Below are 124,102 nucleotides of genomic sequence, written 5' to 3'. Positions count from 1 at the left end.
CCAACAGTTGATGTCCTATTGTGCTAAATGCTTTGAAAACACAATGAAATTAAAGTTCTCTGAGCCAAACAATTTATGTTTAAAAGAGATGATACCTATCAGTAAGTGTTCCAAGAACAGATTGCTGGGTATCTAAAATCTGTTGCCAACCAATGCATTAACTGCCTTGGTGCTGTGCCTCAGGGCTGGAAACACTGTGTTCAGTGCTACAGTGCTTCATGAGATTGGCCAGGATGTTCAGGAACAACCATTTCTTGCTTTGGATCGGGCTTTTCTGTTCCTTGTGCAGGGAACATCTACACTGGAGGATGTTCTGATAAATCTAAGAGGCGTGATAGAGGAAACAGTCACTTTCACTCTGTTGCTGCACAATTTGCTATGGACTGGAGTGCAATCTAAAGCTGTGTTCTGGCATCCATCTTTCTGAAAAGGGAAAGAATGTTTGATATTTGCTTAGATCTTGAAAGTAATTGAAAGTAAATTAAATGTTTGAAGTGGGAAAAAAAACCCAACAAAAACAAACATTGAGCAATTTAGGTTGCAGGAGCTGTGTGGAAATCATGCAGTCCAACTCCTGCTCAAAACAGATACAGCCAGATCAGATGGCAATGAGTCTTGTGCACTCCAGTTTTAACTGTCTCCAAGAACAGAGATTCCACATCCTCTCTAAGCAACTTCTAATATTTGGCCTAGCTCATGGTGAAAAAAAAAATCCTTGTGTCTGGATTTTCTCCTATTGCATCCAGACGCACATTCCCTCTGACCATTATCTCCATGCACCTCCAAGAAGAGTCTGGATCCATCATCTCTATAGGCTTCCTTTAGGTATTTGCATGGACCAGTATAGGCAAGTATGACAGTTTGAAAGAATTGTGTTGGAACAGAACCAAATAACAGTAAGTAACATCTTGGATGATTTATTTTGTTTGTTTTCCGCACTGATTCTAAAGGTTTACAGAGATTTCTGTACAGCCACTCCTATGAAAACCACAGACCAAAAGAAAAACTCTAATTTTCAGTCTGGTCTTGTGCATAACAAGAAAAGCCCAACTAAAATACCATAGGTGTCAGAAAGATACTTAAACTACTGTCATTGACCTGAAGAATATCTCTCTAATACAACCACTGAAGGCCATAGACTAAAACTTCCCCTGGAGGATTCTGATAAAAAATACAGATATTTGGGTTGGGTATGGAATGGGAAGGACACTACTGAAAGTGTAGGCACTGCTGCAGTCTGCAGAGCAGTCCAATCATATTATTGACAAAAAATCTTTGACATACACCAAAGGTTTCAATAGTCCTTGTAGCAACTTGGCATCATAAGGGACAAAAAGTGGTGTACAGCCCCCTCTCTGCCCTGTACTTGTTCTGTGGACTGCAAGTGTCAGAATGATTCACTGATTTCAATGACTCAGACTGATTGTCAGAATGATTTCAGTGGCTGACAATGATGTCAGTATTTCAAGAATAGTCTTCTGGGAAAGGAATCCACTGCATTTGCTTTCCCATAGAGATTTCACACAGACATTAAACCTGGAAATGTGTGTTATTTCAAGTATAAAAATCAAGGGAAAACATATCCGAACAATCCATCACATATGTGTTACATATCAGAAGAGAGGAATAGTGCTTATCTTCCCCAGTGTCCCAGTTAGAGCTTACAATGCACAGGCAGAAAATATCATGGCATTAGTGTTCCTTGTGGAGATCAGATTTGATAGGTGTGACTGGAGCTGAAGCGCTCCATCTCTGCGCCAAAAGAAAAAGAGCCCTTTGAGACAAGTGAAGCAAGGAAATAAGATACTCCAACCAAATGATCTCTTCAAAGCAACCCTCTGAGAAATATACTGGACTGTGACTCCTATTTTTAGTGACGAATCATATTGAAAGTCCAATGTTAATCTATTCTCTTGACCAGTTAATACCAAACATAATTAATGCTAGATGTTTATATAAAAACCCCAACAGCTGCAATGACATTTAGGGAGCTGCTGCAACTGGGCTTTGAAATGTCTGGGGACTTTTCTGCTTGGCTATTGATCAAAATCATAACATTTTGCCAAACTGCCTTTTGATCATGGAAATAAACTGTTCTTTCCTTTCCAGAGCTGTATCTAAACCACTGGTTGGAATATAAAATGCTAATATGTAGTTAATAAAACAGGTGATCTAAGAGGCAAGAGTAACACTAACTATTCCTATAACAAATGCTTAAGTGTTTGTGAAGCCCAGATATTTAGCAACATTTGTTCATTATGTCCACCAATATTTTCCACCCTCCTTGCAATTAAAATATTCTGGGAACAATACACAATAATCTTCAAGCTTTCTGTACGAAGAATATTTGCTTCTATATATATATATATATACACACTTTTTCTTTTTTTTCTCAAACTCTTTCTGATTTTATGAATCATAGAAGTACTATTCCTTAGTGATTCTTGTGAAAATTCTCTACCTCTTACTTATTCCTGTTGCTCTAATGTAAGAAAATATCCAAGATCACTTTTTTGGTCAAAAACTTAGCTACTTCAGCTACTGAGTATATCCAAGAAGACAATTCATTTGGCATTTTTTTCCAAGTTGAGTGCTTTTGGAACCTGGTGATTGAAGCTGTCTCTTGAGAACATCAAGAAGTTTTTTAACTCAATTCACAGATCAGAGAAAAATGGTGTCTCACTCAGAGAGTTATAATGATTATTAATTTGAGAATCAACTAAGAGTTTACACATTATTGAGCCAACAATGATTAATTATAATTTTGTGTCCTTTCAGGTGGAAATCCTTGACTGGGAGACAAAGAAACAGCTATGCTTCCTAGATAAGGTAAAACAAAAATCTGCTTAAAATGCTAGGTATTGTTAGAAATTACTAACTTTTCTTAAGTAAATTTGGTGTTTATGAAGGGTATTCCATCTCCTGCTAGCCTTTCCTTGGCCACTTGCAATGATTACGCAAACTTTATACTGACTACAGTGTCTTTCAACCCTTTTCCAGACGGAGGTTTTGAGCAAAAAGGAGAACTTCAGTTGCTTTACTAAGAGGGTGCCAGTTGTGTGGTACTCAGAAGCCATAACATTGTTGCTGCTGTAGTACTTGGTCACTGCTAGAGAAGCTGCCTCTGAAACAGGCATCAAAAATTGTCCTGCCTTTTCCCTGTCAGTTCTCTGAATCCTTCATGCCAAGGCTAGACACCTATAAGAAATAGTTTCATTGTCTAAGTCACATTTCTGTTTAATTTAATAGTCTTACACCTAGCAGTTGTCTTTCAAAATATGCATCTTATATTTACAATATTTTGTTGCCTAGGTGGAACCAAATGCTACAATTAGAGAGATCAGATTGATGTTCCATAAATTATGTGAGTATAACTTCAGCAGCAGCAGATATCACATCAGAATATCCAGTAAATAAACAGGAAAAAATTACATAATTTGAAACACTATATACACACACGTAATGCTGATAATCTCCACAAGAATGTGATCACAGTGAGATTTCAGTAAAATGATTTTATTCTGTCCTGATACAACTTTGTATTTTTTTTCTGCTGCATAAATTATCACCTATATTAGTATTAAATAAATATTTATAAAAACCTGTAAACGAAGCTCATCTTGTTGTATTGTGTTCATTATAGTAGTGGATGATCTGAACTGAACATTGTGTATCACACAATTCTCTATGGTTTTACAGATCCTCGGTGGTACCCAGCAAGGCAGTCAATAAAACTTGATCCAAGTAAGTACTTGTGAGCTCTGCAGTAACAACTCTGAGCAGGGCCCTGGCATGAAAGGTGTACTTCAGGGTGTCAGCACTTAAGAGTCTGTTTCCAGCTATGTTAATTAGCACTGTGAAGGCTGAAGAGAATCCAGAAAAAATACAATTCTTTGGAAGTTCCACCCTGCTTGTTAATTGCTTGGCAATTAACTCAGGAGTTTGCACATTGCTCCAATGCACTTTCTAACTACTGAGCACTGTTGCTTTCCAGAGAGACAGCACAGGATCTAGATATTCACTGCCCTGAGCTGCAGTGAAATGATCTCCATCATGATGCTCAGCTGAGAGTACCAAAAAGGGCTCTAAGTTTGAGCTATCAATTCACATAATCCTCTGCTCTCAGGCAGGAATTGCAGTTCTTTAGAGGGAAGCTAATGCAGAACACATTGCTGTGGACATAGCAACTGCTGACAAAGCTGGTGACAGCTGGCTGACTTCATTAATACACTTGTAGGCATTGCTACTGGAAGCCTCTTACATGGCCTGAGTCCACAAAAGAAAAGTCTAGTTGCCAAACTGTGTTAATTCGTCTTAGCTAAAATATAACACTTTCTTCCTTTGCTTTCATTAAGGATAGTTTTATTTAAACAGTGCCTTAAAGTATGCTGGTGAAGATTTACTCATTGTATAAAATCTATCCATGGAAAACAGATGTATGTTTATCTTGTTTCCTTCTTTGAAGGTCCCCCTTGTCAGATTCCTCTATGAATTTATGTAGTGAGACTTGCCATGAGAAAATGCTGGCCTTCTGGAGATTCATCCAAATCTAGGCATTAAAAGCTCAAGTACTGTGGGATGGTGCTAGCTAAGAATCACCTCCTAGCTAGTTGTTTGGGAAAAGAAAGGCAGTGAAAATTTCTGTAGGAGAGTTTTCCAAACACAGCTTATCCAATCTTCTGTTTGTCTGATGATGAGCAATGAGAAGAGCAGAAGAGAGGAGAGAGAGAGGTGCAGCTGACTAGGAGGCCAGTGAACTCTGATAAAGGGCACTGCTCCATCAACAAATTCGGCTGTTAGCAGTGATGAAACAAGTCTACTAGACTAGGTAGGCACATAGAATCGAGAGTTCTCTTAACTGTTTTGGTGTGAATAGAGGATCCAGGCTTATATGTGATTACAAGCATAAATAAAATTAAGTGTAAATATTCTTGGTCTGTTTAATGAGATTTCAATAAACCCACATCACATCAAGGAGTCTCATAGATAAAGCACCATATAAAGCTAGTATGCTACCAAAGTGGACTTGAATGTCGCTAAGATGTAATTACTTCTTTCCTTCTCAGAAGGAAAGTCCCTGAGGGATGAAGAAATCCTGCAGCACCTCCCTGTTGGCACAACAGCTACCTTATACTTTAAAGATTTAGGGCCACAGATAGGATGGACTACGGTGAGCTCTGCTTCAAGTCTGAGCCATTTTAATGGCTAGTTTTCCATAGTTAATCCTTACATCACTTTTTGTTTCTTTCCAATATTTCTGCATGATGTCTGCTCTGATATGGGTGCAGGCAATGAATCCTCATTGCTTCAGTTCATTTAATCAGGGAAAGCAGTAACAGATTGAATACCTATTTAGTTCCCTGGGAGAGCAGCAGTGGAAAACCTGCTGCAGGGTAGGTTGCCTCTACAGAACTAAAATGCAGGTTGTCAAATGGATGTCTATTGTAAAATCATTAGAAACTAGGTATGTAAATGCTTTTGGCAATCTGCTCTGCAGGACTGGTGTAACTCCTGACAAAAGATTATACTCCTATGAGTTTGTCCTGCAAAGAGGCATGGGAACAACTTCACATGTCATTACTTGAAGTGACTTCAGCAAGAAAATGTATAAAAGTACAATTAATTGCTGTCTGCACGTGACTGTGTCCCAGGAGGCCAGTGACAGGCTAATGACAGCTGATAATTTCTGCACTATTAGCAGCCATCCTCAAAGACCTTGCATATTTACTGTCTTAGCTCAAATGCAAATTTTATCACAACTCACTTGGCAGGCAACATAACACTGCTGTTTATGCAGCGAGGTGACCAAGGACCCTTCCAGCTCTCTAGAAGGTCCTTGCTGCACAGTATTACACCAGTTCTAATAAACAGCATGATGTCAAGTACCTCATAATTTAAAGGCATATTTACCATTTATTAGCTATGAAACATTAATAAAACCTTGTGTTGATTACAAATAGCAAAGACAATCTTAATAGGAGGTAAAATAAAAAAGTCAAATATGTTCTGCAAGACTGAATGTTTACTTTGGATGCAATGTGGAGAAATCAAGCAGCTATTACTCAATCCAAAAAACCAGGAAGACAGACAAAAACTTCTAATGCCAGTGTAGACTTCAAGCCACATGTGCATTAATATACATCAAAATATCACAGTGCAGAGTAACACCAGGCTTCTACCATTTCACAAACATTTGCATTCTGCTCTCCCTGCCCTTCAAGCTACTTCATTCAAATATAAGCCAACAAATATTTAAGTATTATCAAATAGAAAAGGCAAGCTTCTCATCTACAAGGAAACCTGATCTTTGCATCAGAGAAAATGCTGATCATAACAGAAGTCAATATCCCAACTTTTTTGAGTATCAAAATAACTCTAAACACATTAGAGAACTGGGATTGTTTGGGTTTCTTTTTTTGTTTGCTTTCTTTTGTTGTTGGGTTTTTGTTTGTTCGTTTGTGACAGAAGTACAATCAATTTCCCTTCTTTCTCTGTAAGTGAGGTATGGACCTACCTTCCTCACTTATAGATGGGTAAAAAATTCAGCTGTTAATATTTGGTCCAAAGTTAAGTTCAATTTAAAGTGATGTTCCTAAGAAATACACAATTATCTGAAATGAAATGAAGTTAGATAATAGGTTCTCTGGTTTCCTCTCTTTTTTTTTCTCTTTCTTTTAATTTCCTTCTAGTATTCCAATTAAAGCTTGTTTGAACATAGAATGAAATTATTGTTTCCCAGGACAACTGCTGTGCTAACTGTTCACACAGATGGGGTCACTGTGAATGCTTACGAGCTGTGTTTCCAGTTTAAACAAAATTCATTCAGTAGAAGCAGAACTCCTATTTCTCAAGACAAATTCTTCACCAAATTTCATTTTAAACCAAAATAAAGCAACAGCTTTTGAGTGCAAGAGAAGGGTGAGAGCTGCATAAATGTAACATGCATGCATATTTGTCATGATCTCTGGGCTTCCATTATTATCTTTTGATGCCCTTACTGTGTCTGCTGCACTGGTAATGGCTGTTTGAATGCAACTGAGGCAAATCATTGTAAAATATTTATGTGCATGGCTACCAGTTTCCTAGCCTGAGCCCAAACCTTCTATTCCTTCCCTACCTCTCTTAATGCCATCCTGGATGCGTGGAGGTTTTTACCCCACTGCATTAGTTATCGCAAAGAAATCAGAGCAAAACCATCATCTAATTCAGCTGTCTAATTATTTTCTCTCTTTTTACAGGTATTTTTGATAGAATATACAGGTCCATTGTTCATCTATTTTCTGTTTTATTTCCGCATGACTTTTGTCTATGGACTGGATGAGAGGTTTACATCAAGTCCACACCCAGTAGTTAAGTAAGTCTGTTTGCAGGCTTGAGCAGTGTTTCTTGTAGTCTTATTCCAAATGTCTTGACACACTTGGTTTTTTAAGCACTCTTAAATACTTTTGTCTTGCTGTTTCTAGCTTGGCATGTATCTGCCATTCTTTCCACTACATCAAAAGGTTGATTGAAACAGTATTTGTTCATCGGTTCTCCCGTGGGACTATGCCACTGAGGAATATTGTGAAGGTAAATTGTGTCAGAATCTATCCATAGCTGCCCTTACAAATCCAGCCTAGCCAGCCTAAGCTCTGCCTCTGCAACCACAGACATTTTGTGTGGCTTTTGTAGCAAATCTCACCCATAAAGCTGCAGTTCTTTCAGAAGATTTCTTAATGTCACTGTTGTATAACCCACATGCTGCCATACTGTTACTAATATTATAGAAGTGTCATTACTTTTTAGAATTTTAAACCTTCAGTATACCCTTCCTTTTCACTCAGCTAGGTCCTTGGGTGTGAATGTTTTACTAACAAGTTAACTTTCAAGGTAGTTCAGGCAGGCACAATGGTGGGAGAACAACTTTAAAAAAAATAAATAAAAAAACCAATTTTTGTAACAGTCATTTTATATCTACTTTGTCCCTAAAATTCTCTTTGCTGTTAAGGAACTGTTAATTTACCTTCAATCCAGTGCAAAGCAGCTTAGTTGTTCTGCATTTTATTCTCCACAGGAGCATTCCTAATGTCATCAGTGCTGCTGTGGCACAGGGCAACCCTTGGGGTGCAGATTCTGTTTTCAGGGTGTCTGAGAAGTAGTACAGCTTATGCATGGTTATGCATAAGCTGTAGTTATTTTACAAATATATGCAACAGAGAACATTAGTAGTCAAAAGTACACCTTATTCTAATGAAGACAAGAGATTACCTACTGGAAAAGCATTTGCGAATTCTAACATTTGGGATTTAGACGGTTCCTTGTAATTTGCACTGTGGCAGTGAGACTTGGAGCAGCTGAAGCTTAGCCTTGTGGCTAACTCCTTACAGCTGTCCAGTGGCTCTGGTCCTTCAGGTGATAGCTTTCAGGAAAGGAGGGTCTGTAGTGGAGCAGTGGCCCTCCAAAAGAATCCTCTCTAGAAATTTATTGTGCTTCCTGCAGCAAGAGTAGTTAAAAAGTTTGCAGATCTCATTCTTGACACAACAGATCTTGCAGATCTCTTGTTCTTGACACAACAGTAGCTAATGCATGCTAAACAGCAGATAAATGAGCAACTTTACCTTGAAAAAACAAGTGTGATCATTTATTTTCTCACTGCCATCTAGGACAATTACTTGTTCCTTTCAGACCATACAAGCTGTTGCTGTTAAAATTTATATTTATACCAGTCATTCTGATCACTTCCTCTTTTTCATCTTCTCAAGCTGGTGGCACTTGCTTTTGCCTGTAAAGCTGCTCACAGTTCTTATTCTACCTGCTTAGCAATGCTTGGTTTAATTTGCTTTTATAATTTCATTTGCCTTGGTGGTGTTACTCCAAAATTGTGCCAGTGCAAAAAAACATCACAACATGTTTTTTCTGTTTTTCCATCACATACAAGTGGTAGAAAAAACTTCTTGCTTTCAGGGTTTGATCACATACACAGCAGATGTAGATAGCTCATTTTCTAAGTGCAGTGGAATGCTATGTGTGCAGGAGACTTCAGTCTCAATAGGCAGAAATCTGAGATGGGAATTGATGAGAGATGTGATTTTCAACCTTTTTTCCCAAATGGAACTAGTAATAAATTATGCCCTATGATGCAGCAGCTTCATCAAGAGCAGAGCATACTAACACAGTATAATTTTTCTAAGATATATAATTTTTCTAGGCATTGGAAAGGTAGAATACCTGATTTATCTGAACCTAGTGAACAACTCCTTAGGGTGAATAAGATAGGGATTAATACAAAAATTGTGTGCTGAGAAAGGAACTAACTGAAAGAAATTATGGTAGTGCCAAAAAAGAAACAGTCAGACCTTTAATAATAGGGAAGTATCAGTAGAATTCTTCAAATATTAGTCTCATGATTGGTCTTACATGGTCTTTCTTTACCCATGAACATTTTTGTGAGTAAAAAGAAGGGATATCATAAATTTTTAGAAAAAAATCTGGAGGACAGAGAACATTAGATCTAAATAAATACTATTTAAACCAGAAGACAATATAAGAAGAAAAACAGAAGGGTAGATTCTGGTAATGAATAAACAGAGGCAAGATATGAAGAACTATGCATTGTCAACTGCAGTAGAGAAGACAAACATACCATAAGTTTGGAAACTTAGAAATAATTTATTTATGGGATCCCTGCAGTATCTGAACTTGACCCACAGCATTCTAAGAGATTGTTGTAAAGCTTTATTATTCAAGATTCACAGAAACTCTTTCTTCCTTCCAACTGAGTTTATAAAGTCTGTATGTTCCTACCTAGACTTCACTGGAGATGTTTGTATGAGCAATAAGGATTCAAGTGGCAGCTGGACATTTACAAGTGTTACTGTTAAGGTGCTTAGCAGTGGTAGACCCCACTCATCCTAAAGCTCCTTTTCTTAAAATTAAGAAATACTCTTGCAGTAAATCATGTTCTTTGGCTGAATAGCATTTGTTCAGTTTAATTACAGCATGTATTGTTGGGGACTGAGCCATGATAATTAATTTAATTTTACTTCACTGAAATCCATTGCAATATGTTCCATTCTGTGCCAAGTCTTGAAGCTAGGAGAAGGTTTTTTTCTGAAGACGCCATTCCAAGATTACAAGAAACTGTTTCCACTTAAGTTTGTACAGCAGTCAGTAAATTGTAAGTGCCTGTTGAAGAAGCTAGTGTTAGGGAGAAAGCAGTAGTTTATGGATAGAACACTACCTATATTACACCTCACTGGAATCATTCTTTTGGTTCTACTGCATTTCCTGGGGGAAAATGAAGTCATCACAGGGAAGCTATTTATTTTTTCTGCTCATTCATCCCACCTGATTTGCAATTACTGGCTTATAGTTTACTCTTATCAGTTATCTCTTATACAATCTCAGAGCAAGGACATACTAAGTGCTTGCATTACAGCAAGCCCAAAAGGGTGTCTGAGGTCTCTGGGCACTGCTGTGTTCAATTAACTCTAAGAAGAAAGTGGAAATGCAACAGAATGTTTGGTAAAACTGCTTGCAGCAGATGAAGGGACACCAGCATTTTCAGAAAAATGCACCATCAGACACTGCAGTCAGCTAGTGCAGGTTGGAGATGCTGAGGTAATCACTTTTCCAGGGTATTATTGCTAGAAATGCAGTTCTGGTATATACAGGGGGAAAAGACTGCAAAATTCAAGGCAAAACAGAAAAGTTAAACCAGTCAGGACAGCAAAAAAATTCAGCCTTGGATGGGATTTTTGCCTGTGTGAGCAGGAAAGGAAATGGTGAAAGAGAAAGCAAAAAGAAATGTCTAAGGTATAGGAACGTATCTGGAAGTCCAAGAAAAAGAAAGACCAGAAAAAGAGTAAGAGGACCTTTACTAGAAAGAGTAAGAGGATCAAAGTTTTACTCAAAATTGAAAATAGGAAGGAAGGAAAGATAAGGCAAAGAAAAGAAGAAGTGGTGAAAGAAAAAGAGCTCGGTTGTGGTCTTGCTGAAGTCCAGATGATGAACAAACATAGCCTGATACATCAAAAACTGAGGCACTAGGTTGGGTGAAAGAAGACTCAGCTGATGAGAGGCAAATGTATGATTTGTTGATGAGGGTTAAAATGTCTGCAAGAGAACAGCACCTAGAGGTTAGAGCACAGAGCAAGAAGAGGAAGGGACCAAGAAAGGGCCTCCCTCCCACCTATATATATATAAGGAGGGAGACAATAACATGTCACCAAAGCAGAAATGAGTGTCAGAAAAAACCCACAAGAGGCAGAGCCAAGGAGGCCGAATAAGAGATGAAGATTGTCATTGTAAGTAGTTTTTTCATGGATGAAGCCTATGAACAAGCACTGAGATTGGTCAGGAATGAGTCAGTACAGCCATTAGTGACAGCTGTGTTATCGGAGTTTATAGAGGGGAAACTGCATTGCAGAAACACAAGGACAGCAGAAAAAGGGACAAACTGGAGAAATAACAGTGAAAGTACATCAGGAAAGCACCAGGCAGGAAAAGTTGAAGCATGGGAAAGAAAAAAAACCTGATGGGGTGAAGGAGAAGAGGACAGGAGATTGGGCAGTGCAAAATAATAAGCAGACAAGAGAGGACAGTACCCAAATCTGGTTTTACAGTCTCAGGGCTCAGCAAAACAAGTTTCTCTTTAACATACAGTCTGTATGCACTTCAACTTTGCCCAGTGGCTTGCCAGACAAGATAATTTTGTTTTCAGTCATATGATCATACTTTCTAAAACTGTTTATGAATTTAACAGCTCAAAGATATTTTAGAGGTAATCTTAACTCTGCCAGCACCATTTCCTTTCTTATTTCCTGTTACCTGCTCCCACCTGCCACACTTAGTACTGCCATTTGTTGTTGTATTATCAGCAAGTTGAAGGATTGTCCCAATTTATTGTTATCAACAGTCCTTGCAGTGAATATTGGCCTAAAAGACTGTAGTAAAACAAAGAATAATTGCTTATTTTTCAGAACTGCTTATATTACTGGGGATTTGCAGCTTGGCTTGCATATTACATCAATCATCCTCTTTACACTCCTCCTTGTAAGTAACAAAACAACCCTCAATGATGTAAGTATTTATGTATGTACTTGTGTACTAATGACATGCAAACTTTCTTTTTCTAATAGCTTATGGGAAAAAACAGATAAATTTTGCTGTGATCATGTTTCTGGTAGGTTTCTTGCTTTTTCTATAAAATGCTAAAATATCTTGCTTTATAGATACTTGGACATTTGGGATGTACTACTAAAGCTGACCACTTGCATGCAAAACAATCAAATCCATCAGTTTGTAATGTGATTTTGTACACAAATTAATAGTTTGGTTTAGTGTCCATTCCAAGACCAGGATATTTATCTGCTGGGGTGATCTTCCATAATCTTTGTTTAAATCTGTATTTCAAAGCCAGTAAGTTTGTTGTGTGAACTGTTTATTGAGTGCTGAGAATCACAACAAACCATAAATCTCAGAGAACTATCCAACTAAGGGAATATGTTGCTGATAATTTCCAGCAATAAAGTTTCATTTTGCTGAGCTTCAAAACCTGCTTACAGCTTTCTTTATGATTCAAAATTCTTCAGTCATTCTGACATTTCATACATGCAGAAGCAAAGTCAGTGTAGCCAATAAATATGTACCATACAAAGACTTTTCCTATGAATGTGTAACTTGTTTAGAACATCAGCTGTTCACTTGCTTTGACAAACTAATTATCAGTGACTGCAGGATCCCAAAGCAGCTTCCCAGGATGAAATTCTGTGAGGTCATAATCTATTCACATTTTATAGAGAAACTCCACAACTGAGAGCACAGAGCTGGGAATAAAGCTCAGGAGCTCTGACCACTAGTCATTTGCTGTAACAGATATGCACTGCAGACACTGGAGACTGTCCATAATCATATAAATGGGTCGTTTCAATACACTCTCTTCATTAGTGACTGGGGGAAGCTGTCTTTAAAACCAGTGAAGGAAGCTGGGTCAATTATATTCCATGATTCCTATCAATTATACTCTAGAGAAGAAAACTTACATAGAGACCAAACTGTATCTTCCTTGGGATTTCAGTAACTTTTGAGAAATCAGGACTATGCAAATAATTTTGTGGATGTTTTTAAAGCCGTAAGAACGATCAAAAGATAAAGCAAGTAATTCCCAAGTTCACTTCTATCCCCTGCGGTTTATTTTGATTTCAAGGGGATTATGTAAGTAATAAATTTGATCTTTTGGACGTGAAGTCCACATTTTCTGGAAAATATAAATATATAACAGAATATAATATGGTCTCATATTTGATTTGTTTCATCCTTCTGTCAGCAGTCTTAGTTAAGGATATTATGTTTATTATTATTTTCCTTTTCTTAAATATTTTAAAGAACCCCAGGAAATAACAAAAGGAAGAAAAACAAATAGAAGGGAAGAACACTTTTAACTTTGTCATACTTTTTCTCGCAGCTGTGTGAAGCTGGAAATTTTTCCATTCATGTTGCACTCAGTGACCTCCGGAGGAATGGTAAAAACTGCATGATCATTTTTCAGTTTTGTACGGCCATTCAGTTCTCCTTCAGTTACTCTGCTTCAGGAAAGACCTGATCCTGGGGGGTGTTGGTACTTGTCAGCTGACTGCTGTGGGAGCACAGGTTGCTCAGCACTGTAAAGATTGGATTCTAAGGGAAATGAGGCATTGCAAGGATTCTGACATCAGACTGTTGAAAAACACATCCTATTGTTATCTTTATTGTTTCGGGCTGGGTTGTGCTGGGGGAGCAGTTACATTGGTGGTACTGCCAGTGCAAAAGGAAACAGTACTGCTATTAGCTATGTTTGGTGAGCAAGGGAAAGTTCCCTCACAGGTATCCTATTCCTCTTGCGAGTCCAGAGGACATCCTGTCTTCCCACATCCTGTTTGTCCCCCTGACAGTCATGAGACACAGAAGTAGGCAGAGCTGGGTTGTCTTTACAGGAAACAATATATTTAGGAGTGTGAATATTTTGTGATTTGTTTTCTAATCTATAGGATCCAAAACCTGTAAGATCCCATATCCAACAAAGAATCCTTTCACATGGCTGTTTTTCTTTGTATCTTGCCCTAACTATACATATGAGGTATGTATTTTCAAACAAGATGTTCAGATTTCAGTTTCTCTGAACCTATTTTTGTTTCTTTTAGAATGTTTTACATGGAAGAAACCTCTGAAACTGTTAAGCTCAATACATTTCCCCTCCTTCCCTAAAACCCATGAAAGCAGGCTGTGGACAAGAATTTGTCTGCTCTTCCTCCCCTTCCTTGGGTCAGTAGTGGTGTGACTAACCTTACACAGACAGCCCTAACCCTGGGCCAGTGCTCCCATGTGGCTGCCAGACATGACATACACTGTAAAGCAGAGCAAATTCTGCAGCCAGGAACAGGAAAATTACCACTGAATATGTGTTGCAATGAAGGGATGGAGGTGTCTGGTGGATTTATAACATAAGAGTCTAGAAATACCACTGCAGGCAGGAAGATAGTGGTCAGACAAAATATATTGTGATAGAGAAAATAAGACAAAGTCTTCCCCATTTTCTTAAGGTACACAATCACTTGTGGTGGTGGTGACTGCTTTAGAGATTTTAATCAGTTTATCATTTTATGCCCCTTAATCAGGAGCTAAACTCCTGACTGAGTTCAAAAGCAGATGAAGTCAGTGCAACTCAGTGTAACATTCATTCTTGCACAGAAGGACAGTGTCAGGTTTGAAATTCAGTGGAGATCAACAGATGTTAATGAGAGAAGCATTGGTCCTTGGACATAGGAAGTTACTATTCCTAATGGTGATGGAGGTCTGATGAATACAAATTAGGCAGAGAAAGAGGAAGGACACTGTTTTAATGCTTAAAATTTTGTCATTGTAGTAGCTGTGGAAGGAAATATGAAGGTTTTGCTTGTGATAACAAGGCACTGTTCACTTTTTTGGCTAAAGGTTATTAACAGCAGAAATTGATCTGGCTGACCTTGATTTTTTTATTTACCTATACTAGGACAAGGTTATTTTGATCAATAGAGAGATAAATGCAAATGCTGTCACCAGAAATATTTTAAATTTCCTTGGCCAAAACAGGTGGGGACCTGGATCAGTTTCACTATCATGACTCAGTGTGTTCCAGGTGAGTAATGTTTTGGTACTTCAATCTGAAGTGATGTCAGCAGCGAGAGTATGTTTTTAATCTGATTATGAAATGTATCATTTTTTCCCTTCCTTCCTTCCAGTGGGACTGTTCACCTTGCTTTGCTTCATTCAGATGACAATCTGGGCAAAGGATAAACACTGCACCTACTTACGAGAATTCAAGGATTATCCAAGTCATAGAATGCCAATTATTCCCTTTTTGTTGTAAGAAAAGAAGGCTCAATTTGAATATTGCACAGAACTTAAAGAAGAAAAACCTCATAAATGTCCTCCCAAATAAATGAATTAATTAAAAGGATTTTGGTGCATGTTGAATCTCCACTACTAAGGGAAATTGTATGCACTTGAAAGCTAGATTTCTTTACATTCAAGAATTCTCAACTCAGAAGCACCTTAAAAAATAAGGCTTCATTGCACAGCTGCAAAAAAAGCCCCTGCAGTTCACTGTAACCTGCCTTAGATTTTTCTGTACTAGTCTGTTTAGATTGATGGATCAGAGATCCTGAGAAGTCTGTGCTGAAAAGCAGCTCTAAATTTAGCAGTGGCATTCTGCAAGACAGAAGTCCATTGGAAGGAGGACACACCAGCTAGCTACAGAGCTCGGTTCGGCCAGCACGGCCAGCTGGCCTCAGGACAGTTGCATGATCTGCCTTCTTTGACTTGAAGAGAGTGTGCTGCCTGGAGGGAGGTGCTTTGTAACTGATAACATTACCAAAGAATATGAGTGGTTCCTGGAATAAAGAAATAGGCAATATCTCAAAAACCTGATCTGGGTCTAAACCCTAATTTGCCAAAAGAATCTGAAGTAAGAAGTACTGGTAGTATTTGTGAATGTAATGTCCTGTGCTGGGGTTTTTTATTTGTTTTTGGTCTTCTTCATTAGTAAGTTGCATACTAGTAAATAAGATTCAGAAACAATCTAACCTATGCCAAATCTTTGATATCTGGTCTGTTTTGATATAATATCTCCTTATGATACGAATTGACCTTTAACCCAGAATTTTACATCAGGCTTATCTAAGTAGTTTTTAATACACTTCGTAAATACATGAAGTGACTGCTAGTCCTCAGAATGCTCTTCCTATTTTCAGAGCCAGGGAGAAAAATCAGCTTCATTTCGGACTTCCTGTGTTTTCTTTGTCACTGGATGTTCTGGACTTAGTTGGGCTTTTTGTAAATCTAGCTAAAAAAGGCTATTGAAATCTATCTGAATGACATTTTAAAGAAGCTATTTTAGAATATAAAGAGAATGCATAGATACTGTTTTGTTTCATAATTTATTTATCTATAATAGATGTCTAGAAAGATTTTTGCAGCTATTTGTAAAGGTGAAATATGCAATAAATTCTATTTGAAAACCAGTTGAAATAATTATGGCAAAAAGAGAAGGCTACAGCTGATTGCTGAAGTTTCACAATATTTTGTACAGTACAAAGCAAGAGTGTCCTTATAAAAAAAACAACTACATCAATTGAAGAAAAATATATTTCAAAGCAAAAATACATGACCCAGATTTTAATTCTGTATAACATATCTTAGAGAAGATTTCTTGGAAATTATTAGATCTGATAGATAACTGAAGCAATACATCGTTATGAATTTGTTTTCAGTATTGTTTTTCCACTAGTTAAACTGTGAACCAGAAAAAAAGGGCTAAATGTCAAATGATTTCCCACAGCGTGCAGTGTGGAGTACAAGCAGGTTGAAATTTTCCTTCTGAGGAGGTAGAAAGTACATTCCCTATTCACACTTTACACCCACTTAATGTCCAGTCACACGAAAGAAGAAAAATTTGGGCTTGTTTAGTAACAAAGAGATCTTTCCACGTCTCTAAAAGAACACAAAACTTTTGGCAGATTTGAACATACTCTCTTTCTTTTTAATCTCCATTTTGACATTTGGCCTCTATTTGAGGCAACTTGAAGATGAGTATGAGATCATTTTAATTAATTTATTTTTAAAAGCAAGTTTCTTGTCTGGGTCTGAGCTCTGAATTAATTCTTTTCATTCTTGCTGAGACAACCGTCTGTTGTCACTGGCAGCCTGGTGAGACAGTGAAGCAATCCCCCAGGACCAGCCCCATCAGCCAGCACTGTTCTGACCTTGATAGTCCCGTGCACTCGGCATGGCAGGAATCTGCTTCTAAGCTGGGCAATGCTCTCAGCCTTGGGACCTGTCTGCTGACTTGTAGCAGTGGACATAAGGGTTAAACAAGAAAAACCCACCAGCCTGAAAGTACCAGAAAGAGAGTCCATCTTTGATGTTATTTATATGTCAACAAGGAGGAATGAGATTTCTTGTATCTTATAATGGACTTTATGTTAGAGGAAGATTTCATTCTACAGCAAGGACCTGCCTTTCCTTTGACACTGTTAGCATGTAGTGTTACTGGTAGAGCAGTAGAAGTTGGCTGTTGCTAGGGCTGTTGTTGAGAGCACAGTGCTCAGAAAGGTGCAAGAAAATCAGTGTAATACTGAGTGTGCAAACCTTTGTTTTACCCTTGCTCTGCTCTGGTATGGCACCTGTTTGCACTGTGCAAACACGAAGCCTGGAGGCTGCAGGAGCAGTCTATGCAACTGCAACTGGGGACACCCTGGCTTCTCGGCTGGCTCCAGCTGCACGCGGATGCAAAGGCATTTCCTCATCCTCCATCTGCTGTTTAGCAAAGTTCACAAAAACCTGTGTGAGGAAAGCAGAAAATGTCACCGTGTCTCCAACTGAGATGAGTTAGTGCTCTGCAGGAAACAGACAGAAAGGGGAATCCACAGACATCAACTGAACTGAGACACTGCATTATCAGCTGGGATCATGAGTTCCTCCTTTATTTTGATAAACTTCCTCGTGACTTCCTTCCTTGCAACTTCCTTCCTTTGGATGTACTTGCTTGCAAGTAAAATCCTACTTTTTCTTTAGGAGGATATGGCTTCAGCCAGGTTTGCATGGTTTGCAGAGCATGAGTTTGGTTGTGATAGGAAAGAGGAGACAGAATATTTTAGTAGGAAGCTGAAAGGCAGCCAGGAATGCCTCTCTAGCAATCTCACCAAAAACAGCTTTGCACATGTGGACCCTTTGTTACTTAGGAAAGCAGACAGATGGGGCCAATACCCTCTAGCAAGTGGGTGTTTTCAAAACTCCCACTGGACTTCCCAGGTTTTGTGTGTCTAATTGCTTCTTGCAGTATCTCTGACACAACACAGTCCAAACCTCTTATTTAAAATAAAGTGCTATTCTCAGCTCAGTCTCATTCCAAATTGCTGACCTTGCTCAGACTGCTGCTCCTGAAGAAACGGGTTGTGTGAATTCTGTAATGTGGGAAACACTGTCTTACCAGCTTTCACATGGAACCTATTTACACAGGGAATAAGTTACTGATTCATACTGATACACCTTCCTTGATGAGAGGACTGGGAATCTTGCCTCAGAAAGAGGTGTGAGATAATTCTCTAAACAATTTGGTCCTTTGGTTGTTTGGATACATCCCCATTATGCTGCCTAATTCTCACCAGACAGGCTTTCTCATGGATGTTTTATTTTTACTCACCTGATCTAATGTTGTTTGAGACACAGAATATTCTTCAATATGCAAATTTTCCCTATTGGAGATTATTAATCGAAAAATCTTAGCCAGAGAGGAAGAACAAATCTGATACTGCAGCATGTTGTAGTGTTTCTCTCGCTGTAAACTCCCTGGGAAGTTGATGCGTATGAATTTCTCGGCAGGAGCGGGATCTGGAGGCAGCCCAGACTTTGGAGCTTTGATTTTCAGAGTGACAATGTAGCCATCTCCAAACCTGGGCAAAGGACATGTGGATTTAGGAATTGGGTGAAGAGGTTGTTTCATCATTCAGGAAGGAAATTAGGTTTTTTAAGCTATGAAAACAATAACAGTATCCGAAAGATATTGCACAAGATCCAGCTTTTTAGGAAGACCTTCATTTGCCCTGCAGAAGTGGTATGCAGCATAATGAGTTGAAATGAGATCTGGTCAGACAGTCTAATATACAACACAGCTGCACCCAGAAATAGGTCTGGTTAAACACTGAATTGCTTGTATTAAGAATAGTACCTGTCACATACATGAAATTTTCCCATTAAAAACCACCATAAAAATATTCTACTTACTTGTATTTCAGCTCCTGAATTGTGCCTAGGCATTTGAAGGTGCCTTGTACCATGATGGCTAAACGAGTACAGAGGGCTTCACATTCTTCCATGCTTTCAAAACAGAGAACAGATATTTGAGATAAAAGCTAACAGATGTACTTCAGCTGCTTTCAGATTCTGAGTTGTAACTGTTTTTACCTGTGTGAGGTTAGAACCACCGCTCGCCCATCTCTGAGCACACCAACAATAGAGTCCCACAGGAGGCGCCGGGACTGAGGGTCCATCCCAGTAGTCGGTTCATCCTATAAGGGAAATGTTAAGGCAATAAAATAGGTATAATCTATTTAGAACCAGGTCATTTTTTGGGCCACAGCATATAATTGCTTCTTTACAGTAATCTGTGCCTTGAGAAAGCACATAGACCTTGAGAAGCGTAGGAGTGAGTGGGTGCCAATGGAGTTCTTGGCACAAAGCAGTAAGGAAACAAGTGCATGGACTGTGGGTAAGAGTACAGTGCTGTCTGTGTAGGGCACAGCTATAGGGAAGGGGGTGCCTTTTCTGGGCAAAAAGGAGCTCTCACCAGGTCATCTTACTTGCATAAACATATAGGACATTGTTCAATCCAAGAAACCAGTGAAGTCACTCTGATTTATACCACCTAAGGACTTGATCCTACATAAACCAGCTAACCCAGCAAGTAAATAATAATAATAATAAACATATAAAATAAATAATAAAATAAAAATATAATAAACAATAAAATAAAAAGAATAAATAAAATTCTGATAGAAAAAATTTCATTGAACATTGGGTCTTAAAAAATTACGAGAAAACATTTTATCTGACTGTTTACTACAGGCAGAATATATGTAAAGGCATATTAAATGGTACAAGGAACCAGCTACTAGAATGTATTAAAACACTTCTTCATAGGCTTTTGTAAAGTAAAAATGACTGTGTCTGAAAGTCATAGACATACAAATTAAGGTAGTGAAATATAGTCTAAATAAAGAATTTCTGTAGTAATTTAATATAGAATTTCCTTTTAGATATGCAATTATCTGATCACTTCTTTTATCTGGCAAGAACTACATTTCAGCATTTGTATAGTTTAGTATAAATTTGTATAATTTATTCTGAAAATATTAACGGCTGGAAAAGGTAGAGGGTATCTTCCTCTGTTTTGCTGGCTAAAGCAGCCAGGTATATATGTTGGAAGATCATCTTTCACATCAGTGGCTACATTCTGACAAGAAAAGGCAGACTGATACTAAAGTACAGTTTAAATTCAGATTTTTCTGGATTATAGATTTTATCTCAACATATTCTGTTTTGAAGATCTTTCTTTTGTAATCACTTGGGGTCTGCTGGAAACATAGTTATGCATCCCAGACTATGCCTGAAATTAAGTCAAAATTACACTGAAATAGCTTTAAGTTGAGGGCAGAAAGAGCTTGCAAAGATTTTGCAGCTCTTTAGCATGTAGTGCTATGAGATGTTGTGTTGGACCACCCAGGGCTGCGTTTCCATGACACTTACCAGCAAGACGAGTGGTGGGCAGCCTATCAGGGCAATGGCAGTGGAGAGCTTGCGCTTGTTGCCACCACTGTAGGTCCCTGCCAGGTGGTCTGCGTACATAGGAAGTCCCAGCTTCTGGATGCCCCATTCAGCAACCTGTGAGAAAGACCATCTGTTTCACACAGCAGCTAATGCAGAACAGACAGGATTGCTGATACACTTCTCTTCTGGTAGAACATGATGGTCCCCTGGGTTTTAGCACATTCATTTTAGAACTGGGCCAGGGAAGTACAAAATGTTTATGATGATGATGAGGGGCATTCTAACTATGTGAGAGAAAGTCTTAAAGCAGCCTCAGCTGTAGCCTTCTATCTGTGCAAGAATTTAATTTTTTTTTTTCTGGAATCTTCTTCATGTTTTCTTTCTTATACATATACAACTTTAAAGGCAAAAGCAATACAGCAAGCATTGCCATTCTGAGACACAGAAATCACATCTTTAGCCTTCCATTGTTTTTGCCACAATATGCAAAGTACCATTAATGCCTGAGAACCTGCATTTGATAGTGTGGTCTTGTTACTCAACTGTCCAAATGAAAAGAAGCACTCCCAGGACTTCAATACACAGAATTAGAAGTTCCCTTCAGAAATTCTGGCCCTTGGCATGTTAAGAGCACAGTTAATTATCACAAATATCGCTGTAACTATCAAAAGCAAGACTACTTTACCCTCTTGATTTCTTCTGCTGGAACCCCCCGCAAGCGTGCATACAAATAGAGGTGTTCTCGTCCCGTGAGCAGGTCATCAATGGCATCAAACTGAGGGCAGTATCCCATGTTTTGATGGACATTAGAAATGTGGGTCAATATACTGGAGAAACAAAGAAAAGAGTTGTAGTTCTGTAATACTAGTTCTAAGACAGAGACGAACAGTTTGAATAAAATCCTTATTTTCTGAGGCAACAACTTTTGTAAGATGAAAATTAATTCTTCCTGATGAAACATGCTATGAAGATATCTGTCTGTACATAAGAGCAAGGAGCATATTGTTGTCTTAAGTCAGCTCAGTCCTGGTTAAGAGTGTAAGCCCATTTCCCCTCACCCATTTTCTTGTTGAAGTACAGACTAACTTGAGAGAATTTCTTTAAACAGCCAGTTGGGTTTATTATTTTTTGAAAACAGTGTTTATATCTAGAAGAAAAGAATATGGTCAGTAGCAGCAGGCAGGCAGACAGAACACAAGGCTAACACTTCAATGGTAGTAGGAAAAATACAAAATCACAGAATGGGTGTGGTTGGAAGGTGGCTCTGGAGGTTATCTTGTCCACTGACCCTGCTTGGGCAGAGTCACCTAGAACAGGGTGCCCAGGACCATGTCCTGACAACAAAAAAGTTATTGTTCAAATCACATCAATGAACAAAGAATTAAATCCAACTACACCTAACAAGCCAAGGCACACAGCCTGGAAGTAAATCAACATAAGTGCATACCAGACCACACTGTAATAACTTATGACATTATGCCAGCACTGTGTAAACAAAGATGGTAAAAACAGCCAGAGAAAGGTCCCAAAGCTCAGATCAAAATACCCTGTTGGATGGGTTATGTTATGTTTGGGAGCTCTTGCCACTAGGTATGATTGCCTTGTTCCACTCTTGGCACTACTACAACTTATCCACAGATTTTGCAAGTGTTAAAGGTATCAAATGCAGTTGTGTGTTAGCTGTGATCTCAGTGCCATAGAGCTGCTGGATCATTGAGACTGTGATCTGGACAGTTCTATGCTGGTAAATGGACTGCCACAGAGGTTTTCTTAAGGCAGCTTGCTAACTTTTTAAAGTTACTTACCTATTGCCAGCCACTACAGCATCTCCAGATGTCACATCAGTATCTCCAGTCAGCATTTTGAATGTTGTTGTTTTGCCAGCGCCATTCACTCCCAAAAGGCCAAAGCACTAAATTGAAATAATTATCATATTCTTTAATATTTCCAACTTGCAAATCAGCGGGGGCATAAAATCTGAACCGATCCATGGAATGGAATCCAGTGTTATTGAACAACCTACCTCTCCGGGACGGATGCCAACACAGAGTCTGTCCACTGCAGGCTTGCGTCGACCTGCATAAATCTATATTGATGGGGAGAGAAAAAAAAAAAAGGAAAGTTCCTATTTCAAGACAATACAGAAATCAAATTCATCTGAATTTTTGGTTTAGTTTAATGTTATTGGGATGAAGCAACTTTAGAACAGAGACAGGACTAAATATATTTTTCATTCTTCTCAAAATATTACCTTGGTCAGTTCTTGTAATTGTAAGATATCTGTTTTGTTTCCTCCATTCATAATTCTTTTTCTTTCTTCTGCAACATCTTCATCTTCATTAATAATAGGTGACATGTCAGTCTCAGCAAACCTGGAAAAACCTAAGATACTGAGTTGCCCTGGGTTCAGTCAGAATAACAGTGTGGAACAATGGCTAATCTGCTGCCAAAAATGTGACTGGTGGAAGCAGTGGGGTTGAAACTTCACAATGTGACATTGGCTGGAGTATTCCTGCTGTTGGGAGAAACCCTGACCTTTAAAGTTAATCTCTAGTTATTAAAAAGGGAGGAAATGGCTTTCTCAAAAGAACATGCTTTGTTGTGAAATGTCACTGCTATGATAATAACCTGCCCCTTTAGCCACAGTTTTCACTATTTGGCTACTCTTAGTTCCTAATAATGGTCTTTAGAAGTAGAACTTTTGAGTAGATCTCTCTGCAAGACAGTATTTTTATAATTGCATCAATTAGTACTCTTGTTGTCAATCTTGAATGACCTACTCACAGCTGGTAGGTAGCTGTTTTCATCCAGGGAGAGGCACATTTGTAAAGCAAAGAGGGGAAGTTCACATAATGTCCTGGATACAGCTGTCCTGTGCCACAGACTAGAATTGCTATCCTGGGATGTCAGGCTAGTACCTCATGGTAGTAGCCAGTACCTAGCCTGACTGGTACTGAGTACACTACAGACTTTCCAGGCGATTTTATAATCTCACTATTACATTGTCTTAAACTAAAAAAAATACATTAAAATCTTAATTCAAGAAAACAAATTCTTTAATAAAATATTCTTAAATCCTCTTAAGATAATGCAGATTTGTAAATGCTTTCTTGAATCAGGATATCAATAAGATAAGATCAGGTAAGTAAATAGAAAACAAAAAAAAAAGCTATAAATTTAGAGAAAAAATAAGAACAAGAAGATAAGGACATAGAAAATAACAAAGATAGTAATCCTTTTAATAAAGGAACATTAATAGAACTTTTAGACATACCATCTTGTGGAGCACAAACGGTGCTGCATAAAGAGATTCAGAAAGAAGAACACAACTCCTTGAAGAGCCATGGCAACTAGGTTCTTTCCAACGAAGTTCCACTGAAAGGGATCAGAAACATGCTCCTCACCTTTGGAGAAAGAGCACCAGAAAGAAAGATGAAATACCACTGAAAAAACCCACTACTCCTCAGAACAAAAAGCATAATCACAATGAATTACTGGACTTTATTTGCTCATGATCAGGCAATGGTTTTAATTTTCCAATCTTATAAAAATTCTTAACAAAATGCCTTCCAAGTTCAGCTGCTGCATGGGAGTAAAAATAATCTCTCTGAATATGCACTAATTTGGATATCATTATACAAAACTTGCATGGATTATGTGAAAAGACACATTTTCTGAATAAAAACAGATGGATTCTGCTGTATGATTATTCTTTTAATAAGTTGTCTGATACCAGAGACAGCCATATCCCAAGAGAATGCATTTGAAGAACAGTCACTTTAAATGTTAACTGAGGTATTCAAATGCAACAAAAATATAAATCTTCCTGTAATGATTTAAGGTCTTCCAAACAAATGATAAAAAGGCACCAGAGTCTGACACTGAACAAATGGGTTCATTTCCAATGCAGACTGCTGGTTAGGCTGCAGAGCTCTGGCAGCACGACCAGAAGCTGTGATTCCTTCAGAGAGGGTGAACTTTCATAGTCCTCATCCATCTGATGATGGAAGAGGTGAGAATTCCAGAAACATCTACTACTTCTCTGAGTTAATTCTTCTGAATATCTCATCCAAGGTCAGGACATGTGATGCTGCCATAACTTGTTTCTTATTGGCTTTACCTACCAAACCTTGCATATACTTCAGTCACAGCTTGGTTCATGGCCAAATCGATGAGTCCACGGCCTAAGCAAAAATGTGGCAGGACAAGCAGCACGTTTTTCAATGTTTTATTAAATTTCAGCAAAGACTGTAAGAAACAGAAACATAAGCTGTTTAAACCAGATCTGTTCAAGAAAACATAGCAACATAAATGAAAAGTTCATTGTGATATCAAAGAAACTGGATGTTCTGTGTTCTTAAAACAGAGAAAACAGAGTATTTATCAAGTTACACTCAAAGCAATATAAAACAGAAACAGCAGAATCCTGGCATACACTGCATCAGATAAGGTGTTTGTGAAAAACTAGCAACAGGGAGAAAAATTAGTTTTTGTAATGAAGTATTTCCCTGTGTAGCAGAGGTCATGTAATTCTGGTGGTAACATGTAAAGCTGCTATGGGGCTGTTTCGGATTTGCACTGAAAACAGGGTTGATAACACAACAGGGATATTTTAGCTATTTCTGAGCAGTACATTGCAGAGACAATGCCTTTTCTGTGCCTTACCTTACCCCTCTAGCAAGGAGCTGGGGGTGCACAAGGAGTTGGGGAGGGACACAGCTGGGATGGATGGCCCCAGCTGACCCAAGGGACATCCCAGACCATATGGAGTCATGCTCAGCACATAAAGCTGGGAGAAGAAGCAAGAGGGGAATGTTCATGGTTACAGTACTTGTATTCCCAAGTCACCATCACGTGTGATGGAGCCCTGCTTTCCTGGAGATGGCTGAACACCTGTCTGCCTGTGGGAAGTGGTGAATGAATTCCTTGTGCATGCAGCTTTTGCTTTACCTATTAAAATGTCTTTATCTCAGCCTATGAGTTTTCTCACTTTTAGTCTTCTGATTCTCTATCCCATTCCATGAGGTGGGGGAGTGGGGTCCGAGTGAGTGAGTGGCTGTGTGGTGCTTGGTTGACACAGAATTAAGCTATGAACATAGTCAGGGCTGCCACAATACTGAAGAGTGCTGGTGGCTGGGCATAATTACAGTGGATGTTGGTGCAATGTAGAGATGCCTGAAACAGTATAAGTGCCAGCAGCAGTTGAACTGCATCAGCACCTGGTGCATCCAGAGAAGGGCCATCTTCCCTCTGGACATAGTGTCTGCAACAGAGACATGTTTTCAAAGGTAACCATGCTGCCCTGATGTCTCATAGACTGAATGGTACTAGATTGAACTCTGTGCTATCAAGAACCATAGCTGTGAATGCAGGAATAGCAGGGACAGAAAATATTGTCAAGTTGGCCCTTGAAAACATGAATTTAACCAAGATCTGTTTCTCATTTGCAGCAAATAACAATGCTTGATCAGCACAGAGTGCTTGAAAATGCCTCATCAGTAACGACAGCTAATTGGACTGCTATGAGATGGAGTGCCAAATGTAGTGGCCAGAGCTTCAACAACTGTGGAAGTGATAGCAGTAGTGCACACAAACCAACAGCATTTTGTAAACTGATCTCTTAGCCTTCCTTAGAACTATTTTTGGTACTTGCTGTATTCCATCATCTTTCTGATGGTGTTAAATCATTTTCAGGCAATTCTCAAAATGCTGCTGTAAGCAGAACACCTCCTCTAACACAATAACCGCCAGGAATAAGTTCCCACCATCTACATCTTCCCATAAAACACAAGCTGCAAAAGCAAGCACGAAGAGCCATGTCTAGACCTCCCCAGCTGTGAAAGTATACAGAAGCTTTCTCCTAGGTCAGTGCAGAAGGGGCAGGAGGTGCTCCAGGCGCTGGAGCTGAGATTCCTCTGCAGTCCCTGGTACAGACCACAGTGAGGCAGCTGTGCCCCTGCAGCCCTTGGAGGTCCACAGGGATGCAGAGATCCACCTGCAGCCCATGGAAGAGACCCATACCAGAACAAGTGGATGCCTGAAAGGAGGCTGTGACCCCATGGGAAGTCCATGGAGAGAGGAGTCCATGCTGGAGCAGCCTATTCTTGAGGGATTGCACCCTGTGGAAGAGTGACCCATGCTGCAGCAATCTGGGGAGGACTGTTGCCTGTGGGATAGACTCATACTGCAGCAGTTTGCAGAGAACTGTGGCTCATGAGATGGACTCGTGTTGGAGAAGTTCAAGGAGAGCTGTTAAAGGGACCCCACAGTGGAGGAGGGGAAGGGCTCCTCTCCCTAAGCAGTGGGAGAAACAACAAGTAATGAACTGACCATAATCCCCATTCTCTGTCTTCCTGACTGCTAGGGGAAGAGGTAGAACTGGGAAGGAGGGAAGGCTGGGGAGGTGGTTTTTTTCAGTTTTCATTTTATTTCTCATTATCCTGCTTTGATTTTTTAAATAATAAATTCAAGTAATATCTCTAATATTTGCCCATGATGGTATTTGGTGACTGATCTCTCTCAGTCCCTAACTCATGAAGCCTTCATTATATTTTTCTCCCCTGTCCAGCTGTGGAGAGGAGTGAGAGAGAGGCTCTGAAGGATGCCTGGCATCCTGCAAAATTACAAAACATTACTTACCGGATTATTTTCAAATAATTCCAGGATGAATGTAATGGCACTGCTGTTGATTCCCACAAAGAGATTAATACAAGACAACGCAACATAAGCAGTGCTGGGGACACTGAAGAAAGAAGAAGCAGGGTACATCATGGGAATTACTGCCCATCTGCATGCAAGAAATAGAAAAAACTTTGATAACTTCTCAGTATTCTCATGTTAGCTGGCCTAAAGAAAATGCAAAGTTAAGCTTTTTTCCCATCCCAAGTATAACAAAATAGTGTAACCAGCCAGTAACCCACCACAGTATTTTCTCCCTGGTTACTACATAAGATTTTTTTCTGCTTATTCTTTTTTTTTTTTTTTTTGCAATGAAAATGCACTGCTAAAATTGAGAAAACTTAATGTTATCAAGGTTGCTATCACCCCAGGTATCTTCGCACATTTCAGTGAGTTGTACAGCAAGAGGTAGAAACAAAGAAATGTTGAATGCTGAAAGATGATTTAGTATTGACTGAATGTGGGAAATGAACAACCACTAAATTCCTACTCAATGTGCGAGGAAGAAATCAGCAAACTGAACAAATATATTTTCCTGTACTGGTCACACTTAATGCTTAAAAGTGCAAGATAGGCAGTGACCAAAGAATCTCTTTTGTAGCATGTAGCCAGAGTATTTAAATATCCCACAGAAGAATCTTAACCTGTTTTGGATCCACCCAGGTCTATTCTTCAAAGCCCACTAATTACCAAGCTCAGTGACATTAAATCACTTCCATGTGAAATACAGGGCCCACCTGCAGCAATAACCTTGAACACTCACCCATACAGGAGCAGCAAGGCAACGAGCACAGGGAGATTGGTGGGGGAGGCGTATGCTTTCTTGTTGAATCCAACAAAAATAGCCACAACCATCCCAGCACTCAGTGCATAATTCACCTGCCACAGCACAGGGGGAAGATCAATGTGTAAGACCTGAGAAGGGCTACAAACACATCCAGATCCTACCCATCATTCCAAAAGGAATTTACATTGAGGAACATCAGAATTTGAGTTAAACTAGTCACACTGAATTTTTTTGATCAACAGGTCCCTGGCAATGCTCAATGTTTTTCTACCACATCTTTTATCATACTGTTCATCAAAAATACAATATATATTGTTGTTTCCTAGATTATGGTTTGTGAATCCATTATTTCATAGTCTGGCTTCCAGGCTTCCCACAAAAAGTGGCCATGGGTCTGCAAGGAAAGTGCAGCTTCTGGTGATGCAAACAAAGGCTGTGTAGGATGGAAGAGCTAGTCACCCTGCCACACTCCTGGGAAGAGGCTAAAGTGAGTACGCTTGGCCACTGCTTGGTTTCTCTGTTCAGTACTGGTAGCACTACTCTACTGCAATGCACAGAATTCCCCACACAGAATGGAAGGTAGCATTTCATGGCACTGCTAACACCACTTAATGCCTCGGCATTGCACTGTCAAGGGCAATGGCCAAGCAGAATTCCTGTCGAGGAAGCTGCTGTGAACAGCAGGGAATGAGAACTCTGGGACTTGCTTCTTTTCCCTCATTTACTAAAATAATGCTTTGCTTTATCGTCTCCTGAGAGAACACCTTCCAAATCCTGAAGAGTTTTTGTCTTTTCAAATATTGATTTTCTTTTCTTTTTAATTTTTTCAATTCCATGTTCGTACTTTTTGCATAATTTCTTGGCCACTTTTTCAGTTGTGAAGGCTTCACCAGAGAACCAGCCCTTGCTGTGCCTCAGCCAGACAAAGAATTTTCTCTTTTATGACAAGGTGGCTGGAGGGAAGCTGAGCCCTGTCTAAGAAAGTCTGCACCTATGGTATAAATCTTTTTGGAAAAACAGAGACCATGATACAGTGACCTAAATGAATAGGTCATTTTAGACACCCTGGAGTATTTTGTCAGGCTTAGATACTGTTCCAGCAGGCTGTGAATCTTCCCCACTTAGGTTTCTTGAATATCTTGAAATATATCTTGGGTCTTCTAGAGAGCAGGAGTGACTAGCACCAGGCAATGAGGCTTCCCCCTGCTGTGCTAAGTTGTACTTCATGATATATTTAGTTGTAAGGGCTAGAAATCCTAAGACTATAAAAAATACAGGTTCATTAGTTGACTGAGTTGTGCACCTGAATTAATTTCTATATCTGTAATTAGTTCAGAGACCAGATCCTTAACATCTCTGTCTCTGAGAAACATTTAAGAGAAATGAATGCTTTGCAATGCTTAGAATCATCTTCACTTGATTCACTGATTTGCCCTCAGTTCATGCACACCCAGGATAATCAGAGGCTGTCAATCAGACCAGCAGTTACTTACTATGTCCCACATGAAGTTAGTTAGCCAATAGGTAACAGGGCTCACACCACTGACAAACTGGAGATGTTTGGCTTTTGTTACACGTTCTTGGATCAGGTATAAAATAAAACTGGCTGGGATAAAGGACATGGCAAAAATCACACAGATGGCAACAACAGCATCCACTGAAGTGGTCAGTCTACAACAGAGCACAAGAAGGGACTGTGAGCAAGGGAAAGGATGCAATGCAACACTCTATTAGCATTTGGGGACTCTGGAGGGTGTTTTAAGTAGCAAGTAGCAAGGCTGTTTGTAAGTAGGAGACTTCTCCAGTTTCAAAATGTGCTAGTGTATTACTCCAAGTTGTTTTGAGGACTGTAGCTAACAAATACGGCACCATTCTCTGATCTTTTACTTGTTTTATATATCTCAGTTTGACTGCCTTTCCTGTGTACAACATCTCAAACTAGACATTTAGGCACAATAGCCAAAGTGCTCTGGAAACAGGGAAAAGAGAAACTTAAAAAGGCAAGTAGACAGTGAGATGAAACACAGATTTTGCATCTGTGCTATAATGCAAAGTTTTCAGTTTCATTGAATTATGAAATTAATAGGAGAGTAGAAAATACTGTCTTCTAAGGGATGTCTTTTTCAAGAAACTATGACTCAGATTTGGGAATACACCAACCCTACAACATGCCACTGAAAATCTACCTGTATGCTGTCTTTAGCACCAAGAGAGCAGGCTGTCAACTACTTGAGCTGTAGTCAATTATGGGCAAATTCTCATTCCATTTTTTATTATGTGTTTTATTTCAGAAGTTAATGTATTGGACTTGGAGCATGAACCAAAGTTTCAGAATCTTCATGCTTGGCAATCAACAGAAACATGCAATAACATATATCCAACAGTTATAGTTCCTTTGTGGGATGGGAATGAGCTCTCATGGAAAAGTAATGAGACATAAATAGATTCTTGTTTAGAATAAAACTTCAGGGAAGGGCCCCCATATTCTGTCAGTTGAACTCTTTCTCCTCAGAGTGTGAGCATGCTGGAAGCTGCAAGTTGCCTGAAGAGGAGGGGGTAAAAGCCAGAAGCAGAGCACAAGCAGACTTACACAGTGACTTCAGAGAGTTGCTCCTTGGTGAGGTTCAGAGGATGGTTTATAGCAGTGATCCCATGTTCCTCAGGGTCTTGGCCAGTCCTCAGATTAGCTCTGAGGATTGCATTATTGGCTACATTGAGGAAACTAACCATAGCATGCCAGCCTTTATTGTTAAACCACACCTAAAAGAGTCAGAAACCACAGATTAAGTTGTCAGTTACTGTTTTCACTGAGCTACAGGAGAAAATTTGGCTGCCTTTTATCTATTTTGGTGGGCACTGTTAGCAGGGGTGAATCCAGCACCAGGAATTCATAGTTCCTAGGCACAGTCCTGCAGGAGGAGCTCACATACTATGCTTTTAAAAGCATTGGAAAACTACTCTCAGGGGATTTTATAGAAGCATATTTTAAGATTTAGTGTACTACTCAAAGTATTTAGAAGAGCAAGTAGTACTAAGAACATGATTTAAAAAATCTCACATTTGAAATACTATGAATAAGGATTACCTATAGTATGGGATACAGTGTTAACACCAAGTCATTTCTAAATTAGAGTATTTCAGCTCTTCTTGCATCTGGGAATACCACCAGCAATATTCTCATAATTTGAAGGCTGTGTCAAGAAAGACTGAATTAGCAGACTAATTCCAGCAAATACCTTAATATTATCTTCAGTTTCCATGTATTTAAGGAAATTAGGCATTTCTTTAGCAGCAGCCAGTGAAGCTTGTCCCTAAAACAAAAAAGAAAACGCTGAAGATCAGCGCTCTATGTGAAATCTAATGCTGCAGTAACCATGCTTTAATAAGGGGTCAAAAACAAGCAAACAAAATTAAAAATCTTGCTTACTCCTGTCACATTCATCATTCGGCCAAGATCACTGAAAAAATTGACAATTTGATCTCCAGAAACATGAAGGACTGGAAGCCTTCCTCCTATAGAAATTCCTCCATATCTAGGAAAGAGAAAAATATAATCAATAACTCATACCAAACACCCATAACTGCAAATTAGTGGAAATACTAAAAACCCACTTAATGCAAGTTTAATTTCTATACATCAAATATTTAATATATAACCATTTCTACTCTTTTTCTAACAAGTAGTATTAGGACTTTTCGGGGCTTACAAATAATAGAAGGTTTATCAGTTTCTGAAATGTTTATGCCAGGATCCTGAGAAAATTATTTAGAGAGAAGATTTGGAGAAAACAGTGATTTCTACAGAACAAAATCTTTAAATCAAGATAATAACCATATAATTATAATCCTCCATGTTTAGACAGCATGGAGGACTAAGGACAGCATAGACCTCAGTAAAAATTTCGCATGCTTTGAGAGGAACAGGTATTCACCAATGTCAGTACCAGCCAGTGGTCCATAATGATAAATTATTCATGAATAAATGTGATATAATGATTAAATATTGCACAAGATGAACTGAAACCTAATCCTATAGGAAGCAATGCTTGCACATGAACAAGAAGATATTCCCTGAAGTAAGGCAGTCATCTGCTACCTTTGAAATAAACTCCTGCTGCTGGTGAGAAATGAAATGAGTATGTGCTTCAGGCTAACCAGTCATCTTGCTAAGTTTTTAGTAACTGCAGTGTAGACATCACACATTGGTGTTAGCTGCTGTCTCTAGCTAAAGGAGAGAACTACTGCAATCTGGTTAATACCTACTGCACATGTACAGAGCAGGCATGAGGAATTGTGGTTGTTACTTCTGTGTTTGATAGGCTGGTGTCTAGGTTTCATCCCACTCTGGTCCTTTTTTTGGAGGGTTTATATTTTTCTGCAGCACTGAAAGAGTTGTGCCACAGCAGTATTACAATACACTGTACTATTGCATCAAACATTTTCACCACACAGCTCCCACTGGCTTGACTCCTGTAGGTAATAAAGCTCTGATAGCTCCATTGTGAGCCTCTTGCCTTCATCTCCCGCAGGGTTCAAATGAATATAATCCCTTGCCTTTATAAGATCCTTCCTGATCCCCAGCCTGTTTCCCACTGAAGCCATCTCTTTGTTCTACACTGCCTGCCACAATTCCCCTTGTCCATTTGCAGAAACATTGTGAGGCTCCCTGGTTAAACAGAAATACATTGTTCCTTTATTTACTACCTTAATCTGTGAATTGGTTTCTTACCTCTGCTCGTTGACCCAGTATTTACTCTTCAAGCTGAAACAGACAAAGAGAATCCCCTCTCAATGCACAGAACCAAAGTCAAAGGTACATCAGGCTTAAATAAAAATTAAAGTTGAATTCCTATACTTTGTAGACCTCCAGTCTGCTGGTTATTACTTTGAGTTCTGGGGTTGGCAGGACTTTTGGAATTCCTTGCAGTGTGTTTTTGGCTTTTTGTTTTCTGACACAATTCATCTCCAATTCATACAGAGATAAGCAAGATTCCTAAAGTGATACATACTTGGCTATTCTAATCCATAATTAATTTATTTTAAAAGATGTATCTAGAGCAATTGCGACACATGCTAGGGGGGATCAGTCAAAGGCAGTCTATATAGCATCTAGCTAATATAAAGGGAATTTCAAGAACTCTGCTGGGAACTGGAAAGGTAGCAAGGCCTGAATCAGAGATAATAGGCCATGGACACTGCACAGCTAATTACCACACTCAACACACAGGCCAGCTGAGGAGCTATCAGTAGGATGGATGTATCTGTGTAACATTGTCCTTTGGCTGCTCTTTAGCACTTCTGGGAAGCAAGTGATAATTAACTCAGGCAGATGGTCACGTTAGCATTGCTGCAGTTCTTCAGAGAGACAAAGTAGTAGCTCTGCAGGGCAGTTCACCCTCACTGTGCACAGGCACCATTTTTGTCACCATTAACACGACATTCCATCAGCACAGATGCTTAGCTCTGCCTATAAAGGAATACCTGATTATACAAATAGTTATAATTGAAAATATTTAACTCCCCTGAAACCACCCTCTTCTAGTCTTATATCAGAAATATGGACATGGTCCTCAAATCTACAAAATACAAGCAAGTCAGGTGTTACATCATTACTAAATAAGAATTTCATCAGCAGGTACAAAATAACCATGTGAAAAAGAAATAGAGATTCATCCCTACCTTCCTTTTATCAAAGTGGGATATGTTTTCACCAGAAAATCTGAAATGTTTCTGTGGGTCAGGTCTTGAAGAATTTCTGTGCTGCGTTGCACTCTCTGGAAAGAAGCAAAAAAATAGTAATTGCAATAAAGTTTAGCATGTCTTAAGCTATTAAGTGTTTGTCAGTAAAAGAGGAAAAGAAGTTTTGGTTCAGAGAAAATTCTCAGGTTCATAGTATCACTGAAAGAGAGTGGGTCAATCACTCGAGCATCATTTGTAGCCTAAACATCCTTACTTTACTAAGACTTTAGAAGAAATCAATACATTTGTGATGCATGACACAAAATAGTTGCATGTCACTCTGAAAAAGGTATTTGCAACAAAAGTCAGGGATACACAAGGCTTTTTCTTCAACCTGAAAGTAGGAAACTTTTCAAATAAACTGAGGCCTCAAAAAAAAAAAAAAAAAAAAGATAGTTTCCTATGATTTAGCAATTTTAGGTAAAAATTAATAAAAAAATTCACCTTCACTAACATATTAGATAGTGTGAATGAAAATGACTTTTTCTTTTTTTGAAAATGTGAAAATGATGCCATATGACAAAGTTTTAGAGCCTTTTACAAATACAGGATTGCTGTGAAATGCAAGACCTCACACTCCTGAGTTTTCCCAAGGTAGAATACACTTTAAGAGCTTCCTGGGCAGCTTCAGATGACAAAGCTTGCAACCTGAAATCATCTGATAATGACCCAGAAAGTAAATCTAATGAATTTTCCAGCAGTTCCTGCATTTGTCCACAGAGAGTATGACACAGAAGACACATCAGAGACATCCAGCTGATTCTAGACAGGAGGACTGGTAACATCCCCATAGTGCCTTCATTAATTGTCTATGCTTAAGCATAATTATATTGCCAATTATTTATGGACTGTGGCTTTCCTGGAAACTCAAGTGAACTGTTTCTTTATGAGAAGTTATAGAAAACTATAATATACTGCAAAATTATTAGGATAATATTATAATCAACATTTTGTTTAGAGGACTAGAATCCCCACAAACAAAAAATTTGCATCTTACTTGGAATTGGAGTTTTAGACTAAAGGTCTCTGAAATACATTAGCATGCAATCAGCAAAATGCAACTTTGTCTGTTAGACAGGGATTACTAAGAAATGAGAAATAACTTGGGATGCTGTAAGGTATATAACCTATATCAATTTTTTTTCTTTATAAACAGGAATCCTATTGATATTTAAAACAACTATCTTTTGTGAACAGTGATAGAGAAATAAAGCAAGCTGAATCAGTCTTCAAGAGAATGTGTCATGGAAAGTCATCATCTCTGGAGTGTTCAAAAGTGTCAAGATGTGGCACATGGGGATGGAGTTGAGTGGTGAAGATGGCAGTGCTGGTTTAACAGCTGAACTCAGTCTTAGAGGTGTTTTTTAACATAATGATTCTATGATTCTATGAAAATTAGAAATATTCTAGTAATTTTGCTAGTGTGTTCAGCCTGGCAAATAGTAATATGAAAGCTGAACAGTGTGCAAGATGAGACATTAAATTAGTGGGCTAGTAGTCTAAGAGTGGCTGGAATTCTGTTTAACTTCTTAGAAAAACATTTATTAAATGCAAACACTGACAGGCTGTAATTTTCCTTTGCTCTTCAAAAGAGCAAGCACATTTTATGAAGGGCACTGCTAAGATCATTCATTGATAGGAGAGGAGGCAATGTAGCTCTGTTTTCCTCCATACAGCATCAGTAGTTATTAAACTAATAATTTTCATGCACATGCATACAAATATTCATTTTTATAGCTTAGAACATTTCTGAATAGAAATGGAACTGAAAGACATGTAAAAAATAATAATTTGGGGTTCACTGAATATTAATTTTTCCAGTTAAATGAGAGGACTGCACTCCATGTTTTTAAAATTATGACTTTTTTCTTTTTTTCTTTCCTCTTTCTCCCTCCTGTCCTTCCCTTCTTTAAAGAAAGGCAATTTTCTAAATAGAATTGTTCTTTGAGGGAAAATATATATTTTTTTAATTATGTGATAAATTGTTAAAATTTTTGTAATTTTCTTCTACACAAAAGATGTGCAATTTGGATGAAAACAGTAATCAAAATTTATTTAAATGTTCAAGCTTTTCAAATACCTCTGAAACTGAATTTCAGATTCCATCAAGTCTTGCTCTCTTAGAAAAGAATGTATTCAACTCCTTCCATGTATATTAGCATGGCAAGGTACTTAGACACTGAGCCCTTTCTCCAGCACTTGCCATGAAACTTTTCTACAGAGACTTATGGCACAAGGACACAACCTGTGGTGGTGGGAGGCCTCCTGCACCAGCAGGGCATTCTGGCAGCATAGTGAGTTTCTTGTGAGTGCTGCACTTGCAGGAAGGTGATGGATTTTCAGGGCTCCACTCTTGGCTCCCCAGGAGGCTGCTTAGGTTAGGATGAACAGCAGGAGTGTTCCAGGCAGTTGGCATATGATTGCATGGGAAGCTCCTGTGGAGAGGAACAGAGCTTTCAGCTGTGCAGAGGTAACGGTCCATGAGAACTCACAAATTCACAAAATCACAATGCTCTAAGCAGATATTCCCCCCTCAGCCCTCATCCTGTGAGTTTTGAATAACATTTTAGAGTATTTGGTACATAGATAAATACAGTCTCCCCCCACATCTCTGCCAAGTTTGCTGCCTTCAGCTCACAGATAGGCCACCGAAGGGCCAAGGGGACTGTGTTCCATCCATTAGTACTGGAAATCTGCAATGGACATATCTTTGTGAAAAAACTATAATTTTCCTTTCTCATGCAGTATCTTTTTCTTTTAAAAATTTTCCTCTTTGCTTCTGCTATACTGGGTAGAGGAGAGGAACGGGAGAAGACAACCAGAAGGATCAAAATGCTGGATATCATGGCTAGGGAAGAGTCAGGAGAAAGGGGACAAATGCCAAAGCACAGCAAGACAGTGACAAATGGCTCCAAAGCAGGACTCACAGGCAGAATAAGCAGTTAGGACAGCAAAAACTGCAGCTCTGCTAATGTTGCCTTCCCTTCAGAATGAGAGTAGTTTCAAATGATGGACACAGTTGTATTGCTACTTCACAATCTGAGCAATTGCTGAAGTTATTGCTTCCAAACACACCAGTGGGAACTGGAGGAACCTGAAGGGACTCAGACAGGGAAAGTACCAGGAAAGCTGAGATTTGGGCCCAAGGTCACTGACCTACTGACATCAATTTTGAGGTTACTCAACTCTATTGTCAAGCTATTCAGGCTGGTTTCCAGTCAGTCATATTGAGCACTGTGAATCATTCCTAATCCAGCGCCAGTGTTATCTTGCTGTTTGCTTGTTTGTAACTTCTGACCCGATGTTAGCCAACAATACATGTGAAGCATTGGCTCTTGTGAAGAGTCAAGCCAATTCAATCTTGTTTCACTACTCAAGTTCCTCTAGAAGTACCCTGCTAGGATCTCATTCAAGAGAAATTAGGTAGCAACTTACAAAAGAGGCTGATTCTTCATGCAGCGAATTCCAAATCCTGGTTTATTCAAGAAAGCATGAGTAAGGGAGACCATATGCTCATTGCCAGGACGTTCATTGCTAAGGGAATAAAATAGGAATTTCTCTCTAAAATATTTTTTCAAACTATTGTACTGTACAGTAATATACTTGGCAACTAGAGAAGGACAGCCATATGACAGTACCAACTGCCCCCCTTCAAATGCTGATAATTCAATTGTTTTATTTATTTATGTAAAAACCCAGAATGTTCCGAGGTGGTTGACAGGCAATGGTTCTTATCTCCTGATACTAAAATTAACTTCTGACAAAGTCCAATAGCAGCATTCTCCAAAAAAGGCTGGATTCCTCATTGCTAGTCTCTCAGCACTGTTACAGTCAGAAATCAGAAGATGAAAAACATATTCTGCATTTTCATTTGTGGAGGCCTGGATCTCCTGTTTGACAGGATATGTAACTTTTTAAGTGTTGAGGTCCTGAATTCAGGCGGGAAGAGGAGAATACCAAAGTTAGGAAGATATTTGAAAGAATATTTGTTAGATTTACCACTGGCTGTATTCTCCATGTGCACCAACTTCGAGCTATTTTAAATCTGCTGATCCTAGTGAAGTGAATCTTTTCTTACATCACATAGAGTGAGAAAAAAAGCAGTGAGACAGAGCCCCATGATGTTAAACTCTAGGGAGAAAAAGGTAAATGTGTGACAAATGTACTTTAAGTGATTCCTCTTACCTGAAGAAAGTAAACTGTTGTCCATAGATCCAAGGATGTAATGTTAAGGCAGGATATTCTCCAAATGGAGGAATAATGACTGTAAGTACTAGAGACAGCAACACGAAACTAGCAGGAAGAACAACCTGTGGGGAACATGAAAACTTCACATTAGGTTATTATATCAAGGTTGCAGAGTGACACTGTGTACACCCCATAATATATGTAAATAGAGGAAGGACAGCAGAAGCTGTCCAGTCTAGACAGATCAGTCCAGTTTAGCTCCTGAGCACCAACAATTTAATTTCCAGCACTTCTGCATAAAATTCTGGTTGTCACAGAACTGTATTATGTTAAAAATAAAACACTGGGCTAGTTGTGATAGAATGACATATGTGGTATAGTTGGTAGACTCCAGAGAGAAAGGAAAAAAAAAAGAGGCAGAAGAGTTGGAATCTTAATTGCACTGTTACCCATTTGCAGCACCCCTATTGCTTTCCATCATTTCTGGAAAGACGGTGTTGAGACTGTTGTGGGGAAGACTCAAGAACAGCACAAGTCAGTCAATACCTGTGCTAGGAAGTCCTTGTAGCTGCGGGAGGCGTGGTGGAAGCGTTTGATGAGCAGTGCTTTGATCTGCTGATGTACAAGCTGAAAGCCTTTATACTGTCGGGACCCTTTGCCTTCATTTTGATCTCCTGCTCTGCCTGCTGGCATTCGAGAAATGTCATTAGTTTTCAGGGTGGTTTGTTCAGCTGGTTTGTTCTCAATAGGAGTTTTGTCAAGAGCAGAACCGTTTTCTTGAGTGTCTCCTAAGTTAAGATGAGAAGCATCAGAGAAGACACTTTATCTTCCATATATAAAGCAGCACAGACATTTTTATGATGTCCAGATTTTACCAACCATATATATCATATTTCCAGATTGTTTTAAGTACAACTGTTTCCCTGTGGTTGTATTTAGTGACATCATATAGGTTAATTCTCCTCTTATTCAGCAGGATGGACAATTTCATCATCTATTATGGACTAATAGTCAGCAAAGCAATTTTTATACAACTACTAAAACCGACATCTAGGTGCTCGACACTCCACCTTTATTTGCACAGTTAAGAATCTCATCCAATCTAAATACAAGTCTTTCTGCTGACTTAATCTTTTTTTTTTTTCAGGTATCATGTCAGGCCCTAAAAACAGATATTTGCTGACCAAATTTATTTTGTTAAGAACACATGAAAGACTGAAAGTTCGGAAACTCCTCTTTACAGAGTGTTCAGAATAAAAAGCAGTCCCAAGAACAGTTAATTAAATATGAATTTGTGAATCTATACCTGTTTTTTGCATTTCAGGGTCAGCTTCTGCTGTGGCCTTTAGGAAAACCTGCCATAGAGAAACACATTTTCTGGTTAGGAAAAGTTACATTTACCTGACTTCAAGAACACATACAATATCCTACAATAGAAAAGAAGAAAATTTTGATACCCTTTCAGTACTTCATATTATTACACAATCAGAGATCTCTTATGAAATACCTCAGAAAATAAATGAATGAGCAAAGATAGCAAAAAAAAAAAAAAAAGAGAAGAAAAGATGCACTTCAGGCTAATGAGTCAGGCTCCACAAAGCTATAATGAATTAAGGGTTGGATTCTTTCTCTAAGCCCTTCTCAAAGATTTTCTGTGTGCCACAGCATATAGGACTAGATTTTGAAGGACATATTAGGAATTAGAAATTAAATATTTAAGAAGAGGAATAGTTTCAGTAAACATTTTGGTTGCTTATGGTGAGGTCAGCAAGTATTTTAATCTGTCTGTTACCTCTTCAAGTGGAGTGTCTGAAACTCCAAAACTGCTGAGTCCCAAGTCATCCAATGTTTCCTCCAGTTCTCTGAAGAGACTGGCATAAGATCTCTGTTTAAAGTTTTTATTGGGCAAAAGATAAATGAGTTCCTGACCAATGCTTTCAATCAATTTTGCTTCTGGGATATGATGGTGGATTACTTCTGCTAGCTCATTCAGATCTCCTGTGAAAAGTCAAAACAGTGTTTATAGAATGAATATTTAACCATATTAAGCATGACTTCAAAAGCTGTTGTTTGCACTAAAAGGGTACTGCTCTATTTCATAACTCACAGATATCTCAGTTAATTTTGCACTAGACTGGGCTATGTTCCTAGTTATGCTTTGGAACTATGAAGCAGGAAACTATTTCAGGTTTGTTAATAATGCACAAATAAATCTTCAGGAATATCTACTTAAATTATTCTCTTATGCAGAAAAGCCAAAATTACTTTTTTTTTTCTGAGCAAGTCTATTTCCTTGCTCTAGATATGCTTCTTATTTCATTAACAAATGACACAAAACTCATACTTGTAAAGCACACAAACTTCCAGTTCATCATCTATACCTGAGACATATACACAAAAATGGGTCAATGGTAAGCAAAACCACAAAGAACCCTTATTAAATTCATGTAACAATACAATACAAATGTTAGACACAAGGACCAAAGAAGTGGGCCTTGGCAGCATTGATCTGTAAGACAAGATTGCAGCATAATAGGAGACATAGCTATGTGCGGGAATGCTGAACCATCCTGCTTCTTACCATCCAGTTCCAGCTCTGGAGCTCCTTCTTCACCCCTGTGCACACAGCTGGAGCAGGAGCAGGAGCACTGAGATCCACAGCTACAAAATGACTAGCATGGACAAGCAAGAGATAGAAAGATTAATGTGTTTCTGACACACTCAAAACAGGATGTAAAGGTTGGCAATATGTGAACAGCTTGAGTCAATAAAAAAATATGTCATATCCAGAGCATCTTGAACATATTATACTGAAAATCATCTGAAGACTGGATTAAGCAATGCAGAAAACATAAATCCATCTGCATAAATCAGTTCTAAACTGCATACAAAATAGTTGGGAGAATACGATCAGCAGGGGCCATGAGTGTACAGACTGTGTTGCTACTAGGACTGGAAGCACTATTACAACCCAGAACCCTACTTTTCAAGCTGGGAGAAGGCTGCTTTATTTATGAATAAATGTAAACTTTCCTGGTGTCTGAGCTTCTTACCAGCCTACCTATTGTTTAAAAGCGGTGTACTGCAAAAGCAAGAATCATAACGTGTTGTTATATATTCTGTATAAATAACAAAGGCAACTTGAGAGTTGAGGTTGTTCAGCCTGAGAAGGGAAGGTTCCAGGGAGACCTTAGAGACCCTCCAGCACCTAAAGAGGGCTACAAGTGAACTGGATAGGAACTTTTACAAGCATGTAGTGATACAAGGGGGAATGGCTGTAAACTGACAAGGGGTAGGTTTAGTTTAGATATTAGGAGGAAATCCTCTACTGTGAGGGTGGTGAGACACTGGAACAGGTTGCCCAGAGACACTGTGGATGGCCCACCCCTGGATATGTTCAAGGCCAAAAGGACTGGATGGGGTTTGAGCAGCCTGGTCTAGTGGAAAGTGTCCCTGCCCACAGCATGGGGGCTGGAACTAGATGATCCTTCCAAGCTAAACAATGCTAATATGATATTCGTAATTATATAATGATATGATTAACTGCAGTTTTGTACAAGGTGTCAAGCAGTACTTAAGTGACTTTACCTTGGCGCAGTGCAAGCATTATTCAGATTACATGTGCAGGGGGTGAGATTCATACTTACTGTAGCCCTGCCCATTTTTGTAGTTCTCATCTTGCGAACAAGGGTGAGATAAAAGCCAGAGCCAAAACAGTTCTTTAGGAATACAGGAGAGCCCGAGCAGAAGAGTTTCCCTTGGGATATGATGGCTACTCTGTCTCCAAGGATGTCTGCCTCATCCATATGATGGGTTGATAGGATAATAGTTCTGCCTAGAAGGAACAAGGAATAATGTTCAAGGCATGGACTCTCTCTGGAACTCAAAACTGTGTTTAGCTTTCTGGCAATTATTTCTCTGCAGGAAAGCCAGTCCCAGGTTTGCCACAACAGTAAGTATCTGTTCAAAGAATCTTGTTTGCTTGTGTTCATATCCCACTACTCATGACAGTTTACACAGCAGGCACATATTGCATCTATAAGTTTAAAAAATCCCACCAAAAAATCAGTTTCTACTCTCAAATCTCTTACCTGGGCGATATTTCAGCAGAAGATCCCAGATAGATCGCCTGGAATATGGATCAACTCCAGAAGTGGGTTCATCCAAGACTACCACTTTTGCTTCACCCACAAAAGCAATGGCAACAGACAGTTTCCTTTGCATTCCACCTACAGGGGGACAAACACATCCAGGAGTGTAACATACACTATATAAGTGGCAGGGATGCAATTAACATTGCTTTTTTGGTGTGTGTACAAACTGCTACAAATAAAATGAAACCCATCCTCAGATCCATATCTGCAAAGATAAATTAATATTTTTTCTTCTGAAATTCAAAACAGGTTGTTCAAATTTTTTTTTTTTGAAAAATATAAATTTTCCATCTACATATTGCATTTTCTGCTCCTTGCCAGAAGCAAAAGCAGGAAGATATGAGATTTTCATGTTCTTTCATGAATCTAACCAACAATCAGGTCAAAGTAGTATAAGAGCAGCTGTTTATGCAAACCAGCCTTTGAATCTGAGAGTTGTTCAAATATACTATGTGCATTTGTACTGTCAGAATGAAAGAAACTACTCCTAACAAATAATGCAGTATTATGGAGCACTGATCTATACAGTGGGGCAGCATGACAGTATAGTATTTAATTTGTCTTGAAATAACAGAATATTGTATTTTCATTTGTTTCTTATACTAACCAATTATATATATATATATATATATATATATATAACTAATAGCTTCAAGTATATTTGAATTTGTTGTGTATTTATAAGTCATAGAAGCTTTGGGGACAGGTTGTGCCAGCCTTACTACTTGTATAGTCACATTTACTCCTTGAGAAGAAAGCATCCCCCTAGTGCATGCTGGTGTGTCAGAATGCAGGCTCAAATAAGTAACTCAACCAATAATTGCCCAAAGGCCAGGTAGGATGGGGCTGTGAGCAACCTAGTCTAGCAGGGGGTGTTCCTGGCCATGACAGGGAGTTGGAACATCATAATCTTTATTATGTGTCTATGAGAGACAAAGAAAAGGACAAAATATCTTAGAAAATTCCTGTGGGCACCTGACAAATTCTGAGCTTCTTCATTTCTTTTATGGGTGAGGCCCATGTCTTCCAGCATTGTCTCCAGCTCTTGCTCAGCTTCTTCCCTGGATCTTCCTTTCAGTTGAGAATAAAACAAGATGTGCTCTGCTACAGTAAGGCTGTGACATCAGACAGAAAGGCAAGAAGGCACTTTAAATGAATAAGCTGATTTTTTTCCCAAGCAGCAATAAATTCACTCTAGCTTTATCTTGCCAAAGGAAGAGAGGTTGCTTTACCCTACAAGATCATTGGGATCAACACACTTCACTTGGAGTCATAGTCTCTTTCTTTGCCTTTTGAAAGCAGAACCTGCTACTAAAGGAACAGGTATAGCAGACATCAAACCATCCATTTATGGGAATAAAATGGGAGAGAGTCTGCTGTTGAGATGAAGACAAACTAATGGAAGTGAAGCTGGTAATCACCAGAGAAGGCAATAAGTGGTTAAGTGGTAGTAAGAAATGGGCATAAAAATACCCTGCTACTGCATTGTCAGCTCAAATTTTTTTGCTTTAGTGGCCCTAAATTATAGTGCATGAACTTCCAGGATAACTCCTGCTGACCTACATTACAACAGAAAACACCAGGGGCACTGCTATTTTCCTAAGAAACTTTGATCCCAGTGAAATGATGCAGGAGTTTTCCACTGCAGGATGTGATGTTAAGAGATGGAGAAGTTCATCTGAAATACATCTGCTGCTAGCACAGCAAGAGAAAAAACAGACTTTGGGGATTCTCACACATGCAGACTGGGATGCTTCTACTTGAAGCCAGTATGGAGTGATACTTACTGATTGAATAAGATGTTGTGCTGAGGGCACATCCCTAATCTGTGCCGAATGGAGTCCATGTGAGTCTGGATGTCCAGGCCACCAACCAGCACAGTTCCAGATGTGGGTGGGAAGAGGCCTGTCAGTATCGACCTGAGAAAACAAAATGAGGAAATTCCCCCTCTCCTACCTCTCTGTGCTAGATAAGGAAGCTACATGACATGATTCCACTAGATGGAGCATGATGACTTCTTACTATAGGCCTTTATGAAGCAACTCCAACGAAAAGCATGTATGTAAGTACTGGTCTGCTACAGAGAATCCGATGGATCTGCTCACGTCATTTTTGATACAACTGTCTATATGGTTCTGGCTTCCAATAAGAAACTGTTTTAGCTCAGGGTGTTATATCACCCCTACATATAAGTGGGTCTAAAATGAAGCTCAGTAGGAAAAAAAAAAAGGTTTGAGGTCTCTGGTCATGCTGAGTCATGCCCTAAATCTTTATTTTCCATAAAGTAGAAGACCAAATGTTATTTTGCAAATGGGTGGCATCTCGTAATAGATTTGGGTGATTAGTGGATTTTTCAGTTTAAAAAAGTTCAAAGCAATAAAAAAAAATGTATTTTCATCAGAAGAATAAATCCCCTTAAATTTACAAAATATTTCAGCAGATTAGGATGCTTTTATTTTGGGTTGAACATATTCCTTATGAAACAATTAAAAAAATTAAAAGGTAATTTAGAGTGCCTTTGAAATAAAAGTGTTTTAATTGAAAAACCCTAAAGTATTCTGCTGAGAAAAGTCAAATGACACACATTTAATTCTTTCAACATTTGGTGAACTTGTAACAGATTTATAAAAGGTTTTGATCACCAATTAATCCTATTTTGCCAAATAAGGTTCTGTATAAGAAAATTACACATCTTAAAGTTCAGGTTTCTGGGATGCTAGGTTTCTAGGACTAGAGGAACATTTTAATCTGCACATGGATCTTTCGTGAGTGTAGCCATTTTATTTAAAGAAGGCCTGTATTTTATACTCCTTTGCACACAGACCAATAGACGTGACTGACCTAGAGCCAGTTAGAGAAACCAAGAGCACATGGAATGTAGTGGCTTGCAAATTTTCAGCTCTTCCAGACAGGAGATCCTTCTCTTTCTTCACCTGTGGTAATTTAGCCATGGGAAATGAATTCTGGGGGAGAGAACTGCTTCCTGCTCTCTGGACTTTCACTTGTTTGTGTCATGCGTTACTTCCCTCCCAGGGCATTAGCTAATCCAGAACATCTTCTTTATGCCTAGGGGCAGTGTTTCCCTGTCTGGAAAAGGCCTAATGTTGTGTGTCAAGCCAGCTACAGGGTGGGTAGAGAGACAAGGGAAGAATGAAAAGACTGCTCCAGGAATAGAGCACTGCCCTGGATTTGCTTCTTCTAAAAGAAGAGACTTACATGGTAGTTGTCTTTCCTGCTCCATTGTGACCAAGGAAGGCTGTGATCTGACCCTCATAAAAAGTAATATTTATCCCATCTACTGCTGGTTTGGGCCTGTTCACAAAAATCTTCACCAGGTTCTGAATGCATACTCCTGGAATCAGTCCCGTTGGCTCGGGCTCAAAGAAGGTATTTACTTGAAAGGCAAGAAATCAAAAATTAAAAGAGAATAAAAGCACCTGTTTTAATCCTAGTTCTGATATGACAACACATCAGTAAGTGCAGAAGCAATAGCACATACCCAATATAATACAGCATCATGTTCCAGGGCCAGATTCTCCAAGTCACACCAGTATAAAACTAAGGCCAGATTTCTAACTGCAGTGCCATTTATTTAGATTCACTCTCATATCTATGACACAAGAAGCAGAGCCCAGAATTATGGTGTTCTGTGGAGACTTAACTCATTGGGCCAGGGGAAGCTGAATATGCTTTCTGTTCTCATTGTGTAGCAGAAAGATTATTTGGAATTGTTTTCTGGAAATACTTAGATAGGCAGAGAGATTACATTAAACAAGCAGCAGGTTGCCTTTCTAGCTGGGCTGAAATCTGCCATTCAAATAATCTGCCCAGCTGTGCATTCTTTGACCATGATGCTTAAAAAACCTCCCCCAAACACAAACGAAAGACAACAACAAAAAAAATTTGCCTTTAATCCTGGTAGGTCCCATTGCTGAGACCAGGTCAAGATTTAGATAGTACCTAACATGTGCACTACATGAGATGGCTTTCTCTCAGGATTAAAAATGCATTATTGCAAATAGCACCATCAGGATATTTTATTGCACCAGCTTCTAGACAAAACAAACTTCCTTTGAAGTAAATTAAGCCCTTGGGCAATGTGAATTATGGGAGTTGAGAAACTGAAACTAAAGACCCTGTCCACTTTTGTTTACACAGAATGCTTTAGGCTTTGTAGGAAGGCTTATTTTGCAATTGCAGTTTACTTAAATTGTTCAGTACCCAGCAGGCCTGTGTGGAGAGCAGCCAAAGCGATCTGGGTGTAACCAGCCCCACATCCATCAGCAGCTTGTGTGACTGTCATTACTGCCGACAGCACTCGGGGAAAAAGTTCCAAACTTGTTGTACATGAGAGAGCTGTGTATATTACAGAACAGCTGCAATAATAATTATAGAATGGGTAGCATTATTTGAGATAAAATTATGTTTATTAATTGCTTTTCTTTGGACTTGTGAAAGGAATCTAGGTTTTCATTTACCTTGCTGGGACAAATACAAACATCTCTGTATTCACAAAAGTTCACATGGAGTCTGGCTAAATAGTTATGCATATGCTGGCAATTGAGGCACCTTCCTTGGTTTTATCTGCATTGTAAGGTTAGATGATGTCCCACAGTATCTGCTTTGCATCCCCTGAAGGACCCTGGTGGGGGGGGGCTGAGCTCCCTTTTTTTGTGATTCGTACTTCTCTATTTTGATCCTATATCCTCATTGTCATTGAACTGTACTAGGTCTGCTCTTGGCTTCTCCTCATGCCTGCCAGCTCCTGGGTGGCTGAAAGGGAAGACAGGCTTTTTTTGTGCAGCGGCAGGCAGAAAGCCCTTCCTTTATGGCCATGGAGCAGCTGGAACCTGGGAACTAAGGAGTAAAGCACCAAAAAGATAAGGCAGTACTAAGAGAAGATTGGCTGAAATAACCTTTAACCTCTGCCTGACTTTTCCCTTTGAAGTCCTGTCCTGTTTCCATTCACCCTGAATGCATGTTTTCAGTGCCTACGTGAGGAGCTCTGATGACCCCACTGTTATCTCTTGTTTTTCAAGAGAGTCAGAAAGGGCTTTGAGCTGCCTGTAGCAGTTACTTGTGCTACAGAATCCACATGCATTCCTCTGAGCATCTCATACAGAAAACTCCTCTGGTTCACCACAAAAGAAGACACTGGGGCTTGAAAACAAGACAGGTCATTCAGGAATTCTTAGGTGGTGGCTAATGTCAGCATCAGAAAAGGCTGCAGACAGACACACAGAGCACTTCAGACAAATCCCTTTGAAACCACCCTTTTCCTACTGATGCAAAACACACTAAAGATAGGCAAAAAAAAAAAAAAAAGAGGGGTGGGACTAAGAGGAAATAACATTCCCCTCAGCATATTTTTATTGAAGTCTGTTTAATTTTAAAAAGTCAATGTATGTGTCTCTGGGGCTTCCCTCAGCATGAAAACTAGCTTGCCAAAGAAACAGCCCACATTTGCATGATAACAAAACAAGTTAAAGAGCTCTTCTGGAAGGCAGCTGTCTTATGTGTAGTGGCTAAAATATTCTAAGGCATGATGAATGTAGAGAAATAAATAAGAGTTGGTGTCTCTCTTGTGCTTAGCTCTGGCAGTTACATGCTATCACCTACTGGGCTCCTACTGGCTCTTGGAGCTTGGCTACAATCACTCCTATGTCTAATTTGCTACGAAGTACAATGAGGGTAGTATCTCAGAAGTACTCAGGTTGCTCTCTCTCCTTACTATTAATTTCATCTTTGTCCTGGACATCTGTCTTAGGCTTCCCCTGCTCGCCGGGTTCTTTTTCTCTTTTGTGTTTACATTGTTTGTTTTTACCATCCTTCTTCCCCTGGCTGTCACTCTTTTCTTCTGCTTTTTCAGGTTCTTCAGATTTATTTGTGTTGCTTTCATTTTTTTCCCTTTCAATGGTCTTCTGATCCACACAACCTTCTGACTCTGGACTTTTTTCTATATAAACCAAAAGTAATCAAGATTTAATTAACAAAAATTTAATATCCTTTTATCTCTAGAGGTATTTTGAGGAAAAAAAATAGTTCTAAGTCTTGAGCTTTCCAAGAGCATTAACTATCAGTGTTTTACTCAGGTTAGGAATACAGCATTCAAAACCATCTAGCTTAAAATCTGCTTCATGGTGTCAAGATCAGATACTTAAGGAAAATAACTGACAATATTACAATTAAAGACTCAGAGTCTGAGTCTGACTCAGGATCAGTAAGATCCTGACTAGTATTAGGTACATGTTTTACATTTTATCCATGCAGCTCTAGACAAAGTTCTCAGCAGATGAGGAGAAACACCATAAAAATATTTCCCAGATGTACAGAGAGTGAGAGGAATTAAAAGAAAATTAAAACGTTAAATGAAACGCAAATTGCTAAACTGCTACTTAGATTAAGAGCACTACTTAGATTAACCATTCACCAAAATGAACGAGTTGGTATTAACTTCTAAATAAGAATTTCTGGCTCTCCAGTTACTAGGTCTCTAGCTACCATGAAGGAAAACAGTCACATTGGGTCAGGCTTGAAGCAAGAAGAAGCAGGAGCCTCTGAAAAGACTGTTTACATAACACAAATTCAAGCTGGCAATCTGGAGTGAAACTAGCACAACTGTAATTTATCAGATGGCCTAGGACTTATTTTGCTCTGAAACTTCACCATTATTTTCTACTATAAGGAGTTTTAGCCCACAAAACTATATACAATTACCTGGTACACAAATAGCAACATGAACAAGTTCACTGCATCACCTAAAATGATCAAGGGGGAGGAGGATACAAGAGTGTACCAAGAGAAGAAAATTTTGAAAGTACCAAGATCAGCTTGGTACCAGTTCAGCCTCATTTTCAGACATGAATTTATATGATCTGACATTTCTTATCCAGTTTTCCTCCCAGTACATTAACCAGCTATGATAAATTAACAAAAAGCTCAGTATTATCCTTGAAGAAAAGATAGGAATTGTGAAAAGTTCCTCAGTTGTTCAAGGAAGCTGAGCCACTGAAGAGTGGTAAGAATCACAGTCTTCTAGCAATGAGTTAATCAGAGATGACCTTTCCCACTGTCCTTGCTTGAGAAAAAAAGCGTAATGCATTGTAGAAGAGAGCATGAAATAAGGATGAACACAGTCAGGACACTTGAGATAATAACAGAATAATTTAAATTATTCAATTTAGAAATTACTTCCAAAGACTTCCAGTTCAATCCTCAAAAAATATGGCCAATTCAGATCATGACAACTATCTCCAAAGACAGAGATTTCACAACCTTTCTGAACAACCTGTTCCAGTGTTCTAAATACCTTCATAATAAATACTTTCTTTATATTGAACCTGAATTCCCTTTTTCCAGCTTATATCCATTGTCTCTCATCCTTCCCCTAGACACATCTGAGAAGTCTAGCTCTTTTGAGCTTTCTCTCTTCAGGCTGAGCAGACCCAGCTCTCTCAACACCTCATATGTTACATTCTCCAGCTCCTAATCAGCTTGCTGGCTCTTTACTAGCTCATTCAATTTGGTACAAGGGTGGCATAGATTGTGATATTGCTTAGAAAGTAAACAGACTTCAATTAGTGTCAAACCAGATAGAAAATAATCAGGTTTAGAAAAGTAGGGAACCTCAGTGTAAGATTAACATTTCATGGATGTTGTGCTGAGCAATAAGAACTCCTTGAATGTCTCAAAAGGTGTTGGTTACAGAGTGGGGATTTGATGCTGCTTGTTAGACCAGACTTTAAAGGCTCTCAGATGGAACAGTGACTAATCTCTAATGACTCTAATGACAGCACACCACTCCAAGTTCAAAGGCACTTGCCAAGACTCCCAGTGTATGGCAGTCTCTCACCTTTGCAGCAGCCCAGATAATGGATATATTGTGCAGTCACCTTTAAGCAGATCAGTGAAGATATTTCTAAAAACCAAACTTTTAAAAGAACTCACCATCAGCAGTTGCTGTTTTCTCAGCTTCTGGGCTTCTGGAGCCAAGCCAATAGGATTCCAGCACAGGGAAATACCAAGGCTGTGGTAACCCATAGTCCCCTAAAAGAAAAATAAGTAGGCAAAGTGCTCTTCATAATTCCATTCTGCAGTAGGCATAAATTCATCTAAGCACTTGCAGTCCTAGTGTTGCATACCAGAAGGTCAAACCATGTACTGAGTACCTGACAGAACAGATTTTGTTCACAGATGATTTTTCTTTTCTTTTGGACAACAGTAAAATATTCAGAAAATAAATGGCCTTACCTTACCTTGTCCTAAGTAGAAAGTGGTTTAATTGCAGAATGAAGTTATTGCCTGAATCCTTACCAACCAGGCAGCAGCTCAGTGCCTAAGATGGGATCCTAGACTCACTCAGGGACTTTCTTTTAATGCCCACTTAACACTTGAGGGCTGACGTGACTGAAAAGCTTTTTAAATTTACACGTACTACCCTGGGGCTAAATTTACAACTGGTAATGAGAAAAGACACACTGCTATTTTAGCACATAGCCTTTCAGGAAAAGTGACAACAGTGTCTTCCTCTTCTTAAACAAAAGTGGGCTTTTTTAGTTACAGGTTAATTCAGTTTCAATAAGAGACAGCACAATAACATTAACAGTTCTTGGTAGGTCAGATCAGAGTTACTGGAAGTCAACACTTCTTTTCTGGATCATATTGATTTATAGAATGCAGGAATTTAAGCTTCTATGATTAAAACTGGCTTTGTGAACCCAGATGTTATTGGACTTTTGCTATCTATTCAAAATAGGCAGGGGGGAGCTGTGATACTCACTGAAAGATGGTCGGTTTTATCAATTGCAAACCACCGCTTATGAAAGTGTCTGCTTACTTCTGAACTAACAGAAACTACCTGTGTTTCAGCCAACCACTTGTACTCCTACTCATGGACAGAAACGCTCTGTCTGCATTCACAGTTTGCCTTGCTGTGGACAAAGTATTCCTCTCTAAAACTGGTGGGAAAAACAACAGCTTCTCACTCGGGATGAATGCAAAACCCAGGTGGAATTTGTTATGGAGCAGAATGCTCAAATAGCCAACGGGACATTGAGCCAATGAGTGGTTGGTTTCAGAGCAGACTCAAGCAGGACTAGAACCATAGGGTTCAAAGAATTATCCAGTGAATTCCTGTAGTAACCTACAGCATTGATTTGGCAGGGCTGCATATATGTGTAAACAGAGAAATGCTGTGAGAAATTCTACAGAAACAGAGCAGCAGGAAGACAAGACAGAGCAAATATTGGGAGGAAGTGAAGCTACTAACTAGAAGCCCTGATAGATGCTACTTTTGTGTAAAGTCCTGACAAAAAAAATGAATTTGTGTCTATGAATGAAGAAATTTCTATTGTTTAATTCCTGCTGTGTTCATGCAAATAGTCCATTATCCACACAAATAGTCCATTCTTCTTGAAACAAGCAGAGTTGCAAAAAAGAAAAAAAGAAAAAAAGAAAAAAAAGGAAAAGGAAAAGGAAAAGGAAAAGGAAAAGGAAAAGGAAAAGGAAAAGGAAAAGGAAAAGGAAAAGGAAAAGGAAAAGGAAAAGGAAAAGGNAAAAGGAAAAGGAAAAGGAAAAGGAAAAGGAAAAGGAAAAGGAAAAGGAAAAGGAAAAGGAAAAGGAAAAGGAAAAGGAAAAGGAAAAGGAAAAGTCATCTGCCAAGAACACCTTCTGCAGTTCACATGCAGGAGTAATAAATTAATGAAAAGAAAGCTCACTTCCTTGTACAGCATAAGAGTTTGCATTTATTATATTGTAACAGTATTCTATATGAAGCAAGATAACCATTTAAGTTAGAAGGACAAATAATGTTTTTCACACAGAAGGTTCCAGAATTTTTTTAATTGATAACAAAGAAAATTCTTTTGTGACCTCATACTAGAATCATGATTTCCATTTAGAAGTAAAATAAATCCACACAGGAACTATTACAACTGCCAATGACACAGCATGTGTCTTAGGAAACAGTACAATCCTTTAAGAAACAGTTTGCATAATGTGGTAAGGTATATATGTGAATTAGAATGGTCAAATCCATATTTTTAAAAATTTAAAGAAATCTCACTAGAAATGGTTGAAACTTATCAAAAGAAAAGTATGTACACAAACTGGATTTTAACAGATGACGTTTTGTGGTTTATTTTCCATTTAAATTATAAAACAGGAAGAGAAATCACATCCTCCTTTTTACTCTTTCTTCCTTTTTCATTCTTTTCAGGAATAACACAGGAGAAAGAAAAAAGAAAGAGACAACAGTGGAAGTTCTTAATAAACCAGTAGTGCTAAACTGGATAAGATTCATAGTTTACAAGGTTAAACACCCTGTTTCTGCCAGTGAAATACAGAGAGGCTGATTAGACTAACACAGTTAACTGCAACTACCACTACATTGCATGAATAAGAAACTGACGTACCTGGAAAAACATTATCGAGATACCAGGCAAGTATTCCATAGAGAAAAGCATCAAAAAGCATCATGTTAATGGAAAAAAGGAAACTATATTCATCTCCTTCCAGGGGACTGGTTCTGATGTTACCCCACTGTAGGCCAAGACCTTGTTCTTCATAGCGTGACAAGTATTCTGTACCAAACCCAAAGGCTACTTGAGAAAGAAAACTCTGGAATAAAGGAAAAAATGACATTCAGCCTGACAGGGGGACACTTTGTAAAAAACCCCCAAAACAAATAAGCAAACAAAAAAATCACCATAACCACAAAACAAAAAAACCCAAAACAACCTCACCCCACCCCAACTCTTTGGGACTGGACTTTAAAACTTGCCTAGCAAATGACCTGAGAAAAGTTGTTTCACTTTTATATTGGCTTATAATGTTTAATTTTCTGTAATTCTAAGCAGTATTTAGCTGTAATAGACTGAACTCAACCTTGCCTGTACTCTCTTTAACTACTAGGCAAGCTTCACAGATTAGTTTTTTTCTTCATTGATGTCTGTTTTGAAAATACTATAGGTGCACCTAGAAGTTTGCAGTGTACACCCCTGACTATCTAGGTGAAACAAAATATTTTCTGAGTGTATGAGGCAGGGCCACTATGAGTAACATGACAGAGAGTACATCAGATGATCAGCATATGGAAAACCACAGCTGCTTCCCCTGTCATGTCTGCTAGCTGATTCTAACACAACAAACTAATAAACCAGTAATTTACACTTAGTTTATAACTTTGTACACTTATTTACAGCTTTGGAAGCGTTTTGATTTCTTTTTCCTTTTTCCTTATATTTCCTAGTGCAAGAAGAGAAGACATTTCTTTACCTATGCTGTTAGAATGCTTGGTAAAAATGGGGAGACTGAACTCAAACACCCGCTCCCCTTCCTGACTCATTGGGCAACATAAAATCATTCTGAATAGTTTTGTAAGATCATGGTTCCATCTCAAAAAACAGCAAGAAGTTTCCAGCTCCTCTGACTTGTAAAGTATCTTACCTAAAATGGAAAAGAACCAACAAGGAAGCACTGCATGTAGAATATCTACAACTTGTTATATGAAAGGTATTTCTCAGAGCTTTGGCACTGGGGTTCAATTGCTAACTCTTTGGTTCAGGTAAATAAGGAATGTGAACCTGAGGTTTTCTCATCCTTAGACATAGGGTGCTAACTAGGTTATAGCACATAAGAAAGATAACTGTCCCCATTTTGTGAATTGCCTTTATATTTATTAAACATACCAGAAGTTAGATTTTAGCATGCTAATTTCCTGGAGTTCAGAACAAAATAAATTTTATTGTATTTTCTAAAAGCTAGGAAGATATCTCTTGCACTAGGCCTGCTAAAGGCTTCTACATTTGCAATCCTTAATTATTTAAGAGGATTAAGAAGTCTCCCTCTCTGAGTCAAAAAAGCCAAGAGGAAGAGGTGTGTTGTGATTCACATATGTGCTGTGAGAGGGGGAGCAGAGATGCCATAGAACCAGTGAAAAGCTTACTGCTAGGATCTTCAGATTAACAGTCAGACGGTCCTGCCAGACAAAGCAGACGATGTGGGGCAGGTACAAGGTGAAGTAGATGACTCCACTGCAGGCAGCTGCCAGATTTGCTTTGGAAAAGAAGGTGCTGAGCAAGAAACACTGCATTATGGTGGCTGTGGTGAATGTCAGTAGGAATAGAAAGAAGAGAAGTGGATTGCTATAATGCAGCACTTGTCCATACTGTAAGCAAAAGGAAAAGAGAAAATTTAAAAGCTGCTTTAAAATTCTAAAAACTTAATTGCTGCTTTTTTGCTAGCAGGAAGATCAGAATTGCTATTGACATGTAATAGGCAAAGAGTAATAAGCCAGTCTTTCTTAAATAATATGACTTCTAACTCTCCCAGGTATTAGTTTCAACCACTGAGGTCATTACAATAACAAATCCTTCATCTAACTTTATCCCTGCTCTTGGATTGTGACTTTGGGTTAGTACAACAGAATGAACAAAAATCATAACTGATTGAAAACAGATATTCTGTCCCTGTCTTAATAAGTAAATGATTTCAAGCAAGATCTGCCTCCTTGAAAACTCATGCAGTTTAAAACTCTTTGGAATATTACAATAAACTTTCATTTATCTCTTTGCACCATCCCCTCAATCCACTTGCTTGATGTGTGGAAAAGACAAGGTAAGGAAGTGTTACAAAACACATTTTTAAAAATCCCACAATAAAACCACAGGAAAATGATAAAGTTTGTGCACCTCGATGTTATTCAAACAGAAGCATATCACATCTGAGGAATCCAGGTGCAGTTTCTCAGAGATCCTTGTATATTAACTGACACATTGGGTGAACTTTTATTGACCTTTCCTCATTAGAGCTTTTGTGGATTAAATACTCTCTCTTGAGAAGAGCAGGAACTGCTGCCAATTATCTATGTAGTCTTTAAAACCAACGTTGAGACCTATTTATTAGGTCAATTTATATAATGCTCAAATAAATCTTTAAGGCTATAAAATAGGTCTCAGTATTGTTCCAACATCCTGCTGGGCCTTAGAGACTGATTTCTCTACCAACAGGGATGCAATGTCTCCTAAGAATGTATTCACAAAGGTGCCTCACACTGGCATTGTGATATATGGGAAAGAAAGTTAATTACAGGTATGAGCACATTCCTCTCCGATATGAATTACTCCCTGATTTTTAATTAAACCAGTGTGGCAAATAAAGTGAGCTTTCTGTATCCACCCAAGCTGCAATTGAAACACCAGGATCTACAACTCATCAGGACATGCTGGTAAGACAGAGCAGCTTGAACCCAAAGTATGTATTTATAACAATACCAGTTCCCCACGACAGAAAAGATGCATGGGCATTCTTCCTTATCAAAATGCTACACATTTATATGATAAAATTTAGCAGCAAGCTCTCAATATAGAGCTTGGTTCTCAGGTAGAGGATAATAGGTAGTCCACAGAGACAACATCTTAACTGTCATGAAAAGTTATAAAAATTACAGGAATTCTGGAGCAAAAGGTGGATTCTTTTTAAGGTTTTCCTGAAAGTTCTGTTCTTGCAGTCTCTTTTCTATTGAAATAGTTGCACAGTTTCTAAGCAGACAAGCACTGGATATTAAAAATTAATCACATATTGTGAATTACAGGACAAAAATTCTGCAAATCTCTTTGATTTGAAGCAAACTATTATTTATTGGGAGACCTGCATCTGCCTACAGAAAATACAATATACAGTATTGTATTTTGTACACATTACTGTATACATTATTGTATACAGTAACCAACCTGATGTATTTTCTATGAGGGATCTCACAATTAATCTTTACTAGTGAATTTATTGTTCTGTCTCTGCCAGGTGCTGATGCTGTTGTATCTGCTTAGAAGAATGTGCATGCTGTGATCACAATAGGCCTCCACCCTTCCCATCTCCCTATCAATGGTAACTGTTCTTTCCCAACAGCAAACTGGTGTCAGGAGTGCAAACACAAGAGTGAGTTTGAGAGTAGCAATCTTTACCATAATCAGAGCTGTGAGGAGGAATGTGCTCACAGCCATCATGGAAAAGCTGTCTAGGAACCAAGTGCACCAAATCACGCCGTTGGTGATGCCTCTGTTCTTCATAGCCTCTTTCAGGCGCATTTCCTTCTCCAGCACTATACTCTTCACAGTCATGGAGACTGAATATATCCAAGCTAGCACCATGAAGATGGGAAAGGCGCGGTTTAACGTGATCATGAAGCTACCAAAGCAAGAAGGAATAAATTTAATTGAGGTAAAACAGAGAAATATTAGATGAAAAGCAATAACTAAAAGGAAAAGGAGTGGGAAAGAGTGAATTAATTAAATATGGAACTGAAAATTCTCAGTCCAAACATCAATAGCATGTCACTTGCAAACCCCACAAGCATCCTAAATATCAATAAGCTAATGGTTTCTGCATTCCCATGAGACAGATGAATGTTATTTCTATTTTACAAAGAGTTTCTAAGGGTTATTGAAGGCTATAAAATATTTGGTGCCTCATGAAAATACGTCTCTCTTCACAGTGAATTTCCATAATGCTTTTACCATGATCTACAAAGAATATTTTAAGACATATGTTAATGTTAACAATCTGGGAGTGTCACTGTCTTTCTGCTCCTAAGATTCACTGACAAGAGAATTAGCCAAAATAATTATTAAAAGCATCATATGTTGCCAGCAAGGCTGATGAAATTCGTACAAACCATGAGTCAGGGTATTGGATCTAGCTGAGATAATTTTCCCCATGGCAGCCCTCAGAGTGCCAGACTTTGCACAGGTAGCTAGAAAAGGTGTTGATAATACACCAGTGTTTTGCCTACTTCTGGGCAGTGTTGCCACAGCACCAGAGCTGTCTCTCCAACATTCCCACCTCACCAGCAGGTAGGGGGTGGGCAAAATATTAGGAGGGGACACAACCTGTACAGCTGACATAAACTGACCAAAGGGATATTCCATATTGTGTCTCCTCAGATACAAAATACAAGAAAAAGGAGGAGAAAGTGGGAGGTATTTGATATTTACAACATTTGTCTTCCAAAGCAACTGCTATGCATGCTGAATCCCTGCTTCCCAGGAAGCAGCTGGACATTGCTGGATGGGAAACAGTGAATAAATCTTTGGGTTACTCTTTTTTTAGCTTTAGTAAAGAGCCTTATCTTGACCTACGAGTTGTATTCCATCTTAATTTCTTCTCCTTTCTTGCTGAGGAAGAGGGTGAGAGAGAGGCTTGGTGGGCACCTGGCCACTGAGGTCAGGTGAAGCCAACTCACTGCAGCCCTTGGCACCCAGCACAGGCTGAGTCAGAGGCAGTTTTCTATTAAGCATGCTATAGTTACAGGAGTTATTAAGCAAGGTCCTGTTCAGGACAGTTTGTCAGCTGCACTGTTTACCTTTTTATTTTCCTTAGTCTGGGAACACGTTAACATAAAAAATATCTCCCAGGCATGGGTGGCCTTGCTGTGTCAGGGGAGTTATCTTGAGAAGAAGATGAAGGAATACATCTCCCCTAGTTAGGATTGATGTGGATGGTCTTATTATTCAGGCTCCCAGAGTACTTGTTCATCCTTACGTGAGCTGTTTAATAATACTGATCAACACTGCTATGTATTACGGGCTTTGTGGAATCCAGTGTTGATTGCTTAAAGGCCAAAAGCTCATAGCTGCTAAAAACAAGGAGCAAAGGTCTTCAGCTTCCTAAGTGTGAGCTCTATAGAACCACCTTTTTACCATATGTTATCAAAGCTACTTCAGTGTCAAAACAAAGTGGAAATCTTCAATTTTTCACCAAAAATTCCTGAAAAGCAATCTGGTCTGGAGAAACAAAACCATGCTTTTGTGATATGGCCTGGGGCACACTGAGTTTTGCCTGTGGTGGGCATATGTAACATGCACAACACAGGGTTACTGTGAGGGTGCACTTGCCTCACTTAAGCAGGGTCTCTTAGAGGCTGTCACAGTGTTTGGGTACCAGCCCTGAGCTGTATGTGGCTACTGAAGGCTTCAGAGAACTTTTGCACAGATGGGGTTTCTGCCTCTCTAGTATTCTCAGTGGGGAAGGAACAGACAGCAGCCTTGCTAGGGTGATGTTCTGTCTGACCAACACATAATGACTGATGGGAATGACAGGTCAATCTATGTGTATGCAATTTGTTTTTACCAGAAGTAGTATAATTTTCCTGCACAGAGCACACTGACAGAGCTATGAAAAGATTTCTCTAATGTCTTTTTTTTGAGTGATACTACAGGACAGTTGGAGTATCAGACTGCAGCATTGGAGCAGGCACACTGTGAACAGGGAAGAAAATTGGAATAAACCTGCTTCTTTTTAGGGCCTAAGGTATTGAGTTCATTTTAAGCCTGGACACTGGATGCAACAAAGGCCAGGAGTGGGATTAGGGGTAGAATCTTGGCAAAGGGCTTGTGGAGTCTGGTTATGACAGGATAAGGAAAAAGCCAAATTAATCCAGACACATCTCAGTTATCACTCTTGCATTTATACCCTAGGACATTCATAACTTAAGGTTAATTCTGGTGCTTGAGAATTTTAAACCACTCAACAATCCAAGTATTCAATACAATTAAGACAAACTGCTTTTACTCACACATCATCCACAAAACATGGATATGGCATTTGCTGCAGATAAATTCCCAATGGAACTTCAGTGCTGGTCTGGGTCTTTATAATCCCATGCTCAATCATGTCCTGGAGATATGCAAAGCCTCCCCAGATATAACGTAAATCATCCACAGGATCAGCTCTTGGACCAGGATCCCAGTACCTCAAAAGAAAATTCACATGGAAACCATTTGGGTAAGCAGTGACTTTAGGGAAGGGTTGTGGGGAAAATAAATAAATAAATGAATTAATAAATTAAATAATATTAGCAACTGAAATTGTAGAGGCACTGCCTGAAGTTGTCTTTTCTACACTTTGGTCTATCAGACCATATTGCTTAAGAAAGTGGAAGGCTTCATTTTTTCCTTTCATTTTCTCTGCATTGACTTGGAATAACAATTTTGGCCAAAAATGTACATACATTAGTCATGCAGCAGAGTAACTGTTCTAGACTAGAAATAACTGTATTTGGAATATGGTATCCTTGGAGATTAAACTGGATCAACTGGATTGCAACTACCAGATACCATTATATTATTCGGTAGACAATCCAGGGAAATTATATCCCTTTAAGTGAGTCTATTTGGTGGGGCCTTGAGGAGGAACAGCAGAGAAACTCTGCTGTCCAGGTGGAGGGGAGCTGAGTCACAATCCATGTGGGACTTCCTTGTCTGTCTTTCCCAATGGTGGGACCATCTGAAAACTGAAGCAGGTTACTGAACAGATTCTGAGCAGTCATCCCTTTGCCTTGTAGTCCTGCACGTACCCATTGTGTGGCTTGTCACTAGAGTGATGCCACTCCTGTTAGTACCTGGTTACTGGAGATGGATTCTGTGCTGCACTACAGAGTAACAATTGACAAATACAGCTGGATTTCATGGATGTATCCAACACAGGTTCTAACACCCTTATGTCTCTCATGTTGTGTCAGGGAAGAATTGAGAACTGTCAAGAAAGTACCTGTCTTTGATTTTGTTTGTTTTCTCCACTGAGTCTATGTCCATTCGGATCTTGTATGTCACGTGCGGTGGGAGATTGCTGGCTGTAGGTTCTAAGTCTGGAAAAACGACAGCAGCCCATAATTTGTTTTCCTCCAGAAGATAAAGGGCTTGACGAGTCAGTTGAGTTTCATCAAGATAACCTTCAAATTTATCCAAGGTCAAACACTACAAATAATTAAAAAGAGAAAAATTGCATGGGAATAAAATAGGAGGAGGTATACATTAAAGCAAACATCAGTGGTTGAAAACAGAAAAGGAAAGTAGGTTCAACTGAAACTGTTGTTATTTTCAGCTTTATGATGAAACTATTAAAAGTTGACTCTCTCTTCCCTTCTTCAGCCTAGGAACTGACTGAGTGAAAACTGCAGAGCTGAAGGATGACTGATGTGTAAGAAAAGAACACTGGCTGTGGACTTCAGATGAAAAGCACTTTGTCAAGTGAAGCACTGGGAAAAGTCAGAGCATACATTTAAATTTTAATGTCTCTTAGGTATTTCAACATTGACTCCTTTGTAAACCAGACAAGTTATTTTTTTATCTAACTAGTCATCTTGTGTCCCTGCTGAATTCTGACATGTGATTTACCCGCTGACTTAAGTTAACATGTAATTTTTATTGTCTATCTCACTAAAATAATGTCTTCTTTCTTAGTCTCTGTCATTACTACAAACTGTATTCTTATCAATGCATATACAAGACAAAGATTCCTCAAAACCTAAGTTTGTTCTGTTCCTCCATTTAAGTCCTACTTAACAGGCATTATAAAACAAAAATTGTGAATGCTATAAACTCTAGCATTAGTTCTCTGTAAAATTAGAGATTTGTGTTTGCATATTTAGCTTCTGCCCTTCAGAACTGGAAAAATATTAACAGAGAGTAGAAGTATTTAACCCCTGATGGACTGGAAAGATACTTATAGAATTCCTTTGCTTCATAAAATTCCAACAGGCTAACTTTGTTTGATCTTATCTTCTTGATCATTTCTTGCAAGCCAGTAACTAAAAATTAGTTCACATCAAAGGGCACATACTGGTAACTTGTTATTTAAACTTAGACTCCTTTACTTAACCTTTCCCCGCGAGAAATCATGCTCTGTTTTGTTTCCTTTAAAACATACTATCACAGCTTAATAGGAACTCCATGAAAATATATTTTTTTACTCACAGCAGAACATTGGTTAAATTGATAACATTATTTTGTGGCTCTATTCTTCCTGGTTTTTGTAGGTGTTCATTTTCCTTTTTGCTTCAGAAAAACAAAATATGTATAATTTCATATCAGAAAGCAAAATAAGGAAGAAAACTTTGCATGCCAGAAGGGAAATAAAGTCAGATTCATGGCTCAGGTTGCACTAATTTTTTTGGGATACATTTATCCCACATGGTGTTAACTAAGTTTAGGAATTCAGTTTAGCTCTTGCAAAGGTGGCAGTGTGTGCATAACAAACCCCTACTGTGGAACTGTGTCTTTTCAGGGTCTGGAGGATTACTTGCTGTTTCTTTATCAGGAGGAATTATTTTCAAGAGACTTATTTCAGCTGCAGAAGAGCTCAGACAATTCTCCAGTGGAATCTGTGAGAATGATACTAGCAAAGTACTGACAGCAACTGAACTTGTCTAGATTTTCAGTGCAGAGCAGACAGTGCCTGGAGTGGGCTGAGGAGCAGCCTAGGCTCTTATCCAGGGGTCAAGTAAAGGAAGCTGTATGTGTTCAAAACAGAAAACACAAATGCTTATAGATCTTCTCAATGAGTAGAGTGAAACCAAAGCTTGTGTAAGAATATAGGCCAAGACAGGAGTGGTGCAGTAATTCACACAGTTTGAAAGTGAAGACACATTTCATATAGTAATCTATGAGCCAAAAGCTAGGATTTATTTGTTTTAACATGAATTGCATTCAAAACAAAAGCTGTATGCTCTACCTGGGTTTTCCTTTCTCCTCAGTGAATTGAACTCAGTTTGAGTCTTTATAAACCTCACTGTATCAAAATTAATCTATCAACTGATTGGGGAAATTTATTTCAAATCTCCTCCCAGTCATTATTTAACAATTTTAAATGGTCCAATGAAAATGGGAAAATCAAAACCAAAATAATAAGACCAGGTTTGGAAGATAAAACCAGACAGCAATAAACATAAAGAGGTGACTGTGCAGCTCTGACTAAGAGTGTAGCTGTTCTGTGGCCTAAGGTAATCAAAGGGAAGAACAGGAAATTCTTAGGGTGACGAGGAGAAGCAATTTGTGGGATTCTCAGCTGCATCACAGTTTGCAGTAGAGAGTTGGAGTCACCAAAGATCATTGCTAGCAACACACCTGTCCATATTGCATGCTATGGCGGTAAGGAGCAGGCTATTCCCCAAAGGGAGTGTTTGTTACCATTGTGTCTGGCACAGTGGGAAAACATTCCCAAGCATTTACAACTCGTGTAAACAGAAGACTTTAAAGAATAAGCTCATTACAAAGAACATTAGGACACAAAGATCTGTTACCAGGTAGAGCAACTGTTCTGATCTTATTGATGTTCCAGCACTGACCTGCTGCACACAATATATTTCACTCACTTTGTATCACAATAACGTGATAGAAAAAGATCATTAAATGAATCAGCAGAGCTTTGTGCAAAGCCTTTATTGCTCCTTCTTGTACTAGCTGTAGGAAGGCAGATAATCTTTCAGTTCCTGCTTTCTTGCAGGGGACAAATGGTTTTTTAAACTGAACTGGATTTAAATTAGGAGTTAGGCTTAGTCTTGTTGCCTATACCTAGTACCAATTTTCTCTTGAAAATCCTCAGAAGGCACCACTTGCTAAACAGAGGTACAGAGCGCAGGAAAGAGACAAACGTTTTGTCAGAGGTGACCACAGAACAAGTGGAAACTCCTTCATTTATTTCAATGGAATTTTGATCAGGTGCTTAAAAACCTGCAAGGGGACTTACCAAAGAACTGTTAGTTTTTCTGCTCCTGACCTTGCTGAAATTAGTGGCCTGTTGGTTATTAATACTTACGAAATAACATTTCTTTGAGGTTTTGCATTCACTTTCTGCCTCTCAGCATTGAAATGTGTTCAGACATTCAACCAACATTTTGAATAAAGCATTTGAAGATCATAAAATTGAACTTTTTTTAATAATAAGTATTCATGTACTTGTACCACTATATTATTCTAAACACATGCATTTAATAATGAAATTCAACTTGAAACAAACAAAGATTTTATGATCTTTTTTGTCTGTTACCACAGACCCAAGTACCACCTAACTGGTTTTAAGATATCCTCTACAACTATTCCCTGAAGGGGCAGAGGCAAATTTACCTCCAAATACTGACTGAGCAAACGCAGAACTTGGTCTACAGCACTGAAGATGTTCCGCCAGTCAAAGTCCACCATTCCCTTCTCCCGGCTCCTTGAAGATCCATTGTGGAGAAAGTTGATTATATGTTCTGTGGTGAAGCCTTCCGCACCCATCTGGCTGTTCAGGAAGTCCCTCACTGTCGGGTGCTTCAGAGAGTCCTGAAGAAACACATCATGACAGCTTTGCCACAATGATCGTCTTTCCCTATTTAGCTAGAAAGGTTTCCATTTCCATAACTCCTTCAACATATGAATAAGGGCAAAAGGGTATGCTAAGGAATCAAATTTACAAGTGGATAATTGCATAACTGGACGTGTGATCTGAAGAATGGATGAAAAGAAATTTTTCCTTGACTATTTATTGCATTCTTTCCTTATAAGCAAGAGGATAAATGTTATAAATGCCTAATACAATATAGAAAAACTGCCTTCTTTGCCTATATGGAATTCAAGAAAATCAAGTTGTCTGTTCTTGAAAGACATTTTGGGGAGGCAAGGAAGCAGCAATTTCTGCCTTTATTAAGAAGTCTTTAGCCAGATTCTTGACTGCCTAGATCTAAGGTTTTGCCACTGAGATGCTGTAATGCATCTATGACTTGCCTTCAAACCAAACCTAGCAGCCAACAGCCTTAAAGGCCACAGCTTCCTTGCTGCAAAGGCTGTGCTTCTGGCCAAACCTTTCAAATTAATTGTTTCCTCTATTAATAAAAATAAAAGATGGTGAAAGGCTGCTCTTACTGAGGATCTTTGAAAAATTATAACGTACACGGATCATATTCATTTGCAGGCTGTTTTGAAAGAAGTGCCACAGCTGAGGTCCTACTTCCTCCCAAGCTTTGGTCAACAGTTGGAGGCGTTCAAGTTCCTCAAAAGTGGAGTTTGCCTGATGAAAAAACCAGCAGAAAAGAGTGTTAGAAATCTAAGGAGACAGACAGAATTTATGATCCATCCAGGATTTGGTGACAGGGGAATCCCTAACTTAGACAGCTGTAGTTTTTACCTTTTAAACTTAACCAACTTGTTCTAAGAACAGAAATTTTAATAACCATCAGAAAAAGAATCTGTAAAATCAGCCAGAATCCAAGTAATTTAGGACAAAATTCTGTGATATATGTAATGGAAAAAACAATTGCACATTAAGACTAGTTAACTTCAATTCCTTTGAATAATCACATTTTAGGTAGAATTATTTAGAATTTTTCCCCTTGATTATTTCTCTCCACTAAGAAAGATGATGATGTGAGTAGATGAATGAATGGAAGGCAGCTGGAAAAGACAGATACTCCCATAGCTATGATATTAAGACCTGAAATGCTGAGCTACTTTAAATCTGATGTTTTTCTGTGTGAGTTCTGAGCAGCAGTTCTGTGCCTTGTACAGATCTCTAGAGTAGTGAATTGCCGGTTATGAGGTGGCCAAAACCTTGGTCATATGCAACCTTGATTTAACTGTTCAGATTCTTTTCACCCAACTTCAAGCATTTTGCTGAAGAGTCCAGGCTTTATCCTATTTTAATGAAGTGAAAATTCTTTATGATTTCAAAAGATAAAATAATTAACCATGATGTTGCTATTGGTTTGCAATTCTCAGTGTTAGTTCTCAATGCGCTTATCCAAGCCTCACAGTTGCCCCATTTAAATATTTACTGGCAGAGAGCTGCTCATGTTCCTGCCTCTGTAAAATAAATATTGCTTACTATGTTTACTAGTGTGAATATGGAATCACGTCAACAATTAGCTGCTTGGGCAAGCTGGAAAAGCCATGCAGTGTGGACCAAGATGGGAGGAATCAGTCAAGACCTGTCTCCCGTTTTTTAGACAGAGTATCTGTCCTTTGAGAACAAATGGAGTTTTGAGAAGAAAATTTGATTAGGCTGAGGTAATTGGATGACTGTTTTTCAAAAGATGTTTCTTGGTACACAATTTTTTAGAAATATACATTTTTGCATTTCAGAACCTCTTACATTTTTTATGATTTCCCGTACAGAAGGTGAATCAGGAGCAAAAAGGATTTTTCCCATCAGCAGGGGCTTCACAGCAGTCCAGGCTATTTTGGTTAAAGGGTTTGATTCCAAGTTCTGGATCAATGCATTACAAAATGGTGCTACAGACAGAAAGAAAGAAAGACAGTCTTTATGTAACCCTACTGAAATCCTATCACACATAACATCCTGGTGGGCTTTTTACTGGCAGTACAGACAGTTTGAATCTGAATGAGTAAAATCACATTCTGCAATGCAGAAGTACAATGACTGAATGGATAAAAAAGACTATTAAGTAGATACTGGAGTTGTAAAATATGCTACGGAAATTGGAAAAACAAATATAAATAATTATTTGAAAGTTGCTGTTATTTATATGTGTTTCAAATGGAAGGAAACAAGACAGTTCTGAGACAACTCAGAACCCACTGAGCAGTTTGAGCTTTATTTGCTTTACTCCTAATGACTTAGCTCCTTTGTATTGTAGCTGTTACTGGTACAAAGCTGATCCTGTGGGCTTAGATGTTGAACTCCAGTTCAGAACTGGCTGGATCTTAAAATAATTTAAAATGAAACTTTTTAATGCAAATATTTTTACCTTACTCCTGCACTATGAAGTAATTAGTTTACTTGGCTAGCATTCAATTAATTTGTTTCCTGGCTGAAGAGATGGAGTGCTGGGCCTTTTACAGGTCTTTGGAAGTCTCGGACATAAGTAGAACCAAGTGTCAACACAAATAGTGGAAGGTAGGAGTCTCTGTAAGCAAAGTGCTCATCTGTACTTTGTAACCATGCAACCATATCTATCATAGCAGAAGGGACACAGAACTACCAGCTATAACATGAGTGGTAGTACAGAAAAAAACTGCTGGTGAGCTCAGTGTAGAGAAAAACTAAATGACAAACAGAAGGGGACATAATAGAAAGACAAAATAACAAACAGTAAAAAAATGGTACTTCTTTGCATTATATGCTATTATAGTAGGAGGAAATAAATAGTGAGGAAATAAAAGCAGCAGAAATTGCTAAATTGTAATATTTTCTATGTAAAATGTAATCATGCTGTAGAACATTACTACTACAAAATAGATGTACTTTAACACTGGAAGATAACAGTGACCATATGTCAAATTGACTATTATTTGAAAAGAGAGATTTTTAAATTCCTGTGCCCCAGGCCATCAAAGAAGTTACAAGAAGAAATAAAGTTTAAAAAAATAAAGAAAAATATTTTGGCAAAAAGTAATTCCAGAATGCCACACCATCTTTTCCTGAACCCTCTTCAGGGGCATCTTGTTTTTCCTGATATCAGTAACATATAATGGAAGATAAAACAGAGGGACTGTCTTAATTATGATCATGCCTATGTTTTTGCCTCCATATTAAAAGCAAGTGTATTCCTGTCAGTTCTCAATTCCTGGGATTCTCTGCTTCCAGCTATGAAGTAAGTGTGAAGTAAATTCATTTCAACAGAATTAAACGACAGAATTCAACAACAGAATTCAACAGAATGACTAGGTTGGAAGAGACCTCTAAGATCATCAAGTCCAACCCATACCCTAACACCACAACTAGACCATGGTACCATTTCACCTGAATCAACTGCTTTAAAATGTTATTTATAGAAGCAGCATTCTATGCTAGTACTTGAACATAAGGTGCACCTTACGTTATGTCGAGAGTATCTTAATGGTTTGATGGAAAAACTTACTGGTTGCATTATCATAAAGATAACCAGATTTCTTCCTTGTTGAGTCAATCCCCAGGAAAGCTTTGTAGTTGTTATCTTCATACCAGTTGAAGGAAAGCACTCTGGATCCACCTCCTTCTGGGTAGCCACAGAAAAGATCCGACAGGGATCTCACCAAGTGGCCTAAGGATTCTGGCATTCCATCTTGTACAAATGGTTGCAGAACCCTCAAAAGGTCCTGAACACTTGGCTTCCTGGCCAGCTGCAGTAAGACAAGACTTGATTAATTGCAGCCCTCAAAGCAGGTAAGTATCTGGCACGGTTGCAGTTGTGCCCAGATGGTAAAGTGTGAATGCAGTCAGAACCTCATATTTTCATCTCCTCTGACCTGGTCACAGGCACCATTTTCAGTTCTTGTTTTTGATATCTTTTCTGAAGAAAAGAATACACTTCAGAATTGCCAATGAGTATGTCCACATTTATTTGGTAATGAGAGAAGAATGAATTTTTAAGGAATCAGCTCTTCCCCAACAAGTCTATTTTCTTTCTGGTAAGGCAGGTAACTGGAACATAAAAACAACAAAGGAAAACAAGGACTATGAGCTATGTAATTTATTATTAGGCCACTTACCTTTTGCACTGCTTGGGAGACATTAGACAGCACCCTCCCCCAGGCCTTTAGGTCAGCACCTGGTGAGTTTCTGTCCAACACAGTAGGAAGCTGTGGGTACATAAAAAATAGAGATGAACTTCTACTTGACAACAGTTATAACAATGAGAAGAAAATCCAAATGGTAACTGTAGCTGAAATTCTTTGAGTTATTTGGAACTATATCTTATAAGCCTCTCTTATGGGGACAGAAATCCAGTTCCCAGACACACAGTAGTCTGTGTAAATGTTCTTTCTAATACAAGGCTGAAACAAACACAGGCCACTAAAAATATATATTGGGATTTGTTCTTCTCATCTAAATTCACCATGACAAAAGGTACAAAAATGGAGGAGGAATGCAGGAACTGGGACATTTGAGAAGCTGCTTCTCACAGAGGTTATTCTTCCAGTGAGATATAAAGACTCTTGGTAACTTCCAAATTTAGGTAAGGTTGATACAGAAGCCCCCATTTGCCACAGAGGTAAATAATTTGTAGAACTTTATATTTCAGAGATTTCCTGATTTTGGATAGTCTGGTCCTCATTGTCTGCCAAACCTGAGAGAAACCATTACTTTCCCAGGCTCCTGCAGACTGACCAAATTTCCTTTTCAGTAGAAGGTAATATTTTATTTATCAATGACTTAAACAAGTGACACCATGGTGTGCTGTCACATACCACTTTGTTTGCATCAGTGTATCCTTTTTTGTCAGCTGACTAAAGAATCACATATGCACTTGGAGCTGGCACTCTTGAGGCTCTCTCAGGCATTTTTTCTGCTATTACAATAAAATATAAAGCTGGACTGGTAGATAGCTAGACTGTGATATTTATGGGACAAGCCCCTAAAAAGCCTTCCCCAAAAATGCCTATACACCCTGCTGATTGCTTGCCATTCCCTTCAGTCAGTAGGTGGTTAAGAAAGCAGAAGTCAGCTGCACTGTGTATGTACCTGGCAGGGAGTCACAAAGATGAGATCTTTTATGGAAAGCTCATGCTAGTGTGTTCTGATCTGTTACTTGACATTCAGGCAGGAAGAATTCATGCAGGGCTTCAAAATACACTCTTCCTTGTCCCGAAAGGGGAACCAGTCTGTGCAAAGATTATACAGGGTTCTTGGAGCACCTGCCTTAACCTGGTCTTTTTAAAACTCTGAGGAACAGGAATTGTAACCTGTAGAAAAGCTGGGCAGTACATTGTGAATATTCACATTAAGTCCTCAAATACTGAAAATCTATCTTAGAAATACTTAGTATTATTTCTCTGCAAGCATAAGATATATGAAACATAAGACAATATATTTTTAGGAATGGAAAACAGCGGCTCTCAGAAGCTGACCACAAATCCTTATCAGGGTTGGTAAAATCACATGGGCACAATGACTGACTACCAATGCTACAATAATCAAACTGTGTTTTGCTAGTGTGACAAATTACAGCTCCTGGCATCTTCTGTCCCCAGTTCTGGGCAACTCAGAACGGAACAAAATCCATGTTAAATTAATCATAGTGCTACACTTCTGTGGCAGCAGAGTCCAATCAATACTTCCTATGCAACTTGATGGGTCTTTCATATATCCTGCCTGCTTCTATAAAGCCAACTGACAAGGTGATGGTTTCATGACATTACATTACAAGGTGAAAAACAGCAAATTAAATTCAGTGTTGAAAAATGCAAAGTATGATCATAGGGAAAACAAACATGAAAGACATATACACAGTGATGGACTTAAGTTTGCTATCATGAGGAAAGATACCTTAGTGCCTTTATTAACAGTTCTCTGAAAGCACCACCTCAGATGCAGAATATAAATTAAATACTAGAAAAATATGCCATATTTATTTATTTGATATAATTTGTATTTTATTATATATTTAAAGTGACAATATTAATTTATCCTTACATATATAGCTAAAGTGGCATAATAACTCCATACTAAACCAAGGCTGCAGAAGTATGTAATTTATAGCAAGGTCACAGTAAAAACAGGAACACAAAGAAAGGCAAAGAAAATGAACAGAGGTAAGGAAAAGCTTCTACAGAAAGAGTGATGAAAGCCAGCACAACTTCCTAGTTTGGTTGGTTTGGCTCTTATAAAAGTGGCTCACCAACTGTGAGTGGCTATGCCAACTCAAGCTACATCATGACTTTGACTATAGCATAAAATTCTGTCATGCTGGATGGAGCAAAGACAGAATGGGATGTATCAGGTATTTTTAGAATCCTCAGGAAGGTCCCTGTAGATTTTTCCACACACTGTTTTGCTACGCAGACTGGAAAGACCAGATAATATTCCAACACAAACTTCGACTTAAAAACTGCATTTGAATCTCTTAGTTCTGCTGTACTGTGAATTTAATCTGTTTCATCCCAAAACATACTCTGAACTATCTGGTGTCCTGCTGCTGGTAGGTTAACAATTACCATCCATAACCTTACATTTGCAGAGGTAAATAAACAAAGACCACTTGGAACATTGGTGATGTATTACAAAAAATTCTTGAAGGCCAATGAAATATAAGAAAAAAAAAGGACAAAAAAAAGACATCACAAAGCAGGATTAATTGTGTTAATACTTACCAGCCGAAATAGCTTAAAGAAATCAACATTTGCATACAAGGCATCTTCTACTCTTTGCAGACTGTCCTGGGACAGGGCACACATGGCCTTGTGTACAGAAGGGAGACCTCTTCGGCTGCTGAAGATAATGAAGCGGTCCAGGAGCATCTCACTGCAAGCAATGTCCTTCAGAGTCAAGCTAGGAACACCATAGGCAAACTGCAACCAAAACCAACATTTCACTTATTATTATGAAACTTGCACACTGCTCAGGAACAATTAAACATTTATCAAAAGGGGACAGTTTGATACCAGCCCCTGCTATATTTTAATGAATGGCAGAGCAATGTGGTCAGCTAAAGCATCAACCCTTGAATCACCTTCACTTGATGTTATGCTAGATCACCTTGCCTTCAGACACATTTTTTGTCTTCTCATTGGCGAGTTTTCCTTTCACTGCAAAAGTCCCTGTCAGTCATCTTCCCTTCCTCACTAGGCACACCTGAAGATGTGCCACCCATCCTTGTGGCTAAGGAGGGACAGTTGCAATTTGCTTGAAATTATTTTACCAGGACCAAATGGTATTACTGCATCACTCTACCTTTTGTGTTCAGGTTAGTTATATTTTTGCTGTTACTTTTTCTAAGAAAAAACAAAAAAGGGCCAATACTTCTGATTCTCAAGCTTGGTTTACCTCAGCATTCCATTTCACTATTGACTATTCCACTACAATGCTTCCCACAGCCATTATTCACTGTCACTCTGCACAGGCATATAGCCAGGGTTTACAAAGCCATTTTACATTAAATCACACCCATTTACTGTTTACCACTTGTAATATAAACATGGAACAGAAAAAGCCCAAATTTTTATCTTTAGTATTCACTAATGAGAATGCATTAGTTTATAGTTAAACCAATGTAAATGCAGAATAACTCTGTAGAAATCAGATTTACATGAGATTTACATTGTTGTTATGGAATGCTCTTTGTAGTCTATGAATAAATTCAACTTACTTTACAATATACAGCATACATGGTCATATAATAAAAAGTAGCTCTGGAAGTTGCTTAAAAGCTAGTGTTCCCATCCTTTGTCCATCTCCTTCCACAGTGCAAATTTAACAGAACACTATGATGACTGTAAATGCCTACTGTGTTTGAGATGAACACAGCCTTTCAGACAAGCAAGAACTATGCACTGTCACAATCTCATTAGACTAATTGAATTTTATAAGCTGCACAAGAAAGAAACTGTAAAAATCTACCCAGAAAATAATTTTTTTAGAAAAATAATCTGCTGAACATTCCAGTCTCTAAGACATACGGATTAAAAAAACATACCACACCTATACCAGGTGAGACAGGTGCATATTTATTTCTTATCTAAGCAAATTAAGAAATTCATCATTATCAAGATTTTATATGTGTAAATCTCTTATAGTTAGCAGCTAAGATTTGTTTGGTGGTGCCTGTAAAGAGAATATTTAAAAACACTGAGGAATGAGAAAAAAAATAATTTAATTGCTTTGGAGAGTGGATCAAAGTAGACTGAGGAGTTATTCATTAAGTGCTTCATCTGTCAGAAGCTATCAACCAAAGTGCAAGTGCAGCTCTGGAAAGCATCCAGAATATGAAAGGTAGAGTCAGAGAGGTCTAGGATAATGTTGTATTTTATCTGCCACGACTGCCCTGAATTTCAGCTTATGGAGCTGCAGCTGACAAAAAAAGAAAGGACTCCGAATTACACACAGATTGTATTTTGGAATTATGATGCAAAAAAGGGATGTGAATTTCTAGAAGTATCCGGGAGACACTATCATCACTGCAGCTGTGCTGATATAAAGGCATTGTAAACACAAGTTAGACAGTGTGGAGAGAGGCAGAATGCAAAAGAAGGAATTCAACAGACAGATCCAGTCTATCTTGCAAAAAACCTCCAAAACCACACACCCCTGCCCTCCTTCAAACTGGAACATTTGAATTGGAATTAAGTTTGTGTCAGTAAAATAATTTGCGTATTTGTTCAGTCGCTTATGTCCTGGGGATGTGTGTGGTAAGAACAGCATTTTTTAACCACACATGCCTCATTTGGCATGGTCCTCATCAGCCAGTGCCAGCTGCAATGACACTGGGCTGCACAGGGAGGCAGCCTGGGAGCCTTGATTTGTGAAATGAGGAAACAGTGACATTAACATCACTGAGAAGGATAAACACAGAAAAAAAAAAAAAAAAGAGTTGTTATTTACAAACTCTAACTGCATTTCAATAATATTCATGAACAGATGGGATTAGAAAAACATAAAACCTCCACCCTTCCAATTTTTCCGGTAGGCTGTGCTGCTGCCAATCTTTCCTGAACTTCTCATTGTGTTTTAACATCAGTTTCTTATCTTTATCTTAGAATGACTCAAAAAAGCAGGCCCTCAGAGGGAAACTTCAATACCTTTTTTTTTTTTAATCAATGTGTCACTGTTTAGCCAAAGCTGGCAAGATGAAGTCCAAATTATTTTTTCAGCTAGTTGGCTGTTTGATCAGGTTTAGCTTTCAGCTCTGTGTGTCATTTCCTGACTCCCAGGCGGCTCAGACCTAGATCTCCAGCCAGCTGTTGGCAACAGCCAGGCTTTTGTAAACAAGTTGCTTTCAGGTTGATCAGCTCTGTGCCATCAGCAGCAGGGGGAAGGGGTGCACAGAAATATGCAGGCAAACAGAGGGCACAGCAGCATGAAGAACTGGAGATCAATTATCAGTTGAGGATTAAGACAACCATAGATCTAGGGTCTAGTCATGGCTCTGAAACTTCCACCTCAACCATGCATAAGTTCAGCCCAAAAACTCGCTTATCAAAAAGGGCTATTGGAATGAAGCAAATTATCCCCCACAGAAAATGCAATGTTCAATTCCTATTGAAAAGAATTATCTCATTCTGTCTTCAAAATTATGTGTTTGTTTTTTCTGAATCATTTTCACCTGAAGGAAGTATTCACAGCAGTTTCTTTCCTCATAGCCATAAATCAGCTCTGGTGAGATGATCTTGTATCCCTGTAATTACTGCTAACAAGGAAACTGTATAGAGGGCAGCAACAGTGGCATTTAACACCGGATCTCCTCCAGCTTCCTCTAACCAATGCTCAATTTCTTTAATTTCCAGCATAAAGAGGAGTACATCTCTTTCTACATCAGCATAGAAAATACAGCAGAAAGACACCACATTCCAGCAGGTTTCAATCATTTTTTTTTTGGTGATGGTGTCGAAAACTTCAGTTCTGCATACACTGGCAAGAAGAATTTTTAGCAGTAGATGAATAAATGCCACTGGGGAGCTAACACAGTCTAACACAGCAGCACTCAGTTCTCCTGACACAGCAGACATCTGGTGTAGAAGAGGTTAGGAATGAATAGGGAAAGAGAAATCCAGCAGCATATCTGTATATATTGTCACAGCAGCAAGGAAGCAAATTTTCAACATCTCAGCTGACACAGAAGTGTGAAAATATGTAGGATTGTCACCCTGAGAATCAGGCCTTTCAATATTGTTTTCATAATTTCTAGCCACATTCCCAGGAAAGTAACAATAAACATAGGTGTTTATACATTCCATTAAAGATTTGCCTTTTGATGGACATCTCTCATAGCCAGTTGGGAAGGTGGTGACCTGACTACCCAATCCCTGGTCATTTTCAAAAACCTATAAATACTGAAAGAACAAATAAACTTTCATCTTCTTTCATCACACTTCGAGCTGCATCTGTGTGAATTATTTCATGTCTGATAGTGACATAGGATGTATCAACTGACACTGGCTTTGGTATGATCTTGTGGTATTTGATTTGTGATAAAGTGAGGAGAGGGGAGGGCTTCCCCAAGTACCAATCAACAATACAGCAGATAAGTAATCTGGCTACTGGTCACACCAGCTAAAACCTGTGATGCACAAAAGGAACTGCATGAAAGGTCATGAATACCCTCCCTCTTTCTGCCCACACACAGTTTCAGTATTTGCATTTTATGTGGCAGTGAAACAGAGGAATTGTGTCTTTGAGCCTCAGTTATTCACTTGCTTCCACCCACACTAATGCAGTGTAGAAATGATTCCAGAATTCCAATTCAGCAACATTCATTCATTAATATAGCATTCCTCACAGAGCTCCCAGTCACCATGCAGAAGCAAATACAGCATGTACATGCAGAAGCAGAGACAGCCTGGACTTAACTTGAAGCTTAACTGCTTCAGGAGGGATTTGACCTGCACTTTTCATTCTGACTTTTCTGAGCAGATTTATTATTCAATCAGAATCTAAGAAAGTGGCTCTGCTTCTCCACTTCCACCTATTCATGTGAGACAATACCAAAAGCCACCATGCTGACATTAGGGCAGAGAATTTAAACTATAAACTAAGAACCTCCAATAGTTCTTCTCTCATCAGGACTATTATCTCAAAAGGATGAACAGCTTCATTATGCTCTTGAGTCAAGTCTTCAGTCATGGGGATGGATGCAGAACTTGGCAGTACTATTTCTTGATGCTTATTATTTGGGTGCAACAAAAGGATTTTGCTGTTTATTTAATATTTTATTAATATTTAATGCACACTCAAAACGTTTTGTAAAGGCAAAGCAAACTGCTCTTCCTTTAGATTCACAAAAAAAAAAAGGGGAGAAATTTTACAAACAACCCATAAGACATCAGTTATTCTGAGCCCAAGGCCTTCACTGAGGCTACTTTGTACATACAACTAGGAAATTCTTTCCTCACAGATAACGACTTGGTAACTGTTAAACTCTACCCACCTGTTCAGGGCGCACTTGAGCATTAATAAGCTGGTAAACAACAAAATCTGTGAGGCCAACATTTTCTAGCAAGAAGGAAGTGAGGGTCTCCCCATCTTTCAAAATGTCTAGAATTCGTATTCCTCTTCCTGGATGAAAAAGAAATGCACAGATCAGTGAGATACCAAACAAAGGAAGTTGAAGAACAACTCACATCCTGGCTTAAATCTGCAAAAAGAATGAGATTTAGCTCTTATACCTAGTCGTAACTAACTGGGGCTAAAATTAGTTTTGCAATTCAAAACCATTTTAATCCTTTGTTGGGAAATGATAATCAGAAAATGCTGAGTGATCTGGCTCTGTGTATCTGATCTCCCAAAGATGTTTCAGACTAGGGCTACAGCAATGGGCACATAGAAAGCAGCCCTGACTGCATTTGACAGCGTCTGATTTTTTCTAATGTAATGCTTTATTTGAAATGTTCAGATTCAAGTATGCTACTGTTCTTGGTGTCCTTTCTCCTGAGCCTTGTGTAAATACCTTTAGTCAACCCTTTACATTTACACTAATTTATCACTTGCTGTCAATCAATTTTTGTTAGCTAACCTCATTCTCTAGCATTTCAAAAGTGACCCTTGAAAATCTTCCATGAGAAAAAACTCAATTTCTTTGGAGAAGCATAAAGTGTAGCTCATGCTTCATATTAAACAAGATTAACAACTACTCTTCAGGCAAACCAGTGAGACCACCCATTGTTAAATTAGTCACATGTAAGAGGCCACCAAATTTCCCTGATACTGTCTGGAATAATACTCAAAATACTGCTGCTCCTAAAGTTGAACAGCTCCAATCTTTTAAAACTTGTCTTTATTACAAATCTTATCAGTGAGAACTCTGCCTCAATATGGTGCAAGACAAAAGCTTGGAATCTTAATGTTGCTCATGTTCATCAAATGTTTATTATAACTTTATTAAATTATACCTTTATTAAAGGTGCCTTACACAGCATCCACAGACTTTAGTAAAGAATGCTTGAACAACTTCAATTCTTCTAGTCTTTAGAACAGGCAATTGACAGGAGCAGTGTGTATTCTACTGACATATGGAATGTAACTTTAGACATTTCTAATAAACATGCACTCCTTTCTGTGAGCTGAGTCTTATCAGAGTTTGCCAACTAACTTCCACAATTCCATCTGCACTAAGCATATTCTGGCCTGAGGCTACACGGCCTGAGAACTTCTTCAATTGTTTCTCCACATATTTATTCAAGCAGTAAACACTGAAAACAATAGCAGGGGTCTGTCCCTCATAATCTTACTCATGTCTTTCCTGGCATCCAGGCAGTGGGGAGGAAAAAGCACACCACAAGAGCACATCAAAAGTGTCAGTGCAAAGGGAGACTGGGACCAGGAATGAGGACTCAAAAGGTAGGTCTGATTTCAGGAATCAGTAGAAGGGGCAATCCCAACTCTGATGTGTGAACTTTTCCTTGCTCAACTTTGCAGCTGTTCTATTAAGATTGTTACTCGAAAGGAATACTAGTAAGCTATAAACACAGAGAAATTAAATAGCCAATCTTTCAGTAACTTTTTCTGTATGAAGAAAGATGGTGATTAGTATTTTATTAGTTAAGCTTCAGAACTGACTTTTTATTATGTTTTATATAATAGGAAATCCCAAACTTCTATATTTTTTTTTTTTTAAGTAAAACACATTTTAAACCCCCACAGATTTGGAAAGAGCATTAGCATTGTATGTCACAGGATTGGTGGGAATGTACTCTATATTTCATGAGTAAAGTTGATATGGGATGCAAAGGCAACTTCCTAAACCATGGGGTGTGGTCCCTTAGCAATAAATAGCAAACCCATGGCATGTCATGCTTTTCCTTGCTTCTAAATAGTCAGGTTTGATTTCTATGGCTGGGTATAAACAACAGCTCAGATTATATTCAAACTCTTGTTTATATTCTGGGGCATTTGGTTGCCTCACTCTTATTTACAAGGACATAATCCCTTTTTTACTTCCAATTATAAACCTCTGATAGGATAGTGGACCATGTGTATCAGATGGCTTAGATACACCCTGTTAAAAATATATGGAGAGTGACTAATTTTAATAAGAATGCTATTCCTTTGACAAAGGATTTGAAAATTGGACAGATAAATTCAAAAAGCCAGACCATTTTTGTGCCTTTAGTTTTAGGAATACCTTTTCAAATTCTGCACTTCATGTCCAAAAAATGTACAATCATACCATTCCCTGTTTTCCCCGGGACTGTGTTTTGAGTTTGGCAAGTTGCTTTAAATAAAAGCTAATGCAAAGAATTTGTGATTTGCAATTCTGCTTATGAGTTCAATGCTTTATCTTTCTAAACATATTATGAAGAGCTTCCTTCTTCACCGTTTCAAACCTGTTTTAGCTAAGACTGTGACAAAGTACCTCTAAGCACTTCTCTGAGTTATACTCCTGCATATATTCAGACATGTTCCTAACTTTCCATTCCTCTGCGTCTTCCAGTGATACTTTCTCAGTGCTTCTGCTTTTACTGTAATAATAATTTCTTCATTATTATGAAGAATTATTCTTCATTACTGTAATAATGACATTTCTTCAGCCATATTTTACTTTGTGTGGTGAGATATCCATGCTTTTCAAGTTTTGTCTACTGTTATTTAAGGAAGATGGTTTTAGAATGGAGCTGACTGCCTCTCTCCTTTCCCTCAAATGACACGTGTTTGTCACTGAACAGATTTTAACTTACCCTAACAGTAAGCAGAGACACAGTAACATGTGAAATATAATGTTGCCAGCCTCCACAGTAACTACTATCCAGCTCTCAGAAGGAAAAATTAAATAGTCTAAAGGATATAGACACAATTACCTGCAATTCTTTCAGGATTAGTTCTCATTGTTTCCATAAACTGAGTCATAATGATCAGTTCTTCCCAGATTCTTCCAAGGTCACGGATTTCAGGGGCTTCCAGTAAAAGCTCCTGAGCATCTTTATATACCCTTGCAAGGCTGAAAGGGGAAATAATGAAGAAACAATAAGAGTGATGACTTTTGAGAACCTTTCAAGTAAAAACAAAACCAAACAAACATGCTGGTCTTTCATTAGCCATGCTACCTTCCCCAGACAACTTGTATCTCACAGTTACAGTGCAAATCTGCCCTGGTTCTAGCCCAGGGCCAGCTCCAGCAGTTGTAATGGGGCACTCTGGGCACATGCTTAGCCTAGCAAGTGATGTGTAATCAGTCACAAAGAGAAACATCCTTCCCCTCACACATCAGTTCCCTCCAATTTGTTTGGCTCCTTCAGAATATTTCTCCTAGGAGAAGCAGGAAAACACAAGTAACAAATAGTCACAGCTGTTCAACTACTGGTTCTGGGTTAGAACATGCAGATCAAGCAAGGATGCACCAAGATCCTGTATTTATGAACAAGCATAAAAAATTCTTACTATCAGGTAAGACCATTACTTCTTTAACAGTATTATGTTTTTCCATGCATGCAATAGTATATGTCAGTCCACATGACTCGTTTCAGCTTACAGGAAACAACAAACAGGAAGGACCAAATTCCTTCAGAAAACACAATGAATTTACTTCTGCTATAGTACTCTGAATTTACTGTAACCTACAAAGTAACAGTTTGCTCTGTAACAAGCAACTCAGAAAAGCTAGAATGTACAGAAAACAGAGCTCTCTAGCTTTACTGTGTGCTTTGATTGTACCCCACCAAAAATGTTCCACTGACTATTTTAAATCCTGTACAGTAGGAACAAAAGGGAAAATGGTAAATTAAGTCCACGTTACAAACTCTCAAATGACAGGGGCTTCAATGGTCTTCACGTTATTAGCTCATGAATTTTAATCATTGGATGCTCCAAAGTGGAATTTACAACAGGGAGATTTGGAGCATTTTTTATATTCAGGCTGACAGGGGTTTTTTCACTCTAAGGGTTCTTGTCCGCTATACTTTCTTTCATGACTCAGCTGTAACAAACAATGCAATAAAACACTCCCACAGCCCCCTTTTCAGTAATAGTCTGGAAATCTCCCACTCTCCTATTTTGCAAACAAGCTTAGTATCTCAAGGTTATGTGCTGATTAAAGTCTCACAAGTATCTAGTCAAAACCAGTGCTACATGAGAAGTGGCAGTGAAGGTTATTTGCTGCTACTTCATCAGAGATCTCATTCAGAAGGGACAGTTCTGATGATGAGAAAAGAAAGCTTAGGGATTCCATGCTCTTTTATCAAAAAGGTTAGTTCTAAGACATTCAGTGAGCAGGTTCTTAAAGATTTTATTAACTGAACAAGTATTCCCTAGAGACTTGCACTGAAGTGTCTCTCTAAAAGGCCCAAACCTACCATTGTGAGCTCTGTTGCACCTTTGCTGACCATTGTTAGCATGAAACCAAAGTGTTAGAACTGAAAATTTTTGCCTTCCACTGTTTGCACACCAGTATTATTACCTTCCCTTTTAATTCATATCAAAGAACAATTCTTTAAAATTCTTTAAATTAAATTTAAAATTTAGTATTCCTTGGTTTGGTGAGAGACCTTTCTAAGCAAGGTGAGGATACTCCAGCCTTTCTCTCTGCATCATTCATGCCCATGAACACCCAACAGGTGCCCAGAGCAGGCTATCAGCAGTTCCCAGCAGGCCTGTATTGCTGCAACCCAGTCTCGCATATACAGCTCTACTTACATGGAATTTTTGTAGTTGGACACTACACCTGGACCCTCTCCATGGGTTGGGCTGTGGAAACAGGGATTGTTCATGTTACAGAAGATGCCATGTAACCATGGCAGTGTTCCGGCTGATGGCATTGCCTTGTTTGGGAAGTGACCTAGAGTATCGAAACACAAAATATAAATTAGGTGTCTTTTCTAAGTTAGGTGTCTCTTCTAATGCAGCCTCTGTGAATATAAATAGCATGATGAGTTGGCTCTCTACAGAAGGAATGTGATAGGAATCATATAGGTTTATCTTTTACTGAGAAAAAAGAAGTCACTAATATAAGCAATTGATTCTGAGTAATGTGAAATGCCTTTAAAATAGGTAGTGAGGTAGTACTTTCTCAGTACCAGTATTACGAAACTCTAAAACTAGGTAGCATCTTGAGATCCCAGGTAAGTCTGATCAGAAAGTGTCTCACAGGAAAACTAGATTTTTTTTTTATGTCCTCACTGATAATTCTTACACTACATGGCTACAAATAACTAAGCTACTCCAACTGGAGTCTGTTCTTTCACCTTTGGACAGTGACAGTCTGCAAACAGGCCCAAATACTTCTGTCTGAGAACACTTGGCCATTACCTACAAGTCAGATCATGATAACATCTTGAACATTCTTACATTCATGTTGGCGATACAGTGGATTAGCTTTCCTCAGCCAGACAAGCACAAGAAACAATGACAGAGGCCATACAAGCTCCACCAGAAAACGAAGCTGGAAAAAAAGGAAAAAAGGAAGTTAAAAATAAATTTTACAAGTAGACCATCATAGAGTCACTAGGTGGCCAAAGGGATGGGACCTCCTCTCACAGCAGAAAAGCCCAGTGCAGCACATGCCCATGGCTATCCTTTGACTATTTCACCATTTGAAAAGGACACCCAAAAGAGGATTTCATCAGAATGACATGAAGCATCACCATGAGCTCAGTGCTCAGTGACTTCTCCACCTCTTCTAAAGAAATATCTAAGTATGCTGACTGGGGTAAAAAGAGGCAGCAGGTAGTGCATGATTCTGCAACAAGGATTAGATACAAGAGACGAAAGGATTTTTTTAATCCACACTTTGACACTGCTGGGCTCATTAGCAGGCTGTCAGTACACTGTGCTTACCCAAAGGTAAAAGACTTCAGTGTAAGCTTTACATGCTTTGACCTTTACTTTTTCTATTTTCTGTCATCATTAATTTCAATGTTATTAATTTCCTAATACCTGTATAAATGTATGCATTAATATCAAACACCTTATTCAACAACAGAAGACCCCATCAAAGGCCACTTTTTTGCCCAGACCTTTCAATACACTTACAGCAGTCACTGCCTCCCGTGTCATGTCAGAAATCAAGGGCACTGCTTTACCACAGAGCAACATCCTGCCTGGTTTTCAGTCTGTTTCCTCCACCCCTGTGTTTCAGTTTGTTTTACTGCCTCTGTGTGTTTTGGCAGAGGTTTGAAACTACAGTCCTTTGATCCTGTAACACAGGCCCTGGGCTCTGAGGAGCAGCAATGGGATTTTTGTGTCCAGACACATGGCATGTTTTTGCTCCTCCCTGCAACAGCCAGGACAAAATATCTTCAGAACCAGGATTGTAGTATATGCACAGGAAAGCCCTCCTTGTTTCTTTACCTTTGCTCCCTCCTCCCCAACCAGGTACCAAATACGTAATAATAATGCACATAGCAGCAGAGCCAAAGACAAGATGGGTTACATGTGAATGTTGTTTTGGGCAAAAGGCACTCCACAGCATAATTAAGAACAGTTTCTTTGGAGCTGCCCTGTTTTTCCACTAGAATTTTGTCTAACAGCTTTAGCGAAACACAACATATTCTTAGAGCAAAAGGGTAGAAAGCTTTACATCAGGCAACAATTTACTATTTCATATTTTTCCTCTTAAGGGTTTCCTTTCTAAAACAGAACAGTAACAATAAAACCACCCACCACCACCAAGGAAGTTATGCATGCCTGATCTTTTTAAAAGCAGACAAAATCTTACCAGCAGCAAAAGGCAAATGACACAGTTATTAGAAAGGAAACCTGACAGCTGCTGTGCACAGCTCAGAATACAATGTTACAGACCCTTCCCAGCAGGGTCCACAAGGTCTGAGCATGATCCATTGCCATCCATTTGGTAAACCATTTGGGACAAACACTAAACACTCAAACTCAGAGGGGCAAGAACTGGTGAGACTCCTTGGTCCACCTTTGCTGAAGAGTTAACCTGTATGAATGCTCAGATGTTGATTCTTTCTTCATCCCCAAGAAATACAAAATCCTCAGACTTGAATTTGGTAGTGCCTTTCTGTCCGAGTTAACTAGCTTGGAAAAGATTGAAGCCCAGGGGAAGCTTTATTTTAACCTGGTACACAATGTGTTGTGTGGTAAGGACAGACCAGTGCTGTCAGGCCTCTGATTCTTTCCTGTAGACCTTACCCAGAGGATACAAAGGTGTCTCAGAATTCACTGGAAGTATCAGAAAGCAGCCCATAAGCCTGCAGAACCACATGATAAATAGCCAGGAATCCCAGCAACATGCACAGAGAAACGTAATATCCAGAGAGAATTGTAATGGAACAAGCACAGTGGTAAGACCATATAAATGTGAGAAGCTTAAATTAGTTGTGGATCACCTGTTGACTCTGCAATGAAGTCATGCTGTAAGATGAAATATCGTAAGATCTAAGAGGATTTGAAAGTACTTAAAATACTTCTGGCTTTTGCTTTACTTATGTCATTCAGCCATACTAAAGAAGACACAATCTCTCTGAACTGTAAGGTCCTAACTTGAATCACATCTAAGAGCAGAGCCAATCTAAAATTAGGAATCAAACCTTCCTGAGCTGAATGGTGCTCATGATGTTTTCTAACAACAGATCTTTTTATGTGAAAATATATAAATATTACTACCCACAACTCTTCTGGTACACAATATTATTTGTCAAAGCAAATCCCAACACAGCTATTCTATGTTTGGTGTGTAAAGAGCAGCTTTGCAAACTGCACCAGACAAGATGCCAGACAACAGGCCCCTACAAAAATCACATGTGATTCTTTGAGGGACTTGAGAGTTTTACATGCTGATAAATGTACTCCACTTAATCCAGTGCATAGTTCAAACCTGTAATCCAAAGACCAATATTTTACCTTTTGTCTTCTCCGAAGGATCCAATTCTTCCAGAGGAGAAGTCTGACTTGCCTAAAGAAGTTCATTCTTCTGCATCAATACTTCTGGTTAACCTGTGGAAAAAGATGCATTGCCATTTCTCAGCTGACAGCAGAAATGGACCTTAGAGCAAAATAACAGCTTTCTGTTCTTATTTTAAGATCATGTTATCACAGAGATCGGTTCCTTTCATTGTCTGCACCATTTAATTTTGCACTTGATACATTATCATGCATGAAAAATTGTGAGTTTCCTTTGTTTGGAGGCTACTTCCTGTGACACATTTATCAGCACCAAAAAGCAGTAGAGAGGGAAAACATCCCTTTTGAATAAAAAATGTCACAAACATTGAATTTGGCTATTAACTTGGACTTGTGTGTAATGAAGGCAGTTAATTGTTGCATCATTTATCACAATAAATCTGTGGTTTGAAACTAATTTTTTCTAAGAAAAGATGGATTTACTACTAGACATTAGTTTATATAAAACTGTTTCATTATTATGATCCAATTAGGTTTATCATTCAGACATGATAAATGTGTATTGATTAACTGAGTGTGAAATGGGGTTTATAAAATCAAATACATTCTGTTGCCATTTCCTTAAAAAAAATACAGGATTTCCTATTTTTATGTTTTTAAATTCAGCAACTCCCATTACATTTTAGTAGATATACCACAGAATTTAAACCATTGCATGCTCTGTTTTTCAGGTTAATGACTCTTTATAATCACCAGGAATTTTTACCTTCAAAAGAAAAAAGGAAATTTTACATATAAATCCAAATATCAGATAAATGGGCCTGTTAAAAAATAAACAAATCATTTAAATTTGCTACCTGCATCAAGTTCCTACTTTATTGCTGCTTTATGGGATTTAAATGATTGAAGAGTATTTTCTATATTTTCTTTCTTTATGAATGATTAGTAACTGGGAGCATGTTGAAAAGGAAATGGTAGTCAGATATTGGAAAGCACACTTTGATTGTAAGAATGATGAAATAGTAGAACTGATTTTATGGGAATCTCCACTGTAGATTACTGAAACCTCTACAAAAACTTACACAGGTAAAACCACTCATGAAATAGATAATGTGTTTAAGTCTCACTTTTCACTATTCTTCTAGAATTTTGTTTCTAGGAATTACATTAATTGAAGGAGATTTTATCTGATTTTAACAGACAAGGTTTGGAAAACAAGTCAGAACATTCTGGCCTAATGTGCCAACAAAGCAGTAGTGAAAAACACCAGATAAGAGATTTGATTATTCCAGAAAATCATCTCAGGTCCACATTCTATGAACTGCAAAGGAATTTTAACTTCAAGGGAAGAGATGGCCAACACTAGGGAAGGGTTGGTATCAGCCATGACTGACACTGGTAGAAAGAGACCATAAAGAATGTGCAATCTCTTCTGATATACCAGGCATGAAAGTGATAGAAGCGGGATATTTAGGGTCACACAGTAAGAATTGGCTGTGCTGCTTACTGGGGATCAAATAATAAAGCAACTATTCTGCAGAAAGAACATCCATGCTTAACCAAACTTGGAACATTTTCAATATTTTGGAGATCAACAGTTTCATGCAATTTTCCACATCCCTCTATCAACTATAATTGCTTAAGTTACAGAGCAAGAATTAAGACTAGCTATAAAAAGCTGCTGCTGCTGTGAAGAGTAAATGGACTAAGATCTGATGGTTTGAAGAAATACACTTTGGGGTATGACAGCCTCACACTTTGAGTTGCCAGCAATAGGCAGTCAGACAGCTTCCTGACCCTTTTGTATAGGCCAGGGCTCTTGAATCTGTTGCTACTCTGAAAAAATGAAGCCTACTGCTGAACAAATGAGGAAGAGAGAATTTTCCACTCCAACTTGCCTTCCTCTAAACCCCAGATGGATGCTGCAATCTTTCTGCAACAGCTGTGAAAGGAAATTCAAATTTTCATATCAAGGCCATAAAATCTGTAGTCTGCCAATGGTCTTCTTTTCCTCCTGATGGTTCTTTACTGAGCCACAGTCTTGGTTTGAGACAAAACCAGGACAGCCACCCATCACTAAGAGTTTTTCTCTCAGTGAGAGATTCCACAGTACTACAGAGAGTCCTAGCTAGTGTTTCTAAGTATTGTGCTACGTGTGACAAACCTGCAGCTCTCTTGAACCAGTAGCAGTACTACTAGTAGTACTACTAGTAGCTAGAAAATTTGTCATGCAGGGCCATAAATGAGATGATGACTGACAGATAAAATGGCTGCTAGCATTTGCTTTGAACAGTCTATTTTTCTGAGACTAAAAATATAAGTAGTAAAGAAGCCAAATGAATAAACCTTGGTGGGAAAAAAGGGCAGAAAGTCAGGTTATACAGATTGTGTTTGCTATGTAATCTTCAAGATGTTTTTTACACTGAATCTTGCTAGTTATACTTGTTGATATTTACAGGGAGCCATTGCTTTTAAGAGAAGTAATTCAATGACAGACAACCTAATTTATATGCATAAAGGGACAAAAAATGCTCAAATGCTCTCCAGGAAAGTGCCTACTAGATTGATTACCAAGGTTAACACTGTGCTACATGAGTCAGAATTTAAAAGTACTTAACTATTAAAGTTATGACATTAATGCATGAATTTCAATCAGCATACAAAACATTAAGAAAGTTTCTACATTGCTCATCAAAAAGACACACTTTAGGAACACATGTAATTTCAGGATGAACAATTGTTCTCCTTAGACTGGTTTGTTTAAAAAACCTTCTCTAGGAGCTAAAGGGAAAGAACCTTGCTTTCCTAAATGGAACAGCTTCAGGGATGTGGGTTAACCTTATTTTGTTTTGAAATCTAAATTACTGAAGATGAGACAAAGAAGGAGGAAAAGAAGAACTTAAATCATGCAGTCTGAAGACACTGGACAGATAAACCTAAAATTTGGTAGCAGCACAGAATAAATAAATAAAAATTAATTTTCAGTCCTGAAATATCCTTTCCTACACGGGCATTACTCAGACAAACCAACACATTTGTGTGGTTAAGATTCAAGATTTACTACTTTAAGTAGAGCAAAACATTATAATAAAAAAGCACAGTAGAACCATGATAAAGAATAGTACCTAGTAATAATGTGTGGAGAACTCCACTTGGACTGAGGAAGTACATGAACTTCTGGAGTGATTAGTCATGGTGGAGATCTATCTTCACTCTTTACAGGCAGCTTCTCATAAAATCAGTGGTGGCTTGGGACTGCTGCAATCAGAAAGAGAACAGGCACTGAAAGGAATTAAATTTCCAAAAAAGAGGTTCATTTACATAGATAACAACACTCTCTTAAAATCAGAAAAAGACCACTACACTTATGAACTGAGTGAACACTGAATTCCCTATAGATTTTCCTCTGTAAAGGGCATCTGAAACAGCTATGCAGTAAAACCTCCCACCAGTATTCATGCTGGGTGATGACTCTGTATGAGCACTATCACAGCTCCCCTTGTGATTGTTCTTCCAAGTAGAAGCTGAACAACAATCCAGCCTTCATTATTAAAAAAATCCTTAAAAAGCATGTGGCAGTGCTTGTCTTTTCCTTTCCCCTCCACAGGGCTTTGAGAACACCTTTGAAAGTCCTCCACAAAACTGCTTCACTGAATTTAACACTCTCTAGATTTCCCCCAGAACTCACTGCAGCTCTGACAGCAGAGCACTGTGCTCTGCTTCTGTCCCAGCACCATCACAGAGCCTTTGAGCCCCTGCACACGGGTGCCACCTAAACCACTCACTTCAACCTGGCTTCTGGCACAAAGGATAACAGAGCACAGGAGCAGGCCATCCCTATGTGCTGAAAGGTGAGCCAGCAGGGAAGAAGACCAGCCTTGGCTGAACAGGGCACTTTCACTGGAAGTCAGGCGAAAATAGAGAGTTTATGACCTTTGGAAGAAGGGGCAGCCAACTCAGGAAGAGTGCAAGGACATTGTTAGGTCACGTAGAAAGAAAATTAGAATGACAAAAGCTCAGCTAGAATTCAAAGCGACAACCACTGTGAAAAATAATAAAAAGTGTTTTTATAAATGCATTAATAACAAAAAGAGGGCCAAAGGAAATCTCCATCCTTTACTGCATGCAGAGGGAAACACTGTAACCAAGGATGAGGAAAAGGCCTTGGCATTTAATGCCTTGCTTTCCTCAGTCTTCAACACAAAGATTGGTTATCCTCAGGGCAACTGGTCCCCTGAGCTGGTAGACAGGGATGGGGAGCAGAAAACTTCCCCTGCAATCTATTAGGAGGCACTTAATGACCTGCTGTGCCACTTAGACACTCACAAATCCATGAAGCAGGATGGGATCCACTCAGGAGTACTGATGGAACTGGCAAAAGAGTTTGCCATACCTCTCTTCATCATTTATCATCCTTCCTGATAAACCAGGGAGGTCCCAGATGACTGGAGATTGGCCAGTGTGACAAGCATTTGCCAAATGGTCATAACAATCCCAAGCAGTGCTACAGATGCGGGGAAGAGTTTCTGGAAGGCTGCCCAGTGGGATGCTGGTCAGCAGCTGCTGAACATGAGCCAGGGTGTGCCCAGGGGGCCAAGAAGGCCAGTGGCATCCTGGCCTGGATCAGGAATGGTGTGGCCAGCAGGAGCAGGGCAGGGATTGTCCCCCTGTACTGAGGCACCACCTCGAGTGCTGTGTCCAGTTGTGGGCCCATCACTTCAGGGAAGACACTGGGGGGCTGGAGCAGGTCTGGAGAAGGGCAGTAGAGCTGGGGAAGGGTCTGGAGAGTGAGTCCTGCAAGGAGTGGCTGAGGGAGCTGGGGTTTAGTCTGGAGAGGAGGAGGCTCAGAAGAGAATTGACCATTCTCTACAACTGCCTGCAAGGAGGGTGTAGCAAGATGTAGCAAGGATGTTGGCATCTTTTCCCAGGCAAACAGTGACAGAGCAGGAGGGCATGGCCTCAAGCTGACCCAGGGAAGGTTCAGGCTGGACATCAGGAGGAACTTTTTCACTGAAAGGATTGCTCAGGAAGGTGGTAGAGTCACTCACCCTGGAAGCATTTAAGAAATAACTGGACCTGGCACTTTGCGCTATGGTTTAGTTGATGTGGTGTTTTTGGTCAAAGGTTGGACTCAATCTTGGAGGTCCTTTCTAACCTTAATAACCCTATTCTATGATTCTATGGCAACTCCTCAAGTGGCTTTGATCTAATTTCTGTTGTGCATATGTTCATATCATAGGTTAGACCCAGCCTGCTTCAATCTAGACAGAGAAACAAAGCTTCACAAAGCCACAGATAGAAGCTAACTCTGACTAATGGCAGTGCAAAGCTCAGAAACCAACACTGTGCTGCTTCTCAGCTGCAGACTGTGTTTAAGCCCTACCACAATGTGTGAAGCAAACAGATAATTTGTTTTATCCAGCAAACAAGAATTTTACCTCTAAAATCCTAAGGCAAGCTATTTTAAGAAAATGGATCTCTTTTTGCTGTCCACATGTTCACAGAGACAGCTCTAACAGATTAAACTAATCTCTCCTAATTAGATTTTTTACATCACAATTGGATGACGGTAGGGTATATTTTGTTTTCTATGGTCAACCACAGTACACTGCTCCTGTGACCCATTTCTGCTTTTTAGCTTTACAAAGGGATCCTCAGAAGTAAACAGAGAAAGCTTATGCAGGGCCTATCACTTCACATGGAAGGGTAAAATACAGTTCAGCTTATGGAGCACACTGCACAATTTCACTGTAGTTCTACCCACAGTCATCACTATGACTTAGCTATTTCCTAAAGATCTGTAGTTTGTTGCCAGCATCAACAAAACATGAGACATTCCACTTATATATCAGAACATAAAGAAAGCAGTAAGTGGAAATAGATGTTTGATGACACTTCTTGCACTATACCTACAGTAGATATCTCATAAAAAGTTCCCTGTGACATGCTTCATGAGCACCTACATGCAATACATGGGGTCACATGGCATGTGTGTTGTGATATCCCTCACACACATATGCCATAGTTTTTACAGCTGTTTTAAATACCAGAATTTTATTTTCCTATTTCCAGGCTTATACCTGACTTTTGACTAAAAAACCAAGTTTGATTAAATGCTATTTGTCCAGCAAATTATAAAAACATCCCCATTAATCTCCCCAGTACCACAAGCAAATATTTCTGTACGACAAGGAGAATTTGAAAAGATAGCTTTGAAAATATGCACACTTAGGTGTACTGAGTGTCCTCATGGGCCAGCACTTCTGGTGTTCAACAATGTTTTCCAGCACCCAAAACAATTCCTAAGCCGTGAGACATTCTTATGCATGTAGAAGAGCATGCCCCTTGACACAGGCTCACTAGAAAGCTAACACAATTAATGCTAACACAATTTTGCATAGATTAACTGTGGGAGTGGGTGTGTAAAAATGTATCCTATGTCAGTAAACAGATATATTTATGTGTGTGGAAAGAAAACTACACAAACATAGGTTGTGACTGAGTTAAGTTTTGCACCCAACTATTTCAAACTACTGGGGAAAAGCCAAGCTGAAGCTTTTTAGGTGTTTCCTATGCATTACAAAGGCCTCCCCGTGAAATAAGTAAGGAGTAACCTGAAAGACAAGAATGGGAAGTTCTGTCAAACCAGGATCAAATGATAAAAAATCAGAGAGACTATGAAAAGGCCCCATGGAACTTCTGTTTAAAAGGTGTATTTCTATAAATCAAAGACAATCACAATCAGACTTTTCCATGTCAAAAACAGAGAAATGTGGAATCTTAAACAGATCCCATTCTTATGCACACCCAGCAGCAGGCTAATCTCCCCAATCTATGGATAAACAAGCACAAAACAATGGAAACACACACAACATGTTTTCAGCTTCCAGTGTAATTCAGCTTACTTCAAATAGGCACTGTTCTGTCATCCAGCTGCATAAGGCCTGAGGAACAAGGATATTCCTAAAATTCATCTTCCTCAGACATTTAACATTTTGAAATATTTAGGATAGCTTTTTCTCCTACCTATGAGTGAAACACTTTCCAAGGGTCCCTTGATCTCTAAATTAGAAAAAGAATTCCCCTCTTCCTATGAATATAAATGGGCATGCAGATACAACACTTTATTTAGAAAGGCTTGTCTCCAAAGAATGCTCCAATAAGGCTTATTTCCATGAATATTCTAAATAACACTGTTTGTAAATGTCAGAGGTTCTCTGTCTCTCCCCATCCCTCCCTCCCCCACCCCTTTACTAATGGGAAGTTGCAATATTGGGTTTTTTTCTATTTCCCCAACACATATGTGCACATTTACGAGAGAGATGGCCCAACAAGAGCAGCTCTAAGTGGAACAGTGGGTACTGAGGACCCAGGACCCATGCTCTATTTGCTTAAGGGTTACCTCAGATGAGCCCCAGGCACATTAGGTGCATTAGTAGCTGCAGCACATCAGGTGCAGAAGCAGTTTAGTTTCACCCAAACAGAACTAAGTATATGTGCTCTGAGATCACTCTGTATGGTGAGCCACAGGGTCACACATAGTGAAGTCACTCAAAAAGTACAAACACGCTCTGAGCTAAGTTACCAACGTTACCATACGTGCGCTGCCTTCGCACAGCGTTTCGTGTCAGCTCTCAGATTAGCTCCATTAGGCCTCTGCTACACGGAATCTAGAGTTCATGGATTTGCAAGCAAAACACAGACTTCTTACACAGAAGCAACAAAAACCTTGAAAACTTACCACAAAAGCTTACCTCATTTGTGAGCACTGCTGAAAGAGAAAGGTTTCTGAAGGAATGTTCAGCTTGGCCGCAAAGAAACACATATCTTAGATGCAGTTAGAACTCACAGAATAACACTGCTCAGTTGTAAGGAGATTGTTTTAATCCCCTGCTTGATACAGAACGGCTCAATCTGCGAGTTTAAGGTCTCATGAATAAAAATCCTCCCAAATATCCAATACGACCTACCCAAGCACAATCAAGCCTGTTACTAGGATGTTGATATTTCTGTATTCCTTCAGACCTGAACAAACCCCGTATTTCAGAAGATGGTTTCAGAAGGGCAGTTCTGGCAGCATCAGGGGCCCTACTAAACAAACAGCTGTCATGACTAATTAGGTCAGCGATTTACAGAAGTCGGTACTCTGCCAAAGCTTTAAGAGGGATGAGGCGGTGCATTATGACTTCAGAAAATGCAATTACCAAACAAATCTGACAGCAAAAGGTTTCCTCCCCAGAGTTCAAGCTGCAAGGTTCTGGCACTTTGCGTGATCCACAGCCCGTCACCTGGGACAGGTGGGTAGGATTGCTGCAGTTCCATTGGAGTGAAGCCGTTTCAAAGCAAGACCGAGGAAAATCTGCACCTGAACCAAAAGAAACAGCAGGGGCTAGGCAAAACATTTCCAGTTCCAAAGGAAACCAAAGTCTTTTCCACTGGGCGTAAGGCTCCGCTGCCGCGGCCGCCGGCCCCGCTCCCTCACAGGGTGGGCGGGCCCGCAACCTACGGGCCCGAACACAACGCGGCCGTGCCGCCACCGTGCAAATGTTCGCCAAAATGGACAAGTTAAGAAGTCACAGCATGGCCCTGAAGCCGCCGCCCCCAGGGTCCCCGCAGGCCCCGCTGCCCCCGGGCTAGCGGAGGGCTCGGGAGGAAGCCCCGGGCCCGGCCCGCAGCCGCTCCTGCGCTGCCGCCACGCCGGGCAGCGGGGCCACAACTCTTACACAGGCTCCTGTTCCCAAAGTCGTGCCCTTGCTACTTCGCTTGTGTTACATTAAAACAGTTGAAGGCATTATAAAGCTGGGACACGTAAACCATCTTTTTAAATGTCCCAGCATCTGGGACTTTCAGCTTTTCTGTAGTAGGAGGCAGCTCCATAAAGAAATGACCCCGAGCATGGCCAGAACCATCCAGTGACATGGTGGCCTTTGCCAAGAATGCAAATCCTGCTTCTGTGGAAATGTGACAAGGAACCAAAGTCCAGCATTGTGAGTTCTGGAAATGAAAATCAGATTATGTCCACCAGAGTGTGGGATTTTCTCTGTGGTGTTTTGGGAAGACTGGCAAAGGTAATGATGTGTTAAAGTCCAGTGTATTTCCTGTTGCAAAAGCAGAAAAATGATTCTTCATCTTTGCTGCCCTTTGAGAGTCATCTTGGTGCTTACATCAGTAGAAAGTACCATGCTAGAACAATGGTACTCTATTGCATGCAAGAAAGGGTCATGCTAATTGTAAACCCATAACGAAAAGTGTGCCACCCCCTACTCCCAGAAGACAGATGCAGAAGAGTACTACACTATTGCAAAGGCCAAACATCTGTATTTTAATAAGTTAGAAGAAATCCAGATATAGAAGCCATAGAGTCACTGAAATGTTAACACGTTAATATATTTTAAAGCAAATATAACACAGTGTACACATAAAAACCATTTAATACAAAGTGAAAATCATTAGATGCACCTACTAATGCTGATTTTTGGTTATTTTTAGGTGTTTCACAGAAACTTGGAAACAAAGCTCTTAATTTCAGTTACACCGGGTTAAGTGGTGAAACTGATCTATAGCAAGCAAATCACTGCCTTTTCATTCACCTGGGAAAGACAGCACCACAGCAACTGAGTGTGTCCAAAAGGGCACCCAAGGGAAACAGGCTGTGCACATTTGCCCCACTACGCTAAGCTATACAAGAAACCAGATGTGAATTGATTGCTGCTTCTGAATAGCAAAGCTCAGTAAGTGCATCCCTGCTGTACAAAAAAAAAAAAAATAAAAAAAAATTAAAGTGACAACAAATAGAAAACTGGCAACAGATAACCATGTCTGCCTAAAATATACACATATGATACATAATTATGGCCATGCTGGCTATGTAAGTACGCCAGTATGTAAGCCTGTTCAAGAGCAAAGCTTTAATTGCACAGATTAGAAAAATGAACAAATGCTTTTACAGAGCAAAGCATAAGCTTTGGTTTATGCTTAGACAGTGAACATTATACCTTCCATTTTTATTATAACATCTATTAAGAAAAAATAGCTGTTTCTCTATGAATAAGCACTCCATTCCACACAATGAAATGAAGTTCAATGTCTTATTCAATGAACCCATTAACTGTATCTAGACTGGGAATGTATTACATCTTTATTGAAAGCTACTGAACTACAAAATGTTTGACTTACTCAATTCACAGTTCCCCAGGTCTCCCCCCATCTTTAAAATGCTGCATATATAAAAATAACTCCAATATGGCACAAAAGTGGGATTCTCAAGGGAAGGCAAAGGATAAAGGGGCAAAGGGAAGCCTCCACTGGCACCATTAACGAATTGCATATAGTCCAAGAAGAATTTGCACCCTATACAAAATGAGCTTCCCTGTGTTCCAGTTCCTGGATCCTTTTTGGTCTCAGTCTGTGGTAAGAGGGCTTCAGATCTGTGGGGTGAATATCCTCTGAGCCTGATTTCTGTTCATTTGTGTTTTGTTCAGCATCACCTGATGGAAGCGCAGAGCTCCTAGCCATTTTCACAGTATTATCCTGGGGGAGAACAGAGCTAGCACTGGTTGGTGCACAAGCTTTAGCAGAAGAACTATCTCCATTTTCCTTTGATTTGTTAGAGGGTGGTTTATAAAATGTCCCTGGAGGTGGCTGCAATGTTCTTGGTGCCCTAAAGGCAGCAAGAGGATTAACATCAGGACCATTCTCTTCTGCTGCTGTCCTTCCTGACCCAACGACAGAATATGGCTTATTAGGAAGAATGGCATTAGATGAATTGTTACCAAGGCTGCACGAGGATGATAAAGCACCTGCAGTTCCACTCTCGAGTGCTCGGATCTCCTGGGGCACATTAGTCATGATCATTGCTGTCCTTGCTGTGATATCATACTGTTTGTACTGCTTGTCCCAAGTTTTTCGCAGCATCTGGGTGTCGTAACAAGGAAGCCTGCAGCAGGTATCAACAGCAGGGAGTGCCTTCACCTCTGAGACTTCTTCAATGGTAGGGCTTCTGCCCAGCTTCTCTGAACTTACTGCCCCTGTATTTCGTGAATTTCTTTCATTCAAAACACATGGAGGAAGTATTCGGTCTACAGGCAGGCTGACAGGGCGAGATGCTGCTTTTGTCCTTGGAGCCCGCAAAGGAACTTTGGCAATCTGACGGTTGGGTTTCACAGGAAGTAAGTTCATTTTACAGGGGTCTTCACCTAGAGAAATTAATGGATCATTGTCTTTCTCTGCAGCTGGGCTCACAGCATCACCTAGAAACACACAAATAGATGTGACTGGATCTTTGCACCCCTTGACAGTTAGTATTTTAACAGGATAACAGTTTTTAGGGATAGCTTGAATACATACTAGCAATAGCCTACTCTAACTATATGTTAGCATTCCACTAGCAGTAAAACACATATTGTACAGCCAGAACCAAAGAGAAAACAGACAAAGAGACACTTCACGTTTTGGCTTGTGCTTTGCCATCTCTGAGTATCTTCAGTTTTAGTATGTTTCAGGATGTCACACTGTTGATGTACGGGACATGACTGAACTGGTAACATCAGATGAAAATCAGTACAATAAAAAAGGATTATGTGCAGTTACTCCTAAGTGAAATACATGAAATCATACCTACATTAAAACAAACCCCTGTAGTAGCATCGGCAGATAAACAGGAAAAAAAAATTGAGTTAGAATTAGGTTAGCAAACCTGGGGTTTTTAAAGCAGAAATATTGATATTCAAAATGCTCTGATGATTCTGTCAGACAATTACTCTTTCCAAAACCTTCTGGTTTAGTTCCAGTGAGTGGCAATGATATACATTTTGGGGGCAAGAGTTGCCAAAATACATCAAGTGCTGAGTATTAGTTTGCAGCACTGTAGTGGATTTCAGAAATCCATAGTCACAGCATTATTATGGCTTTGTTTTGTTTGATTTTTTCTCTTTGAAAAAAGGGAAAAACCAAACTACTGTTATATTCTCTTACCAAGTACTTCAAGCTCTGACTCCATAAACAGATTTCTTAAAAGCCTTTAGAAAGATTTGATTCTCTGTTCTTACAAAAATAAACAGTATATCGAGCAGTGATAAACAGGTTGTATCACTTGCTTCTGTCTATATTGCAGAGCTACATGCACTATAATCTAATGCATCCAGAGCTCCTTATTCACCACCAGAGTTAACAGCATACTAACCAGTTACAGATGTATCTGCTTCTTCTTTTGTATTCTGGCTATTCTTCGATTCCAAAAAGAGTGCAGCTGTTTCTGAAGCTCTTTGACTTGGAACTATTTGAACACCCTGCTAACAAAAGTCAGAGCAGAAGTAAATGAGAATTCAACAGAAAAGGCACACCTTATCAAAAAAACCCACAAAGATTTATTAGAAATGTGCTCTGGAATGCTCCAATTTAACAAAGAAGTTAATATGGCATAGGTAACCTTGTGGCAACAAAAGAGTCACTCACTTCCTTTATAGCAACAAACGAGTTCCTCTGCTGCTGTGGCTCCCTCTCATCTGCTGATAAAGCAACTCTGACTGTAACAGCTGTTTCTTCAGAATGAGAAGCACTCAGAAGTGGTTTCAATGAGACATCAAATATCTTTTCATAGTATGTTATGAGCAGCTCCACTACCCGGGCCTGATAAGGGTAGTCCACAAGTGACGACAAAGAAACTGTAGCATCAGTTTGACGTGGTCTGATCAGAGTTGGGCCAAATATTATGCCAAGGTTGCTGGCTGACATTTTATTTTCATCACATTGTTCTGTAACTCTGCACAGAGGAAAAAAAAAAAACAACAAACCAAAAGAAACCCCCAAAAGTTAGAGGGTTTTACTACTTCAGAAATACTTTTGATATTAAAATTAATATTAAAATATAAAGAGGATAAGAGACAATAAAAAACTGTAAGTGGGTTTGATAGGCAGGGAGAATCTTCAGTGGAAACCACATTTAACAGTGGCTTGAACTTCCCACACAGTGTTTTTATGTTCTATTTGTAAAAAATATTTGTGGCTATTTGGCATTTATGAGGTGGGGAAAGAATGTCTCTCATTCTAAGTAATAACATAGCTATAAGCCCAATATTACCCATTTTTATAGGTAATCATCAGTTTGGTACATCATCGTACAAACCACCTTTTGGAGGACAAGGAAATGAAATGTGACTGAAGAATGGTTATTAATAGACATGATACAAGTTTTGATTTTCTCTTAATAGCCTACAAATCACTGCCCTGTCTTTGTTACATCACAATTTAAATCATATTTAGATCCCCACACGTGACTCTAATTACTACTGACCCCACTGCTAGCAGAGAATCAAAAATAATGGAGGGCAATGCTTTCCCTGCTTTATTTCCCTTTCATATTCTTCTCTCACTTGGGAATTCATTACATGGAAAAAAACTCCAGCAACAGAACAGGGTCTTCAAAGGTATATGTGACTTCTTCCTCAACAGTCAGCAAAAAGATACAGGAGATTCCTAGCATGCAGCATTTAGAAGTTAAGTTTTCAACCTCAGTTTGCATTTAAAGTATTTTCTTACCTGTGAAGGTGTCCAATAAGGTACTGGAGAGTGTTATAGTTTGGTACAGGCAGTTGTTTCAGAAGATCTTTAATTTTAATGATGATCCTGCTCAGTTCAATACAGAGTGACTGTCTTGTCTTTGCTTTGGGACTAGCTTGTTTAGCATCCAACTCCTCATTAGTGTTCTGGCTTTCTTTTGCAAGTCCAATGAACTCATTGTAAAGCCGAAACAAAATCAAGGGTTCTGGAAGCTGAAGAAATATGAAGATTTCAGAAACATACTTAAACCTGAATTTTAACTGCTTCCTTCCTGTTCTTCTTCAATTTTTTCTGGTCCAGCATCTGTTCTTAGAGGATGATATTGTTTAATCCTTGTTCATTAGCTCAACCCCCAATTTTTTCAAACCCAATCCCATCTAGCAAAAAATGTTCTTCCTACACCTTTTTCCAGAAATAATTTGCTAACCATTTCCTAATATAGCTCCAGGATTGAGCATTTATCACAACTTATCTTAAGAAATCTTAAGAAGATTTCAAGAAAATAAAAGATTTTTTTCAAAATCACTTAATGGTGATGATCATAGGATTGGAATGCTTATCTCTGACAGCCAGCATGAGGAAGAGGACAGGACCATGCAGCTAAAGATTACTCCTTTCAGAGTTAACAAGTTTTCAGAGTGACTCAATTTCACTGGGCAACATCCCAGCTTCATTTTTTCACATACATATTGAAATGTTTTAGAAAATTCAATCACGAAGCTTTAAAGCTCTGTTTTAGAAGTAAAAGATGGATAATCCCTCCATAATGAGCACATAATGACCACTGTGAGTGTTTCATGCAATTTTTGTTAGCAGGTATTAACAGGAATATATCAGCATCTGTCTGCATGAAGAGGCAAGAACATGGGAAACTTTTAAACTCCACATAAGACAGGCAAATTCACTAATCAGAAAAGTTTTAGAAATTAATCTCTGCTATAATTAAATAAACAAAAGCTTGTTTTGCATATGGTACTAAAAAAAGCCATAATATCCATGTGCAATACATATTGTTTTCTCAGCCCTTGTCACAGTCTCCACATGTAAATAAAGAAGTCACTGCAGTTATACAAGGCACTTGTTTAATCTGCTGCTGTAGGACTGCTGAAAAAGGCTGGTTGTTTTGTACTGTACCGAAGAAATATACTTCACTTTGGTTTTCCATCTGACCTCTCAATTCCATACCTGGCGGAGATACAGCTTGAGAACATTGCTGATATCATGTGCATAGAGTTCTGAGAGCTCAACCAAATCCTTTCCATTTTCAAAAGCTTGACAAAGCTTTTCAACTCTTGATTTGGCTCCATTCACACGATAGATGCCCTAAAATTAAAAGACCAGCACAATTTTATTTAATTTTGAATGGAAGTTGTAAAACACATATGATACTGACAGCATTAAAATCTTAAGAGAATTTTTTTTTAAGATTGTGTCAAACCTAAGCATGAACAAACTTGAGCATACCTTGACATTCAGTGCTCTGCTTTCAATTTCTGACGTACACTTTTTGATGATGAAAGGAATGCCATCAGGAACATTTTTAGCAGCTTGGGCAAATTCCACTCCAAATAAGTGAAGCCTTCCATGAAGTTTTTTGTGACCACACTGAATAGCTAAAGTCTCTAAACATTTTTTATGGCATGCAAGTGAACACTGCAGGGGAAGAAACAAAAAAGCACATGGCTTGATACAATCTGACACCATAAGAAATATTTCTGCTGTTTGTCACCCCATATGTGAACGAAACAAGTCTAGTTAGTATGGTGTTCCTCTGCTTTAAGTTCTTGGTGATTATAGGAGCACAAACTCCAATTTTTATATAGAAATGTAATTCAAGTTTCCAAAACTCCCAATTTTACATAAATCCCAAGCAGCAATTAAAACTAAATTTCAACTTACCTCCTCACATTCAGCTCCATGAAACACCACTAAGCTGTCACATTCTCTGCACTTAGATGGTGCTCTCAGCTTCCGTAGTTTGTGTGTTTGTGCTGCTTTGGACATATTAGCATTTCTAAAAGGTCCTGGAGAATTTGCAGTTTCAGATGTGAGATCATTTAGACCTGAAGAGAATTTCCCTGTTATAGTCATTTTAATATCTGCTATTGGGTGGTATTTACTCTGATTTTTAGAACTGTGCTGCAGAACACAAGTCTGTAAGTAATGGCAACTAGCAAAATAATCAACAATATCTCAATCACAAGGAGGTAAAACTATGTTGCAATTCACATAACAGAGACATTAACTATCAATATTGTGTAAAAGCAGAATCAAACAATCATTTTTGCATTTTTAAGTATTCCATTTTCTCCTGTATTGTGGCCATGTGAAAATATTAGGACATTTAATTCCAACTGCCCTGCATCTCAGGCAACAATTCATGGAAGTTTAATTTTATACATTTTGAAATCCTGTACTAGAGGATGAAAGATGACATGTTTTGGCCTGTAGTGTTTCTGAAATACTTTTTAAAAAATATTTTGCAGCAAGGAAGAATTAACACACACTCTGGGCAGAAGTCACATAAAATAAAATAAAAATAAATTTTAAAAAAAATCACCGATTCTCAGTTTCCTCTAACAACATCAAAATATTTTCTAGAGGATTTTAAAACTAAAAAGAATAGCAACTGGTCCTTTTTGTGTCCAAATTTTTTCAGGCAATTTATTTAAAAAGCTATCAATAACTCTGTGAACCAAACTCCTTTGTTTTACAGATGACTTAAAATTAGTACATTCATGCTAATGACAAAATTAGCACATGCCCAGAAAGCTTTTTAAATGCTCAAGCATTGATTAAAGAATCCCACTCCAAGTGAAAGCTTCCATTCATTAACACATTGCCATGCTTTAAGTCTAGATCTGAACTAATATTGTTTACCACAGGTTCCTTCCTAGAAGGCAATGTATACATTTAGGAAATAAGGACTAAGTGAAGAATTTCCTAAGGGCTTTACTGAGCAAGTGCCACAAATATTTCAAAATTAGTTTGTAAGTACTGTAGACATACCATAAAACTATTTCTGATAATCCAGTTATTCAGGTTCTATGTTGCCTGTGGCAACATAGTCATTATACAGTCAAAATTCACTTGAAAATAGAAATGGCCTGGTCAAATCTGGGACTGACATTACTGAACTCATTTATCTTAGCTGAAAAGGGTAAAATCTCAGTCATAACCCTAAACATTTGGATTCACTTTTTCCCTATTTGCCACTTACCAACTCTATGTATTTGTGCATTTCATGTTTGTGTGAAGTTTAGAAGTGATCTTAAGTAACTCAGTGCCATGCAGCTAAATTTAAATGCAAATGTCTGGAGGGAATGGTTAGTGGATCATTTGCTTTACCTCAAGAGGATGAAGACACTAGAAATGTTCTAACTATGGTTGCCCATACAGTAACCTAAACATATAAAGACAATTCTGCACCACTTCATTAAAATGATTTGAACATTATTCTTCATCTCTCAAGCTCAAGTGGATGCATATTGTATTGAAAAACAAAGCTGTTGGCAATCACACCTTGTTAAAGTACTTTTCTTAAGAATATTAAAAAGAAAAGCCACACATTGTAACAAAAAGCACCTTCTGGGGACTTCAGGTACAGAAACAACATTACCACAGTCTGAAGGAGATGGTGGCTCTCTTTCATCAAGATCATCTGCAGATGACATAGTCCCAGTGGAAGGTGTTCGTGGAAGTCGTCTTTTAAAATCCCCTAGCAGATAAGAAAAATTTTCAGGAAGCTGTAAGTATCAGTCCCACCCAACTGTTAGTTTTTCATTACATGCTCTGCTCAATACTTGCTAATTAATTCAACAATGATGTCTTCACTAATGTGCAACAGTGCAGGAAAAAGACTTGAGTATAGCAGTGAGTGTAGGTGTACCTGGGCTGGCAGATGGAGAATCCATGGATCGGGACTCACTGCTTCCCCCAGCACTCTCAGAGTCACTGCACATTCCTCCACTCTGGTTGCCAACTGACCATGATCTGAATGGTGGTGGCCCTCGCACTGCTTTTGAAAAGAAAGTCTGCTAATTCCAAATGTCAAAGACAAAATCTATTATTTTTTAATTGAAAACTATATGTGAGTATATTCAAAATAGGAAAATTTGCACAAGTGACAAGAACATGCAATATAGTGAAAAAACCCCAGGACATATAATATCCTGTAAGAGCTTCAGGAGCTAAGAAAATTCATTTCAGAAGACCTGCAATCAACATGGAATTTACAAAACCAATGGAGTTTCAATGGCTAGAGCTAATTGAAAGAGTTTAGCCCACTGAGTTTGACAGTACTTGCTGTCTGAATTGTATCTCACCTTTCTTGTCAAAGGATCTAGGTATGCATAAAGGCAGCTTTCCATTTGTCCTTATTTTGCTCAAATACATTATGTTTTATAGGTTTTGAACTTCATAATACATTTATAACCCTTCAGTATTACATTTCAGACTGAGACACTAATAACTTTGTAATTTTTCAAAAATTATCATTTACTTATTTATTTAGAGACTGAGCTCCAAAATAAATATAGAAGAACTACCTTGAATATCTGTGTTGCTGGAAGATCTCTTCTCTCTAACCTTTTGTGAACGATGATAAACTGGGCTTCCCACATCATCTAATGTCTGAGCAGGAAAATCTCCTGAACACTGAGATAAGTTACCATGGGATGTATGGACGCTGTTTGTTGATTGCTTATTAAAAACCCTTCAGAAAGAAAAAATTAATTTGAAGAATGAGTAAGACAAAATTTAATGAAAAGCAATGTATTTTTTTAAAACCCTGGGTGCTAAAAATGCTACATTTATTTACTATTCAAGAACATACATTTCTGACATGTCATTCTCATAATTAAATTTAATCCCAAAATTAAAAAATAAAAAGAAGATTCATTTTCAATTAAGTATGTCAGATTTCAATTAAGTATGTGTTTTCACTCCACCCACAGCAGCTTTTCCACATGTCTTAATGTATTATAAATATTATCTTGCAGACTTTGGAAAAACAGCCTATCTGTTCATCTGAAGGTAATCAGAAGCCATTGTATTCTATAATTATGCTTTCCCCCCCAAAAGATTCTCTGACCAACCATCAGGATCATACACCTATAAAAAAAGAGGTGTTCACATACTCTGCTTTTTAAACGCACAGAAAATGTGCTGGAGCTGTCAGAGTGTCAATTCATTTTGAAAATCCACTCTCACTGTAAGAACAGAATAATGTTAACAGTAATTAATGTAAAATGCTGAAGCACCCTGGGGACAAAATGGCCTGCTGGCCAAGTTCAGCAGTCAGGAAGCTGTTCCTTAATCAGTTCTATCCTATCAAGCTTAAGGGAAACAGAGACTGAAAAACATTCAAATTTGCATTTGTTCAAGGAACAGTCCCTTAAATTAATGCAGACTCAAACAATAAAAATGATCAAGTACATGAAGAATCACAAGGTTATAACAAAGAAAACAAAAGTTGGGGAGAGAGGAGGAGAAAAAGCATGCTCCTATAAATGTCAAGCAGTAAATAGCTGGGAGAGCACACAAAGTGTTGGAAATTTTATGCTCATCAGTTTCTCAGGGAGCTATATAGTTAAATCCCCTGAAGTCAAAGTTTATGAGTATAGCCTAAATCAGTCTTAAAAGGCAGGAAATTTACAGACAAGAATTAAGAATCTCAGCTTTAACTTTGAATTTCCTGCCTTTTGTTGGTAGAAGTCTGACTCAAGCATTTGGTTTTTTGTATTTAGTTTCCTTTTGAAAAACGATGACGACGCTTTCCTGTAGAACTGTGAAACACACAGATTGAAATGGATATTCTGGTGCTTTAGTGCCAAGATGTCTATTTTACAACAAATTAAAGGGGGAAAAGCATTTGGCATGCTGACACAAGGAGCTGTCTTTGTCTTGAAATCTTTACTTCCACATTAGCTGGATCTTCCATAGTTTAACAATAAAAACTTCTATTTCATACAGGTTGGAAAAAAAATAGGCTATAGGACATCCCTACAAGTGGACTCTCAGGTTTTTTTTAGGCACATAGCATGAGACAGACATCGAGAAACACTTCCTGCCAAAAAGTTGCCAAATGGAAACAGTATGAAAGAAGCTACTTTATGTAGCAGCAGCAAGGCCTGTTAAAGAGGAAAACTATTTCTTCAGACTTTCTAAACTGATTATCAAGTTACTATTTTAATGCGGATACTGGTTAATATTAATTAAAATTTTGGACTTGGTAGCGTTGTGGCAGCAATACAAGTCTTGCACAACAATTGTCAATGTTTTAACAAGTATTATTGCATGCAATGACATTCTGCCTTAGAATTCAGAGGAAGATTTTAGTGTCAACATTGTATATAATCTACCATCTAAAAGATGAGACCAAGAGAATAGTAAAGCATGGTAAAACACCAGGATTCCTTCAGTTCCTCCAAAAATATTGTTTTATTGTTAAACACATGTTGCATTCTAAACTGAGCGGTTGCCACCTGTACTTTGGCACTTACCCATCAACCTGGGAACTCTGGGTTTCAAAACAACCTGATTCAACAGGAACACCATCCTTTGGCAAACTTTTCACAAACTCTGAATACTGCTGACCAGGGTCATAGAGTTTGGCACTCTCACAGAGGGACTGGCAGTTAACTGGCAGAGATACAACCTGAGCATGCTGCAGCTGGAACAGGTTAACTGTTGCCTATTGGGAGAACAAAAAATTTATTATTTGTAGATCATTTATTAAACATTTCACTTACACTTTGCTCAACCCAAATTAATACCCTAACAGAAGACTATCTGAACAATAAGACTAGAAAACTTCTAGAAAACAGTAACATGTTACTTTTTACAGTCAACTTTCAGGAGATTTGCACAAGCTTCATCTGTAACAGAGACACAAGTATTTCTCTCCTCTCTGGCTTATTGAATCCTCCCACTAGCAAAGACAATTCCAATTGCTTCTCAGTTTGGGTTGATCAAGATAAACACCAAGGGCTTTTGCTATCAAAATGGCTTTTTTCATGCTCTGGAATGAATATTAGTCATCACTACAATGATGAAGCAGTTGGAATTCCAAACCCAGGTGAGCCCTGTATCGTCTTGAGACATGAAATGGACAAAACTGTGTCCCAGCAGAAACTGACAACTGAACACTTTCTTCATTAAATTACCTAGCACTAAATCTAAAAGATTTTATCACATGCCAGAGACCAGAAAAGGGGACACTGCATAACTGCTTCATCAGCTTTTGGGTTGAACAGCAGTCTGCAATTTAAATAGACTTGAACTGACAAGTCTGTCTGTACTTTCTACTGTTCTTATGGGCTGGTTTTAGGGTTGCTCGTGAAGCAGGGTTAAGTCTGATGTTTTATTTTCCTTCCCCACCCCAGCATTAAATTTTCATTGTCTCATCTAAAAAGAGAAACAAAAAAAGCCCCAAAAAACTAAAAACCCCAAGCATCTCTAGGCATAATGAGTGTTACATACTTAAAGCTTTTTTTTAAAAACTGTGCATGTCATATGCAGTTTTGACCATCGTTTCCCTATTACACCAATGAATTAGTACATTCCACTAGTCACACTGGATCCTACAGTAGCTGAAACTGACATCAAGGCTCAAGTGTGTTAATATCCATTCTGGGTTTGATCCAAATGCCTTTGCTAATGCACTAATCAAAGCAAAGAAAGCTCTACTCTTAAGCAACAGAGGAACACTACTGCCATCAAAATTTTGAAAATGTACTTTTATAAGGATTGTGTAGTCAGAGTGCCTGCAAAGCAACAGCTCATGAAACACCCAGAAATGTTCAAGACCCACCCCACCCCTTTTTTTTTTTAATTCCTACCAGAAAGAGAACACAAATAGATTAAAAGTTTTTCTCCTTTTTCTTGATACCTGTCCTTTGAAAGCTTTCAACTTAAAATGGGGCTTATGAGGGCTTCTCTTAATTTCAACAATATATAAATATCTGTGCAAAAGGTATTTTAAAAACCATGCTTACAGCTTTAAGAGTAAGATCACACTGATAAATAAGCTCCCGAAGCTGTGTTAAAACATCACTTTTAACGTTTTCCAAATAATTTCTTTTTTCTTCAACCTCTGCCATGCTTGCTTTATAATGTTCATTGGCTTCTTCAGCCTAAAGAAAACACAAGTATAAAGAGTTGATGGACTACAGGCCGTGACACTAGAAGCAAGAAAAAACTCCACTCAATATGCTTGTATTTGAGATTCCCTTTTAAGATAAAAACCCAAAGGAGCACAGTATATTTAAATTAAAAATGGGAACTCAGGTTACTCTCCTTGGGAAAGCATGAATAAAACCAGTATAGACTTAACTTTATAAGCAAGGAACAAAACCTCTTTACCTTTTGAAGAGCTTCCTCTTCTAGCCTTCGTTTTTTTTCCAGTTGCTTGCTGAAATCTTTCACAAAGCTTCCACTTGAGCTGAGATGTTCCTCCTCAGCACGAGCAGTACAGGATTTTGCCTTTTCATACTCATCTTGACGCTGCGTATACAGCAACTTGGCTTTTCTGAGAGCAGCTTCCAGCTCTTGCTGCAGAATGCAGCAAAAGAAAAAGAATAAACATTAATTTTTCAGTTATTTAACGTGACGCTTAACGAGATTCATGCACAAGTCTGCATGCTGCAGTACCAAGTACATATTCATTGAAAGAGAACCTCCTACAAATGTCAGATTGCCATGCAATAGACAGTTACATCTACTTTCATTAAGCCCTACAGACTATGTATGAATTCAAGTGCATAACAGTCTAGTTTGGAAATTTCATCCTTTTGAAGAATTCTAGACTGAACTGCTAGATATGAAAGAATTACCAACCATTTTTTTCTGTTCTCGCTGCCAAAGTTCCTTGATATCCTTTCTTTGTCTATCCAACTCATTCTTCCTTCCAAGAAGAGGCTAGATAGGAAACATTAATGGAGTACATTAAAGGCATATAGGCTGGAAGTCTGTTCTTTTAAATATTCTACAAAATTATATATGCTTTTGTCTTTTTCTTTAAGCATACCTGCACAAATTTGTTCGACTGGAGAGCAGCAGCTGTTTGTTGCCAAAGTTGACTGTTCTCGATATCATTTTGAAAAGCATTAATGAATATCGACTGGAATGGCATGAAGTCCTAAAATTACACAAAACACATTGATGTTCTAGGTTAGTCAGGTATAACGCCATTCAAATGTCTGTATAAGTGAAGTAGATTTTCAATTAAATGTAGTAAATTATTTACTACAATAGGTATGAATGTAGAAAACTACTAATTTCTCATCAGTGATTCATTTTACTAGGAAAACACTCTGCAAGTCCAAAGCACAAAGCACACAAGATATTAGTCAGCAAAAAGAATATCGTGGATCTGCATATTCAACAAAAATAATATTATATATATAAATTTCTGTAACAAATGGAAAGATGTAAAATGCGGATCTTTTAACCACTGCTTTATCGTGTAAATCAATTCTCTATCAGCTTAAAAATCTTCAACATCAGAGTTGTATCCTGGGCAAGCCATCCAATAAAGATTTAAGACTATTATAAAGCCCCTAAGGTATACTCACCTGGTGTCCAACAACAGCTTTAGCAGTTTCAGCCATTTTTGCTAAGTTTTTAGCACACTCCATTTCTGTTAAAAAAAATTTTCACAGTTACTGTTTACATTATAACACAACAACGGTTATAACACATGCTAAATGCTTTTTACAGTCTTCCTTTAACAAACAGACTATAGAGGGGACCACCTTCGCTTTGTTACAGGCCTTTAATTATAGGAAATGTGTGATAGCTCTGTCCACTTCAGCCAAACAGCTATTAATTTAGAAATCACATTATTGACAGTCTGCAGCACAGAGGCCTGACAACAGATTTAATTTCATCATGACAAAGCTGATTAAATGCCAGAAAGAGCCACTCACCCAAGCTAAGCTTTTTTTCTACCCATGCGACTACATCCTTGGTATATTTTGACCATGCTTTAGCATAGGACAGAGCCGACTCAATTCCACTGTCATTTCTTAGGAGCATGCTATCAACCTCCTCTGCTCGAAGATGTCCTGCAAATAAAGCATCCAACACAAAGAAGTGATTTTTAGACATGACCACACACTGAGAGGAAAGCCAGTATTAGCCAACTGTGAATGCTTAAGCAGCTCTGATCTTGAGTTGGTCTTTAATGCTAGTTGACTCTAAACAGGACTGACAGAGGCTTTAGAACAAATTAAAGGGTCATAGTATTTTATCTGGAGTAGTCATATGGTCAGCATAACTTTCTTCAAGAAAGTGACCCACCAAAACACCAATTGTATGACAACACACAGAAGGTGCTTCCTGAATCACAGAAGTTCTGCCCTGCCCCATCCCTCCAAAAAAAAGCCAACCTGGGTACCTGGGTTGAGTTATTTTCAGGAGAATGAAACCTTTGCAATAACTTTTTTTTTCCACAGTGAAGTTGTAAAGGCAGCATAGGCATAAAAAAGTGACCAAGCAACTTAGAACATTTTTAAAAGAAAAAACCCCACAGATTACAAATTGGTGTTTATCAATGTTAAATGAATGTCCTACCTTGAATATCATCCCTTTCATGCAGTGAACCCCCAGACTCCACAGAAAGATTCTCAAAAGACTGGTGTACAAAAAATAAAACATGAAGTTAGCAAAGAAAATTTCTCACTGGAATTGAAAGCTAGCAACATAAATGGCATTATCTCCTCTTTATTTTTTTTCAGATAAAGCAAGCTGCACCATTACTCCCTCTCATCCAAGGTATAACATCTTTCAAACTCCTGATTGCTATCAAATGAGAAAGAATAAATAGCAAGGAATAATTATACCTTTACATCAACAATCTTGAAGATCTGTGATGAAAGAGTTAAATATCAACCAGATTTGTTAAACAATTAAGTGAGCTCCAGCTTTTCCTAAATCCCTATCTACCTTTTGAAAGCCTTTTCACACACACTTAATGCCAGATATATAAAACAGACATCATTCTACAAGCCATTACAATCCTGTATTTCTTCCTCAAGAGAATAAAGTTTTTTTGGAAATTATTTGCAGGTGGTGCACTGTAGACACAACAGCTGACTAGTAACACTTTGCTAATGAAGCCCTGACAAACAATACAACCTGACAGAATGTAATCCAATAATAAAAGGAATTTAGCACATAATGTCATCCCTACCTTTGTCCTCACTGCTCCCCCTTTAATTGTCCAAGTTGAACTACTTGAAAACAAGACTGTGCTGTAGACCTGACTGCTCAACAACTTTAAAGGAATAAAAAGTTTGTAACAACTGCCCCCTTAAAAGCCAAACCAAAACAAAGACATCAAACCTTACATAATTTTAAACTGATTAACAACTTTTGAAAACTTTGAAGTACAAAGCAAAGGCTAAGATATAGCTGCAAAGTGCCCTTAAGCTTTGCAAGAAGAGCTTGTTTCCATTTAGATTTGGTGCTGGTTTATTTTCAGACATTCACTAAAATGGAGTACAGTTATCAATGATAAAAGTAGTTTTGGTTTGTAGGATTTTTTTAATGTAAATGAAAACAGATCATAAATCAACATAAAAATCTCTCAAGAGCCATTGTTGACTTCACAGCAAAAGCAGCTTTTCCATAAACCAAAACACACAAGGTATTAATCATCAATGACATCAAACAGAATCAAGCTACAGCCTAAAGACCTGCTTACTTCTTAAGAAAGTAAAATACTATTATACTGGCTATCTAATACAAGAGAGTTTTGACAAAATGGAAGGGCATTTCCAGAACAGGTGGGAAAGCTATCTGAAGTTGTCCCCAACTAAATTGGTAAGAACCCCTAAAATCTGAGTATAGCAATAGATCTATAGTTGACTGCAGAGAAAGCTTGAACACTCCTAGATTTAGTTCAGATTTTATATAAAATATTACTGTCTTCAGGTAGATTTAAATGTTGTTAGGGAAAAAAATAATAATTAGAAAACCTCCGTACTTCATATTAACTTGATGCACTTTTACATTCTGGTGCTAAAAATTATTTCACATTTCTCTAAGACCGACAACATTGCAATCCTGAAAACCGTTCACTCCTTCCCAGTAAAAGAGGCACACTAGTTAAGGAAGCTAATCAAAAGTCACTCATTCTTTCACATTCACCCACTGCAAATATTTAATACCAAATTTTAGAAGCAAGTGAGAACAAATGCTTTTATATATGTCCTACAACTTATTATCAGAATGTGATCCATACAGCTCACCCCTCTCAAGCAACCAACGACTCATCCCAGTAGTCCTAGCAAAAATTAAAAGCCTGACTTTCGTTTCCAACTTCAACCAGTCTCTTCTTTTTTTTCTCCTCATTACCCAAGACTCTAACAGGCAAATCTCTTCACACACTTTGAAAATTTTATACTCCTCCTTTATTATGCTCTCAGATCTGCACAGCATCAAATAGCATTCAAATAGCTTGTTGAGTAATGAAAGGTCAGACACGTCTGTCTGGTCTCTTTCAGTATATTTTAAAGTGCTTTTGTTTTTAATTAAAAAATATCTTTGCTTCCACCTTGTACATCTGGTTGAACTACAAGAGCTGAAATGAGAACAATTACATTTGCTAAGAGGGGGTATACATGTCATTTAACTTAAGATTCCAAGTGGAATGCCTTAAGTAAAGAATGTAGACTCCCCTGCAGTCAACAGAAGCAAGATCAGTGCTGCCCACCCCCCTCCTTGGAGCCATTCTCATCAGCTTAATAAGGGAGGTCCCTAACTAAAGAGGCAATTAAAATATTTCTCCTTAATTGACCCTCAAAATATTTACATGTTAAATTCTACCAAAATGTTATGCTCTATTTAAAATACAGCTAGCTGCTATGATCAACCACTGAATACACACAAGTACAGAAAAAAATTAATACAGCTATTAAATATTTTGCATTTAACTCCTCTTAACACTCAACTCCTAGTTGGCCTCCAAATTGCTCTCTGAATTGTAGATTAAGGCAAAATTACTAACCTGTTAAATGTGTATTTATTTGCCTAAATGAAAATGCACTTAAGATAGATTTCTAAGAAACTGAACTATGTCACTCTACCTGCTCCAAAATTTATAATTGTTCACCTTCACATTAGCAAAAGCATGAGATACTACAAAAGCAAGTCTTAAATATAAGCTGATAATTTCTGAAGCACCTAGAATGGAATTCGTTCTTCGTTTCACTATATTAAAATTCCCCCTAGGCCTTCTCCCCATCCCCATGTTCAGAAGAGTGATCTTAGAGAGAATCAATCATTTACTTCACAACACAACATATAAGACCATCTATTTCCACAGGCATGTATTTTTGAAATGCAAAACCATTTCAAGATTAAAATGTTGGCAAATTCAGCACCTTCCTTCTGCTGGTGATCCAGTTGGATGAACCAGTACTTTTTCAAATAATGTCGTTTATTTTAAACGAGATGCTGGGTTCCATGCTATTTTATTTCATACTTTTTATCAGTGACATAATTCAAAGTTTGCTGGAACCAGTTTTCTGAGTAGACTACTTTCACTCCACATTGTTTATGAAGGTAAGTTTTGTAGCAGCTACAGAAGTAGCATTTGTGTGATACCACACATAGGAGAAAGATAGATTATCAAACATAGTCAAAGTCTGAAAAGCTGTAGCTGCATGGCTTGCTGCACACAAGCCTGTGTCAAGAAATGCTAAGCTGTAAGTACATTTCAAGTAAAAAAAAATGCACAATCTAATATTTTTAACCTTGTTACAATTCAGCTTGTAATACACATTAATTATCAATTGTATCTTCCTTGCATGTAACTCTTAATTTTATGTGATTTACTGGAATGTCTGCCTCTCAATATACAAAAATTTGAAACAAAATTTGGTACTGAGCATTTTTCAGTCATGCCTTCAGTGTGTTTAAAGGGAAGTTTGTGTTTTTCTTTTACTACCTCTAAGTTGACAGTTCTTTTAGTGAATTGCTGCTGAAACAGACCACAAAGTGGGCTCAGAAAGAAGAAAAGGTCATTTTGTCATGAATATGCATCTTTAAAAGCCAAAATGGAGTCATTAACCCTTTGGTTTCCAGATTTAACAGGTAATAGAGACCTAACTACTTCACCAAGCAATCATTCAAGTATCTTACTTTTCCCTATTTATTTTCACTTAACCAATTTAAAAATCTCAAAAAGAATGACAGCAGGTAGCCCTGTCAAGTCATCACCATCATTTAGAATTGCGAGAAGACTCAAGTATTTGAAACCTTGAAAACACATTTTTCCTGGGTTGAATCTTGCATTAAAACTCAGATGACTCCAAGTGTCCCAGCTCCATGATGCAGAGTTTGAGAGGAACTGAAGTCTCCTTTAACAGATATCATCTTACACTCCAAGAGAACGTGTTTAGCCTACCCGACTTCTCCTAGATACAGGAAGTCCCAATGACGAGCCATTGTCTACATCTCCCATAAGGAAGTCTGAAACACTGCCAGAAAAACAAAGAATTGTGTTACTTCATTACTTTACCTCACTAAGCAATTCTGAATCACTGAATTAAAAAATTCAGATAGTGTTACTAAGCCCTTTAAAAGTTCTGCAAACCATTTTAAGTAGTACTCTTATATTCTCTGCAAGTTCTATACCATCCTAGATTTCTTTATTAAGAAAAAAACCCAAACTGACAAAAACCCAAAAGAGTAAAATTGTTCTAGGTGTAGCTAATTTAAATTAATTTATCAGAAAATGGTTGTCCAAAAGAAAATTAAAAGCTTTTGTTATTACAGCTCCACTAAGTTCTTTAAAAACTCCTTCTGTATTCCAACTTACACGTTTCCAAAGGTGAATGCCAATGTTTCAATGGAAGAAAATACTTCACTGAAGAGTTCTCTCTTGTTTTCTTCATTAACTTCTTTGAAGTTCACCGCTTGCAAAACAAAAGAAAAGAAAGAAGAAAAGAAAACCAAAGGGTGAGCAGTGGGGCCAATTAAGCAAGTTTACCAGGCCTAGAGACAAATTTTATACACAAAATCTCCTACACAACATACAACATTATATTTTTCTGAATAATTGAAAAAACATAGTTTTAAAGAAGATTAGTAAGAAAGTAAACACTAAAGGAAAAAAATTAACACAATCCAGATGCTTCCCACAATGAAATCAGATTACTCTTGCACTTCCTGTATCTTCCCACCAAGGAGCAGCTTTGTGTGAAAATGTGGGTAATGCATGGACAACAAAAACAGTCATTTACCAACTAGAGACAAATCACACAGCAGCACCACCAGCACAAAGCAGCTCACAAATGCAGTCAGATATTGGTTTCTTTTCTGAGCAGAAAATTTCAGAATTCCAAACAGAAGCAGTAGGGGTGCCTCCTCAACTGAATGCAACCCAGAACACAGCATTTCTGGCTTGAATACAGGCAAGGAGAAAGCTATCAAAAGGTGGTGTCTGCTGCAAAACCCTTCCATTTATTAGCTTCATAGTCTGGCAAAAGCCCCTTGGTTTTTCTTATGTGGGGGAGAAACTCAGCATAACTATTGGTGGTCCCAAATAGGAAGGAGTGTTCCTGAACAAACTAGATGGTTTAAAGTGGTGATCAAGTACTTAACCACTCAACACAGCCTTTAGCACACTTCCATGGCAAGCTAAAATAATGAGACAAGAATGATTCATCCAGAGTTTCTATTAACAACTACTAAACAAGAAGAGGGAGGGAGAAAGGACAAGACAAAAAGCACGACCATTTTTGTCTGTTTTCAATTTAACTCCATAATCACCGGTGACTGGGAGATTTTTTGTAGAAAAGCTGCATACATTCCTTTGAGCTGAAGCTGTATCCTCTGGAGGGAAGTTTTTCCCAGAGTTACATTGTGAGAAATGACAACTTCACATTAGTATTTTAAGTTTACTTTTTTATTTGTTTAAGCAATACAATATTCTTAATTCTCTAGATGTGTCAGTCACATATGCTCACACCTATTTCAGAGATACTGCAATGACACATGTGCAGGTACTCAACCCACATAAGATTTTGCAAAATCTAACAAGGTTAATTTGTCTTCCTTACATTTCAAATACAAATAGAATACAATGACTTGTAGAAGTAGCAAAAATAAAGTAATGTTAAAACGTTGCCCATTCTATACAAATTTTCTCAGCAAATTAACAGGCTTTAATCTTTAAAAGTATTCAAACTTCCTGCCAGGTGCCTAAATACTAATGGGTAACAAACAAAGAAAGTACAGTAATCTGCTCCCCCATTAGACTTCCTTTGTGAAAGGAAAAGTTTTTAACCAGTAAAGTAACACAGTTAAATCCATTCCTTTTTACACAGTATGTCAACAGACTTGATAAACATTTCAAAACAACTATTTTCTAGACAAAGCCATTACAGAAAATACATATTTTTCTCATGGGCTATTTTTACAAGAACTTGCACATACGAAATAATGTTGTAATAAGCCTACAGCAATAAACAATTATCACATATTACAATAACATTACCAGTCTCTGTTGACACAGCTCACTACTAAATTACAGCTTCTCCTACCTCTTCGTTTGGCTACACTTTGTAATTACACAAAAAAATACCTCTGGCACCTTTGTTTGAAATGAGATTTGATAAAGCTCCACAGATGGCTTCTTTTAAAATGACTTTGTAAATAGCAGTGGATTTCTTTTTTTTAAATTCAGATTAGTCAAAAACCTCAACTTTCCAGAAATAATGCTGTGTGTATAACTCTAAACCTTGCATTCCAAATCATCAAGCAAAAACTGTCACAATGAGACCTATTGATTACCAGCTCCTAATGACTGGAAAAATCATTTAACAGCCGGCACTAAATGCAAACTGCTTCAAAATTAGAAGGAATTAGCACAAATTGTCTTTGCATTCAAAGCACTTACCATGGAAACATTCGTATATTCGTTAGCTGCAGTGTCTTCGGAGAGAGAACACTTCTTCCACTTAGTTAACAAGACATTAATTTAGAGAACCTTTCCCTAAAGAAATGCCGTCTGTTTTACTCTGCCTTCCTGTTCCAGGAAGAGTTTCGTTAAACTTTACACTTTATATGCCAAAGAAATCCTTTCTTTTCAGGATCCATTGCAGAAGGAATAACAAGTCTCAAATTTTTCAGATTTACTTCTTTTCACTTCTCCTGAAACAGGTTAATCTAATCTCTTAGTAATTCAGTAGAATACCACCAGCTTTTTTCTAGCTTACCACCACTGGAATGCTGATGTACTTAACGTCAACTTTAAACCACGCACTCTCTTTCCCCAGGACATCCTGACTGCACACAATAGCTACTGACAACAATGAACTATAGTAATCTTGCCATGTCTGGAAATGACAGCTAGCTATCTATCTATAGTTCTACAGATTTCAAAGTATACAACTAGACAACTCTTAAGCAAGATTTCAAGTGACACACAATGAACTTCAAAACACCATATGACAACAGCTACATTAAAATCCAAATCCAGTACCAGAAATGCAAGCTTGTAGTGGATCTTTACTTCCAAAGCTGTCTTCAAACTGAGGTGGGTTTGGCAATCTCATCAAAATGCTGCAGTAGGCTGCAGTTTCAGCTCTTGGGTCATGCCACCAAAACCTTTTTCAATTTCAATTTCTGGTTCCCCAGACCAGGCTGGGAAACCCAAAACAGCCATGAAGGTTTTGGAAGTGAGAATCCCAGAAGCTGAAGCATTGGCTGAGGACATTTGAGCGATGCTTCTAAAATGATGAAGAAAAAGCTGACAGCTGTTAAGACCGAAGGGCAACCAGGGCCTTTAAAAGGTGATGGATAGTTCAGTGAGCTTGCAGGCACACAGCCACAGGACACAGCCATGCTGGAGTCTACACGAGTTTATCACATCGCTCACTGCCTCAACCCTGCTGCCCACACACACATGCAGGACTGACAGCAGCAAAGCTGCCTTGCAGAGCCTGGACAGGCTTGCAGAATTTGCTTTTAACAGGTCAGTTTTCTCATACATGATAGATATATATGGTAACATCACCATGTATTTTTTTTAGACAGGAATACATTCTCAATCCATGCTTTAAGCTGACTTATAAGAAGTAGGCAACTGGCTTGACTTCTTGGAATTGAGTTCCTTTGCAACCAATTTTATCTTTAAACTCACAACAATGCTTTCAAAAACCTTTCAGAACTATTTCAAAAACAAAACAACCACCCAAGCAAACAAAAAACTCAACAAAGACCAAAAGACCACTCCCTCTCTGAAAACAAAGATTTGTAATACTTCTTGTTATTACCTCTCATCTTCAAAAACGTGTAAAATAAATGGGGAGAGGAACATAAGTAAAGAGCTATAGTATGGAAATTGGAAAGAGGCAGAAGAATATTCCTGTATCCTAGAGAGGATCACCAGGCTGTCTAAGCCCCACTGTTCTACTTTTAGTTCTTACTACCACATAATTCCACCAGCCTGTACTTACTACCAGGTTTGGCAGCCTCCTCAACTCGAGCTGGATATCAAAAAGACAATTTCAAAGAACTGTTTCCTACTCCTTCCATGATCAATTTTGTTCAGAATGTACATCACAAATACACCAACAAAACTGGTTACTTCATCTTGTTTGTGGTATTTCTTTCTGATACAGAGCTACAACAAAAAAGCCTATGCCTAAATAGGAAATTTCTACAAGACAAGTGTAATTTTCAGCTTTACCAGGAATCAGTCTTCATTCTAGTGATTAAGCCAAAGGGTGTAATTAAGAGCAGAAGAAGAGTACAAACTTGAATTCAGCATGGGATCAGAACCATGTACTCCGGGGCCATCAACTATTTAAAGGCACTGAGTGGAAAAATAACAACTATGAATATGATGCTGTGCCAGAATGGGAAGTGACTTACAGAAACAGGAGTCTAAACAGGTTCCAAGCAAGAAGCTTCAGTAAGTTTCAATTCTTTCCGGTCAAGTGAGGTGTCATTTTAAAGACATTTTTCATTAAGCACTCAAGCAAGCGTATATAAGTAGTAGAGTCCAAAGAGTCCCAGTGAGGCATGTTATGTCCAAGTTATAACAAGAGAAATCAAATGTATCATGTCCCACTCTTCTCACCACCATTTTCCCTCAACCTCAGTCCAAAACAGTACAAGTCTGACAAGTCTATATTGCCAAGCATGATTCTCTGTAGCAAGATTTAGATAATATGTTACAGCTAGTTTTTCCTTCAATCTGTCTAAAAGCAAAAACATTGAATATCCAAAGCAGAACCACGGGCACCTTTGTATCATTCCCATTGAGCCCCTGAAGAATGGCCACAAAGCTAGAAAAAGGGTCACAAGTGCTCTAATTTTTGTTAGCCTTCAAAATATTTACATTTGCAGTAATCTAAAGGGGGGCAGTCTATCATTGCACTGGACATTATGAATAAAGCATGGTGCAACTTGTCGTAGTTATCAGAACACCTCACAAGATACTAAGACTTCACATGTCACTAAGGTTGCAAAGTTATTGTAACTGATCTAATGAAGAGCAAAAGGCATTTGTTTGTTATAATAGCAGTATATCCCTAGATGAAATTCTAAAGAAAAACTGGATTTGAAACTGTGACATTATTCAAAGACTTAAAAACCAGGAGGTGGAATCACATGTAAATCCCAGCTTGTTTCTATTTCATCCTCTCCTAAATAAGCATCAGAATTTTTCCATGCCAGGTTAATTTTCTTCCTAGTCATAAATCCAATTACAGAGTGCTTCCATATCTTTTTATAGTTCTGTCCTCCAATGACAAGAAACAGATGAGTCACATGAACTTTTCATAATGTCACATTAACAAAGACAGGGAAGCTAAAGGAAAAAGGATACTGGATGTGTTCTACCAGCTCCTCACATTCTTGTAGCTTCCTGTTTATTCAAAAGCTGCATTACCTCTGGTGAAGTAACCACAGCAGAAAACCTGTGAACGCATGTGTTACACACAGGTCAAAGAAAGCAAATCTGAGGTCTGATATGTTTACAGTCACCACAATGTGTTGTATTTTTATTTCTGCTTTCTCAGTACCAGCTGTCATACACTTCAGTTTGAATATAAACTTGGAGCAGTATGATCCTCAGAAAAAGAACAGCTGTAAAAATCAAACAGGTGCTAAAGGCAAACTGCCTTCACATTTACCACAGATTATGTTGGGGGAAGGTAGTTTGTTTTCATACAGCAAAGGCTTCACTGTTCACAGAGAGGGAGGACTGAAGAACTAGTCAGAAAGAGACCTGAAGTCTTGAATGTCCCCATTTCCATCTCCAGAGGTGTGACAAATACAGCACTGTGTCTGAGCAAACACAAAATCTTTGCATCAAAGTACCTGTTTGCAGCAATGGCTACAAATACTGAGGCAGTACTGACTGAGACCATCTTTAACGTGATCTGAAGTTCCCCTTCCTTGCATTTGTGTGGCCAGGTCACATAGTCTGGATCACAGGAAAGACTATTTGCGACAGAGCGAGTTTGTATTTACTTTAGCCAAAGGCCCATAGAATGGTTTGGGTTGGAAGAGACCTTAAAGCTCATGTAATTTGACCCCTTGCCATGGGCAGGGACAGCTTCCACTAGACGAGGTTGTTCAAAGCCCAGTCAAATCTGGCCTTGAACACTGCCAGGCATAAGGCATCCACAGCTTCTCTGGGCAACCTGTCCCAGTGTCTCACCACCCATACAACAAAGAATTTCTTCTGTGTATCTAAGATAAACATGCCCACTTTCAGTTAAAGTCTTCCCCTCTTGTACTATCACTGCATGTCTTTGCCAAAAGTCCCTCTCCAACTCTCTTGTAATCCCTTAAGGTACTGGAAGGGCCTCTAAGGTCTCCCCAGTCTTCTTTTCCAAGCTGAACAGCCCCAAATTTCAACCTGGCTCCACAGGAGAGCTCTCTGATCATCTTTGTAACCCTCCTCTAAACTTGCTCCAATGGATCCACATCCTTCTTACTCTGGGGGCTCCAGATGCAGTAGTCCAGGTAGGGGGTCACAACTGGGGAGTAAAGGGGGAGAATACACTGCTGGCCACACTGCTTTGAATGCAGCCCAAGATAGGGTTGGCTTTCTGGGCTGCAAGAACATATTGCTGGGTCATGGTAAACTTCTCATCAACCCATACCCCCAGGTTCTCCTCAGAGCCGCTCTCAAGCCATTCTCTGCCCAGCCCATGCTTGTTTGGGATTGCCCCAGCCCAGGAGCAGGACCTTGCTCCTGGCCTTGTTGAACTAGACAAGGTTCACACAGACCCACCTCTCCAGCCTGTCAGTGTCCCTTTGGATGGCATCCCTTGCCTCTAGCATGTCACCACACCACACAGTGTCATCAGTGTCACTCGGTGTCATCAGTGATCTGGCTGATCCCACTGTCCTTGTCACTGACAAGGATGTTCAGCAGCATCAGTCCCAATATCAACCCCCAAGGGTGCATTATGGCACTTCGGATCCTATAGCAGGAGTCTTACAGCTAGATTTAAAAGTAATTTCAAACCATTGCCAATGAGAAAATTATTCACAGAGTAAAACAACTAAGAGGAGAAAAAGCCAAAACTTGAACTTAGCTCCAGCTCAAGAACAAAGACTGTAACCAGAACATCAACTCCTTTCATGCCTTTTTCCTTTAAGAAATGTTTTATCATACAGTATCATACATAAGATAGTTCAAGTGAGTTATGGCTGAGTACAAGCTTTTCTTGTGCACCTAAAGTACAGCCTTAGAACTTGACTACCTTGGACACATTTGACAGAAAACTGGAAGACATAACTACACTGCTTCTGTTTAAAGCATCTTTCTTAAAACAATAAAGGATGGTGCTACTTTCAAAATTCTGTAATTATGCAATATCCACTGTGCTTTCCTAAGAGTAGTTTTTCTTTCCATAAATAATGCAATCCCCCCATGACTGTAGCTCCTTTTAAACTCAATATATTAATGGAGAGTAAAGTCCACAATGCAAGTCTTTCTCGCATATTTCAAGTGTAAACAACTAGATCTGTTCAGGGAAGAAAAAAGTATTTGTGAATATCAGCATTGCCAAAAAAAGAAAAAAAAGGAAAAAGCTTTGTACTAAAATTATTTCTTCTTTTCACAATCAAGGTAAATGAATGAATTAAAATAAAACAACCAACTCATTCAAGTAACAGCTACTCATAAAAACAGGGAGATACAAAAATATATAAGAAAAACTACAGAATACAAATGCATCTGCCCAGGGTTCAACCTGCTATCGTCTATTGTATGACAGAACACATCAAGAAGAGAAAAAGTTGGCATCAAATTCAGAAGGCTGCAGGTACTCTGCAGGAATAGATTATGTAATTCAACAAAGTGCTTAATTCTCCACTTCTGAAGTAAAAGCATAGGAGAGACCCCAGATGAATCTAGATCTGGAAAACTAGCTCAGTACTAGAACTATACATAGTGACCTTGGAGTAATCATGGGCTTTTAAAGTATACAGGAAAAAACTGACAAAAAGCCAACAAAATTATGGACTCAAAAGCCTGACAAGCAAGACAAAGAAAATTATTCTACTACCTTACCTTGTGAACTTTGACAGCAGACTGATTAATATGGGGCATTTCACATCAAGAACAATACTAATAAACTATGTAGTCCAGGGAGAATAGATGATATTGCAATGGTTTTTGAAAACATAATTCAGCAAATGCTGATGAGATACAATTTACTTGCATACCTTAGGTCACTTTTCCTCAGCATTTCTTAAATTGTCCTGTGTCCACTGAAACTAGGGCGGAGTAGAGGACAGTTATCTCACCAGAGCAGTTAAGCATGGAAACACCTTGACTAAGGTGGAAGAATTATGTTCACTAAACAATTAACATGTTCACTAAGCACTGACTACCACTGTATGTACTTAACTCTCCCCATGACCAACAAGGAAACAGCACCACAAGGGATATTCTCTGTGTTTCTCCTGTAATGTACAAACCTCTAAAGCAAGTTCAGAAGTTACAGTCCTGTCCCATGATCATTTGAAATACCAGGTACAGAACTATAAAAACTATGTGTAACAGGAAGAAAATGTGAAGTCATCTCCTAGTACCTGCCAAGATCAAACAAACTGGCAAAGCTTCCTATCAATAGGAATAATCCATAAGCAGCTTGGAAGAATCCAACATTTAGGAATCAGGAAGCTAAACACATGAGCATCTTAACTGATATTCCCACTTTACTGAATCAACAATACATTTCAGATACACCAAGATAAATATGAAACAAGACTAAGGCAAACAAAGAAGAAAAACTAAACTCTGTGTCTCTGAAGGAAGATATCTTACGTGATTTAACACTGAAAAGCGGTAGAGATTTAACCCTACTCAAAGCTGGTTCCACAGTAATCTACCAGACTCTAGAGTAGGAAGGGCTGAAGTCAAAGGTTACACAGAGAAGGAGCAGGTTTCTGGGGCTGGAGAATTTGAGTGCTTCACTATTTGCATTTGTCTGGCTGCCAAGAAGTGCAGTAGCAAAGATCAACAATAGAAAGTACCAACATGTCTGCAATACTTTTTCTTGTTGCTGTTGACACCTTTATTGACACATGGCTATGATCCACTTATGGAATTTTTAAGTGTTCAACTATCCAGATTTGGATTGCTCAGAGATTTCTTCACCTGATATAAACGTTATCCCCACAGATTCACAGAATTAGACAAAGATTCTTGGCAAATTTCAAGTGGATAAATGCCAGGTTTATTACTATGTAATATTGTTCTGTGATACTCAGATAAAGGAAGCTTAAAATAAAAGGCTCAGTTTTTTGAGTTTGCAGTTAGCATGCTATAAGCAGAATTTTATCACATCAATGAGAGAACAAGTTACTTAATATTACTCTTCACTTAGGGAAGGCACTTTTTAAACAAGTATTAAAGTAATACTCTTAAAAAAACCCCAGTTTCTTCCGTATATGTAGAATTCTATCTATAACCACAAGCCAGAGTCAATCAAGTCACTAATTACAATTTTCGATGAATATCAAAGGTAGTAATTCCTTACCTTTTACTTTTGCAATAACTGTTCCTGCAGCACTAAGAATATCAACTGAATTCAGAGTCTGATGTTTATTTATCACTGCTTTTAAAACACGTAGCAACTCCCCCAGGCGTTCATGTACTACTTGATGTAGACCATCATGATTTTCTGAAAAAAGTAAAGGAGAAACTACGTTAAAACAGTGAATTAATACCCAATCACATTAAAAACCACTTTGATGGTATTCAGTTGCATGGAATTCTAGGCCATATTGAAGCTCAACCTACTTAGAATAAAGAAATTGTTAAAAATATAGTTATAATTGCAGCTGCCAATAGCAAACTTGCAATATTGTACATCATTTACACAAATTTATTTCTCACAAAAAGTCAAGCAAGTATACTTCAAAAATAAAGGGGGTGGGAATTTTACACCAATACCCTTAGGTTTCTAAATTAAGCCATTATCTTTTTCTCATGTAAATTCATCAACCACCATTTTGATAATTACATATATGAAAGTATCAACAAAATCAGATTCTGATTTTTCATTAAGTAATTCTTCACCTAATACAAATTCAACACCATTTTTGTATGATTGTAAATTAAATTTCTGGCAAATGTTGGCTAGTTTTAATCAGCAAAATCTTAAGAATCTTTAGTATACAAGCCTAGTTTTAAAAAGGTCTGTCTTTAAGCATGTCAGTCCTGATAAGCTGAACACCTAAATTAGGCCAAATCAGAAAAATACTCAAACACACACTCCAAGATGGTAATGCTTTTTATAGCATATGCCTCTTGCTATGTGCCTCTAAATCCCAACCCAACTTAGATTTTTAAAAAATACTTCTTGTTGCATCCATAGCACAGGTTAAACCACAATCTGTTCTGTCACAGAAGAGGTGCTGGTGCATGGAATTAAAGTTTCTCATGTGCTAGAGTGCTGCGTTGCAAGTTGTGGTAAAAAGCTTTCAAATTCAGGAAAGTCTAGCTTATGAAAAAGAAAAAGAGGATCTAATACAAGCTGACTCACTTCCCCACTGAGCAGAGCAATTCTGTGTTGTCTGTGGCCATGATAACAAACAGGTCAATACAGACAATTACAGTACAGTGCAAATTGATCTAGTGTTACTCAGAGAATAGTTTCAACTCAGAGCCATTTTTTCTGATGACAAGACATTACATTTAGGCTACAGGCACCTAAATTTTTCTGAGGAATCCACATAGTACAACATGACACATCAGTACAGTAGATCACTGCTGTCAGGTGTGCAGGGCCTACACATGAATTTTATATGTTTGTACCAGGTACAATAGCAAGCCTCCTAAGGACTGCTGTGCTTCAAGCTTTATTCCTCTACATGTCACATATAAGGAGATTTTTTTTTTTCAATTCACACTGGCTTATACACTGTCAAAGGAAAAAGCCTTGACTCAGGAAGTACACTAAGGTAAAACCATCTACCATTCACCAGCACTTTTCCTGTGGGACAAGGAAGCTCTATCTGTAACAGGACATACAAAAGTCTAGGAAAATCCATCTTGCACAGCTGTAAATTAGCAAAGTTCTAAGTAACTTGTTTAAAAAACCAACAACAGTTGTGGCTTTAGCTTCATAACTACTATACTTCACACCTACATATAATGATTTTTAACTGACTCAAGCACAGTTAAGCAAAAAGAATGTCAAAAGCCTGGTACTCGACATGGCCATGATTCTGTGCATCCACATTAGCAGAAGCTAATGCAGCAGCAGAGGCTGTTGATGACAAACGCACATTGATACAAAGGCATACCATAGCTCTGAGTTTGGAACTTAATGGGGAAAGAAATCCTGGCTTGGAGCAATTTCCACGAAAGCAACAATAGTGGAAGCTGCAATCTTGGATAAGAAATGATTTATAGGGGATAAGAAAGAAGATTAGAAAATTTAAAAAGACATGAAAATACCAGGTAGAATCAATTCCTTCTCCATCTCTTTCAATTCTATGTAACACACCTCAGATGATTAAAGTGAGCAAGCAGGAGTTTAAAAACAGAAAAGGGTGATTCCTCATGTAAGAGACCTGTGGACTTTCTTGCCAAAACACAGCATCGACACAAGAAGTTTACGTGGAAACAAGGAGACACTGGACACGTTAAGTTTCCCTGTGAGTTACTAATGAGTCAATAAATGCCCTGGTAGGTCTGGTTGGGAGTTCTGTGCCTTGCACAGCTGTGGATGCTGCTGCTCAGAGCCTAGACCAGACTGGCTGCTTTCAGCAGTCCAGTTCCCCAGCACCCATGACTGCTGCACCACAGCTGTTCCTACACATGAAACATAACTGCTGTGCCTGAATTAATTGAATTCATTTTGAATCTGTCTTCACAACTTTTCATTCAACTACTCCACACTTTATTCTGCTGAACTACCAAGCACTGTACAAAACCAATGTAACTTGCAACAGCTCAAGAATTCTACTAAGCAAAAACAGTTCAGAGCACATGGCCAGCCTCATTTTTACTCTTCTCTAGCTATTCAATTTTGGCAATCATCAGAGCTTAGATGATGGGTTAGACACAGCTTTAGCCTAAGCCAGTATGGCCATTGCCATCTTCTCACAGACAGAAAAATTTTATAGCTGTCAAAATGAAAACAAATCATTTTAATGGTACCTTCAGGCTTTAATCCATCATTTGTACTCCATCAATGCAAAAATAAATGCTGTTGGGAGTACCAGGCAGTAAAGGCAGTGATGGAAATGACAAACAACATAGCTGTACTGATGCCCACAAACTCAAAGTGGATCAGACAACACAGAAAATATATCTTAAAATCACAGTAACATACGTTATCTTCAAGAATTAGGATATTAATATTTAGAGGTAATTCAAATTATTTCATTAAAAAATGTCTAGTGCAGACTTAAGTTCTGAAATTTTATGAAGGCAATCTTTGGAGTTTGTATCTTATCTACTTTTACAGACTTCCAGAGGTAGCCAAATACTTCACGATCTTTCATCAGAACTAATTCTTTTTATTGGCAGGGTTGGGATAGATAGGGTTTTATGAAGGTATTTGAAGACTATATGCCACAAACCATTCCCATCAGCTGTCTCTGTCTAACCAGGATACATGCAGCCCTCACATGAAGGGCATGAATACTGTGGTCAATGGACTAGAGATGGTCAGCACAAGGGCACCTTCTGACCAGAACTGTATCTCTTGCCTAGTCAAGATGATGATGGTGTCCCTGCTTTCTGCCAGACAGATGCTCACTTGTGTCTGTCACTTCTGAGAGAAGAGATCCTAATCTGTGATCAGAACACCCATACCCTATAGCCAGACCCTTTTGGCAACATGGTGGGTAGATGTCTGGAACCCTAAAACACAAGGGAGGGGAAACAAGGCCATAAAGTAGCCAAACCAATCCACAGATTATTGTCAGTTTGAGAGTGGTCAGGAAGGAGTCTAACACAGACATACATCAAACAGCATGATTCATTCTTGGGACTTCAGTGTGACTCACAACTACAGACTTGTCATTTGAAGTCAAAAAAGTCTCTTAGGGTTCCTTGTATGTTAGGTGAAAACAGAAAGCACCACCCCTCCAAGACTAATTAAAGCAAAATTGATCCCAAAATGCAGTTTCTTACTATTAAAATTTGATAATATATCTTGCCAGAACAATAGAGCTGGGGGAAAGGCAAAATAAGTGAGAAGGGGAA

General features: G+C 38.5%; 3 protein-coding genes across 11 annotated transcripts in view; 1 reads left to right on the top strand and 2 right to left on the bottom strand.

Annotated features, from left to right (window-relative positions):
• The first annotated feature begins 2,724 nt into the window (after window positions 1-2,724).
• Window positions 2,725-17,102, top strand: LOC107208393 (very-long-chain enoyl-CoA reductase-like). 3 transcript variants are annotated; one of them, XM_033516434.1, is made up of 12 exons: window positions 2,725-2,829; window positions 3,313-3,364; window positions 3,700-3,744; window positions 5,067-5,170; window positions 7,239-7,354; window positions 7,464-7,569; window positions 11,961-12,033; window positions 12,120-12,163; window positions 13,445-13,502; window positions 14,007-14,095; window positions 15,008-15,133; window positions 15,237-17,102. In XM_033516434.1, the coding sequence occupies exons 1-11, from the start codon at window positions 2,749-2,751 to the stop codon at window positions 15,116-15,118; spliced, it is 879 nt and encodes a 292-aa protein (XP_033372325.1). In that variant the 5' UTR covers window positions 2,725-2,748; the 3' UTR covers window positions 15,119-15,133; window positions 15,237-17,102. The 3 variants fall into 3 exon arrangements, with proteins under 3 accessions (XP_033372325.1, XP_033372324.1, XP_033372326.1); XM_033516433.1 differs by having other exon boundaries at window positions 2,734-2,829; window positions 15,088-15,133; XM_033516435.1 differs by lacking the exons at window positions 3,313-3,364; window positions 5,067-5,170 and adding an exon at window positions 6,740-6,918 and having other exon boundaries at window positions 2,772-2,829; window positions 15,088-15,133.
• Window positions 16,418-82,922, bottom strand: ABCA4 (ATP binding cassette subfamily A member 4). Its single transcript, XM_033516436.1, has 49 exons — window positions 82,840-82,922; window positions 80,323-80,416; window positions 79,672-79,813; window positions 77,841-77,980; window positions 74,975-75,102; window positions 70,206-70,403; window positions 67,605-67,694; window positions 66,995-67,235; window positions 65,266-65,405; window positions 64,069-64,185; window positions 63,264-63,461; window positions 59,911-60,116; window positions 58,937-59,113; window positions 56,328-56,550; window positions 54,311-54,532; window positions 52,779-52,983; window positions 50,314-50,412; window positions 48,098-48,322; window positions 45,583-45,760; window positions 44,154-44,285; window positions 43,342-43,481; window positions 42,304-42,441; window positions 41,860-42,047; window positions 40,794-40,884; window positions 40,005-40,210; window positions 39,519-39,567; window positions 38,759-39,000; window positions 38,210-38,334; window positions 37,460-37,558; window positions 36,270-36,459; window positions 33,965-34,059; window positions 33,015-33,047; window positions 31,713-31,818; window positions 31,522-31,596; window positions 30,876-31,045; window positions 29,779-29,956; window positions 28,262-28,377; window positions 27,460-27,607; window positions 24,945-25,068; window positions 24,095-24,224; window positions 23,072-23,192; window positions 22,844-22,906; window positions 22,626-22,732; window positions 21,506-21,647; window positions 20,800-20,934; window positions 19,459-19,562; window positions 19,279-19,371; window positions 18,698-18,947; window positions 16,418-17,835 (listed from the first exon to the last, which is right to left on the bottom strand). Exons 1-49 carry the CDS (start codon window positions 82,903-82,905, stop codon window positions 17,725-17,727), a joined length of 6,990 nt encoding a protein of 2,329 aa, XP_033372327.1. The 5' UTR covers window positions 82,906-82,922; the 3' UTR covers window positions 16,418-17,724.
• A 9,279-nt stretch (window positions 82,923-92,201) lies between these two features.
• Window positions 92,202-124,102, bottom strand: part of ARHGAP29 (Rho GTPase activating protein 29) — a 49,427-nt gene continuing 17,526 nt past the window's right edge. The window contains exons 2-22 of one of the 7 annotated variants that reach the window (XM_033516364.1): window positions 120,420-120,563; window positions 111,224-111,320; window positions 110,810-110,882; window positions 106,972-107,032; window positions 106,326-106,463; window positions 105,972-106,036; window positions 105,425-105,535; window positions 105,235-105,315; window positions 104,761-104,949; window positions 104,394-104,531; window positions 102,900-103,090; window positions 100,944-101,110; window positions 100,286-100,414; window positions 100,016-100,114; window positions 98,296-98,459; window positions 97,861-98,049; window positions 97,582-97,719; window positions 96,376-96,608; window positions 95,293-95,599; window positions 95,021-95,129; window positions 92,202-94,088 (exon numbers count right to left, since the gene is read on the bottom strand). In XM_033516364.1, the coding sequence (XP_033372255.1) occupies window positions 93,190-94,088; window positions 95,021-95,129; window positions 95,293-95,599; window positions 96,376-96,608; window positions 97,582-97,719; window positions 97,861-98,049; window positions 98,296-98,459; window positions 100,016-100,114; window positions 100,286-100,414; window positions 100,944-101,110; window positions 102,900-103,090; window positions 104,394-104,531; window positions 104,761-104,949; window positions 105,235-105,315; window positions 105,425-105,535; window positions 105,972-106,036; window positions 106,326-106,463; window positions 106,972-107,032; window positions 110,810-110,882; window positions 111,224-111,320; window positions 120,420-120,563 (3,722 nt within the window). In that variant the 3' untranslated portion in view covers window positions 92,202-93,189. Of the gene's footprint in view, window positions 94,089-95,020; window positions 95,130-95,292; window positions 95,600-96,375; window positions 96,609-97,581; window positions 97,720-97,860; window positions 98,050-98,295; window positions 98,460-100,015; window positions 100,115-100,285; window positions 100,415-100,943; window positions 101,111-102,899; window positions 103,091-104,393; window positions 104,532-104,760; window positions 104,950-105,234; window positions 105,316-105,424; window positions 105,536-105,971; window positions 106,037-106,325; window positions 106,464-106,971; window positions 107,033-110,809; window positions 110,883-111,223; window positions 111,321-113,305; window positions 114,571-120,419; window positions 120,564-124,102 lie in introns of those variants that run through there. The other 6 variants (XM_033516365.1, XM_033516369.1, XM_033516367.1 and 3 more) reach the window with 6 other exon arrangements.

The sequence above is a fragment of the Parus major genome, chromosome 8 (assembly GCF_001522545.3).
Source record: "Parus major isolate Abel chromosome 8, Parus_major1.1, whole genome shotgun sequence".
Lineage (NCBI taxonomy): Eukaryota > Metazoa > Chordata > Aves > Passeriformes > Paridae > Parus > Parus major.
Note: the sequence above shows the minus strand (reverse complement) of the source record. Positions and strands in the feature narration are given on the sequence as shown.

Coding starts and splice junctions, on each gene's coding strand:
- LOC107208393 (XM_033516433.1), top strand. CDS start 2,749: ATGATTAATTATAATTTTGTGTCCTTTCAGGTGGAAATCCTTGACTGG. Junction 7,570..11,960: donor CACTGAGGAATATTGTGAAG/GTAAATTGTGTC, acceptor CTTATTTTTCAG/AACTGCTTATATTACTGGGG. Junction 13,503..14,006: donor CAGTGACCTCCGGAGGAATG/GTAAAAACTGCA, acceptor TCTAATCTATAG/GATCCAAAACCTGTAAGATC.
- ABCA4 (XM_033516436.1), bottom strand. CDS start 82,905: ATGAACTTCTTTAGGCAAGTCAGACTTCTCCTCTGGAAGAATTGGATC. Junction 52,984..54,310: donor TTAATCTGAAGATCCTAGCA/GTAAGCTTTTCA, acceptor CCTTTATTCCAG/AGTTTTCTTTCTCAAGTAGC. Junction 22,733..22,843: donor TTGGCATCCGTCCCGGAGAG/GTAGGTTGTTCA, acceptor ATTTCAATTTAG/TGCTTTGGCCTTTTGGGAGT.